The sequence below is a fragment of the Mixophyes fleayi genome, chromosome 3 (assembly GCF_038048845.1).
Source record: "Mixophyes fleayi isolate aMixFle1 chromosome 3, aMixFle1.hap1, whole genome shotgun sequence".
Lineage (NCBI taxonomy): Eukaryota > Metazoa > Chordata > Amphibia > Anura > Limnodynastidae > Mixophyes > Mixophyes fleayi.
This window is the reverse complement of record NC_134404.1, coordinates 87,838,199-87,970,230: the sequence shown is the minus strand read 5'-3', so window position 1 is coordinate 87,970,230 and position 132,032 is coordinate 87,838,199. Positions and strand designations below refer to the sequence as shown.

General features: G+C 43.1%; 1 protein-coding gene across 3 annotated transcripts; it reads left to right on the top strand.

Annotated features, from left to right (window-relative positions):
- The first annotated feature begins 34,667 nt into the window (after window positions 1-34,667).
- On the top strand, window positions 34,668-128,347 carry PLS1 (plastin 1). 3 transcript variants are annotated; one of them, XM_075200547.1, is made up of 17 exons: window positions 34,668-34,781; window positions 79,446-79,563; window positions 88,010-88,173; window positions 95,456-95,585; window positions 95,727-95,859; window positions 103,826-103,907; window positions 104,591-104,756; window positions 108,351-108,493; window positions 109,053-109,145; window positions 109,744-109,936; window positions 110,786-110,809; window positions 112,385-112,463; window positions 112,666-112,780; window positions 114,650-114,783; window positions 121,901-122,024; window positions 123,538-123,662; window positions 126,870-128,347. In XM_075200547.1, exons 2-17 carry the CDS (start codon window positions 79,491-79,493, stop codon window positions 127,003-127,005), a joined length of 1,914 nt encoding a protein of 637 aa, XP_075056648.1. In that variant the 5' UTR covers window positions 34,668-34,781; window positions 79,446-79,490; the 3' UTR covers window positions 127,006-128,347. The 3 variants fall into 3 exon arrangements, with proteins under 3 accessions (XP_075056648.1, XP_075056651.1, XP_075056649.1); XM_075200548.1 differs by lacking the exon at window positions 34,668-34,781 and adding an exon at window positions 67,567-67,635; XM_075200550.1 differs by lacking the exon at window positions 110,786-110,809.
- Window positions 128,348-132,032: the final 3,685 nt, after the last annotated feature.

Here is a 132,032-nt window from a genome sequence, read left to right as displayed (position 1 = left end):
TTTTTTAAACAGATCTGCAAAATTACCATCTTGTACTACAAACCCATACCCTTTGGAAGGGAAAATTAGGCACATCAGCACACGTCAAGGCCTGCTCTGCTTTTAAGCCAACATATGTCAAGAAGGTTATGTAGAAAAAGACAAAGCATGCATGACCCACGGGTGTGAAAGAGATAATCAAAACAAAATGACCTTTTTGCCTAAAAATTAGTAACATTTCCCAAAATATATCCCCACTCACTATTAACCACCCAGTTCTGCCCCACTAAGATTTATTTCAAGAGCTGACATCCTAAGGCTGGGTACACACTGGAGCGTTTTCATTCAATTAATTGGGGCAAATCAACTGACATACGACCTTTCAGTCGGAAGTCGGGTTAGTGTGTGTAGTGACAAAATGGTCGAAAGTCATACCAAAGTGTCGGCTCATTTGGTTGGTTGTACTGTTTAATATTTTCCGACCAATTAACCAAACGATCATGTAGTGTGTATAAGTTTCGGATTGATCCACAAGCAACTGCTGATAGTTCCTCGAACTGCGACTTCTTTGGGGGCGTGTGTATGTTAATTTCTGATGCCTGTACCTGTCCCACGTGGTGTGGTGTCCACACGTCACTCATTTGGTAATTAGGTCCAACAAGATCTATTCTTTCTCCTTCTTTCCCTACAGGTCTGTACTTGCAGTCTTCTTGCCACAGTGAGTAGAAAAAGAGCAGTTGCTTGCTGTTGTTCAAAAGTATCCATATTAGTAAAAAAAAAATTGTTAATGTGCAGTTGCGATCAAACATACACTGTATACGTGCTCACGAATGTATGAAGAAAACATGTTTCCTTCGCTTTTTTATGAGGTTTGGGGTGGTTACTACTGAACATGCTCTGCCCCTTATTTAAATTTCTTGGGGATATCGTTAAATGGACCTCATAAGTCATTTCTGTGTGTACAAAATTCTAATCTTTGCTCACGACAATATGGCTGTGAAAAGTCGCTGCCAGGGCTGTCTGTCTTTCGTTAATCATCTAAAACGTGACTAGTGTGTACACATTAATCGTCCGAGAAATCGGTTCTTCGATCAAAGGTAAAGTTGTTGTAGATAACAGATCGGTCGGAAAATTCTTCAGTGTGTACCTAGCCTAAGGAATTCTTCAGTTACTCCCTGACTTATCTTGAACTGCAATCACAACTTAATTTAATCATAAATACTGTAAACAAAACAATTTCCTGCATATAAACCTAGCCTTATAAAAAAATAAACCTATATGGCACATGGATTCTTTAAGAACACAAAGACAGGAGGTTATTAAAGTTTAATATTATTATTAATAGTAGTATTATTATTATCGTTGATTTGTAATGCGCCACTGTGCTGCGCAGCTCCGTACAGTACGGAAAACAGGACATGCATAAAACAGGGACATATACGGTAGACAAAATAAAGGCAGACATGAAAACAAAGTATTGGATGTGATATATATAAATATATATATATATATATATATATATATATATATTGTGACAGAAACTCTGGGCTAGTGATAAATGGCAGGTACATAAGTCCCAGGTTCCTGTCATTTGTGGGTTAAACAGACAAATCAAGAGATGCACCTGGGTGGTGCCTGTGATAAGGCAGCTGGGATATGCAGCCAGGGTCTCAGACCTGGGATGATATGGATGATGTATTATGTTCCCTGTATGAATATATAATGCCCTTGAAGTGCCCCCCACCTTCTAGTTGGTCCTCCTTGTCAAAGGATTTTCTGAAATCTTTCAGCATGTGCTGGTGGTGCCATAAACCACAGTATGTGGCAGTAGGCACTAATGCATAAACATGCCAAGGAGGTAGCACATCTCTAAAGAGGATATCTGTATCGTTTAACCCCTAGTTTACCTATACACATAGGGTCTGAGTCATTAAGGCATGTATTTTTATGGAGTAGTAAAACGCCATGGAAATAGGCTCTGCTTACACCCCTAGTCAACATGAAACGGATCTTAAAATATGTTCCTTGTAGACTATGGGTATATTTTCCCTCTCTGCTCTACTAAACCAGACACTGAAGGATACGTACATACCTGTCAGCTCCTGCAACAGCCTGCAGGTCTTCCACCGGACCCACCAGTTCCATACCAAATTAAAAATAAATAATTACATTTAGAAAAACACGTGGGGTCCCCTCTCCCAACGATATTAACCCTTGTACTACCAGCCTTTTACGATAACTAGTACTAGGCAACTCAGTCGGGGCTGTTGGCACTATAGTAGGGAAACCCACAGTGTGGGGTACCCCTGCCATAATGATAAACCAGCCCAAGACTGTTTAGCACGGGGCTGGATTTCCTAGAGAGTTGAGATCCACCAAATAAAAAAGTGTGCCCTCCCCAGGGATACCAAGCTCCATGCTGAAAGCATTAGGGCTCTTCCCACACCCCTGGGCAGTGGGTGTGGGGTAATAAATTTTCAATGATCGGAGGAAATTCTTGAGGATAAACAGCATGGGTCCCGCCGATTCTCCTCCAACCAGCCGTAGGCTTTGCCAGACGGAGCTGGTGGCACTATAGCAGGGGGACCCCTGCCATGATGCCAACCATGAGGACTGGATTCCCTAGGGGGTTGGGGTTCGCAACTTAGGGTTACCCAGTCCCCCAGCAATCCAAGGCTGCCATTAACAGTCTGGGCATGCTGATGCATTGTAGAACTACAAGCACCAACATACCCATGGCAGCCAGGGCATGCTAGTAGTTGGAGAACCAAAAGTGCCATCATGCCTGACACTCAGGGCCCGCTGAGCCATGTAGTGCCACAAAATAAAATTTAAATGAACCACACACAATCATTCATACCAGATTAATTTAGAAAAAAAAACAAAAACATCTGTTTTCTTAATCTGTAAGGGATCCAATCTTGTAGGCTTTTGTCCATAATAAAACCCAAAACATTCCAGATCCTGTAGCTGTCCAAAAAAATGCATCCAAAGTCTTGTAGTTGTCCATAAAAAATAAACCCAAAACTATATTCCACAGGTTGAAGGCAAAAAAACTTATTTTTTTGATGCTTGCAAATAATAATTTTTTTGATAACCACAAATAATCCTCAGGAACTGACTTGGCAAAAAAATTAACCATTAAGACGTCATTACTTAGTTCCTCTATGGAGGAACAACCGCAGCAGAATTAAGCATGAAAGACGCAAGGTCTATTTATAACCAAGGAGTTTCCCACACTGACAGACTAGACACTTTACTGGTGCAGCAGATGCGGCTGAAATCAGGAAGCTGACTTGGACTTTCCCTGAATGAAAATGCCCTTACTGTACATTATCTACATTAATCTGCCCATTCACCACCTTATTCACTCCCCTAAAATGTAGGCTGTAGTAAGCCTTTTTTAAACAAAAAATATCAGCCGGTTCTGTGTATGTACAGGATAATTTTGCATAGGGTACACTCAAACAAGCAAATTTGTGCCGTAATGACTCAGGCCCAGAGACTTCACAAGTTAAAAACACTTCGTAACTTGGGGAGGGACCACATGACTAGGAGATAGTCATGACAAATATTGAATTTTCAATTTAATATCTTATAAAACTGTAATGGGAACCTGATACACTAAAGGGCTGCATCAGTGGCCCGCTATCCTTCATTACCGTTAATCTCAGTAATAAGTTAAAACTACATATAATCAAAGAAAGTTAATATAAATAACTAAGAAGTTTGTATAAGTATGTCTTGGCAGTATATAAGCATTGACTCCTTTTTACATGTGTTAAGAAAAAGTACCTGTTACGAGCCGCGGCAGTGCCCAGCCGCCGCGACTCTCCTACCTCAGTCCCGGCCGTCGCTATGGCGACCAGGACGTCACTTCCAGGACCAGGCCGACCGTTGCCGTAGCAACGGCCGTATGCTAAGTAGTTCAGCGCCGCATCCCGGCACTGTGGGCAGCCGGGCGCGTGCGCTATTTTGCAAATAGCCTGTGGGCTAATTAATATTACTAATTATGTAAGTGGCACAGTCTGGGGGCAGTTTCAGAGCTAGGCTCTGATTGGTCACACTGTATATTTAAGGCAGGGAGGGTTTAGCCTCCCTACCGGTTATAGCTTCCAGATCCCTGTGTTGCTGCCTGCTGCTATACTCCTGTACTCCTGGTGTTAAGCCTTTGGATTGTTACCTACCGTGTATGACCCCTGCCTGTTTACTGGATTTGCCTTTTGCCTGTACCCTTGACCTTTTGGCCTGTACCTCCATTTCTGCTGATTTGCCCGTGACCACGACCCTTGGCGTGTTTCCTGACGATTCTCCCTGGCAAGTGACCCCTGACCTCGGCCTGTTCTTTGGAATTAGTGTCTGCCATTACCCTCTGCTCCTGGGTTCCCCGCAGCTGGTACACGCCACACGACCCTCTGTAGTCTGTGTCACGGTTCTTACGATGAGACTCGGCAGATGTAGCGACCCCAAGGGATTTGAACAGTTTAGCACTACTCCAACAGGGCGCGGAGTCTAACGAGGAGACGGTGTTCACCAGGAACCGCCGCAAAGCGGTATGGGCTTAGCTGCGTCTACCTCGCAGGTCGCGGTCCCTACTAGAGCACTGTACGGAAGTCCCTATGTGGCGGAGAGTCCAGTAGAATGAGCGTTAGCTCTGCAGACCACTATGTGGTATAAAGTCCAGTAGAATGAGCGTTGGCTCTGCAGACCACTATGTGGTATAAAGTCCAGTAGAATGAGCGTTAGCTCTGCAGACCACTATGTGGTATAAAGTCCAGTAGAATGAGCATCAGCTCTGTAGACAAATGTAGAGACGATATCCGGAGATGAGCGTCAGCTCTGCAGACTAGGATGGAAGAAAATAGCTGGAAGATAACAGAAAGCCACTTCTATCACCAGGAGGTGACTCAAAGAACAGGCACTGTAGGTAAGGAGGAAGTGCCTTTTAAACTAAGCGCCATTAGAATCCACCAATGAGAGGAGAACAGAGGTTTTAAAGAAGCCGTCAGGTCTGCGCATGCGCAGACCCGAATCCAAGATGGCGGCACCCAGGACGGAGCGGAGCGCCAGAGCCAGGTAAGTCTGCCGGGTGTCGGGTGCGCTGCCCGCACACCCGGCGTGTGATAGTCTGCAGCCAAGTCTGTCCCCACCACTAGGGGCTCCAGCGAACACCTGACTATCAGAGTAGACTCCGGGTGGTGTTGTACTGGTTGGAGGGGTTCCTGACATTATAACCGGCCTAAAATCATTGGAGAGTTTGCTTCAATGGAAGATAACGGGCGAACCTTTCTCCAGCCCAAATTCTGGCAGGACAGATCCAGTTCGTCTCACATGTGGTCCAGGACCTGGTTCAACGCCTGTCTGCTCAGGAAGAGGCCACCAGATCTCAAGCCCAGCAAGACCCATCAGTTCCTGCTGTGGAACCCAAGCTGAATTTGCCGGATCAATTTTCTGGGGACAGGAATCTCTTTCGTAACTTCAAGGAGAGCTGTAAACTTTACTTCCGTCTCCGACCCCGTTCCTCCCGCTCTGAACAGCAAAGAGTGGGTATTGTGATTTCCTTGCTTCAGGGGGACCCGCAGTCCTGGGCCTTCAGCTTGCCTTCCGACAGTCCTTTTTCGAAGCCCTAGGCCTTCTGTATGATGACCCGGATCGGGTAGCTTCCGCTGAGGGCCACCTCAGATCCCTAAAACAAGGCAGACGTTCTGCAGAGGAATACGATGCCGAATTCAGGTGCTGGTCCACTGACAGCGAGTGGAATGACCCAGCTTTATGCAGCCAATTCTGTTTGTGGTTATCGGAGCAAATAAAGGATTCCCTGGTACAGTATCCTTCACCTACTTCCATGGAGGGACTCATGCAGCTAGCAATCAAAATTGACAGACGCCCCAAGGAAAGAAGAACTGAGAAGGAAGCATCCATTCCCAGTACGTTCCTTTCTGTGCCTCCTCCTAATATGGAAGCTGCGGAACAGATGCAGTTAGGTGCCTATCGCCTCTCTCAGGAAGAGAGAACTAGGAGACGCACCTTAGGCCTCTGCCTATATTGTGGAACTAAAGGCCAACTTCTGCGCTCCTGCCCCAACAAGTCGGGAAAAGATCAGGCCTAGAGAAGGTGTAAGAGATTAATCTAGGTCTGCAGTTCATTTCTTCCAAAAATGCATTAATAGTTCCCGCTAATCTTTCCTGTGGATCACACTCTTCTGATACCTCAGCCTTTATTGATAGCGGTGCCGCAGGCAACTTTATGGATACCAGTTTTGCCAAGTCCATTGGAATTCCGTTCATTAAAATGGATTCCGCTATTACTGTCTGCGGTCTGGACGGGGGTCCCTTACCTGGTGGCAGGATATCCTTCACGACTCCGCCCCTGCGTCTTACAATTGGGTCTCTTCATTCCGAAACCTTGTCTCTTCTCCTCATTGATTGCCCTTCTGTTCCGCTAATTCTGGGTCATCCATGGCTTCACCTCCATAATCCCGTGATCGATTGGAATCTTGGAGAAATTACTCGTTGGAGTACTCACTGTTCTCAAAACTGTTTGACCATGTCTCTGCGGCTCCTGCAGCTGCTCCCGGATCAACTGCCTTCTGCGTATGGTGAATTCCAGGATGTGTTTTCCAAGAAGGCGGCTGATTCTCTACCCCCACATAAAGACTTCGATTGTGCCATTGATCTGCTTCCAGGATCCAAGTTGCCCAAGGGAAGGTTATACTCTCTTTCTGGCCCTGAGACTAAGGCTATGCAAGACTATGTGGAGGAAAACTTGCAAAAGGGGTTCATCAGACCTTCAAAGTCTCCTGCAGGAGCGGGGTGTTTTTTCGTTTCCAAAAAGGATGGTAGTTTACGCCCCTGCATCGATTATCGTGGCCTGAACAAGATCACCATCAAAAACACATACCCGCTTCCGCTCATCTCTGTTCTGTTTGACCAATTGAGAGACGATACCATATACACCAAGATTGATCTCCGTGGTGCCTATAATCTTATACGCATCCGGGAGGGCGATGAGTGGAAGACGGCCTTCAACACTCAATCTGGCCATTATGAGTATTTGGTCATGCCCTTCGGCCTGTGTAATGCGCCTGCAGTCTTCCAGGACCTCATTAACAAAATACTCCATGAGTTCCTGGGTCAGTTTGTAGTGGTGTATCTGGATGACATCCTGATTTATTCGAAATCTCTTCATTAACACCGTGATCATGTCAAACAGGTTCTGCTTAAACTCAGAGAACATCATCTCTTTGCCAAGCTTGAAAAATGTGAGTTCGATGCTAGGAAAGTATCGTTCCTAGGCTACATAATTTCTCCCGATGGGTTTTCTATGGATCCTAATAAAGTCCAGGCCATCCTGGAGTGGGTACGTCCCACGAATCTGAAAGCGATCCAAAGATTCTTGGGCTTCGCAAATTACTATCGGAGATTCATTCAAGCTTTTTCTGATCTCGTGGCTCCCATCACTGCTCTTACCCGCAAAAGAGGCGGATCCTTGTAATTGGTCACCGGAGGCCATCGCATCATTTGAAGTTCTTAAAAGAGCGTTCACTACTGCTCCGGTCCTCAAGCACCCTAACCCACAGTTGCCATTTATTCTGGAAGTGGATGCCTCGGAAGTAGGTGCCGGTGCTCTCTTATCCCAGAGAGACCCCGGTGATTGTAAGGTGCATCCATGTGCCTTCTTCTCACGCAGGTTTTCGTCTGCCGAAGTCAACTATGATGTGGGTAATCGGGAACTTCTGGCGATCAAGTGGGCGTTCGAGGAATGGCGCCACTGGCTTGAGGGAGCAGTTCATACAATTTCAGTCCTCACTGATCACAAAAACCTATTGTACATTGAATCTGCCAAACGGTTAAACTCCAGACAAGCTCGGTGGGCCTTATTCTTTACCCGCTTCAACTTTGTCCTAACCTACAGACCCGGTTCTAAGAATACCAAGGCGGATGCTTTGTCCAGGAGCTTTCTACCTCATCAATTACCCACTGGTGAACCACCACCTATCATTCCGGCTTCTATCATTCACGCTGGGTTGACTCAGAATTTAGGAAGCACCATACATCAGTTTCAGAAAATAGCTCCTTCGGAAACACCTTCAGGACGTCTTTTTGTTCCGGTGCATCTTCACAGAGCGGTTCTCGCTGAGGCCCATGAGAACAAATCAGCGGGGCATCCGGGTATCTCCAGAACCCTTGAAATTCTTGCACGTTCTGTATGGTGGCCTTCCTTGTCCTCGGATGTGGAGAGCTTTGTCCGCACCTGTGAAGATTGCGCAAAAAACAAAACTTCTAGAATCTCTACGTCAGGTCCTCTTATGCCTCTGTCTCCGCCTATGAAACCCTGGACACATCTGTCAATGGATTTTATCGTGGATCTGCCATGTTCTTCAGGAAACAACACAATTTGGGTAATAGTGGATCGTTTTAGTAAAATGTCCTATTTTGTTCCACTGACCAAACTCCCTAGTGCGCAGGATCTGGCTGTGTTGTTTGTGCAACATGTTTTCCGTCTTCATGGCTTACCCATTGATATTGTTTCCGACCGGGGTTCCCAATTTATCGCCCAATACCGGAGGTCCTTCTGCAGTCTTCTGGGGATTAACATCAGCCTCTCTTCGGCCTATCATCCTCAATCTAATGGGCAGACTGAGAGAGTGAACCAGTCGTTGGAACAATATTTACGTTTCTACATCACAGAATTTCAAGACAATTGGTCATCATTGCTTCCGTGGGCTGAGTTTGCGTACAATAACGCATCTCACTCTTCCACCCAAGTCTCTCCATTTTTCTGTAATTTTGGCTTCCATCCAAGATCCAATTTATTATCATCCCTCAATTATTCTGGTCTTCCGGAGATCCGTTCCACAGCTTCATACCTCAAAACCGTTTGGAAAAAGGTTCACATTGCACTTGTACGGTCTTCGTTCCAGTCTAAAAGAAATTTTGACCGTCATCGGAAGGACTGTTCATTTAAGGTAAGGCAAAAAGTCTGGTTATCCACCCGCAATATCAAGCTCAAACAGCCCTGCAAGAAACTGGGCCCTAGATTTATTGGCCCATTCCTAATCACCAAACAGGTCAATCCTGTCGCTTTCAGGCTAAAGCTTCCTCGGTCACTTAGAATGCGGAGTACTTTCCATTGTTCTCGCCTGAAGCTATCCCTGCATGTAGGTCTACGCTCCGTTACTTACGCAGATCTCAGCCTGTCATTCCAGAGGGCCACAGGAAACTCCAGGTGGAAAAGATTCTGAACTCCAAAAAGGTCCAGGGGCATATCCACTTTTTAGTTCAGTGGAAAGATCGTGGCCCGGAGGAAAGATCCTGGATTCCGTGGAGACGCTTACATGCCCGCAAACTTATTGAAGAATTTTTCAGACAATTCCCTGAAAAACCTGGATGTCGGGGTGCCTTGACCCCTCCTCAAGGGGGGGGTACTGTTACGAGCCGTGGCGGTGCCCAGCCGCCGCGACTCTTCTACCTCCCTCCCGGCCGTCGCTATGGCGACCGGGACGTCACTTCCGGGACCAGGCCGACTGTTGCCGTAGCAACGGCCGGACGCTAAGTAGTTCAGCGCCGCGTCCCGACACTGTGGGCAGCCGGGCGCGTGCGCTATTTTGCAAATAGCCTGTGGGCTAATTAATATTACTAATTATGTAAGTGGCACAGTCTGGGGCAGTTTCAGAGCTAGCCTCTGATTGGTTACACTGTATATTTAAGGCAGGGAGGGCTTAGCCTCCCTACCGGTTATAGCTTCCAGATCCCTGTATTGCTGCCTGCTGCTATACTCCTGTACTCCTGGTGTTAAGCCTTTGGATTGTTACCTACCGTGTATGACCCCTGCCTGTTTACTGGATTTGCCTTTTGTCTGTGCCCTTGACCTTTGGCCTGTACCTCCGTTTCTACTGATTTGCCCGTGACCTCGACTCTTGGCGTGTTTCCTGACGATTCTCCCTGGCAAGTGACCCCTGACCTCGGCCTGTTCTTTGGAATTGCTTTCTGCCATTACCCTCTGCTCCTGGGTTCCCCGCATCTGGTACACGCCACACGACCCTCTGTAGTCTGTCCCCACCACTAGGGGCTCCAGCGAACACCTGACTATCAGAGTAGACTCCGGGTGGTGTTGTACTGGTTGGAGGGGTTCCTGACTGTACCCAAATGCTATTAGTGCTAATAACAAGTACAGGAAAAAATTGTATTTGCCGGTGCATTTTAACACACCATTTAAAATAACAATGAGTAGTTTGTGTATTTCTACAATCAGTAATGGCGTTAATGACAATCACCAAATACAATTTTGTATAAAATGTGTAAGGGAATATAATGTAAAAGGTAAATCAGACAGGCAATGCTGAAGTGCCGTCTATGCAGCTATATAGCATATACAGTGCTGCTGCTCGCTGATTGGCTTTTTGCGTTCCATGCACTGTGGATGGTCTGGTTATTTATTCTGCAAATTACTGGCCAACAAAGGATGTCTGCAGTTCAGCTAAATTTTACAATTGGCCAAATTCAGTAGCCCATCTTTAGTGTGTAGTTACACTTTGACACATGAACATATACATATTGGTGTTACCATGCAGCATACATGTAAACAAGAAAAGGGAAAAGCTGCATCTATGAATCATCCAGCTATGACTGCTCTTGCCCCCCCCCCCTGGTGCTTGCATAGTTTATACTGCATTTTCCATGTAGTAAAATGTAGCTCAGACAGAATAAACCATTAGGCAAGGAAACCAGGGGTGCCGAGAGGGGGGCATGTACAGAGTACCAGGGCCCAGGTCTGGCTGTAAAGTAGGAGGTGCCACCAGCCTGGTGTGGCCACACACCATTGGTGGCTATGGAAGGGGCCCAAAAAGATACTGTACCGGAGCCTGAAATTCCATCTGGCGGCCGTGAAGGAAACATCATAGTTGCCTACACTCCTGGAATGTCCGGGAGACTCTGGAATTTTTGGGAGTATTCCCAGACTCCCGGGAGAGCAGAGCAACCTCTCTGGCCAGTTCAGTAAGTTGAATGGTCATCACTGCCTCGTCCCTGCTGTTAAAGGCCAAAAATGGCTATGACAGTCTAGGGTGCAGAACCTATGACATAATGCTCAGAGCCCCACCCCCACATGCCCCCCTGCCCCTGGACCTCCTGGAAAACCATTTGCCAAAGTTTGCAGGTATAATATACATTTAAAAAAAAAAAAAGAAAAATGCATTATTAAATTGCCATGAACACTGCTACAGGCTCCAGACATGGGCACCTTGTACCAGGGCCTAACAATTCCACTAACTTACACTACCCTCGTAGGTCATTTGAATTGTCGGTAGTCACGCTGATCAGTGTTATAGATATCTACTGCTGAATTCATCTGCAATCACAGGGACATTACTAATGACTAGCTATAATTATGACTAGTGCTATATAAATGTATTCATAACACATTGCAGCCATGATCCATTTAGCATTTAAAAAAATTGTTATGAATATAGTTACATTTGTTGTCATAGTGATTAATAGATTAATGTTTTGACGTGTGCGTGGATGCTAGGAGAGGAACAAACATTTATTTTTTATGTACATTAAAGTCTTCGGGCTAGATTTACTAAGCTGTGGGTTGGAAAAAGTGGGGATGTTGCCTATAGCAACCAATCAGATTATAGCTTTCTTATTGTAGAAAGTACTAAATAAATGAAAGCTAGAATCTGATTGGTTGCTATAGGCAACATCCCCACTTTTTCAAACCCGCAGCTTAGTAAGTCTAGCCCTTCATGTCTGTGTGCTGGGGCTGGAACCTCAGCCATTGCTATCTGGAAACATGTGAAATACACATGCTGCACTGCAATTAGTTGAAATGTATGTATGTCTACAGTTGATACAATTCAGACATACATTAAGCAATCCTATCAGTGTTATATTATACAATATTTTCAATATAGCACATTTAGATACCAGAACATCTGTACACTCTGGGCCTCATTTAAGAAGCATGAAACAGCTGGGTTGCAGTGTTATATCCTCTTTGTTAGTGCCTTGATTTCTACAAGTGCTCTTAGACCTCCATAAAAGAAGCAGAAGTCTTCACCAACTGATGGAAGGAGTGAGGTTGCTCCTGGCTAAGTGTGGGGTAAGTATACCAGTAGGGGAAGGCTGGCAAATGTTAGCCCGGGGTGCAAGACTCAACTCAGCATCCTATTAGGAACATTTTAATGGAAAAAATATGCAGATGGCCCAGTGACCCAGCCCAAGGTAGCCCACTATGGGTCCGGCCCAGGGGGTACAGCCAGCCCCTGTACACCAGTGAAACCTAGTTTTACAGAACAATTAAATAACTACATTTAATTTTGTTAATTTAAAGATTACTGAAGTGAGACAAAGAGGTGAGAGGATGCCTCTCTGGGAACATTTCTTACTTGCTGATTTAATTTCTGCAGCAGCTTAGAGCTAGTAGAAATCGCTTATCATCCTATACGTTTAATGCATATTGTGCATTTTCCAGTTTCAGTTGGATTGAATTTTTACCAGTTTACAACAAAGCTTCACAAGTCACAAAAGATAAAAGATATAAATGAGACAGTCCAGATGTTCCCTCACTCATGACTAATTTAACATAAATTAGGCTAAACTGAGCATTATATCAGGAAAAGTATGAAAACGTTTGTGTTCATAAGAGCTTTACAATTGGGGACAAACACAGTAAACTAATAAACTGGATAAAACAGACAAAGAGGTGAGAAGGCCCTGCTCGCAAGCTTACAATCTATGGGACAATGGGAGTTTGATGCATGAGGTTAAGTCTACATTTTGCATTTTGGCCCAGCCAGACTGCAAAGGTAAAAGTAACTCATAAGCTAAATGATCCTGTCACACAACAATGTTGGTCAGGGGGTAGTTGTCTTGTGTGAAATTGTGTAACGGGTGATAATAGGGTAATGTAGTGAGGTTAAGAGGGGGGTTGAGGAATAATATAAGCTTGTCTGAAGAGGTGGGTTTTTAGAGAACGCTTGAAAGCTTGTAGACTAGAGGAAAGTCTTATTGTGCGAGAGAGTGAATTCCATAGAGTGGGTGCAGCCCGAAAAAAGTCCTGTAACTGGGAATTGGAGAATGAAATGAGGATGGATGTGTGAGAGCGGTACTCCCGAAGAACGTCTCAAAGGATCCCCTGTAATGGGGAAAGGTTCTCACCTGATCCCGAGGGTCGCTATGGGCGGAACCCGTCAAGTGCAGGAGGCTTCTGCTGCAGTCACGGTCCCTCCTGCGTGCGAGAGGAACAGAGGCACGAAAACAATGGGGGAGGTGGAAGGGGGTGTCCGGAATGCCGCCCAGGACTAGAGGGTTACTCAGCCCCGCTTGGCGACTCTCCGTTTTATTCTGGCCAAGCCACGCGGCTCCAAGAGTTCGGGGTAGAGAACGTTCTCGCCCGAACTCCCTACTCCCCTCTGGGGAGGGCCACAAGTGTGGGGACAAGACTCACTCCGCCGGCGGTGCGCCGCGAGGTATCACAGTCCCCACCCAGAACCGTCAGTCTCCTGCCGGCGTGCGGGCGGACTCCGTTTTACCCCACGAGGCACCGTCTGCCCTGGAACCGTCAGGCAACCTTGCCGGAACTCAGGCCAGACACCCCAATGGAACCGTGGACGGCTGTGACCAACCCCGGAACTCACCAGGGCAGGGCTGTACTGCCCCAGTGGAACCGCGGAACGCCCGAACCGCCCTCGGAACTCAGAAGGGCTGTGCTACACTACTTCCAAGGCACCGAGGGAGACCTGGATCTCTCCCAGCCCGCGAAGAAGTCGTGCCACACCGCCGCCCAAGGATCTGCCCCACCAGGGCCTACACGGAAGGGGGAAGGGAAAGGGGATAGACAATACTTACCGGCTCGGGAACGAGTTGAGTCCACCCGGCGATCAGTCCCAACACACCACTTTCCGACCCCTGCAGGGAGACACAACACGCCCCAACCGCCCACTACACCGTACAATACCCCCCCAATACAATACTCAATTGACAGTACAATACTCACAATACAATACTCAATTGACAGTACAATACTCACAATACAATACTCAATTGCACAGTACAATACCCAGGACACTATTAACACGGAAAAGTGTAATATCAAAGCAGAGTGTGTGTGTTCTTGTCCTACTCTGCCCCAAGGGTGATACGGTTAGGAAAAAGGAGAGAGGGAACAAAGACAGACTTCCAAGGCAGGGCCTAAAGCCCAGGGGTGACCTGAGGGCCTCGCGCCCTAGGGAATCTACTCAGGGCCTGGTGCCCTATTGGGTCTAACGGGAGCTACCAAATGGAAAGGCAGACTTAATGGACGCCGGCAGAAGGCCCTGGGCCCGGGTAAAGAGTGTCCGATAGGATGCGGGCGTGGGCCCGGGAGGGGTGGTCCCCACTGGGGTCTTACCTGGTCTAGGTCCTCCGCTCGCGACGTCAGCGTAACTCCTCTTCGGTCCAGCTGCTGCTGCTACTGTGGGTGCTGCTGCTGCTGTGGGTGCTGCTGCTGCTGAGGGTGCTGCTGCTGCTGTGGGTGCTGCTGCTGCTGTGGGTGCTGCTGCTGCTGAGGGTGCTGCTGCTGCTGAGGGTGCTGCTGCTGCTACCGTGGGTGCTGCTGCTGCTACTGTGGGTGCTGCTGCTGCTGCTGCTACCGTGGGTGCTGCTGCTGCTACTGTGGGTGCTGCTGCTGCTGCTGCTACCGTAGGTGCTGCTGCTGCTGCTGCTACCGTGGGTGCTGCTGCTGAGGGTGCTGCTGCTGAGGGTGCTGCTCTGTCCGGACGTCCTTCCTCCAGCTTCACTTCCCGCCGAACAGGCCGCTTCCCACGTGGCCGCCGACGATATTCCCGGGCCAGGCGCTTCCCTATGACCTCATCACGGCCGGGAGCCGTGATTGGTCCGTGGGCGGGCGCCGTGATTGGCCCGCGGCCCGTGTGTGGAGCCGGCGTCTCCACACATCCCCCTACGTTTCCCATTGCAGTCCCTGCAATGACGGCTTGGGACCAATCGAAATGCGGATCGGCGAATCGTGGGGCCGGAACGCCTCGATTGCTCCTCTGTGACTGCCGAGGCGCCATGAGTCTTAGCGGAGAGGAAGGGACAGGGCGATCCGGGTCCGTTTGCGTCTGGGGGCCAAGGGTGGGGGTTTGTAGGGTTGTCGCCTCCCATCCTATGTTTCCGGGTGCTTCTGGGAGGTCGTCCGATCTTTTATCTCGGGGGGAGCCCGGCAAAGCTGGTCGGGGTACCTCCACCCACCCTTTCTCGGTTTCACCCCCTGGGCATGGTGCGGGTCCCAGGATTTCCGGAACCGGGTCCTCTGCTGGGGCCTGGTGGAACAGGCAGGGCCTCAGCTTGTCTCGGTGTAGTATTTTCGTGAGTCCGGGTACCTTGGTGGACTCAACCTCGTAGGCGGGACTTTCTGGACTCAACCGCTGCCGGACCACATAGGGGGCGGTTTCCCATCTCTCTTGTAGCTTGTCTGCCGGTTTAGACACGTGGACGATGACGCGCTGCCCTTCTGTGAAGTCCGGGGGTGCCTTTCGCTGGGCGCCATCATGGATCTTGGCTTCGATGTGGTGTTTGGCAAGGCTGCATGCGATCTTCAGCCGCCGCCGTTGCTCCATGACCCAGGCAGGACATGTCCATTGCTCCTCCTCCGCCGGTCCCAGAGCCAGCTCTTGCATGTCCTTCCCTGCTCGGCCAATGCTATGTACTCGGTTGTTGTAAGCCCACGTAAGATCCGGCACCGCGGCTGGCCAGTGGGTCCGCTGTTCCTTTTCGAGGGTTCGCAGCATCTGGATTAGGGTCCGATTGAAGCGCTCACACCCGCCATTCCCTTGGGGGTGGTAGGGGGTAGTCCTAGACCGGCGTATCCCATACATGTCGCAGAGTCCTTGCATGATGCGCCCCTGGAAACAGGCTCCCTGGTCGGAGTGGATTCGCTCCGGGCAGCCGTACTTCCTGATGAAGTCTTCCACGACGGCCGTGACGGCGGATTCAGCCGTCTGGTCCCGAGTAGGGGTCACGACGGTGAACTTGGTAAAATGATCGGTCATGACCAATGCATACTGGTGTCCGCGGGTAGACTCTCCGATAGCCACGTAGTCGATCATGAGGAGCTCCAGGGGCCGTCCCGACGAGATGGTGTGGACGGGCACCCGTTGTTGGGTGGGTTTGGTCACGCCACATCTTCGGCATTCACGGCACACTTGTTCCACTAACGTTGGCAGCCCTGGCCAATAGAACCGCTGTCTTAGCCATTGGGTTGTTTTCATGGCCCCCAGGTGGGCGCCTCGAACATGGGCCTCCTCGGCCAGGCGCCGCGTGGTTTCGGCTGGCACCACAATCTGCCACACCGGCCGTAGTTCGTGTTCCAAATAGGCGCGGCGTCGCAGCACGCCCTCGTGCACCGCCAGCTGGTTCCAATGCTCCACAAGTTTCTGTTCGCTCACCGGCAGGCGCTTCCTCTCCCCCTTCGAGGGCCAGTGTCCCTGCTGGCACCACTGGAAGACCTGGCGTATACCGGGGTCCCGTTGTTGTTCTGCGGCCCAGTCTGGCATCTGGTTGGCAAGGAGGGTGGCGCATATTCTGGCGTCTAGCGGTGTCTTGGAGACCATTTTGTGAAACCGCGTGAAGTTTGGGATTTCCACTTCTTCCTCTTCTTCGTCTTTGGAGTGAGTTGTCATGACCACTGGGAATCTGGAGAGTGCGTCGGCGTTGCCGTTATTCCGGCCGGGGCGATAGCGGAAGCGATGAGAGAACTTGGCCAAGCGGGCTCGCCACCGTTGTTCTAAGGCTCCTAATTTGGCCGAGTCCAGGTGCACCAGTGCACTGTTATCGGTGACTACCTCCACCTCCGCGGCCGTTAAGTACTCTGCAAATTTTTCGGTCATGGCCCACACGACTGCCAAGAACTCCAGTTTGAAGGAGCTGTAATTGGCGGGGTTTCGCTCGGAGTCGTGCAAGGTCCGGCTGGCATAGGCGATCACGCGCTCCTTACCATCCTGTATCTGGGCCAGTACTGCTCCTAGCCCTTGGTGGCTGCCATCCGTGTACAGGATGAACGGCTGGCTGAAGTCGGCGTATGCCAACACGGGGGCGCGGGTAAGTTCCTCTTTTAGCTGGGTGAAAGCAGCCTCGTGGGGGGCATTCCACGCCTCCACTCGGGACTTGGCTCCCGCAGGGCTTCCTCGGAGCAAGTCAAACAATGGTCCGGCGATCTTGGAGAATCCCTTGATGAACCTGCGGTAATACCCAACGAGGCCCAGAAACGCTCGAAGCTCCGTGATGGTCGTGGGGGCTGGCCAATTGGTCACCGCGGATACCTTGTCCTGGGTGGGACGCACTCCGTCCCGCGACACCACATGGCCCAGGTACTCCAACTGATCCTTCAGCAGATGGCATTTCCTCGGCTTGAGTTTCAGCCCAAACCGTTCCAGTCGTTGGAACACCAGGTCTAGGCGGGCTAAGTGTTCCTCCAGGGTGGATGCGAATACGATGATGTCGTCCAGGTAGATTAACAGGGCTTCAAAATTCAGATCTCCGAGGCAGCGCTCCATGAGTCGCTGGAAGGTGGCTGGCGCGTTGGTTAACCCAAACGGCATTCGTTGGAATTCGAATAGCCCCATGGGTGTAATAAACGCCGTCTTTGCCCTGTCCTTCTCGGCCACGGGTACCTGCCAATAGCCGCTTGCCAGATCTAACGTAGAAAAGTATTTGGCCCGGCCCAGCGCCGCGAGGGATTCCTCTATGCGTGGTAATGGGTATGCATCGCGCACGGTGCAGTGATTAAGCTTCCGATAGTCCACACAGAACCGGACAGTGCCATCTTTCTTCCGCACCAGGACGATCGGTGCCGCCCAGGGACTACGGCTTTCAGTCACCACCCCGTTGTCCAACATCTGACGCAGCATGGTCTTGACCTCCTGGTACAGCTTCGGGGGTATTTGACGGTAACGTTCTCTCTCCGGCACGGCCCCGTCCGTATGGATCTCGTGCTCCATTTGATCCGTTAGCCCGAAATCGTCCTCGTGTCGGGAGAACACTCGCTGTCTTCTCCACAGCATCGCTTCCAGTTGTTGGATTTCGTTCGGCGGTAGGTCACCTTCTGAAACATCCATGCTTTCACGGATTACCCGTCCGTTCCAGGTGGAGGTGGGTTGTTCCGGGGGTGCTACTTGGACCACCATGGTCCAAGGTCTTTGGGGGTCGGGGAACAACGACACATCTTGAGTGGTTTCCACCTCTTCTCCGGTGGTTGGGTGGAGCAAGGCCAGCAGGGTGTTGGGCGGTATTTTCTGTGGTTGGTCGCCCATATTGCAGAAACGAACGGGGACTCGTCCTTCCCGTATCCTGACCAGTGCACGGCCAACCATTGGCGTCCTCTGGTTGCTCTCCTCCGTCCCGCCCGAGGATACCGGTTCGAGGAGCACCTCCCGGCCTTCGAGCCTCCGCTTGGTCCCCACCCTCATCCACAACAGGAGCTCCTGCCGAGGGGGAACGACCACCTCCTGCCGATAGTTCGTGCGGATGGATCCCAGGGGAGCAGGACGGCCTTGGGGAAATGTTGGGACTCGCAGGCGGTTCACCTGCTGTAGCGCCTGTTGTACCGGTCGTTGGACCCCCAGTTTCTTCCAGTAAGCCGGACCCCTCTCGGACCACAGCATATGGTCTAATCCTCGGAGGATGTTCATCCCCAGAATCACGGGGCCATGTCGTAGTTCCGGGCTGTCTATGACCACAATGCCCTGCTTCCCCAACGGGCGCCCGTAGAGCTCCACCTCCATCCACACGACTCCCACCACAGGGATGGGTAGATTATTGGCGGCCGTGAGATGAATCCAGTCCCCCGTCTGGGCCTGTTGTAGATGTTGATAGTTCTTTTGGAAACAGGCCGCTGTCATCGTGGTGACCTGGGACCCGGTGTCTAATAGGCAACGCTGGTTGTGACCCTGGAAGCGAGCCACAACTACGGGACACTCTCCTACTAATTCATCCGAATTAACAATCAGTCGTTCTGAGTCGGCTTCCCTTGCGGTGGGTCCCACTACCGCAAGGGTTTCTAGTTTAAAGTCGGCCTGGGTGCGGCGTTGGGGCAATTACGGGCCAGATGTCCCACCTGCCCACATTGCCAACACCGGGGCCCGTCCGCTGGGCGTCGCCGTGGGGCGTCCCTTGGTTCATTCCGTGGATACTCTCTATCCCCGCGGCCGGACGGTATTCCCTCGATCCGCTTCTGCATCCGTCCCATGTCCTCCTTCATCTGTAGAATTACGTCCGTCAGGTCTCGGATGCAGCTTTCCCATGGTGCGGCGGACGCTGGGATGGGGGCGCGGACCTGCTGCACGGCCACGGTGCTCGGGCCGCTGCCTGTATTGTCGTCCCGGGCGATGACCGTGGTTTGTGCTTGATGGAAGGTCATGCTCGGCAACAATTCCAATCGGTCCTGCATATAGGTTTGCAGGTGCTCACTACGTAAGCCGTTGATAAATTGATCCCGTAGTACGGTATCTGTTTCTCCCAATACCTTAGTGTCCTTTTTCTTTAAATTCGCCAGCAGGCCTTGGAGGGCTATAGCGAATTTGGGGATGGTCTCCTCCTCTCGCTGAAATCGGGTAAAAAAACGTTTGCGCAGGGTCGCGGTGGTAGACTTGTCCCCATACACATCGCTTAAGACCCTCAACACATCCGCCAAAGTCTTTCGCTGTTCAGGCTCACATAGAAGTGCGGCCTGGCGGGCATCTCCCTCCAAGGCGAGCACGGCCACTTCCGCTTGCATGTCTGGGGGCACACCATATAGCTGGATGACCATTCGTAACTGCATCTCCCAGTCGGCTAACGTTATGTTCGTACCATCGAACTTCGGTACGTGAGAAAGAGCTGCCCCTATCGCTACAACTCGGGAGCGCTCCGCCGGCTCCCCTACCGGTTCCACGTCGCGTGGGACGTTCCCGGCGGCACTAGGCAGATCCTCCTCGCTCGCCGGCCTTCCAGACGGCCGGCCCTCTGGAGCGTTGTTGTTGCCCGTGGGCTCCATAGTTACCTGTCGGGATCCTGCCGACTACGCCAAATGTGAGAGCGGTACTCCCGAAGAACGTCTCAAAGGATCCCCTGTAATGGGGAAAGGTTCTCACCTGATCCCGAGGGTCGCTATGGGCGGAACCCGTCAAGTGCAGGAGGCTTCTGCTGCAGTCACGGTCCCTCCTGCATGCGAGAGGAACAGAGGCACGAAAACAATGGGGGAGGTGGAAGGGGGTGTCCGGAATGCCGCCCAGGACTAGAGGGTTACTCAGCCCCGCTTGGCGACTCTCCGTTTTATTCTGGCCAAGCCACGCGGCTCCAAGAGTTCGGGGTAGAGAACGTTCTCGCCCGAACTCCCTACTCCCCTCTGGGGAGGGCCACAAGTGTGGGGACAAGACTCACTCCGCCGGCGGTGCGCCGCGAGGTATCACAGTCCCCACCCAGAACCGTCAGTCTCCTGCCGGCGTGCGGGCGGACTCCGTTTTACCCCACGAGGCACCGTCTGCCCTGGAACCGTCAGGCAACCTTGCCGGAACTCAGGCCAGACACCCCAATGGAACCGTGGACGGCTGTGACCAACCCCGGAACTCACCAGGGCAGGGCTGTACTGCCCCAGTGGAACCGCGGAACGCCCGAACCGCCCTCGGAACTCAGAAGGGCTGTGCTACACTACTTCCAAGGCACCGAGGGAGACCTGGATCTCTCCCAGCCCGCGAAGAAGTCGTGCCACACCGCCGCCCAAGGATCTGCCCCACCAGGGCCTACACGGAAGGGGGAAGGGAAAGGGGATAGACAATACTTACCGACTCGGGAACGAGTTGAGTCCACCCGGCGATCAGTCCCAACACACCACTTTCCGACCCCTGCAGGGAGACACAACACGCCCCAACCGCCCACTACACCGTACAATACCCCCCCAATACAATACTCAATTGACAGTACAATACTCACAATACAATACTCAATTGACAGTACAATACTCACAATACAATACTCAATTGCACAGTACAATACCCAGGACACTATTAACACGGAAAAGTGTAATATCAAAGCAGAGTGTGTGTGTTCTTGTCCTACTCTGCCCCAAGGGTGATACGGTTAGGAAAAGGGAGAGAGGGAACAAAGACAGACTTCCAAGGCAGGGCCTAAAGCCCAGGGGTGACCTGAGGGCCTCGCGCCCTAGGGAATCTACTCAGGGCCTGGTGCCCTATTGGGTCTAACGGGAGCTACCAAATGGAAAGGCAGACTTAATGGACGCCGGCAAAAGGCCCTGGGCCCGGGTAAAGAGTGTCCGATAGGATGCGGGCGTGGGCCCGGGAGGGGTGGTCCCCACTGGGGTCTTACCTGGTCTAGGTCCTCCGCTCGCGACGTCAGCGTAACTCCTCTTCGGTCCTGCTGCTGCTGCTACTGTGGGTGCTGCTGCTGCTGTGGGTGCTGCTGCTGCTGAGGGTGCTGCTGCTGCTGTGGGTGCTGCTGCTGCTGTGGGTGCTGCTGCTGCTGAGGGTGCTGCTGCTGCTACCGTGGGTGCTGCTGCTGCTACTGTGGGTGCTGCTGCTGCTGCTACCGTGGGTGCTGCTGCTGCTACTGTGGGTGCTGCTGCTGCTGCTGCTACCGTAGGTGCTGCTGCTGCTGCTGCTACCGTGGGTGCTGCTGCTGAGGGTGCTGCTGCTGAGGGTGCTGCTCTGTCCGGACGTCCTTCCTCCAGCTTCACTTCCCGCCGAACAGGCCGCTTCCCACGTGGCCGCCGACGATATTCCCGGGCCAGGAGCTTCCCTATGACCTCATCACGGCCGGGAGCCGTGATTGGTCCGTGGGCGGGCGCCGTGATTGGCCCGCGGCCCGTGTGTGGAGCCGGCGTCTCCACAGATGAGAGACGCAGATCTTGTGCAGAACGGAGTTGCCAAGTTGAGAGATATTTTGAGATAAGAGAGGACATGTATGTTGGTGTAGCTTTGTTGATGTCCTTGTAGGTTAGTAAAAGTATTTTATATTGGATTCAGTAGAAAACAGGCAACCACAATCACAGTAAATGTTCTCCTCTCCCCCTACCACAATCACAGTAAATGTTCTCCTCTTCCTCCCCATTTATATCAAAGAAAACGTACCCCTCTTCCCCCCCAATCACATCACAGTATATGTTCCCCTCTTCCCTCCCCCCAATCACATCACAGGAAATGCTCCCCTTTCCCCTCCCCCCAATCACATCACAGGAAATGTTCCCCTCTGTAACAATTATGTAGCAATGCAAGTAATGAATATGGAGTACTTGCCTTACTCTAGATTAGCGCTGGCCAGCCGGTGGTGCGGAGTCTAACGAACCCCCTGGTGTTCACCAAGAACCGCCGCAAGGAGGGATGGGCTTTGCTGCGGAGGATCGCAGGTCGCGGTCCACTGGTCTGCCTCTAGAGGTAAGGATTAGGAGGTAGCCCACGATAACACTGGAACTAGAAGGTAGGATCAGGATAGCCGAGGTCTGGTACACTTGGAATGGAGAGGAATACGTTGTCAGCAAGCCTGGGTCTGGTACACTTGGCGTGGAGATAATTTGTAGTCAGCAGGCCGAGGTCTGGTACACTTGGAGTGAAGATAATACGTAGTCAGCAAGCCAGGGTCTGGTACACTTGGAGTGGAGATAATACGTAGTCAGCAAGCCTGGGTCTGGTACACGAGGAGTTAACGTCTGAAAAGCCTTTAAGGAGCTGATACACGGGAGACACACGAGAAGCACCTAGTCAGGGTACATAGGAAGTTGCTCTAACGCTGCCCAGGCGTCAGAGCAGGACTTTAGTAGTTTACAGATTTGAATTCCCCGCCCAGACCGTCATGTGACAGCGCCGCCGCGACCCGGAAGGAAGAGAGGATCGCGGCGCTGGAGCGAGGACAGGTGAGTTGTAACACCCTCTCCCCTTCCCCCAATCACATAACAGGAAATATTCTGCTCTCACCCATCCTACCATAGTAAATGTTAACCTCTCCCTTTTTCCCATCAAAGTAAATTTTCCCCTCCCCCATTTCGTAAATTCTGCAATAAATATAAATATCTATATATATATATCTTGTTATGTGCATATTGTCGCTAACCAATAACGATTGTCGAACCTCGAGTTGTGTTTCCAAAGCACAAAGATTTATTCGCAAATAGTAGAATAAATATGCTCAAGCGAAGTAATAGTAAATACAGCCGTTACTTATCGCAGGCGCTCTGGATCCAGTGCAGTCATTCAATCCTGAAGTCTGGGGACAAGATGTCTGCACTCTGGATCACAAGCTGCTGCTTATATACACAATTAAATACAGTAATACAATGAAGATGGTATAGCTTTCATCTATTGGTCCAGGTCTCAGGAATGTCCAAGGGGTTGTCAATCATTGGCTGGTTCATCCTAAGGAATCCAAAGGAGGGGGTCATCTCTGCAGGGGGTATGCTCTGCTCTTCCCGCCAAGATTCCTTAGTCTTAAGTAGTTCATAATTCCCTATCATTCATAACTTGTGTATGCACTCTGCGATTCCCTCGCAGAGTGAACCAAACAGTAGGATATGTAACAAGGTTCATTATGATACCACTCATGATGTTATTCCTTCAACCCGTTCCGTGTATTTCACTAATATGCATGCAACTCTGATATAACATATAAATACTACTATATTTCGAAATAACTGACTATGTGTTACAACTATTATTAATGTGTACTATTTTATAAGTATGCGTGTTTGTGCGAATGTATGGTAAAAGACCTATTACTGTTGCTGCCACGTGTAGTGGATGCATACGCCCTTTCACGCCGTAGTGTGCCCTTGTACGTCGTAGCGTACCGTACGCATCTTTTCAGACAAAGACAACCAAGTTTGCTCGACTTTAATTGAAATTACTTTATCCAATTTGCTGACTGCGACAGCTCCACCCTTTGATAATGTAATAAACTATCACCCAATCACCGTTTCAAGTTCAGGATTATACAATACTTCTTCACAGACCATGATCTCGGTATCTGGTACCACTCTTTCAGTCTCTTTCTCAGTGTTACTCCTATGAGACCGTTTTCCACACTTCAACACAGTAGGAACACATTTGACAACTAAACCAATTGCTAAGATGACACCGAGTATAAGGAGAAGGAGCTTACCTACACTAGCAACCATTTCCTGTACCCACTCCCCCAGACCGGAGAACCATTTCACAGGGTTCAACTACGAGAACCAACACGCCACCTTTTCCCCGACCTCATATAACGAAGAATTATGGCTCTTTCGAAATTCTCATTTCAGCTGTAAAATTTCATCCATCTTCCGGTCTATAACCTCTTTAGGGTCGTCCGTATTATTAGTAATGTACGTGCAACATTTGACACCGAACTGGGTGGCCAGTACCCACCAGTAATAGAGGTGAGATAATTTAGTACCAGTCTATGTTGCACCAACTCCTTCTTGTACGCTTGTAGCTCCCTTCCAGTATGCCTGAAAGTGTCATCATACATCTCGGTGATATTATCTATTAATTTGGCTAGGTCTTGGATATATTTAAAGTTTAATGTTCCCCGAGTGGTCCTGGTGAGATCTAGAGCAACCATAACTTGGAAACCAGCAGTTTCACTAATCAATTTTGTAGCTATGGGTTCCTCACCAGGAATCATATTTCTCTTGCCACGGTGTTCATACTGTGTGTGTATGTATGGTGGTGATGTAGTCTTGTGAATACCAACCATTTCTTCATGAGTAATAGTCATGATTTTAGGAACCAGTTTAGCTAAGAAACACAAGCCCTTGGAACTCGGAGTCACCCAGGAATAAGCTTTCCTTCCACAAACAAAATACACATCATCAGGGAAAACATAAGGAACCGTATGCCCATGAATTATATCACACAGAGTTTTGATAAAACTACCCATGCCTAGTGTTTCCATTTGCTCTAGACACGTGTCGGCATTAATGACATTTTTACATTTATCTGTAGAGACTTTTCCAATGGATACCTTCTTATGTTTGGTTATACGCCCTAATTTGTGACCTCCATCAACATTCCTGCCTAGTAGTGACCTTGTTAGTCTCCCTCTAAAATGAGTGTGGCGAGCCATTGTCTGATCCGATAGGTCAGCCTCCCAATTCTCCAGGCGCTTTGCATGAGATATGTTTAAGCACAGCAAAGATCTGCCTATGGAGTATTGTCGAAGCGTCAGACTAGGGGACCTAGTGTTTTTGTACCTCCCTTCTATGGGCCCCCCCCCCCCTCAATTCGCGTACTTCAGATATGTTTAGAGGGAATGGCACTAGTCCTATATTATGCTGCCCTTGAGGCACGTGAGAGCACACCCAACACTCGGTTTGGTTTAGCACCTTACCCACCAGGGAGTGATAATCCTCCACAGGATGCCCGCCTATATTCAGAGTACTGGGGGACTGGCATCGTTGGATGCATCTCTCTTCAACTAGGGAGTCGCAGAACTTGCGGATACAATACTCATCAGACAATAGCCCCTCAGTGTATCCTATTAACTTTTCTTCGGCCTTCATTTCATCCGTATCACTCCCAGGACTCTCCTCCGTCCTCCATCCTCCTTCACAAAAATAGAATGTCCTAGAAAGAGTAAAAACAAGGAAAATCCTGGAACAAAAGAAAAACAAAAACCGCCACTCCATCGCTGGAAAGATAGTTCTGAGGCAACGTCTCTGGTTCAGGTGTCTCGACTGCAGGCTTTAGGTCTCCCGGAACAGGCTCACAAGTGACAGCTCTGTGTCGTCGGTCTTAGTTTTATCTTGCACTTTCTCCGGATTATGGACTCTCCTGCAGTGGGTGGAATGGACCCAAGTGTCTCTCTCTGCAACCTTCAGTGATGTAGTACTGGTCAGCAGCACTTGGTACGGGCCTTCCCAACGGTCTATTAAACAACCTGAACGTAAGAAATTGCGGATCATAACATAGTCTCCAGGTTCAACATCATGACAGTTCATCTCTGGCATACCAGGTGACAGCATTTTTAGTTTTTGTTGTTGTTGTTTTAGCTGTCTACTCATTCTTAGAAGATATTGTACAGTCACTTCATTATTACACTTCAAGTCGTCTTGTGGACTCACGATCAAATGAGGTTGTCGTCTGAACAGTATCTCAAAGGGGGACAGATTAAGAGGAGGTCTAGGAGTGGTTCGAATGCTATGGAGGACCAATGGCAAAGCCTCAGGCCATGCCAACCCAGTTTCAGCCATTATCTTACCCAGCTTGTTCTTTATAGTACCGTTTACTCTCTCCACCTTACCACTGGCTTGTGGTCTGTAAGGGGTGTGAAGTCTGCTACTGATTCCCATGAGTTTACACATATTTTGGAAGATATCACCAGTAAAATGGGTACCCCTATCATTTCAATGATTCTAGGGATACCGAACCTACACACAAAGTCTTGTACAATTTTCTTTGCAGTGAACACAGCAGTATTAGTGGCTGCCGGATATGCTTCTACCCAACCGGAAAACACATCAATACATACTAACACATACTTTAGATTCCTGCACGGTGGTAATTGGATATAGTCAATTTGTATTACCTGGAAAGGTCCGTCTGTAGGAGGGATGTGGGATGGCTCAGTTGGAATAGTTTTTCCAACATTTTTCCTCAAACAAGTAAGACATGACATTGCTTTCTTACCAGCCTGAGAGGAAAATCCGGGAGCACACCAGTATGCTCTCACCAGTTTGCACATACCTTCTTTACCCAGGTGAGTCAGGCCGTGTGCTGCTTCAGCCAGGCTTGGTTAGTATGTTCGGGGAGCTACAGGCTTACCTTGTCCATCCCTCCAGAGTCCTGAGGACTCTTGACCACATCCCTTCGCCTTCCAGACCGCCTTTTCCTGCAGGGAACACAAATCTTGCATTTCAATTAATTTCGGCATGTCTAATGTCTGAAAAACCATCATAGTCTCGGTCGATACAGTCATAGGTTACCCTGCTGCCCATTTAGCAGCTTCGTCTGCCCTGTTGTTGCCCAACGACACTGTGTCTTCTTCAAAGGTATGGGCTTTGCACTTTATGACGGCTACTGTTCTGGGTAACTGTATCGCTGTCAGAAGTCCTTTTATGTGTTGTGAGTGTGCCACTGGTGTACCTGCTGCTGTCGTAAAGTTTTTAAGACGCCAAAGGGCCCCAAAATCGTGCACTACCCCGAAGGCGTACCTAGAGTCAGTATATATATTGGCTGATTTACCCTCTGCCAATTCACACGCTCTCCTTAGTGCTACTAGTTCCGCCACCTGGGCTGAGTGAGGTGGACCAAGGGGTTCAGCTTCTACCACATCCTGATCGTCTACAACAGCGTAACAAGTACATAACTCTCCTGTCTCTGTCTGTCTATGGCAACTTCCGTCTGTATAAAACGTAAAATCTACATTTTCTAAGGGGGTGTCATGTATGTCGGGCCTTGCAGTAAAGGTCTGATTCAAGTGTTCCATACAATCATGCGTGTCAGTATTCTTGCCTAACTCATCATCAACCAGGGTCTCCTCACCTCCCACCCTTTGTGTCTCTAGAGACACATACGGCAGGTATGTAGCTGGATTTAAGGTGCTACATCGTTTGATGGTGCCATCAGGGCTAGTTCCCACTTTGTGAATCTAGCTGAAGAAACATGTCTGGTTTGGGCTGAATTTAACAGAGCTGATACAGCATGGGGTGTATAGATAGTTGAATTATGTCCTAATACTACGTCCTCGCTCTTACTAACCAGAAGAGCCGTTGCTGCTACACTTCTGAGACATGTTGGGAGTGATCTTGCCACATTGTCTAATTGTGCACTGTAGTATGCTACCGGTCTGCTAGCATCACCATGTTTCTGTGCGAGGACCCTTGCTGTACAACCATCAGCTTCTGTAAAAAATAGCTCAAAACGCTTTTCATAATCAGGTATTCCCAATGCAGGTGCTCTCGTCAGACTATCTTTAAGATTAAAGAACGCTTGCTCTGACTCTTCTGTGTGTACAACACATTCTGGTTTTGAGGAAGAGACTAGCTCCTGCAATGGTAATACCAGAATAGAGAAACCTGGGATCCAGGATCTACAGTATCCACACATCCCCAAGAAAGTACGAATCTGCTTCTGGCTCTGCGGCAGAGTCATGTGTTGTATGGCCTCAATTCTGTCGGTTGTCAGGTGTCTTAGCCCCTTAGTGAGGCAGTGTCCTAAGTATTTGACCTTAGTCTGACATGGCTGTAATTTATCCTTTGCCACCTTGTGCCCTGTTTGTGAAAGATGAAGCAACAACAATTTAGTATCATGTAAACATGACATAAAAGAATCAGAGCACAACAACAAATCGTCCACATATTGAATTAGAACAGACCCATTGTGGAGTTGAAAGGATTGCAAACAGTTATGTAAGGCTTGGGAGAAAATACTGGGGCTGTCAATGAACCCCTGGGGTAGTCTGGTCCATGTGTATTGCACTCCCCTGTAGGAGAATGCAAAAAGGTATTGGCAGTCAGGGTGAAGAGGGACTGAGAAGAAAGCAGAACATAGATCAATGACAGTAAAATGACTGGCAGACGGTGGAATCTGCATGAGGATGACAGCTGGATTCGGCACGGGGAATTGGCTCTCAACAACTTTATTAATTCCCCTTAAGTCCTGGACTAATCTATAGCCCCTCCCTCCATTCTTCTTCGCAGGGAAAATGGGACTATTTGCTGTACTGGCTGTTACGAATTAAAATCCCTTGTTGTAACAGCCTATCAATAACAGGATATACCCCTAGTTCCACCTCCGGTTTTAATGGACACTGTGGGATTTTTGGAGCTATCCTACCACTTTTTAGATTGACCATGACAGGGGCTACGTTTGCCATCAGTCCAGTGTCCTGTCCATCTCTGGTCCATAGGGAACCTGGTATTTCCAGCAACATCCCTTTTACTTGAGATGGACTTTGTTCTATAACAGGAGAGTGTAACATTAACCTTTGAGGGGTGTCCAATAGATCCTGTACCTCATGTGCGACTTTCTCCGGTATATCTAAGAACACACCATCAGAAGTACAGTATATGACACATTCCATTTTACATAGCAAGTCTCTCCCTAGCACGTTGGTAGGAGCCGCTGCAGCCAAGAGAAACGAATGCTTAGTATGCAGAGGCCCGATAGTAACTTCAGCGGGTTTAGTTAGAGGATAATGTAACACTTTTCCCGTTACCCCCATAGCTGGAATGGTTTTACTGGTCACCTGTAGATTGAAAGGAGAGGTTATCACAGATCGGGCCGCCCCTGTATCTACAAGAAAGGTTTGTTTCCTACCAGCTATGTCAACTATCATTGTTGGTTCTTCACTCTGACTCTCAGTTAACCTCACTGGCTGTAGACTACAGGTATGACCTGACCCCTAGCGCTGAATATTGATTTCCCGCGCACATTTGCTGCTGTAATATGCGCGGGTAGATGTGAGTCTTCTAGTCTATATGAATCCCTCCTTGGAGGATATCTATGTGACCCACCCCTCTGTGTATTGAGTCTTTTCTTTTTACAATCTCTCATGTAATGTCCTTCCTCGTTACAGTTGAAACACCTGATCACTTTAGGTTTCTTGTTATATGGGTTGTATGCTGGTGGTCGTGTATGCACCTTTTCTAGAGCCTGTATACTTACCGTCATTAACCTATCACTTTTCTCTTCCCTTTTTCTAAAAAGGTTTTTGTCATGCTCCACAGCAGACTCCCTAAGAGAGTCTACCGTGACGCCTCTCCAATTAGGTAATGTGGTTTGTACTCTCGTCTTTAAATTTTCTCTAAGGCCATCCATCAGTACTCCTACAGCTACCTCTCTGTGATGTGGGTCCTCACTTATGTTGGATATCCCAGTAAACCGTGTTATCGCTGCTATAGCTCTAGTGAAGTTATCTGCTGCTGTTTCACTATCCTTTTGTTTAATGGTGAAAATCTTACTCCAATTTACTACTACTGGAAAATAGATGGCTAAGTGTTTGACAATTTGTTCTATATTCTTTTGGTTAATCTCATCAGTCAAGGTGTCATCTTCCTTCAACAAACAATCTTCAATGAATTTTTGTATGTTAGTATTGGGAGGAAGACACGCCCTCAACACTACACGCCAATCCTTATTGGTTGGTTCGTGGGCATTTCCTAAGTCTTTAACAAATTTCTGACACTTAGCCAACTCTTTTCTAGGATCTGGGAATTCAGTCATAATGGAACGTAATTCTGATCTAGTCCAGGGACAATGCATTGTAACATTTCTTAAAGGAACTACACCATCCTTATCCGGTTTCCCATTGGGAACTGATATTGTGCGGACTGGGAACGCACCCTCTGGTACACTGACTTCAGGGGACACTACAGGATTTGCTGGTTCTAGATTTAGAACGCTTTCACTCCTAGTGATCACGCTACTCTCACCTATCTCAGCCATTTTCTCATACTTGCGCTGAGCCTCTAGTACACTAACGGCATGGGCAATGGCCGAAATCACAGTGGGTTCATCTTCATTTTCAGATATACTTGATTTAAACTGGCTTAAAACAGGATACAACTTAGCAATTTTTCTATTTTCAGTTTTAACAACGGCTGTACTTACCCCTCCCGCCACATAAGGTGGCGGGGGCGCGCTTGTGCTGAGTTCGCCACGCTTCTCAACGGTTACATCCGCCTTGCGTGCGCTTTTCGCCACGCCTACTTCCGGTTTGCATTCGCTGCTCTGCCACGTGTTACCTTCCATTTGCCACAATTTTAAACAATCATTATGTCTATTTCTCTTTTTCGTTGACTTGATCAACCATACTTTATCTTTTACAGTATTTAGTACCTCTGCATTAAAACTTCCTATTGTTGGGAAAGGCCTATCACAATCTTTGGTCATCTTGACCCACGTGTCACAATACACAGTTGCGTATGTACCATATTTCTTACACATGAGAAACCTAGCTGAACCAATAGGGCCTTCCTTAGGCAGTACACTGACCATCTCTAACGTATGCTTAGCACCCATGTTGAACAATATACCTTCTATCCGCAACACAGACACACCGCAATGCTCTGTTCCTTCCGGCTAACAATTCCAACTCTGTTGCTACAATCACAGCTAGAGATCTCTAATGCTCGGTGAACGTATTTCCTTTAGCCGTGTTCACTCGCTTTTCTCGCACCAGGCGAGGATCCCTAATACAGAAATATCACTGTGGGCCCCAAGGGCTATCAGCTCCTCGATACCCTGGCTCAACGACAAAAATCTGTTGAGTTTATTATAACTGGGAGAACAAAGTCGATACAATCAACCAGCCTTTCCAATATAATTCCTCCTAGCTGCTTCACCAATTCGCACTAAAGATGCGGTTAGATCGCACTGCCTACCAATACTAACTATTAGCAAAGCTTGCGATCTATTGGTAGCGCTTTGCGAAAACCCGGTTTTCGCATTCGGTATACCTGCCCTGTATATCGTCCTTCAGTTGGGCAATCCGCCTCGTCAGACAGCAACTGAGCACAATGAATAATGAACAGTGTATCTACGTTACAACATCACACACTATACACCTTTTCTGCGCAGAAAATCAAAAGTTCCCAACAACAGTAATAATATCTCAGAGGCTTTCACAAGTAATTATACTATGCATGTATAATAACTATCAAAACGATTGTTTAACCACGTGGCAAATCTACCGGAAGTTTGCGAAAGCACAGCAGGAAATACACATACGCTAAGCGATGCAATACAGTTAAAACGCACAATGACAGTAAAAAGAAACAGTTTTACTCTTTTGTCCCTAGGTTCTAGTTAGCGTGCCCTAGATAATGCAAAACGGACATTCGGTTTCACAACACAGAGTAAAATTCAGGTTTTGAACACAATGCGTTCTTACCCGTATATGACGCGTCTCCACCCTTTGTTGCGGAACCGAAATCCGTTGGTCTTGCGTATCATCGGCAACGAAACCTCCAAAGCTCACGAGCCCCCAAATGGTTATGTGCGTATTGTCGCTAACCAATAACGATTGTCGAACCTCGAGTTGTGTTTCCAAAGCACAAAGATTTATTCGCAAATAGTAGAATAAATATGCTCAAGCGAAGTAATAGTAAATACAGCCGTTACTTATCGCAGGCGCTCTGGATCCAGTGCAGTCATTCAATCCTGAAGTCTGGGGACAAGATGTCTGCACTCTGGATCACAAGCTGCTGCTTATATACACAATCAAATACAGTAATACAATGAAGATGGTATAGCTTGCATCTATTGGTCCAGGTCTCAGGAATGTCCAAGGGTTTGTCAATCATTGGCTGGTTCATCCTAAGGAATCCAAAGGAGGGGGTCATCTCTGCAGGGGGTATGCTCTGCTCTTCCCGCCAAGATTCCTTAGTCTTAAGTAGTTCATAATTCCCTATCATTCATAACTTGTGTATGCACTCTGCGATTCCCTCGCAGAGTGAACCAAACAGTAGGATATGTAACAAGGTTCATTATGATACCACTCATGATGTTATTCCTTCAACCCGTTCCGTGTATTTCACTAATATGCATGTAACGCTGATATAACATATAAATACTACTATATTTCGAAATAACTGACTATGTGTTGCAACTATTATTAATGTGTACTATTTTATAAGTATGCGTGTTTGTGCGAATGTATGTAAAAGACCTATTACTGTTGCTGCCACGTGTAGTAGCTGCGTACGCCCTTTCACGCCGTAGCGTGCCCTTGTACGTCGTAGCGTACCGTACGCATCTTTTCAGACAAAGACAACCAAGTTTGCTCGACTTTAATTGAAATGACTTTATCCAATTTGCTGACTTCGACAATCTATATATAGATATTGTAAGGCGCCGTCTCCGCACTGACACTTGGTGCAGGAGACAGACGCCTGCACCTTCTCGGCAGCAGCGTCCCATTGCCTAGCAACGGGACGCTATATCCACTCAACTGTCGGCAGTCAGCATTTCTGGCTGCCAAAATCTCCCTTACCCAATCAGGGTGCACCTTATGGTATATAAAGCATCCTCTGACACATGTCTAGTGTCAGAGTATTGGATCACTCCTGCTCAGTGTTCTTTGGTTCTGACTCGGCTTCCTGTTACTATTGTCCTGTGTTTCATTTTAGTACTCCGCTACCCGGCTGGTTTGACTATTTGGCTTGACCTGACTTCTCTCTGGATCCTTCCTGTATACTGCATTGCTCTGTTGGCTCTGACCTGGATTGCCTGACTACTCCTGTCTACTACTGTCGCTACACCGGTGACTCTCTTGGAGAACAGTGACCGGCGTAACCTCTGCAGCTATGCCCAAACACCCTTGCGGGGATCCCTGGTGAATACCGGGGGTACGCTAGACTCCGCGCCTCCCTGTTCAGTTGCGCCAATACCGGTTAGCGTCCATCTCTGCAATTCCGTGACAGTTATATAAAGATAGATAGATAGAGAGAGATTTATTACAGAATTTACGAAATGGACATATAGCACATCAGTAAATAAATGAGACTTTATTGAGACTATGTATTTGTACATGTGTTTACAATTCATGTTGTATACACTTGCATACAGGAACAAATAGGTGACATACAGAGCATGTAAAGAATGTTTATCAATAATTCGCTATGAAAAGATCACTATAATTCCATGTGCTTAAGTTGTACTTTTACACAGCAGAGCACTAGGAGACAAATACGTAGATTTAAGTATACATGGCAACAAAGGTGGCACTGTTGGAGCAACTATCAGGACAATTGTTGGAAAGATATGCCTGAGTACTTACACCATACTTGCCAACTGTCCCGGAATGTCCGGGAGACTCCCGCATTTCGCGAGAGTCTCCCGGACTCCCGGGAGAGTATGGCAATCTCCCTGATCTGCCCAGAATTCGTATTTCCGGTGAATCGCGACATGCCTGACGCGCTTGTGTTTAAAACACAATCAGAGCAGCCGGGCAGCACACTGTCACTGCCGAACGGACCTGCACATAGTGTGCAGCTGTCGGCAGTAAGCCCCGGCCAGGGCCCCCCCCCCCCGATCCGCCGCTGCTGAGGTGGGCCTGTATACTTTAAATGCCAGGGCTGATTTTTTAGCCCCAGTCCGGCCCTGCCTATCGTTGATTGTGATTTTTAGAAAGTGTAGAGAGTCAAACCAAACGATACGATGTGCTTTGGTACGAAAAAACATGACTGTGGGAAGCTGTTGTCATTGGCCTCTGTTGCAATTATCTGACCAAACGATAATTGATCGTATGATCTGCCCGATAAGCGCACCAGCTTAACAACCAATCAAGTATTATCTTTAATCTGTCCCGAGAAAGTTAGTCAATAAAACTAAATGTTTGAATTATTGTCATGTTTTACTGCAAATTTGCACTTAAATGCACTGTTCATAAATAACACGTTATGTTCTTACTATAATTCAATCTAATGCTAAACTCAAAAATACAATTGAATACAAGTTCCATATCTGTCATTGAACATATTTGTAAACGTGCTTAAAATACAGTATATTATGTATTATATTAGCCTTGCAGTCTACTGCACAGCTTGCATTGAGCTGTAAAACCCTTCCACAGCGTCTACAAATCACCATGGCGACTAGTACATTTAAAGAACGTCAGTGGAACCCGAGACTAGATGGCTGCCAATCATGTGAAACAGTGCTTGACTGGCCCCGCCTCTCTGTCTCATTCCTTCAATATGATTGGACCGTGGGAGTGCCTGTCAGGTAGCATGTTGCTTGCTGACTGCAGATAATATAGAGAGATAGGTACACGAGTAGAGAAGCTGCAAGTTTAACATTTAACATCATCGCTAATAGTCTCTGCCCCATGAAGAATTTGCAGGATATACAAGTAAGTACAGTAAACTTTATATTTATATATATTTATGTGTTAAAGACTGGTCTCCAGATGGCTATATGCAAATGGTTATAGGATATAAATAATTTATTTATAAAGACTCAGCACATCGAGGAGCAGTTTCATTGGGGAAGTAGACATTGACTATACAGGCAATTCAATACAGTATAACACAATGTTATCAAAGATAACAAATAAGTACTTTGTATGTTATCAGCAGGCAGGTGAACATTCTATTTTTTATGTTTTGAAAGCCTTATATTTAAACGGACATTTTTGAGAGTTAGCAATATTGATGTCACAGTGATGCAGGGATTTCAGTGTTCTTCATAGGAGCTATTACAAAAGTGATCAGTTGCTTTGAAAATGTTATGGCTCTTATTTTAGTGTAATCAGCCTCCTTACTCACTCCTTAAATATAGCACCAGCTAGCAATAAAGCGAACATCAGGACCAGTTTAATTTTTACCTAATTACTGACTTCAAATAAATGTCAATGAATAAGTGTGAATGTGATCAAATACTAAATTGCTTACTTTATATTGTGAAAAGTATCGACAGTTGTCTAAAAAAATTACAGAAGACTTTTTTTTCTATGTGAATCCATTTTGAATGTACATTATAGAGTAATATCAGTTGTTCCAAAGATCATTTTTGTAATATTTGCAAATATAAGTAAAATATGCCTGGACATTTACATAAAATAAACTGTATGATATTTGTATTAGCATTTTGTAGGACATACAATAATAGTACTGTCAAAACATTATCAGGTTACAAAATCGCCTCATAAATGATGCACTGGAATTTGCTGGTGCTATGTTGAATTCTTTTAAAATTTGGGTACATTAAGGCCAATGATAGGTCTCCCATAACTTTAAAATGTAAACCAGGGACAGCAATATGACCATTAGCTTTGCCAGGCCATATAATGCACCTCATTCTCTCCTTTATATTCCAAATAAGGTAAAACTAGTATAGTAAACTATTCACTCTTACCCTATTAATTTAGGAGTCTGAATTATTGGAAATAATCACTGTGATTTTATAGATTTGGTGGACAAATATACACTGATCAACCATAACATTAAAACCATCTGCATAATATTGTGTAGGTCCCCCTTATGGTGCCAAAACAGCTCTGACCTGTCGAAGCATGGACTCCACAAGACATCTGAAGGTGTCCTGTGGTATCTGGTACCCACACGTTATCAGCAGATCCTTTAAGTCCTGTAAGTTGCAAGGTGGGACCTTCATGGCTCGGACTTGTTTTTCTAGCACATCCTACAGAGGCTCAATCTGGGGAATCTGGAGGCCAAGTTAACACATTGAACTCTTTGTCATGTTCCTCAAACTATTCCTGATCAATTTTTGCAGTGTAGCAGGACACATTATCCTGCTGAAAGAAGCCACTGCCGTCAGGGAATACCATTGCCATGAAGTGGTGTACTTGGTCTGCAATAATGTTTAGGTAGTTGGTACGTGTCAAAGTAACATCCACATGACTGCCAAAACCCAAGGTTTCACAGCAGAACATTGGCCAGAGCATCGCACTGCCTCCGTCAGCTTGCCTTCTTTCCATAATGCATCTTGGTGCCATCTCTTCCCCGGGTAAACGATACACATGCACTGGCTGTACATGATTTCAAAGAAAATGTAATTCATCAGCCGAGGTCACCTTCTTCCATTGCTTCATGGTCCAGTTCTGGCGCTCAGGTGCCCATTATAGGCGCTTTTGGCGGTGGACAGGGGTCAGCATGGGCTGTGGCTATGCAGCCAGCTGTGATGCACTGTGTGTTCTGACACCTTTCCATCATAGCCAATATTATTTTTTTCAGCAATTTGTGCTACAGTAGATCTTCTGTCGGATTGAACCAGATGGCTAGCCTTCACCCCCCACATGCATCACTGAGCCCTGGGCACCCATCACCGGTTCACCAGCTGGCCTTCCTTGGACCACTTTTGGTACGTACTAACCACTGTACAGGGATTAAAAAAGAAGTGTGCTGGTATGCCGGTGGAATGCAATGCTGCCACTTCTCCTAAAGCTTCCATTGTAAAATTATCAAATTCCATTCCATTCACTTATATTATCCATACCACCACTTCTAAATTTCCACTTTGACAACTATATATTATATATATTTATATATATATATATATATATATATATATATATATATACATACACTCAGTGGTCAAAGGGAAAATTAGGAAGTGGCAGTACGGTAAGTGTAATTGATTAGCTGGGGCCTGACTAGCCCAAGCTTTAAGGAATTGTATGCGCTTAAATTAATTTAAGCCCCAATTTTAATGTTTTTTAACAATAATTATGTACAAAGAAATATTAAGTGATAGCACTTAATAACTCGTATTCTACTAAATAGTGCTAAAAAAGCATCTTAAATTCGGGCTCTGTGTCCCTACCTCTCCCAAGTCACACTAGCAAATATGAGACACAGACAGAGAGACTAACACATACATGGGACATTTCAAATGTTTTGGGGGTCAGAGCTTTGTCAATGGAGAAATAAAAGTATCCTTATGTGCTGCCAATTGACCTATATATTGGGGAATATCTCACCCCAAAACAAAATTCAAGTAAGTACATAAGGTCAGAAAAGATAATAAAGGTGTAATTAGAATAAAACAGAAAAATAATTCAGAGTAAAGTGTTACATCAACTGTCTGTTTTGAACACAGATAGCTGAATACATAAATATAGAGTTAGATATATAGTAAAGAATCAACCTCCTACACTTGCCTATTGCCAAAATACAATTCACCCACCTTCAAAACTCCAATTAAACCATAGATTGATGAAGTATTTTCTGAAAAGTCTTATGCTGCTTTCTAACTCTGTGATCTGTGACTAGGGACTCTGGTTCTGTAAGAAATCAGCAAAATACTTGTCACAAAGGCATTATGGCCCTGAGTCATTAAGAAGAGCAAAGCATTAAAAAGGAGTAACTTTGCACCTGGGTAAACCATGTTGCATTGGAGGGAGAGGTCAATTTAAAATGTGGGGACAGATTTATAGTGTCCTAGGTCAACCTTAAATTTCAGTATAAAAATAAAACTATCAAGTATTTGTATGCTAGAATGGAAAAAACAGCCAGTATTTAACTTATGTGCAAAATAATAAACTAATTTGCCTTACCTTCCTTAATGACTCAGGCCCTATATATATATATATATATATATATATATATATATATATATATATATATATGTATTCGGACATTTTTGTTACAACAGACAGTGGATCATACTTGCCAACTCTCCCGGACTTTCCGGGAGACTCCCGAAATTCGGGTCAGTCTCCTGGGCTCCCGCGAGATCTGGTATTTCTCCCGCATACCGGAATTCCCTTGTTAAAATAACACGATTCACAGAGAATCGCGTCATTTTGGCCCCGCCCCCCGCAACAAAACATCATATTACTTGTGGGGGCGGGGCCAAAATGTCGCGATTCGAGGCACCCCGCCCCCTCCTGCCCATTAGTCACGCCCCTCTCCCGGACGTCGCCTACTGAAAGTAGGCAAGTATGCAGTGGATACAACACTTGCACCTGACCTATTGCATATATACTTACATGGAACACACAGACACATAGGCCTGCCTGTGTCCTGGGATATATGTTGAGAATGGTGTTGTGTAATGATGAAATGAATAGGAGAATTCATGCTTTGTTCATTCAGCGGTGGGGAAGTTTGTAAATAAAGTTTTGCCAGGACATCAACTTTAGGTGAATTAACTGTTATTTTACAGTGTGTCTCTATTATTGACTAAGTTCATACTTGCCTATTATTGACTAAGTTCATACTTGCCTACATTTGAGATGTCCCCTCCAGGAAGGGATATTTCACTGCCCTGTCCTAGGGGCGTGACCAGACAAGCTGCGTCATTAGACCCCGGCAGGATGATGCAAATCACTTTGAATCGCGTCACTAAGGCCCACTCCCCCCACAGATTTCACTAAGGAAGTGGCAGCAAGCGTGAGGTTGCCCTGCTCTCCTTGGAGTCTGGGAGAACTCACAGAATTTCGTGAGTCTCCTAGATCTTTCCGGGAGAGTTGGCAATTATGACTAAGTTATACAAGTGGCAACCATTTTTCACTAGACCAAAATGCAATGAAACCTATGTAAATAGCTCAACCACTATGACTTCTGCATTGGAGACAAATTTGATTGTGACAAGTGATCACCAAGTGGTGAGTTAGACTGTGCAGTGGGAAGTGCTGGTATGTTATACGGTTGTATACCAGCATACTTTGACCACTGCATACACTATATATATAACCAAGTAGGGGGGGGGGGGTAAAATAAGGTGCTATATTCTTTTTACTTGCAATAGTACAAATGGACAACAATCATATGGCTGACATTTCAGACCGGAAACCCATTCTTCATCTGGGCTACGACTGTCTCTGCCTTTTTATATAAACACACACATATGTGTATAGATAGATAAATATAATCCAGTACTGTGGTCATGGCGCTTCTCAAATGTAAAGTGTGTCTGCAGTACTGGCACTGATATGGCCGAAATGGATTTCAGAGATTTTGGTTCACCTGAGTGTGTGTGTGGTGTTACAAATGGCTTGTTCTATTCCCTGTGAATAGTAACATCTCTGTGTGTCTGCTGCCTCAAATTGATAGGCAACATTTTCATGAATCTTTGTTTTGCCCACAAAATGGCTCCCTCCTTTGTATTGAAAAAAAACTATCTTACCAGCAGGGCATTTCTCTTAAAGGCATCAGCTCCTCTGAAGTAATATGTTGTATGCATGCTTCTGATCATTTATGTAACTAGGGAACGTGAGCCCAGGTGCAAGAATATTATGATATCCCTAGTGATTTTCACAGTACTGACAAATGTTTCTCATTTCAAGTGAAGGGATGGTCATATACTCATAGAGTTACTGATCCCCTAGAACTATGAGAAACGTCTGAGAACTAGCAACACTAAACAATATTCCATCAGACAAAAAGACACAAGTTGAATGAATAAAAATAATAAGCATACTTGTTGCACACTAAGCGCGTAGCATACAAATGTCAGGTTTTGCCAGGAAAAATCACTGAAAAGTGTTGATTTAAAAAGCAAAAATTCTTGATGAATAATCCCCACAGTCTCAGTTAAATTGGGACCTATGCTGCAGTTCTACTGGTTATGGGATTTTACCTATTGGGCTTGTATATTTATACTCCTGAATACTTACAGTGACATTTTGCTTGTTGTTATGGACATTGAAACATCTTAGTTAATAATACATGCTCTTATGTCTCCAGCAGGGGAAGCAATCCATACAATGTGCTGTATAGTCTATACTTGATCTCTTTCAGACAGTCTGCTTTGCATCAGTCCAGATGGTGGTGCATGTACTCCACATTCAGCTGAGGAGGCAGGATGGGTGATACTTGTCAGAGGGATCATTGTTGTGTTAGCATGTTTGCATCCCTAACCCCTCTATTTGCCTGCCAAACTGACAGTCAATTGTTTCCAATAGTATACTAAATATACAATTATAATTTATATATATATATATATATATATATATATATATATATATATATATATACATTTATATATATATATATATATATATATATATATATATATATATATATATATATATATATATATTATATCATGACCACACCTGGAAAGAGGGCAGTTTGGTGGATAGAACCCCAGTCTGTTTGTTATGTGAGTTAGTGATGCCTCCTTTGGCAAACAGATATGCAGCCTTTTTAGATAGTGATAGCTATATTTGTGCTTACAGTAGAAAGTGCTGGGACAAACTGTAATGCATTGTGAAGCTTGGACTCACACTTCATTTGTATTACTCTCCTGGAGAGGAGGGGTGCATAGAAGGGCCATTTCTAACACAGGCTCTGTGTCATGGGAGGAAGTCTAATCTGTTGGCTTTAATAGAGAAGAATATACAGTCATAGCCAAAGGCTTTGAGAATCACACAAATATTATTTTTCACAAAGTCTGCTGCCTCTGTTTTTATGATGGCAATTTGCATATACTCCAGAATGTCATGAAGAGTGATCAAATGAGATGCAACTAATTTTTTAGTCCCTCTTTGCTATGACAATGAACTTTATCCCAAAAACAACATTTCCACTGCATTTCAGCCCTGCCATAAAAGGACCAGCTGACATCAAGTCAGTGATTCTCTTGTTAACACAGGTGAGAATTTTGATGAGGACAAGGCTGGAGATAACTCTGTCATGCTGATTGAGTTAGAATAGCATACTGGAAACTTTAAAAGGAGGGTGGGTCTTGAAATCGTTGTTCTTCCTCTGTTATCCATTGCTAGCTGCAAGGAAACATGTACAGTAATCATTGCTTTGCACATAAAGGGCTTCACAAGCAAGGATATTGCTGCTAGTAAGATTGCACCTAAATCAACCATTTATCGTATCATAAAGAACTTCAAGGAGAGAGGTTCAATAGTTGTGAAGCAGGCTTAAGGGTGCCCAAGAACATCCACAAGCACCAGGGCCGTCTCCTAAAGTTGATTCAGCTGCGGATTGGGGCACCACTAGTGCAAAGCTTGCTCAGGAATGGCAGCAGGCAGGTATGAGTGCATCTACACGTACAGTGAGGCGAAGACTTTTGGAGGATGGCCTGGTGTCAAGAAGGCCAGCAAATAAGCCACTTCTCTCCAGAAAAAACATTGGACAGACTGATATTCTGCAAAAAGTACAGGGATTGGACTGCTGAGGACTGGGGTAAAGGCATTTTCTCTGGCGAATCCTCTTTCAGATTGTTTGAGGCATCTGGAAAAAACACTTGTCTGGAGAAGGAAAGGTGAGCGCTACCATCAGTCATGTGTCATGCCAACAGTAAAGCATCCTGAGACCATTCATATGTGGGGCTGCTTCTCATCCAATGGAGTGGGCTTACTCACAATTTTGCGTAAGGACACAGTCGAGATTAAGGAATGGTACCAAAACATCCTCCAAGAGCAACTTCTCCTAACCATTCAAGAACAGTTTGGTGATGAATAATACCTTTTCCAGCATGATGGAGCACCTTGCCATAAGGCAAAAGTGATAACTAAGTGGCTCGGGGATCAAAACATCGAACGTTTTGGTCCATGGCCTGGAAACTCCCCAGACCTTAATCCCATTGAGAACTTGTGGTCAATCCTCAAGAGATGGTTGGACAAGCATAAACCCACAAATTCTGACAAACTCCAAGCACTGAGGCAAGAATGGGCATCCATGAGTCAGTATGTGGCCCAGAAGTTGATTGACAGCATGCCAGGGCGAATTGCAGAGGTCTTCAAAAAGAAGGGTCAACACTGCAAATATTGACTCTTTGCATAAACTTAATGTAATTGTCAATAAAATCCTTAGACACTTATGAAATCCTTGATATTTTACTTCAGCATACCATAGCAACATCTGACAAAAAGGTCTAAAAACACTGAAGCAGCAAACTTTATGAAAACCCATACTTGTGTCATTCTGAAAACTTTTGGCCATGACTGTGTCTATATATATATATATATATATATATATATATATATATATATATATATAAAATGAGGGTCTTTTACCAACATAGTGCGCATATGCAAAAGTTGATTTGCAGTAGATCAGTGTTTGCAAAGAGTTATTGCAGGTATGCATTTTTGTATATTAATGGTAAATGATCCCAATGCTCTATATACAGTATATTGAGTGTAGAATTGTACAGAATGTATATACATAAAAAAAAATCTTATATTTGGTGGATGGCTAAAGTGTAAAAATCCTGCACTTACCAATGAAGTGCCCACATTGGTCATGCCCAGGGTATGATTAAGGGTTCTGGCCGCCTTAATATGGCTGCAGTGCCCCCCCGAGTATATAGGAGTATAGGAATACTCCTGAATATGAATGTTCAGGTGTATTCTCCAGCATTCATATTTAGACAGATTGTGCCATTGTCTCTTACCTGTTCTTGCTCTTCTTTCTTGCAGTTTTGTTATCCTCCTGCTGGCTTCTGGAAAGTTGGGGTCCTGTTTTGCAAATGCAAAAATGTATTATAATGCAAAATATTAACAAACCCTGAATGATTAGGCCCTTTAGTTAAAACAAAGCCCACCATTATGTCCTGCTAAAAGTACCACATTGTACAGGCATATATAAGCAATATCTGAATATTTGTGGTCAATCAAATACAAACCTCTACCAGCCCCATCTCACTAATATTTAGTTTTCTAGTGATTGCTAAGACCACAGAGAGCATCCATGTAACCACCAGACAATCATGAGATTATGCCCTCAAAGCTGCTCTATTTTTTAAATAACCCCTGCAGCCATTTTCACTACCCTCTCTGCAGCCATTGCTCCCCCTGCAGCCATTTCCCTCAACCCACCCCTGCAGCCATTTTCCTTACCACCTCCCGTAGCCATTGCTCCCCCTGCAGCCATTTTCCTTACCACCTCCTGCAGCCATTGCTCCCCCTGCAGCCATTTTCCTTACCACCTCCCGTAGCCATTGCTCCCCCTGCAGCCATTTTCCTTACCACCTCCCGTAGCCATTGCTCCCCCTGCAGCCATTTTCCTTACCACCTCCCATAGCCATTGCTCCCCCTGCAGCCATTTTCCTTACTCCATCCTACAGCAATTGCCCCCTGCAGCCATTGTCATTACCTCCCACACTGCACCCATTCCCCTCGTAGCCATTTTTCTCACCCCACCCCCTGCAGCCATTTTCCTCAAACCCCCCCTGCAGCCATTTTCCTCAACTCCCTATAGATTTGTATAGCAGCACCCCCCTCTCCCTTCCTATAGATTTGTATGGCAGATCCCCCCCTCCCTCCCTATAGATTTGTATGGCAGATCCCCCCCCCTGCCTCCCTATAGATTTGTATGCCAGATCTCCTCCCCTCCTGGCAGCCCCGTCACTTACCTTTATTAGTGCTGGCCAGCGGCGCTCCTCTACTCAGATCAGCAGACAGGAAGTGAAGATGTCCTGCTTCCTGTCTGCTGCACAGTGTTGTGGGTGCCCATATAGCAACAGGCAGCCTAGTGATTGGCTGCCTGTTGCTGACCACTGAACACCAATGACCTTGATCGTCGCACCCCACTGGGACCCAGCACCCCAGGCTGCAGCCGGATTAGCCTAGTGGTTGATCAGGCCCTGGTCATGCCATGGGACAACCAGCAGTGGATGGTCATTTGCCTGGCCATACAACTCATCCCAGCCAGATGGGAGACTTCTGTGCTGCAGCTTCCTTGTTTCTAGTTTAGAGTGAGAGAATCTAGCAGGCCTGTACAGTGGCCCTTAATGCTGTGACTTTAATGTCAGTCAGATTAATGTCAGTCAGTTTAGCTTCAACAATGCCACTGTTTAAAGGAGACTCCAGTTTCCAGTTTTTAGAGATCACTCTCCTGCTAGTGAAGCCATTCTGCCCATTCACCTGGTCCCTGTAGTTCCAGCGATGATCGCACACAGTAAACTCTGTTTGAACTCTTCACCATTCTGCAGTGTGTGGAGAATTTTGAACTTTATGCTTATTGTTAGTGTGCACTTGTTTGCATGAGCTGAGGCTTGTCCAATCAGGTGTGTTCCAAGAGCCATGTTTTTTTTTTTGTTGTTTTTTTTTTTAACACTGGGATGAGGAATTGCTGGGGCCATGGTGAAGTGACCCTCATGGTTTCCTAGTTGGGTGAATGAATGGTTGTTCAAAAAATTGCAAGGAAACTAGATTTCTCATTTGTCCTGTGGCTGTACATGTGGATATTGCTATGTTTTCACCTTCACTTTCATACTGGTGGATGCTCTCAGATCTTCAGAATGCTCACAGCAGCACAGAGTGTTTCAAGAGATTGCTGTGCTTGTGAGAGGAAGTCACAAGCTGTGGGAGATGTCATGAGACTACCGCAGGAAGGTAATGGGTTTTTCAGCGAGACATCCACAAGTTGTGGCTTCTGCCAGACAACAGCAATACCTGAAGACAAAGGATGAGACTAATTTGTAGCTTGAGACAGACCAGAGGTCATGGCAGGCAGCACAGGCTCAGGGTCAATGTACAAGACAATGTCAGGGTCACGTGTATATAAGGGAAGTCACTGTATACTGTTAAGAGACAGCACTCCAAGTTCAAAATAGGCATAGTGTTGTGCACGGAGCTCTCTTTTTTGAACCTAAATAATGTGAGCTGCACAAACACTGAGTGCAGCTGTGTCCTAGATACTAAGGATAAAAGTAAATCAGATGTCCGTCTAAGCATTTGCTGGGAGCGGCAGAGCACCCCTGGGTTGCGGATGCCACACTAGCGCCATAACTGCAGCAAAAAAAGAGGGCAACAGCGAGTGGGGTACAAGGCAACAACAGGATACCCATCGTAAGTGCCCACACAACACCAGTACCAGAGGGGTTTCACATACATGAATTGAAATCTGAACACTGATAACAGAAAATGAGGTTCTTGGTGATATGTAAATGAGGGCACGTTTTGTAGACGTTTATGAAATCATCAGTATTTGCAGCCTGTTTGGTCCATATATTTTTTTAGAAAGAAAAGCAGGCAAGCAGGCAGGTTCATTTGAAACTGCAAATGAAGGTGACTCAGTAGTCTTCCAATAATTAATACAGACTCCCTGCTTAAATTTACTAACTGTAAAGCCTTCATGAAATGGATTAACTGATACATTTACAAGACATGTTTGCAGCTCTGTATGTTTCGACATATGGTAATACAATAACATTTCTAATCATTTAAGGAATTTACATGAAGATTCTCTACTACAAGGCTATTTTACAGGGCAGATAGCAATAAATAATTTTGCTTAGATAAGATAAACTTGGTTTCGGTATGCATATTCCATGCTGTCATCATATTTATAAAGATCAGTTTATGACATGTAGAGTTTACAGCTGAAAAGAAAAAATAAGACCATATATTATTACTGAAATGCTTTCTATATAAAAGTATTGTCTCACACACTCACACAGAAACAATCTTATATGCATTTTTATTTTCATTCCCATTGATTGACTCCTAACTTTTAGGTGACTGATTTGCTATGTGAGACAATTGCTTTGAATCTGATTCCTGTTGGCGACATTGTTTGTATGTAGCACTTTACCCTTACTGTGGACCTTAGGCTTTGAGTTTGATTATACAATTTAACTACTTGTAGCCATATTCTGACTTTTTTATTTACTGTGTGCATATCTTATGTTATGTTTTTGGTCTTTTGTTTACAGATTTTTTTTTTACATTACTTATGTTGTCTGTGTCCATAACTAAGAAGTATTACATAGATTAAATACTAGTAAAGGACAACTTTTTGTCTAACCCATGTCTCCCAACCTTTGGGTAGGCAGCATTGGGTATGCCCATTGGGTAACGCCCTGAAGAAGCGTGGCCACAACCTGGGGGCATGCCTAGCGCTTCAAAAACACTAGGCTGCACCGCTCTCTCCTCCCCTCTTCTCCAAACCCCTTCACCATAGCTCTGCCTTCCAGCTTTCCCACCAATCAGGACAAAGCTGTTTACTCACACCCACTTTATGTCACAAACCCAGGGCCGAATTAACCATAGGGCTAACTGGGCTACAGCCCAGGGGCCTATGGCATCCAGGGGGCCCTTGAAAGTGCTCAGCAGCAGTATTGATCGGTCGGGGGCGGGGGCGCCCCCAGCCCGATCAGTGCTGCCGAGCACTTTCCCTGCAGTACTTCTCCGGCGCGCTGTAGTCTCCTTACTGAGGAGATCTCGTGAGTCTCACTCTCACGAGATCTCCTCAGTAAAGAGAGTACAGCGCGCCGGAGAAGGAGGTAAGTGCCGGGGGGGGGGGGGGGGGGGGGCGCGGGCAGCTCAGGTAGCTCCGATCAGGGGGGGGGGGGGGTGTTGGGGAGGGTGCGGTCAGCTCCGATCACGGGGGGGGGGGGTCTTGGGGGGGGCGCGGGCAGCTCCGATCACGGGGGGGTGGCCCTCACAGGGGAATGGAGTCCCCCTTAGCCCAGGGGCCTCCATTCCCTTAATCCGGCCCTGCACAAACCCAATCCAAAAGCAATGTTGGCACGACTTGCACGAGTCATCTTTCATATGCCAATCCACAGTATGCCCCATCTTGTTAGTACTGTATATAAAATAGCTCAATATCCATTATTGGTTTTGCTGTGTTTTACTAGTGTGTAGTGAGACTGATGGTAGTATCTGAGATGTGTAGCGTAGTCATAGTGCACATAAGCAGAAGGGAGAGTGTCACACAAGAGGAAAACTGAAATCCTCTCACTGAAAGAGAAACCTTAGCCTACAAAAAAAAGACAAACTGATCACTGTTGCAGCTTCCCACATTACAGCTGTCTAGTGTCTTCTCAGAGTTTTTATCCACACTGAGAGCAGAGGAAAATGTGTTGTACTAAACCTAGTAACAAATCACTGCTCCATGCTATCTCTCTCCATTGTATAAAATGTAAATGTTATCTACAGTGTGTCATTGCTGATCATAATTTATTACTTTAGTACGACACTTTGATCCCTCCCTTTAGGCCCCACCCTCACTGTTTGGTGCAGTGAATCATGGCATTGCACAGCAGGAGGTTTGGCCACAGTGACCCCCACTCCTACACTTGCCACCTGACCTCCCCTCCGGTACTTTGTGAGACTTTCTCTGCTACCGGTTATCTATGTTGACCTGGAAGAGTTGATCAGTTGTGGAACCACTTTTGCCTAAATAGACTCTCATTGGTTAATCCATGTCCCATTCAGGGATGGGACATGGACTTAAGTGAATGATCTTTTATGGGCAAACAAATGGGTGTTCTTTGTTCCTGGAGCCACTTTTGGCAGTGTGCCTGCTGCACTGAGCCCATACCTACTGGGTTTAAAAGAGGGAGTCCGGCCATTCAGCACATGTGTTATATCCTACTTTGGACAGGCTGATTATGGGATATGACTCCTGTGGTCCAGGATTATGCCTGTTTGAATATCAAAGTCTCTGTGGACTTTGCTTCTTTGTGGACTTGCAAAAAGCAGAAGGATATTGAGCTTGGTCCGTGCCTGCTGTCAGAGGAGTTAAATGGTGTGGCTCAGTGGCTGGAACAGTGGTCCACAGGAAAGGGTGACTATAGCCCCTTTAGGGTAGGGTAGAGCAATTGGCTCCCTGTGCAGTGAACTCCCTGGATGTTGCTATTTGAGTTGATTTGAAAACATACATATATCTTTTTTTTATATAAAATAATGGTACATTTATATCTTTCCCATTGTTTTGTTTAAGTGATTCCAAAGTCACTGAGACACCAGGTAACTTCAGCTGGCACACAAGGCTGCCTCAAGCAGACCAGCTAGACTGAGTGTGCATCAAGAGCATACTTTTTCTGGGCATGAGCAGAGTGATTATATCTACTGATATTTGCAACAGGCAAAAGTCATTGCAGCATACCAATGTACTTATGTGACCAGACCTTGCAGAGAAAACACAGTTGATATTGCTGAAATATGCATTTCATAGGTAACTGGAGACACAAATAGTATCAAGGTACTGCTGCAATCAGGGCCCGATTAAGGGTCCCCCCTCCCCCAAAAATTAGAATTCGCCAGCATTCAAACTTAGACAGATTGTGCATTCTCTCTTACCTGTTCTTGCTCTTCTCTGTTCCCTGTTCTTGCAGCTTTGTTGTCTTCTAGTTGGCTTCTGAAAATATGCAGCAATTGTATTATAATGCTAAATGTTAACAAATCCTGAATGATTATGCTTCAAAACACAACAGTCCATTATGGCCAGGTCAAACTACCCCATAGCACAGGCATATGTAGGCAATAAAATATATGAAAATTGTTGTCAAAGAGCTATAATCAAATATAAACCTCTGTCAGCCCCACCTGACTAAAATTTAGCTTTTCTAATGACCCTAGAACCACAGAGACCATCCTCATAACCGCCACACAATACAAAGTTTATGCCCCCCCAAAGCTGCTCTAATTTTTTTAAATAGTTCCCTCAACCATTTCATCAGCCCCGTTCAGCCTCTTCACCTGCCCCCTTAGCCTCTTCACCTGCCCTTGTAGCCTTTTCACCTGCTCCTTAAGCATTGTTACATACCCCCATTAACCTCTTCACCTGCCCCTTTAGCATTGTCACCTGTCCCTTTAGCATTGTCAACTGCCCCTTTAGTTTCTTCACCTGCCCCCTTTAGCCATTTCACCTGCCCTTATAGCCTTTTCACCTGCCCCTTTAGCTTCTTCACCTGCCCCTATTAGCCTCTTCACCTGCCACCTTAGCCTCTTCACCTGCCCTTGTAGCCTTTTCACCTGCTCCTTAAGCATTGTTACATACCCCATTAACCTCTTCACCTGCCCCTTTAGCATTGTCACCTGTCCCTTTAGCATTGTCAACTGCCCCTTTAGCTTCTTCACCTGCCCCCTTTAGCCATTTCACCTGCCCTTATAGCCTTTTCACCTGCCAATTTAGCTTCTTCACCTGCCCCTATTAGCTTCTTTACCTGCCCCCTTAGCCTCTTCACCTGCCCTTGTAGCCTTTTCACCTGCACCTTTAGCATTGTTACATACCCCCATTAACCTCTTCACCTGCCCCTTTAGCTTTGTCACCTGTCCCTTTAGCATTGACAACTGCCCCTTTAGCTTCTTCACCTGCCCCCTTTAGCCATTTCACCTGCCCTTATAGCCTTTTCACCTGCCCCTTTAGCTTCTTCACCTGCCCCTATTAGCTTCTTCACCTGCCCCTATTAGCTTCTTTACCTGCCCATATTAGCGTCTTCACCTGCCCCTATTAGCTTCTTTACCTGCCCCTATTAGCTTCTTCACTCGCCCCTTTATAACTATCTGCTCCCATTAGCATTGTTATCTGCCCCTTTACCATTGTTACCAGCCCCTCCGCCCCCAGACATTAGGACTTACCTGCTGTTCTGGCGCAGCAGTCTTCTCTCCAGCCGTCCAGCGCTATACATGACAGACAGTCTGGCAGCGATCGCTGTCTTACTGTGGTCACGTGAGGTGTGGAGGTCCTGATCTCACGTGACCAGAGTAAGAAGCTCCCGCGGCCGCACTGACAGGCAGCTAGCAGCGATCGCTGCCAGACTGCCTGTCATGTATTAGTGACAGTCGTGCCGTCCGCTTTAGATAAGGGGCGGTCCCGATGATTCCAGCCCCGTCAATGCCTCAATAAAAAAAATGGCAGGGAATTGTTTTTTTTTCTCTGCGACGTTGCGCCCCCCAGGCTCCAGCGCCCCAGGCTGCAGCCTGATCAGCCTATTGGTTGATCAGGCCCTGGCTGCAATGGACTTGCATGCAATCTCTTTATTAGGTAATATTTCCAATCACATTACATGGTCCCTGACGTGTCGTCAGATATAGGCACTCAGTCCATTTAAACCAAATAGTAACCAAAATATGTTTTAAACTATACAAGTGACAATATGTCTTATTTTCAGTATTGTCATAGTTGTCTTCAGGCAGACTCAACTTGAAAACCTTACCCTCACCATGGAGAAAGAACTTCTTCAATATCAATGTAAATGTCATATTGTACTTCATAGAGATTAGCATTCCCTAATGTGAGTTAAAATACTAAACTTTACTTAAAAGTTCATATAGTTTCTCCAAAGTTGGGACTTGGAATGTTAGAAACGTTATTTTTCTCTCCCAAATGCAGTTGGGGTAGAAGTCAGATATCTGGATTGAGCCTCTAAAACTCAGCTAATGGTGGTCATTTAGCAGCCCCCTTCCCCTAGAGCCACAGGTGCTCACTGGTACTTGGTTGTATCCAGGACTTAAGCGCAGAGTAATAGAGGATTATTCAGAGAATGAAACTGGCTCTGGACATATAGGAGAAACCAAGCAAAATATATGTACAGTGTGCAAGAAACAAAGGTACTCACACAGGCCAGAAGATGGTAAGTTTCTAGTATTTATGCAGCTTCAAGGGATTAAATGAAGTTTGATACTGAAATCGGAGTGGGCAGCAGCCCTTGATAGTTGTCAGGGACCAAAGCCATGGTCAGGGCAAGCAGTGATCCAAAAATAGTAATCCGGGTCCAAAACAGTGGTCAGGGTAGGCAGCAATCCGAAAAGTGTATTCAGGATCCAAATGCAGTATGTATGATCACACTGCATGGCACTGCCCACCCATATAAGAGGTGGAGCACATCTCCACCCACCAATTCTAACAGGTATGGCATAGACTGCCTGGGGATGGTCTGTGTTAAAATTGCATTTAACAAATACCTCTAAGGAAGTGACGGTGTGAGGGGAGTTTTAGTTTACACTGTTCTAAACTTCTCTGCACATGTGAACTTACGTTTTTTTTTTTATTAACACCATATAAGAATAAAAATGTCAATGCTTTTTGTTATTCTAAAGATATGATTGCAAGCTTGTGAGAAAGGCCCTCATATTTCTTTCTCTGTCTTGTTTTTTTTTTTTAAACTCGGAAATTTTATTACACAAACACAAGTGACAACAAGCATAAAGAAAATAGTGGTAACAAAGAGACCAACCAGTGTCACATCTCACAGTAAGAGTGCTATTTGTAATAAAACATGTAAACGATAATACAAGGGAATTAAATCAAGCTATAGCAATATAAGTTAAGAGGGTGGGAGGGGGTATTAGTCATCAGTTATTGCATGCCAGGGAAATAGGGACCCCACAGTTGTGTATGCTGCCATCACCTGGGGAAGAGGCTTCCCGAAGGGAACTACAGATATAGCCAGGGAGCCCAGACTTGGTGGAAATTGTCTTCCTTATCTCGCAGGTGGGAGGTAGTTTTCTCCATATTGGCAATGAATCAGATATAGGACTTAAGAGAAGAGATGTGGGGCGGGTTCTGTATGCTTCAATGATCTAGCTATCAGACACCTCGCAGCCGCTAAGACATGTGAAGCCATTTTTGCATGGGGATTGAGGTCTGGTATAGGGTAACAAACGAGGAAGGACCACGGATCCTTCCTAATAGGGCATTGGAGAATGGAGGAGAGGAGAGCCGCAACCCTATCCCAGAAGGAGGAGATGACCAGGCATGACCACTAGATATGAAATAGAGTTCCTCTATGGCCACATTCCCTCCAGCAAGTAGGGGAGGCAGATGGATACAACCGTGCAAGCCTATCAGGTGTAAGATACCATCGATAGTAGAGCTTGTATGCATTCTCTTTAATTAATGTAGATATAGAGCTTAAGGCCACACTTTATCTGATGGTCTCCCAGCAATCCTCCTCCAGGGGGGGGGGGGGCAAGGTCCCTCTCCCACTCCCTCTCAAGAGTATTAACAGTTGTCAGCATATTTTCCAAGAGTAGGTTGTACAGGGAACAAATCATGCCCCGCCGCAGCGGGGAAGAAAGGCAGAGGGTTTCAAATGGGGAGGTGAGATAAGGTGTGTCACCCCGCAGGAGAGAGCGGAGAAGGTGCCTAACCTGTAAGTATTGATAGGCGGGTGGAAATCAGGGAATTTAGAGCAGAGAGCATCATAGGATATGAGCTTCCCCCGGACCAGAAGGTCTCCAACAAAGTGGATACCATGCCTTAGATAAGGATTGAAACATGCCTGGAGGAAAAGTGGGGTTGTGCCACAGGGGCATGATGGACATAGGGGTTGGGGATACAGAGAGAAGTGACGTTTACAGATCTCCTAGGTCCGAGTAGTGAATACTAAGCTAGGGAGGCATTTAATCAAGGTCATCCGGGAGACCGATGGTAATCCCCATATACCCGACAGATTTGGCAGGGAGACATAGCAACTTCGATATCCGCCCATGAGTGGGAGGCTGGAGGACCATAACAGGACACTTCTGAACTAAGTTGAGCTGCCCAATAGGCTTTGAGGTCAGGCAAGCCTGTACTACCATGGTTTGTAGGTTTTTTAAGTAGCGCCAGTAGAACCTGCCCCGCCAGAAATATTTGGTCAAGTGTCGTTGCATAGACAATAATTTGGTGAAAACTTTATTGGTTTATAGAGTACAATCTAAATGTTGCTGAATCTTAGTCTTAGGTCTCAGATGGGTTAGCTAACTGTTTGATCCTATTGATTACAATAGGTACTAAGTTAATAGAAAAAGTTGGCCTCATGACCTTGGGAATGACCTATCACCTATAGCTCATAGTAATTTCTGAGCTGCTCCCCAGGTTATGATGCAGATGAACTCCTAGATCAGTGTTGGCTAACCTGTGACACTCCAGGTGTTGTGAAACTACATTTCAAAACACCTGGAGTGTCACTGGTTAGCCAACCCAATGCTTGGGCCGAGCTTGCCTTAGTTGAGAATACTGTTGTGGCAGCATAATAGTCAACAGTTGATGTTGATATATATTGATTACTAATTTCAAACTCTCTTAAATTGCTTGAGGCAATTGGGAAAAAGCTACTCATGTTTTTAGTTAAACTATATTGGGAGACGCCCTCGTGCCCTGTTAGATAAGGATAAGTGTATTCAAATATGAGGACTTCTCAGGAGACAAGTAAACTTTATTTGCCTATAGAATGCATTATAAGCGTTACTGATCCTTAGTTTTAAGGTCTCAGATGGGTTGGCCAATTGTCTGATCCAATTGATTACAGTATGTACTAAGCTAATGGGAAAACTCGTCCTCATGGTCTGGGGACAGCCTATCACTTATAGCTCAATAATTTCTGAGCTGCTCCCCGGATTATGATACAAATGATCTTTTAGATTATTTATAAGGCATTGGCCTGGCAGCGCCTAAGCCGAGAGTGCTTTAACTGAGAATGCTGCTTTGATTATGTAATAGTTTACAGTTAATGTTGATTGTTGGACACAAATATTTATCTGATTTGCTGTTTCTTTAAAATATCCAGTTGTTCCCCTCAAATGTCTCTCTCTCCCATATTAATGTTATTCAAAATGCATATACATATACTTACTGGTTCATAATACCTAGGATTCCCCTCCCCCAAATGTTCCCCATTTGCAACACAACCACCCCCTGCATTCCCCACATACACAGGATGTATTGGTTTCATTTTCCGGAAGACATGCCTTGCCAGTCAAGCTGTCTTCCTCCCCTTAACTGCTCCCCTAAGCTCTCACTCCCCCTTTTCGATTTTCCCGCCTCAACCTGGTGTCTTACTTCGTCAATTATGCTATCTCAACCGACCTTGGTCGGAATATCACTGGTATCAACCATGACTTTGAATCTGACCATTAATGGTAATGGTCTCAATACTCCACAAATGCGCATAATATTGATTCAGTATCTGAAACGACACTCTCCGCAAGTTGTAATGCTCCAAGGAACACATTTCAAACATACCCACCCAAATTTGCATTGTAAACAAAACCCTCAGGTATTCTACTCAACCTCCTTGAAGAAGGTTAGAGGTACGGCTATTCTTCTTCACCATACTCTCCCGCTGACAGTTGAAACAACCCATGCGGACCCCCAAGGTCGATTCATTATTTTAACGGGTTCCCTCTCGCACGCACCTATTACCTTAGCCACGGTATATGCTCCTAATACCTCCCAAAACACCTTTTTCACTCACTTTTTTGCCAGACTTTCACAATCTAAGATGGGAAAAGTAATAGTAGGAGACGATTTTAATACAGTTTTGAACGCACGACTAGACCGTTTGCAACCAACATTACGCAGCAGTCGTACTATTCGAGAAGGCCCTAAATTGCAATCCCTACTCACCCACGCTAATCTATATGACACGTGGAGAGTGCTATACCCTAATAAAAGAGCTTATACGCACTACTCGATACCATGGTACATACTCTAGGTTAGATATGCTCTTTGTAGATGCTCAGACGATGCAGAGCCTCGGCTACCATTGCACCGGTTACTTGTTCCGACCACTCGGCTATGACTTTGCAACTTGACATCTTGCCACCGTTCATGCCATGATACTGGTGGAGACTGAATGACCACCTGTTTTTAAAGAAGGAAAACCTCAGTACGATAAGACAAGCCCTACTTGATTTTCAATCAGACAATAGTCCAGATGAAACCACTCCCACTATTAGATGGGAAGCTCATAAGGCAACTATTAGAGGCTGTTTGATCAGCCTTGCCTCGCATGAGAAAAAGTTAAACAAACAGGAAGTAACCAACTCAGAATGTCAAATACAAACCCTTACTATCCGAAACCAAAGATACCCTAAATGTGTAACTTATTTCAAACTACTAGGCCTGAGAGGACAGCTAGGCAAATTACTTGCTGCAAAAGTGGCTAAGACACCTCAGTGGCTTCAACATCGCTACTATGAAAAAGGAGACAAGGCTGACACGCTGCTGGCACGTAGGCTCCAGAACAAACGTGCTCGCAATCGCATTGTGGCCATTAGAGACCAGACACAGCAATTTTTTATACGATCCTCAGGCTATAGCAAATAGATTCCGTACCTATTACAACTCATTATATAACCTCCCCTGGCCCGCAGACCCCCCAGACATTTTTCATAATCGAATATGTGAATACCTCTGAACGTGTTTTCTTCCATGCCTCACCGAAGCGCAACTGTCAATACTAAATGCTGAGATTACATTGAAAGAGGTCAAAGCGACTATTAAGACCCTCAGAAACTCAGCAGCACTGGGTCCAGATGGCCTTACAGCATTATACTATAGAAAATTTGCTCCTGACCTGGCGCCTATGCTCCTTTCCCTTTTTAGAGCAATTTTGAGTGGTAAGAATTTCGAAAGGGACACCACCAGAGCGGATATCATTGTTATTGCCAAGAAGGGCCGAGAACCGAGTCACTGTGAGAGCTACCGACCCATCTCTCTACTGAATGTGATTTAAAGCTGTTTGCTAAATTGCTCGCGAACAGGCTAGCCCAAGTGATTCCCGCTCTGGTCCATCCTGACCAGGTGGGCTTCATCCCCACTTGCCAGGAAGCAGATAATACAAGACGAGCAATTAACCTAATTGAGGCAGCTAACCGGGCACTGGTCCCTGCACTGGTGATGTCCCTTGATGCAGAAAAGGCTTTCGATAGGGTCTCGTAGCCCTTTATGAGAGCTACACTTGAAGTGATGGGTTTTAAGGGTCAATTTTTGTCTGGGCTAGCTTATATTACAACCCCTCAGCAACTGTGTGGGCTAACGGTGCCACGTCACCTGCATTTCAAATTACTAACGGCACTCGACAAGGCTGCCCGCTCTTCCCTTTGTTGTTTACTGTAACGTTGGAACCACTGACATCTTGAGTTCGTAGTAACCCGACGATCGCAGGGATCCAGATGGGTAAGACTGACTACAAGATCTCCATGTATTCAGACGATATCCTACTAACAATTTCCAATCCCTTCACTTCCCTCCCTTCCATACAGAGCGAAATCAGTGATTATGGTGCAATATCTAACTTTAAAATCAATATGGACAAATCCGAAATCCTCCCTCTCAACTTACCTTCCCACTTCCTGGACTTCCTTAAGCATCAGTCAAACTTTAGATGGCAACCAGACAAACTCAAGTATCTGGGAATCTACCTGACAAGTCAATTTAGTCAATTGTATGCTGCTAATTTTCCTTGACTTTTGAACTTGTTTAAGCGAGACCTTGAGAAATGGGATAGGCTATACATCTCTTGGCTGGGCAGCATAACAGCAGTGAAAATGAACCTAGTGCTACGAATTCTGTATCTGATTCAGACGCTCCCTATTCGAGTACCGTCGCTCGCACTTAAGACCCTTCAGACACAAATTGCCCGTATTGTTTGGGCAGGCAAACGACCTCAAATTCAAGCCCGTACACTTTATCATCAAACCTCAGAGGGAGGGCTGGGTCTTCCAAATATTTCTAAATATTACATTGCTACACATCTGACCCAATTAGTCCTATTTCATTCCCCAACCAGCACTAGATTATGGGTCGACATAGAAGTTAATCTCATGCAGCTGCTTTCACCCTACACCCTCCTATGGATATCAATCAAACACTGTCTGCCACTCCCCTAGCTCCCATCCCCTACTCGCTTCTCACTCCAGATATGAGACTATAGTACTCATGCATTCCACTTGATAGCAAATCCTGAAATTATGTTCCCACTGTGGAATAACCCAGCCTTCCCCCCTGGGAAGCAACAGTCTTTCTTCTCGCACTGGTTCTGTCACGGGTTCTGGTTCCTGACAGACATAGCACCTATGCAAATTTTTTCCGATTTTGCGGACCTCCAGGAACAACATGATATTCCCGCTTCTATCAATATCTCCAGTTAAGATATCTATATCATTCAATCCCAGCGTTTAAACCCTTTTACCAACTCACGCCTTTAGAATTTTTTTGTCAAAGTAAATCCCTCCCCACTGGCTTAATCTATACATTCTATAGTCTTTTGGTGGCATTTCGTCAGCCTGTCAAAGATCGATATGAGCTAAAATGGTAGGACGACCTTGGAGTGGTGCTGGAAACTGATGAATGGGCCGAGATCAGGACACGAATCGCCAAGAGCTCTATCTGTGTGCGGACCAAAGAGAGTGCGTATAAGATACTATATAGGTGGTATTTGGTCCTCACCTGTCTAAAAGCTATATTCCCTGATTCTTCCAGTTGTTGCTGGAAATGCTGTGGACATGAGGGCTCGTTCTTACATATTTGGTGGTCATGCCCCAAGATGGTCAGATTCATACATAACCTATTCCATAGAGTCACTTCGCTACAAATTCCTCCATGTCCTTCCTACTCACTCCTGCACAGACCAATACCTGACACTGACAAACAGCACTTGTGAGCCATATACTTAATGCTGCCAAATGTGTGATAGCAGCTAGCTGGAAACAACTAGAACCCCCTGTGTTGCCTGAAATAATCAATAGAATTTGGCAGGCTTACCGCTGTAAGCATATCACAAGCATACTTAATGACCGACCCAATAAATTTCGAAGTATCTCTTGAAGCAGAAACTGACAATACGGATTTATCATCAAATCACATGCTAAATATCTGACATACGCTAAGACACCAGGTCGGGCTTCATTCCTCTCCCCAAGTCCACTACTAACCCTTTCCTTCCCTTTCTCCCCCCCCCCACTATTCCTGTTCTTTTTGCTTCTCTTATTTCTCAAACTTTTTCTTCTTTCTCCTTTCTTGTTCCCCCCACTTTCAACGCTGTCGTTTTGTACTATAACAAAGTTCTCAATAACTTTTTATACCAATTGATTTATGTCCTAACCTGTAAAAACTTTCTAATAAAATATGTTTAAAAAATAATAATATAATTCGGAGAGAGGTATGGAATAGGTAAAGGAGTTGGGGGAGGATTGTCATTTTCACAGAGATGATCCTGTCCAGCCACAAGATAATGAAGGACTGCCAGGAAAACATATCGTATCTAAGCTTGAGAAAAAGACCTGGATAATTCTCCCGGTATAGGGCCTTGTAGGAGGTGGTGATGTAGGTCCCCAAGTACTTTAGTTTTCTCTTTTGCCAGCAAAAGTGCAAGTGAGAGGTGAGTGCATGGCAATCCCGGGAGGGAAGGAGCAGGGCCTCAGATTTTGTTATATTAATTTTATATCCAGATAAATTGCCATTTCTAGTCAAAAGGTTAAATAAGTTGGGCAGGGAGATTAGCGGTTGCGGAAGGGTAAGAAGCATATCTTTGGCAAATATAGAGAGCTTGCTCTCCAGTGCCGCCGTCTTCACACATTTAATTTCTGGTGAGGCTCGGCTAGTGGCTGCCAGGGGTTCAATGACCCGGGTGAAAATCAGAGGGGAGAGGGGACATCCCTGGCCTGTGCCGTTAGTGATTGAAATAGGGTCTGAAGGAGAGCCATTGACCATCCCTTTGGCGGAGGGGTGGGAGTATAAAGCCTTTATACCCGACAGGAAATTTCCAGACAGGCCAAAGTTCTGTAGGGTATGAGTCATAAACTTTTCAGCATCTAGGAATAAAATAATTGAGGGAGTTTTCCTAATGTTAAGTATATGGATAAGGTCAATGGTTCTCCTTGTATTATCCCTGGCCTGCCTACCAGAGATAATAGAGATATAAGGGGCAGTAGAGTTGGAGAGAGCCTTGTAAGTGGTGAGGAGTTTGAAAAGGATTCTGTAGGGGAAGGGGAGCCAGTGTAAGGCAAGGCAGAGAGGGGAGGCAGAGGAGGAGCGGAGTGAGAGGAAGATGAGTCTTGCGGCCGCATTGAGTATAGTGCAGAGGGGGGAGAGACGGGAGTGGGGGAGGCCAGTTAGGAGGAGGTTACAATAATCGAGGTGGGAGATGATGAGTGCGTGGATGATAGTTTTGGTGGCATCCTGAGAGAGAAAAGGACGGATGCGGGCGATGTTGCGCAGTTGGAAGCGACAGGCTTGGGCAAGGGAATGAATGTGGGGGGCAAAAGAGAGAGAGGAGTCGAGGGTGGCACCCAGGCAGCGAAGTTGGGTGACAGAGGAGATGGTGGTGTTGTTGACGACAATAGAGAGGTCATGGTGGGATGGGAGTCTGGGCGGAGGAAAGACAATGAGTTCAGTTTTAGAGATATTGATTTTGAGAAAGCGCTCGAACATCCAGGAGGAGATGGCGGAGAGGCAGTCGGATACCCGAGCGAGGAGGGTGGAGGAAAGATCAGGAGAGGAGATATAGAGTTGAATGTCGTCAGCATAAAGGTGATACTGAAGACCGAAGGAGGAGATGAGAGCACCAAGGGAGGAAGTGTAGAGCAAAAAGAGCAGAGGGCCAAGAACAGAGCCCTGCGGGACTCCTACGGGGAGAGGGTAGGGGGAGGAGGAAGAACCAGACGTGGATACAGAGAAGGAGCGATTAGCGAGGTATGAGGCGGACCAGGCATGGACAGAACCAAGAGAGGCCGAGAGAGAGAAGAGTTTGCAGCAGGATCGAGAGGACAGGTAGAGGGTGGAGAGGAAAGAATAAGGGAGCGAACTTCTTCACCGGTTGTAGGGCTGAAGGAGTACCAGAGTTGATTGATTGGGGGAGGTGAAGCGATGAGGGTGGCGGGAGAAGGGGAGGAGGAGATGTTCAGTCTGATGGCCTCAATTTTGGAAGAGAAGAAAGTGGCGAAGTCAGAAGCGGAGAGGGAAGGCGGGGGAGGGGGGGAGGGGGTGGAGAGGAGGGAGCTGACGGTGGCAAAGAGGCGGCGGGGATTGGAGGACTGAGAAGAAATGAGGGACTTAAAGAAGGATTGTTTAGCGAGGGAGAGGGCAGAGGAGAAAGAAGAGAGTATGAATTTAAAGTGGAGGAAGTGAGCCAGGGAGCGAGATTTCCTCCATAGGTGTTCAGCAGTACGAGAGCATATTTGGAGGAAGCGGGTGAGTTTTGAGTGCCAGGCTTGGGGAATAATGCGGCGTCGGCGGATAGAAGAGGCCGGGGCAACAGCGTCTAGGGCAGTGGTGAGGGAGTGATTGTAGAGAGAGGAGGCCTGGTCGGGACAGGCCAGGGAGGGAAGGGGTGAAAGGAGAGTTTCGAGAGAGGAGGAGAAGGAGGTGGGGTCAATAGCATCCAGGTTACGTCAAGTGAGGGTGGCTTTGGGCGAGGCAGGAGCAGGGGAGGAGGACAGAGTGAAGGAGAGGAGGTGGTGGTCAGATAGTGAGAAGGGAGAGTTGGAGAAGTCAGAGAGATCACAGAGATGAGAGAAGACAAGGTCAAGGGAGTGACCAAGACAGTGGGTGGGGGAAGAGGTCCACTGAGTAAGGCCTAGGGAGGAGGAAATGGCGAGAAGTTTAATGGTGGCGGGGTCAGAAAACTTGTCAATAGGGATATTAAAGTCGCCAAGTATGATGGAGGGAAGGTCAGAGCAAAGGTAGTGGGGAAGCCAGGCAGCGAAGTTGTCAGGGAAAAGGGAGGAGGGGCCTGGGGGATGATAGATGACGGAGACACGGAGGTGGATGGGTGAGAAGAGACGGATGGAGTGTACTTCAAAGGAGGAGAAGGAGAGGGAAGGTAAAGTGGAAATGACAAGAAAAGTGCAGTTAGGGGATAGGAGAAGGCCCACTCCGCCTCCTGGACGCTCATCTGGTCTGGTGGAGTGGGTGAAGGAGAGGCCCCCATAGGAGAGAGTGGCGGGTGAAACGGTATCAGAAGAAGTAAGCCAGGTTTCAGTGATGGCAAAAAGATTAAGAGAGTTGTAGAGGAAGAGGTCATGGATGGAGGAAAGTGTGTTGCAGATGGACCTGGAGTTCCAGAGGGCACAAGAGAAAGGGAGGGAGGGAAGAGGGGAGATGCGGATGAGATTATCAGGGTTGATGGAGCGAGGGGGAGGGGAGGGTTAGGGGTGGGGCAGTGAGAGTTGGGCGAGAGAAAGGGGCTAGTGGAGAGGATGGGTATAGGAAAGGATTGGGGCGGCATGGTGAGAGACAGGGGGGACTGGGAATGAGAGAAGGGGCAAGAAGAGGTTAAGGGCAATTAGCGCAGCGGTGAAGGCAGCAAAGGGGGCCAGAAGTGGGCCAGAGTGGTCGAGTTAGATATGGGCTGACAAAGCAGAGTAAGAAAAGAACAAAGGAAGGACTGCAGAGAACAATGAAGTGGAGCAGGAACAAAAGGCAGTGGCAAACACAATTTAAAATAAAATAAAATGGAGATAAATTAATTAAAGTGCAAATACAATTAAGGTAAAATACGCTAAAGATCTCCCTCTCACTAAAGATAAAATAAAATGGAGATAAATTAATTAAAGTGCAAATACAATTAAGGTAAAATACACTAAAGATCTCCCTCTCACTAAAGATAAAATAAAATGGAGATAAATTAATTAAAGTGCAAATACAATTAAGGTAAAATACACTAAAGATCTTCCTCTCACTAAAGATAAAATAAAATGGAGATAAATTAATTAAACTGCAAATACAATTAAGGTAGAATACACTACAATAAGATAAAATTAAATTGAAGTAAAATAAGTTAAAAGAACTTAAGGTAAATTTTAAAATGAAAAATAAGGTAAAATACACTACAATGATATAAAATTAAATTGAAGAAAAATAAGTTAAAAGAACTTAAGGTAAATTTTAAAATGAAAAACACATGGTAGTAAATGTAATGGATGGCCGCAGAGAGCCTATACCAGGAGGAACAGGAGAGTCCAGGGAGTCCAGAGATCAGGGTAGTCCACAGGTAGTCGCGGGAGCAGACCGGAGGGACCAGAGTTCAGGAACAGGTGTGGAGTTACAGTGGGTCACGGAGACAGTCCCAGGAACAGGTTCAGATCAGGAACAAGTGAGGCAGGAGTTCCTGAGGGTCGCAGGGCAGGGGATGCCCAGGGTCCAGGTGGGAGTCGGCAGCAGATGTCCAGGGAAGCAGACCAGTGGGCGGGAGTCCGGGCTGCGGGAGACCATAAGCAGGAGATCAGACGGCTGGAGACCAGGCAGCAGATGTCCCGAGGAGAAGGCAGGCAGGAGACAGGCAGCAGGGGACACCAGAAGACCGTCCCGAGGAGATGGCAGGCGGGAGACAGGCAGCGGGCGTCCTGAGGAGATGGCAGGCGGGAGACCAGGCAGCAGAGGTCACCAGGAGACCGTCCCGAGGAGATCCAGGCATAAAAACATATAGGATGCAACCTGCACTATTGTCAAGCGCCATCCCTGCATCTCCGCACTCGCACAGGGGTGGCTGCCTGCTTCCTCCTTCCTGCTCACATCTATGCTCCAGTGTTCCTGTGCTCCTGCTCTTTACATTTGGTCTGATTACTGGCTACCAATTTGGTTTCTCCTGACTACGTATTTGGCTCCTCCCTTGGGGTCAGTTCTCTCCTCCTGGTATTTGACCTTTGGCTTCCTGACTTCAGTCTTGGATTGACCCTTTGTACCTCGTATCTCAAATGGCTAGGACCCGGATCACCTAACTATTCTCAATCACTGGTGGCTGTCTTGGAGAACCGCGACCTGTGCGTCTCTTGCGGAAAAATCCATACCACCTTGTGGGGGTCCTTGGCAAGGACCAGAGGCCCGTTAGACTCCACACCTCCAAGTTCAGCAGTGCCAATACCAGCAAGTAGCCATCCATTTATACCAAGTCCGTGACAACCATAATCAAGTGGACCTAACACACGTGAACTCTTTGCTCCCATTGAGAGAGGAAATGAACTTCACTCCTCTAAACGCGTCACACTTTTCCAAACTGCTTGTCACACAATTGAAACATTTCATTTTCTTTCATGCCTTAGTCATTTAAATGTATCTCTAGTGTTTGTTCCAGAAATACCTTACCAAGTATTTGTAAGTGATATTGATGATACATATTGTTATTGTTACTGTGTTAATTCTTGGGGGCATATTCAATTAGCTTTCCGGTCTGCGGGATCGCGCCGGAACAGCCGCGAAACTTAATCCACGTTACCGCAATAACGTGGATTTTCGTTCGCAGCCCATAGGGCTGCGTACGAAAATCCGCGTTAATGCGGTACCGTATTAACGGCAATAGTGTGCAGGATTCGCGGTAAGTCGTGTTACCGCGAACCGGAAAGCTAATTGAATATGCCCCTTGAAGTTTAAAAAAAGAAAAGGGGCCCATCTCACTGCAGTACCGCACAACAGAACTACCAGATGCAGTTCAGTTTTCAGACATGTGAGACGGTTTCACAGTCACTGGAACTCATCACATGGTGAGCTCTGCTCATCTTTCTTTTTTTTTCCAGAGACTGGTCTGCCCATTGTTTTTTCTCTGTCTGGGTGCAAGGCTAAAGAGAAGTAAACCAAAGCAGCAAATAACACCTCAACCCTGGTCTGTCTTTTTTGTGTTCACATGTTTAAGATGCCTATATGTCTCTATACTTCATGGTTTCTTGGTATGATAGAAGAGTTATGGACATCTCTTGGCTATTTCCTGAAATCTCAGGATCACTCAGCATAGGGTTGCTGTGTTTATTAACATTCAGTTGTTTTTTCTTCCTGTATGTTTTACATTTACTACCAGTCTGGGCTTTCAGTCCCAATGGACACGGATGAACCAGCTAGCCTGGTCACGTATTTGCGTATCACACAGACTGGCCCACCGAAGCGATAAGTTACTGCTCTGGGCCATTATAGCAGAGGTAGCACTGGGGATGGACATTGACAACATTGTTGCTTGTTCGAAACAAGTGAACGGAACTAGTATAGAGAAGATGATCAGGTGTAAGTAAAAGTAACAATAATATAATAACTATAGTAATCATAATATAGTAACTTCACCCAACAAAAATATTTTATTTTTGTTGGAGATTTTCTTTATGAATCCTTTTAAACACTATGGGGCATATTCAATTTTTAGCGAGACGGGTGAAAATCCTGCGCTCGAAAAAAAACCAAAAACCCGCGCTCGTTTTTTCCTGTTTGAGCGCTCGTTTTAAAAAACAAAAAACCTCAATTGTTAATATTGCATCCACCCCCTCGCGCTCTATTATTGGTGCTAGCGAGTTTGAAATGAGGAGTGGTTAAGGCAGTCATTTTAGTATAAAAAATGAATGCAAATTAATTCAATCAAGAATGGCCCCAGCACTGCACAAGAGAATGGGCCCCCACACTGCAATCAAGAATGGCCCCAGCACTGCACAAGAGAATGGGCCCCCACACTGCAATCAAGAAGAGCCCCAGCACTGCAAGCAACAATGCCCCCGCCCCCCTCCCCTGGACAGCAGATTAAAAGATTTTACAAGGAGGTAAATTTTTTGCCATTTACAGACATTTCTTGAACACTGGCCAAGCATGAACATTTGTAAGGTACAAATATTTGTGGCACAGTGGGCAAGCCGGACATTTCTTCGAAGGTACAATAATTTTTTGTACTTTGCGTAAATGAGTGTGTGTAGGTAAAGCATCATAAAACTGAGGATTTCGTCCATGGTGAGTATTTTGTTTTGGGATTTTTTCAATAAAAATCTATGGTGTACATGAGGGTGTTTACTGTGTTTCTTGGGGTTTTATTATTTTTAATAAAGATTTGTGGTTGGAATGAGGGTGTTGTGCTTTTATTTAACATTTTACTTTGTGGAACTACAGATCACAGCCAGCCGTGGGTGTAAGAGCATGTTGGCACTTGTGGTTCTACAAGTGCAAACATGCCCTGGGTGCCATGGGTACGCTGGTGCTTGTAGTTAGACAAGTAGCAGCATGCCCACACTATATAGGCCAACATGGCTGGCTGGGACATGTAGTTCCACAAATCAAAATGTATTTATTTTTGGGTTTTTTTCATACAAAATCCCCATTTATTACCCTACTACCCACAGCCCAGGGGAAGTAGGAAGAGCCCTAGTGCTATCGGCACTGGGCTGGGTGTCCCTAGGGGGGTGGCCCGCTTACATTTTTCAGCGGACCACACTCCCTAGGGAATCCAGGCCAGCGCTGAACAGTCTGTGGGTGTTTAGTCATCATGGCCGTGGGACCCAAACTGCGTTCCCCCCCCCCCCCCCTTGCTATAGTGCCTATCACCCCGGCTGGTTTGCCTTGTGCTGGTTCAATTAAAATAGGGGGAACCGTACGCCAAATTTTTCAAAGATTTTAACTCGCACATCAATAGCCTGCCAGCACTAGGGCTAAGACTAAATAGAGTGGGGAGCAAAAGATTTTGGTTTTAAAAAAAATAAAAATAACATGCTACTTTTCACCGAGAGCTGACTGAGGTCAGGCACAACCACCCCGCCCCCCCCCCCCCCCCTTAAAAAAAAGGATATAAAAAAGTATAAATACACGCACCACTAATGGTTTTTTCTAAAGGGGGAACTTTCCAAAAATTATTAATTATTATTACAATTTTTTAAGTACTTCTCAGTTTTTAGGTTATTTTTATGAACTTTTACACCTATTTTTTCAGTTTAATGTATATTTTTCTTAACTTAATAAAAAAAAAATTTCTTTGAGCAGACCAAGGAGGTGCGAGATGAAACAGCAGATTTGCCTGTTTCACACTCAGCGTTAATAAACAATTGAATAGCTTTTTCCGCTGAGGGTTCGCATCCAGCCTATACTTTAACATTGACAAACGGTTGGAGCGCGATAACACCGTTTCGGTAAAAAAAAAAAAAAGATTAGAGTTGCGGGAGAAGTTTCCGCGCTCGAAAATAAGGGAAAATAGCCAAAAAATTACTTAACGCGCTCGAACTTCGAAACTCGCTAACAATTGAATATGCCCCTATGGGCCTGATTCATTAAGGGAAGTAAAGCAAAAATAATGAGTAACTTTGAACCTTGGCAAAAGCATGTTACAATGCAAGGAGTGCAAATGAGTGTATTATTTTGCCCATAAGGAAAATACGGGCTGTTTTCTCATGTAGGACACAAATTATTGATAGCTTTATTTTTACACTGACATTACAAGTTGATCTAGGACATGCTCTACTCCAATTATAAATGTGTTCTCACTTTTTAAATTTACCTCCCCCTCCAATGCAACATGGTTTTGCCCATGTTCAAAGTTACTCATTTTTTTTCCTTTACTTTACTTAATGAACCAGGCCCTATCTGTGCTATTTATAAAAAATTGGTGCAATGGAAAAAAGGTAGTATTTGCTTTCATTTTGTAAACTGCGCTTGCAAATGGCATAATTGTTTGGATGCCATGGGCAACACTGCATTTTTGTCGTTTGCACCACTTTTCCTAAATGTTTCCCATTGGCTTTTGAAATCATGTTTAGCCTTGCTGCATTTCATGCCTATCAGTTTGGGATTGATCCATGCATTCTATTAGAGATCTCCAGTATGTATGATAGGCACAGAATGGCTGTGTAAAAGAAAGAATTTGCTTGCTTATTATGTACACCACGTTAAAATTTTTCATTGAAGATACATATCTACTTATTTTTAACCTGTCTTGATCTGCACTTCTTTATGCCATTCAGTGAATCTAATGCACATCAGCAGAAATTAAAAAATTACATTAATCTTAATAGGAGCGCACCGTAAACGCAATAAGATCATCATCATCATCATCATCATCATCATTTATTTATATAGCGCCACTGATTCTGCAGCGCTGTACAGAGAACTCATTCATATCAGTCCCTGCCCCATTGGAGCTTACAGTCTAAATTCCCTAATACACATACACAGACAGACAGAGAGAGTATAGGGTCAATTTTGATAGCAGCCAATTAACCTACCAGTATGTTTTTGGAGTGTGGGAGGAAACTGGAGCACCCGGAGGAAACCTACGCAAACACGGGGAGAACATACAAACTCCACACAGATAAGGCCATGGTCAGGAATTTAACTCATGACCCCAGTGCTGTGAGGCAGAAGTGCTAACCACTATGCCACCGTGCTGCCAATAAGATGCTGTTAAGGGCCATTTACATATGTGCTTCTGATAAAAATGTCCTGTTTTGTCACAGACACACACTTATAAATGCAGATTGAATATACTTGCAAATGCATATTAAATACATACATAAATGCAATGTAGTTTATGAGTTCTTACTTGTGTTTCAGCATCTGATAAAAAACAAATGCATTGCAAATGTCAATGTGTAAAAGTAAAGTAGGCACCTCAAAAATCTGTCCCACACAAACAAATGTGTACGTCTCCTTAACACACTACACTGCAAAGTAAAATGTGCCTCAATGTGCCTATACATGTACTAAGGCCTACACGTTTAATTGGACCTATCTGGGTACTGTTCTCAGGAACTATTTGGACTCAATAAAAGTATAGGACAACACATCTCCACTGGCTCTGAGCTAGTAAAGTATTCATGTATTTTTGTGGACTAGCAGTAGAGTTGCATTGCAAAGAATGTCCCTTTAAATATAATGTCCCTTGTCCACCCTGCTGAGTTGCATGCAAGGGGCAGTCTATTAGGACTATTAGTAAAATAAAGCATTTTGTCCCGCTTTTTTTTTTAAATTGTCCCGCTTTTTTTTTTTTTTAAAAAAAAAATATATAACTTTTTTTTTTTTAATGGAATCTGGAAACCGAAGTTCAGGCTTTCAATCACTACTAGCTGGCTCATACATGTGCAGATTGGCACCAGACTGGCCTGATGAGTGGTAAGACTTCTCTTACCACTGCCTTATTATATTGATTATTATAAGTAATAAAAGGCTAATTTAATAGGATTCATCAGCTGAACAGGTGCATGAGAGAATATGGAGATTAGCATTATCCCTTTAATAATATTAACCCAATTATGCAAACTCATTGACATAATAATGACTTATCATACAATAGTGTAACATGCTGGAAGCACATACAAATTGTCATTATGCAAATAAATGCATCATCATATCACATCATCAATACTGTACAGCAGAATTGTATTAATAATAACTGATTTTCTGAATATATAACTGGACTTTTATTCTCATTATCCCAATATAGCAACACATGATATATCAGTAGTTGACAAAGTCTAAAGAGAAAAGATCACTTTATTATTGTGTCTGTAGTCTGATCATGGATTATATGACATGGGCCAAAGGACTCATCAGCAATATTCTTATATTAAACTGGAGACATACAAATAAAGCAATGCCTTCATCTATTAGTTGTTACATATATTGTAGTTCAGCTATCAATGTAACTGCTATTGCATTGTCAAGTGTAGTCAGTGTTTCAATTTCATATTTCCATAAGATAGTGTGCAGACAAGCAGCAGATCAGCAGACCACACCCATTCCCTGGTCAGGTTGGCCCGTAGGACAAAGTTCTCATGTAGTATAATTAACACACGATTCTTGGCAGCACCTTCCTCCCAAGTTCAAGCTAGAGGATAGGACTTCATTTGACAGCACGGTGCAAAACTTAAATGTAGTGTTTCATTTTTTCCATCCCCCCCATCCACCAGCAATTCATCAAGGTATGCTACTATGTCATTACTCTGTGTGCTTCTTGTTGTTCTTTATTGCAAGTTTGGAAAATAATGATACATTGTGAGATGGTTGAAATATTGTATTGAATGTTTAGGGTTCACTTTTTTGGTTAAGAAATATTGTCACATCCCTGAGATGTGAAGCTTGCTTAGACCATTAATGTCATCCATTGCAACTGTAAGGTTGTTTTCACTATTTTAGGTGAGTGAAAATGCAGAACACTGGGGAAATAAGTAGCGCAGTTTACAGATTTCCAGTGGGTAAATGAGACCTAAACAGGTGTGGTGTTCGACATAAAACGTACCCAGTGATCCATTTTTTTTTTAACTCAAAAGAATTTTTCTTACATTTTCCAGAGAAAAATGTATATACAAACAATCACAGATCAAATGACAGGTAAACGCATCAGGTTTCAAACACAAATACACATCAAAGGTCATCTATTTTTTTACCCAAATGTACATGAGCATTAAATGCAGGAATGGTATAAGGAAAGCATGGCAAAATAACGCTATTTGCCCTCAGTTAAAAGAACCCCTATTAACAATACATTTTTAATTATTGTATATGTGTTGACACAAAATCTATAGTATCCAACCTCACAGTGGGGCATAAGAATTGATTTAATTAATGTACCCTACATTGTCCTTCTGACACTAAACTGAGGGCAGATTTCATGAACACACTTTATATGTGAATGCACTTGGTTGTATGACAGGTTCCATAAACATTACTTAGACATGATGGGCCAGAGTCATTAAGGCAGGCATACAACGTGCATTTGTTTTACGCCCGTAAGTCCGGTATTCATACGCCCAAAGTCATCAAGGAGCAGATCAGAAGATATGTGTGGTGATGACTACACTGTAGGTTTTATTTTTTTGAATAAAACGTTTTTATTAGGTTTATAAAGGCAAGGGAACAGCATTTAGAACACAGTATACATATAGGTATAATGTTGACATACATCAAAACACAAAGAGAAATTACGTAGCGACATAGAATACCTCTGAGCCTAGTTATAGGGGAGACAGACAAAAGGGGGGTTATGACAAGGGAAGGGGTGGGATGAAAGGGGGGAGTGGGGCAGAGGTTTGGTCCGTAGCTGTAAAATGGTATTACGGTGTAGGTTTACTCTTCTCTACTACACAAGGCACTGCAGGATACCTACAATACCTATGTAGAATATAGACTCGCAAAAGAACGCACAGAAAAAAACCGATTCAATTAATGTTACCGGTTAATAATATAGGCATTAATGAGAAAACATGTAAATAAAGAAATAATATAAATATTTTATTTATTTCATGAAAAGCAATTATTAGGCTGTTCTTAATGTGTACTGTACATAACATACATTTATACAGTTGTTCCTGATTGCACACACATGTTTTAGCATACACACTCAGCTGTCATCACTAGTATTCAGGACTTAGACTAGCCCTGTAGCTGGAGCACTAGATACGGCAGTAAACCAGCGTACTTCTACGTGCACCTGAGGTTGACTTGGATGTTGCTCCACGGGAACGCCCTTAGTGTACATTGACTACTTGCATACATCCACCTCTCTCATTCCCTCCCTGAAGTCGTATGGTGTAGTAAGTGTCCTTTGCACTACAAGACGACATGGACGTGTCTGCGTTCCTTGGCATGTAGTCCGGTTCTAGGCAATGGCAGAATCAGTACAGATGGTAATCACAAAAATTATGGATACGCTCCTTAATGACCCAGGCCCAATATGGCTTAACTAAAGGGTGATATAATGAAAATAGTGGGGAGAGAATGACTGTTCTTCAATGGCAGAAGCCAAAGTGTTAAGTAATAAGGCAGTTGCAGTACATTTTTTTAATAGGGAGCGCCAATGTGGTCATATAGTCTCCCAGCTAGTGACAAACCAGATAATAAGCAGCTCCATCCTTTATTGATAAAACACTATCAACATTGTCATCACATTTTCCAGACACTAAAGAAGCCAATTACTGTGTATGTGTATATATAATTGCATTTGCACTCCTTGTAATGCTACATGGTTTGTCCAGGAGCAAATTTGCTGGATTTGCTTCTTTCTCTAAATGAGGCCCAGTATGCAGTGACAGAATTACAGGCCGGTGTGACCACTATGGGGCCCAGTAGTGGCGCACGCAGGAGGGGTTTCTGAGTCTCCAGAACCCCCCCACCTGCGCTAAGTTAGTGCCCACCATAGCGGCACTGTCCTATACAGCAGCCGCGGCGCTGTCAAAGAAGCATCCGCGGCGGTGCTGTATTGTATACAGCACCGCCGCGGACGCTTCTTTGACAGTGCCGCGGCTGCTGTATAGGACAGCGCTGCCGAAACCCCCCCCCCCCCCTGACAATCCTGCGTGCGCCCCTGACCAGCAAACCCCGGTCCAAGGTGGACGGCCCGTGAGGCTAGAGCATCACTGCTGAGCCCCTACCCAAATTTTACTCTGGGGCACTGTTTTGCCCCTACCAGTATGCCAACTATCTGATAAGTGCAGATATAGAACTACTACTTAGAGTGTTTTCAATTTCCTCATTTTTGTTTGCAAAGCAGAAAGCAGGAATACACTTCTTGTCTTATTCACAAGACAACTGTTTGTGTTCATTATTGTGTTGTGTTGTTTTGTTGTTGCAGCATCACTTTTTTCCACTGTACTATTGTTTCTTACATTTCGGTATTTCTGTTGGATTTTTACATTTGCATTAAACAATTATTTTTTGCCACTTTTTTTTTTGTTTATATTTACTTCTACACTTTCCCCTTAGTAAATGATAACATCATGTAAGTTTCATGATGTCATTACATAAAACAATCATGTCATCCTTCTTCTTTTACCTGTCATGGACATTTTTTTGTTTTATCCTATTATACCAGAAGTCAGACATTTTTTAGACCAAGATGAACAGACTAAATGAGAAAAACCTTATACTTTGATACAAAAAGGAGGAAAGAAGTGTATTTCATTATTATTTATTATTCTTTCGGTCCCCTGATTGCAAAATATTAAGCAGTTCTGTATGTATGACAACATTACATACACAGATCTCATTCTGTTCCTTCCAATAGAACAATGTGATATTCCTGTAGCTCCAAAACTACTGAATCCCTACTATATAATATGTGGACCTTTCAACACAAACATTTTGTCTGGTATAAAATGGTTTGTCACTGAGTTTCCCCCTCTTATTTTCCTGTTGCAGTAACCTGGGCTGAATTCATTGATGAGGTGTGAACTTTAACAAGCAAATGCAATATAAGAATACATGGAAAATCAGGAGCAAAGCATTTTGTACTGGATGAAATGAGTGATGTTGTAGGGTCAGCCTCTAATGGTTCCCCAGAAACAATGCGTAGATCCTGTGCATATTTTGTTGCACAAATGCACCAGTATGCCCACCATGAAAATATGGGCAGCACGGTGGCTTAGTGGTTAGCACTTCTGCCTTACAGCACTGGGGTCATGAGTTCAATTCCCAACCACGGCCTTATCTGTGAGGTGTTTGTATGTTCTCCCTGTGTTTGCGTGGGTTTCCTCCGGGTGCTCCAGTTTCCTCCCACACTCCAAAACCATACTGGTAGGTTAATTGGCTAACAAATTGACCAGTGTGTGTGTGTGTGTTAGGGAATTTAGACTGTAAGCTCCAATAGGGCAGGAACTGATGTGAGTGAGTTCTCTGTACAGTGCTGCGGAATTAGTGGCGCTATATAGATAGATGATGATGATGATGAAATACATAATTGCACTCCCGAAATGCACCATTTGCAGTGCATCTATGCAGAATCGCTTCCACCTAAATTTAATAGTAGCCTCAGATAATATTGTTAGCAGTAGCACATAGACTTATGCATTGCTCAAATGTGTTAATTCTTTAATTGGATTTCAACCTGGCTATTACAATTTTAGAGCTCATGCCATAATTACCATATCATTTTTAAAAAAGTTTGCAAGACTTTATGTAAGGCATTATGCATTATCTCGTCAATGAATTACTAATTGCAAAAATGATTGTGTGCATTCTGCTGCTGATATATTCATTTCTTTTACAGCATATGTTTATTACACTATATCTTCCTTTGATCTAACAAGTAATTTTTTAAATAGCCCAATATAACGTTTATTTAGATGCCTCTCACTATCTCATGATTAAATATTGGTTACAACTAAATGTATGTGCATATATTTATTTTCATACATATGTTTTATAGTATACTTTACATTTAGCAAACTGCCTCAGCTGAGGTTTGCAAATCAATGAAAATGGCCACTTCCTGCTGGTCATTTTCACTATTAACCAGTCATAGGCATTACAAAGAGTTATGGAGTATTTTTCTCTTCTCCAAGGTTACATGCTCAGTGGTTTGGGGACTTTGGACACATATGCTTATCCATGCATTTATGTGTTATTGCAGATAGTCAGCGGCAGGTAGATAAAGTAATGTGTTGTACAATAAACCATTCCCAGCTGGGAAATTGCATTGTTTATGTTTACACTCACAACTGGATTCAGAAAATGTAATAATTGTTCTCACTGACACATAAAAGTGGGCACAGTACTAATATGATGGAAAGTGTTGGGCAACTAAGTGACATGTGTTTAAAGACACAAATCCCCAACAAAAATAAATAGGAGTTTTGTCTTTATTTTTATAGTTATGCTAATGAAAAGTAAAAGGTTTGGCTATAGCTGATGCTGCCCAGATTTTCTCTGGCCACAAATAACCAATACAAAGAACAGTCTAAAATAGATTTTATTAGCATCTGAGCATAGCAGTCCTGGATGAAAGGGATATAACTACTACAGGGCCCATAACCCATAAGGGACCCAAAACATGACCCAGAGTCTCAAAATCTGTTGCTTGTGCCATTCAGCCACTTCCTGAGCCTGACATCTCTCCAGCAGGTCTATCTAGGGATTTATGGTACTCTGGTGAACAGTAATATGGCTCGGAACTCTTTGTTTGTGCTATGAGCCATATTGTAGAACTGAACAAGGAACAGCCTGGGCAGTTGGAACCATATAATATGTCCTGAACGTTTCTCCTTCATTCACAGTTTATGGCAAAATTAAGTCCACTCTTAGAGAAAACAGGGGTAAAAGGTCTTTCTAACTAAAATGATAATCAAGCCGTATATTATGGAGAACAAGCAAGTTGATGCCTTTATTACTCCGGAGGGTAAAAGGACAACGTTACCAGTGAATTATGGCATGTCTCTAAGGTACCTGATAGAATAAAAGCAAGACACCATACTTTAGAGATCATACATTATGGCAGGATCAGCATGCCATTCAGTCGTAGCTACCCAATCTTTAGTCAGGGCAAACACATTCTCAATCCTGGAGGCTGCAGAAGCCCTATATAATGCAGACAGCATTTGACAACAAGAGAACAGACCATCCATACAGAAGAAAGGACAATATATACCTGGTGGAATATAGCAGAATTAAAAACATATAGGGCCTGATTTATTAAGGAAAGCAAAGCAAAAAAAAAGGAGTAACTTTGTATCTTGGCAAAACCATGTTGCATTGGAGGGGGAGGTAAATTTAAAATGTGGGAACAGATTTATAGTTGGGGTAGGGCATGTCCTAGATCAACTTTACATTTCACTGTAAAAATAAAGCTATTAAGTAGTTGTGTCCTACATGAAAAGCAGCCAATATTTTCCTTATGTTCAAATTAATAAACTAATATGTACCCTTTACATTGTAACATGGTTTGTCCAGGAGAATATTTACTCTTTCTTTGTTTGCTGTCCTTAATGAGTCAGACCCTAAGGCTTATATATACTAAACTGCGGATTTAAAAAAGTAGAGCTGTTGCCTATAGCAACCTATCAGATTCTAGCTGTCATTTTGTAGAATGTACTAAATATATGATAATTAGACTCTGATTGGTTGCTATAGGCAACATCGCCACTTTTTCAAACCCGCAGTTTAGTAAATATAGCCCTTAGTGTGTAACATTTGTTGTAAAAAATAATAGTAAGTTTGAGTGTGTGATCATACAATTATTTTAGGTGAGAATGAAGCATTTCAACCAAAGGATGTCTGTGGTGGGATCCCAGTGTTTTCATGTCTGGTGTTTCTGTGTTTTTTATCCACGATCCAATAGATAGGAAGTAGGAAGTCAAGCGGTCCTGTGTATAAGGAAGTTTAAAATGGTTAAAATCTGTTGATTTTCAATCCTTCCCCAGTTGGCTATATTACCTGCTTTAGGTTGCTAACGTAGAAGGATTTGCTATCTCAGGGTCCAGTATTTGATCAAGAGACTGATTGTCTGGCTCTCACAGCATGTAAACTGGGAGAGTAAAGATGCAAAGACGAGAGGCTTCTCAAGCATTTTGATGGAAAGCTTCTACAAGTCTGTCACTTATGTGAGTCATTAGGACATTTGTCATCAACTAATGGTGATGCTGCTTCTGCCATTGAAGTTTGTTTTATTTAGAATGTTTTGAAAGCTGTTTGTTGAATCAAGTTTGTTGGTATCACGCACCTTTTCAGCGACCACTGACATGTGTATGTACAGGGAAATGGAAAATGTAAGCCATTCTGTCCAAAATGTTATTTTCCTGTACCAAAATATGAGAGTGGTCTATAATTTACTATCCGGTTCCTGCCTGGCCTGGGTAGTAAAGGACTGAGGAGATTAATCCATCAGTGGTCATGGACATGCTTCGGTACAGGAAAACCAATATTCTCATAAAATTACCTTGGATAATAAATTTCTCAGTAATTGCAATTGTGATCTAATTTCAATTGAGCGTATTTTATATTTGCGCCCACTTGTGCTTGGAGAGGCAGGTCAATGGCGTTTATGTCTAAGTTCAGTTCAGTATTGACATGGAGATGCAAGTCCTTAGAGGTGCTTCTGTTTTGGTTTACATATATCTTTAAAATATGCTTCTTATCTTTGCACGTCCTATAGACCTGGTGCAATTTTCTAGGAAAAAATGATGATGACAACTGCATCTTTGCAATATATCTATATACTAGATTTAAAGTTGTATGTACCTTAAATACGTCATACTGGCCCTCTCTCCAGGAATGCCGGGGAGACTTCAGAATTCCGTGTGAGTCTCCCAGACTCCCAGAGAGCAGGCCAATCTCTGTCATCCTGCAGTGGGTGGGACTATGTCCAAATGACATGATTTGTAGTGCCCTGCCCCCTCCACACCTGTGATTCATTCTGGAGCGTAAAAATATAAAGGGCCTGATTCATTAAGGATAGTAAAGCAAAAAAAAAAGGAGTAAGTGTTCTCCTGGACAAACCATGTTACAATACAAGGGGTGCAAATTAGTTTATTATTTTGCACATAAGGAAAATACTGGCTGCTTTTTCATGTTGCACACAAATACTTGATATCTTTATTTTTGCATTGAATTTTAAAGTTGACCTAGGACATGCCTTACCCCAACTATAAATCTGTCCCCACATTTTACATTTTCCTCCTCCTCCAATACAACATGGTTTTGCCAAGGTACAAAGTTACTCCTTTTTTTAGCCTTACTTTCCTTAATGAATCAGGCCCAAAGTAGGCAAGTATGAGATACCTGCAGCTCAAAATACAGCTACAGAAAGTAAGTGTATGGACCTATTTTTGTGTAAAATCACAATATCGTATAAAATCGCAATATTACATTTATCATGCCCCTTATGGGTATATATTAAAACACATTATAGATACTTTACACACAGCAGTACAATCACTGTATTCTTTGTAAATAACCTATTTAACATAATTGTCTATAATTTCATTCCACAGTTGCATACATTTATCTATACGAGAACTCCCTCAGAGGCTGTTCGATGAACTTACCAAAATTTTCAACAAGATTTTGGATCAGTGTAGGGCCATGTAATAAAATCACTGCATTCTCAGTAACCGTATGCATGCAAAATTTTAACAGCTTTAATCAGAATTACAAAGCACTACTAAATCTTTGCATGAAATCTTTTGTATTGCAAATAAGTCAATGAGATAGTTTCTTAAACAAGGAAAAATTCACATATTTACTGCAGCCAGGAAGAGAGATGAATTTTGGTGAACTGCAGTATTGACTCAATAGTTTCATTAATGGTGGCTTTTTTCCCCACTGTCTCTGTATGTCTCTTTAATTCTAAACACGTATCCATAGTACTCACAAAAATAAAATTAGTATAGAATAATGCCTATTCATATACTTACTGCAAAAACTGCTGCATGCAGTTTGCAGTTGAATATTCATCATCATCATCATCATCATCATCATCATCACCACCACTTATTTATATAGCGCCACTAATTCCGCAGCGCTGTACAGAGAACTCACTCACAGCAGTCCCTGCCCAATTGGGGCTTACAGTCTAAATTTCCTAACACACACACACAGACAGACTAGAGTCAATTTGATAGCAGCCAATTAACCTACTAGTATGTTTTTGGAGTGTGGGAGGAAACTGGAGCACCCGGAGGAAACCCACGCAAACACGGGGAGAACATACAAACTCCACACAGATAAGGCCATGATCGGGAATTGAACTCATGACCCCAGTATTGTGAGGCAGAGGTGCTAACCACTGAGCCACCTATTTCTGGGAGGCACTCTTAAGTTTAGAAAAATAAACACTTTAAAACTAAGAGAGATATAATATGCTACCTGGGAATCTAAACTCAGAGAGAGGAAATGGGAGCCTTCTACGCAACCAGAGTACCTTAATGGTGACATTGAAGAGGAATTGCACAAGCTGTAACCAAAAATATTGAGATCACTCTATGGACTCAAGTAATCAATCAGAGCATGGAACGTTAAGATGAATAAGGTTTTGTTAGGGGAATAGTTCATACAAAGTCAAGCTGATTCATGCTTGTACACCAAGTTGTAAAAATGAAAAATGGATGTATCTGTTTCTCTGTGTAGATGATCTAATCAAAGCTCACAAGGAACACACAAAAAAAATAAAAAATCACAAAATTAAGTTACATTCAGAGAGAGGAAGATGACAGCGTTCTACTCAACCAAAGTACTACAATCAAAGTAATCCTCAAGCAACTTCGGTATGACATAAACCAACATCCAATGCTTACAGCCTACCTGAAGTTAGACAGAGATGATGTCTTCTACCTATTGTAATCATGAGATGTACAAACAGTGGGGATACCGCTACATGTCCAGATATTGCAGCCCCAATGGTAACTCCCTGTTTCATCATTGAGATTATGAAAGCTATGTGGAAGAGGGTTGTTCGAACCCAACTCCAGGTCCGTTGAGTCAACTTATTAGCAGAGCTAACAACCGGCCAAGTTCTGAGAAGAGATAAGGGTGCTTACCTGCTCTGACTGCTCCCAAATTGCTTGATAAGTGAGCTCACTGTAGGTTTAGGGGTGCAGCCTCCTTCATACTACACAGTACTTAACACTACCAAAGAGAGGCACCAGCACCTTCTGTAAAACATAGTGGGGTGAATAATTTAGACAATAATAATAATTTAGACATGATTCTCAGTGATAATTTGCACATATGAGGTCTCCTGGAGGATATTCCCTCACAGAGGCTGGTAGATGTACTTACCAAAATTTTCAACCAAATTTTGGACCAAGACCCCAAAGAGCTTACCACCTTTGGCAGAGTGTGTAGAGCACTTCATCCGAGAGCCCATCAACGGAATCAACATGGGATATAATATACAGGATGCATTACCTTTCTAAGAAAGTAAAATTTGTAAGAAAATGAAACACCTCAATGGTATTGAGTTTGATGGGAACAAGATCCAAATATATCAGGACCTATCTTCTTAGCATACATTACCATTGCACAGAATGCTCAAGCCTTTTACAGATGACGTCCACAAGAATAATATAATATATGTATAGATGGGTGTTCCCATTTAACTTGTTAGTTGCAAATAATTCAGCCCAAGAGGATGGCAGAGCTCACACACAGCTGATGTTACATGTAGGCTAGTTGAAAGTGGAGCTAGATGGCCAAGCTGGAATAATTGACTATTTAATGCTGCAGATAGATAGCTATTTTTTCTGTTTTGCATCCCACACTGCTCCCCACTTATGGAACTCCGTACCCTGACCAAACTCTCCCTCAACCATCAGTCTTTCAAGTCCTCTCTCAAAACCAACCTCTTCATTGTAGCCTATCCTACCCCCACCTGATACTACTCCCTCTGCTACAATCCCAGTGAAAGTGAGGGGATATGAGTACTGACTAAATTACCTGTGCCACTTTTTTGTTTTTGAAAGTAGTTTTATTTTTAAATTAGTCGAATTGCACCTAGAAATGTTCTTTCACTTATAAAGTGTTCCTGGAAGGTATAAAAGTGTTCATTTCAGAGTAAAGGCCGACACCTTCGTTCCTCTATTGATGTGGAAAATTCAAGTACTTTTCTGGGGGGAAAATGGTCTGGGGATCCCTGCAAACAGGCAACACCTTACCCCCCTCAAGCACCTTCCCCACCCCTTCAGTCTCATTGAAATAATCTTATCCCACAAAACAAAATCTTATTTTTCCTTGTGGGTGCATAACCAGATCCGTTTGTGCACCTGGCCCACACTCGGCATGAATCGCCTTGATACTCCCAGCTCCTGGAATCAGAAGATGCTAAAGGTTCCACCACTTGGTCTGAAAATCCACACACTTCCCCATAAAAACTTGCAATTGTGTAAATATAGGTGAATATATATTTGCACTGCTAGTGAAACACCTGTTTTGTACTTTTGTTTATGGCCTTTATTATTTATATACATTTTGGTAGCTAATTTTTATAAAATTATTTTAATTATAAAGTTAATATGATCTTTGAGTCAACTGTTAACTTTAGGGTGTACTGTTAACATTCCTTACGTGCCTGCTCACTAATGGTTTTAATCGGTAAATCTGTGTTCTATCCATGACAAGTCAATGGACATCCATAAATGTATTTATAGCTGCAGTCGTCAAATCTAACAAGAAGGTGTGAAGATATCTTGTCACTTTTCACTTTCGTCCACTCCTAGGTCCCAGGTATAACTTCTTGAGATTTCCACCTGACTGCACAGGACATGGCTAACAACAATACAATCACTATATCCAGAGAGGAACTAGCAGAACTCAAAGAAGCCTTTGATAAAGTCGGTAAGTTTGAGATCAGTTCGTTGATATATTGCACACTCAATAAGTGATATCTGTGTAGGCATGATGGCATCTTCAGTGTACACCGTGTAGTAGATACTTATGTGTAGTTATGTGGCACATTTTATAAATAATAATAAAGTACAAACAATGTATACTATAAGAATTTAGCATATAGTGAAATAATATCAGTGATGTAGTGTGCGACGGTCTAGAGAGGGCGCTGCCGGATGTAGAAAGAAAAATAATTTTATACTACGTTATGAAATAAACTATTGTATAAGATTGTATATTCACTATTTTATTCAATAATTGTTTTTCCGAAGGGTCTAGAGAAGTGTAAAAATAGGTGGCATGAATTCCTATCAATCAATTTCTCTGTTTGATATATAGACCTCAGTGGTTTACTGCTCTGAGGAAGTGCATTGAGATTGAAAATATTAATTACTCTGTGTATGACCTTTATAATATTGAAATAAGAACCATTGCTCCTGAGTTTCTGCAAGTGTATACTGTCAGCCTTGTGAGACTGGAAGAAAGAAGCAGTGCGGCCAGAGGTTGTAGAATTAGCTGCAGCATTTATGTATTTCCTCATATGTTCCGAACCAGACTTTTTTCTAATAAAAAGTGATCTCTTTTAATATATATATATATATTTATATATATATATATATATATATATATATATATATATTTATATTTATACATACACACATTGTTTATGCATACGGGAAATTTATGCTTTGTGGATGGGACGTTTGTTCCTAGGTGGTTACATCAGCATATATAAGATATAGTGGGGCATATTTAACAAGCACTGTGCTTTAAACACGATAATTTTCATTCCTTATCACAAAGATAAGTAATGAAAGATTGTGACTATTTATGAAAATTCTTCTTTTGTAACAGCAGTCACGAAAAACTGCTGTTCATGTAAACACCTGTCTCCTATGTCCTTTATGGTCATTATCCCAAAGTGGCGATAGCGACGGAGGTGAGAGCAGGTAAGATGTGGTGAGGGGTCCAAAGATCTCTCTACCACAATACTCTCTCCATAGGCTTCAGTGGCTAACGCCATCTTCAGATTTTCAGAACTTGTTAAATCACGATAAATAGTACTCTCCTTATAAACCTATAGGGACTGATGTTGCTAATGATACTATCTAGGATATCTGCTGCGATCCCCTAGCTACAAATAGAGGGAATACTTTAATTTTTGGTGGTTTTCATGGGATTAGAGGCTTGTTAAATAGGCCCCACTGTTTGTTATTATTGTGCATTGGGACTGGAGGTTCCTAACTGATAAGTACTGATCTGCAGTCTGAAAATAAATATGCAGATGAACAAGAGTTGATTATCTTTACAGCATTTGCCCCCAGTGCTTTACATAGGAACCATATATTTTCTATATGGGATATTTATTTTAAAGGGGTGCTATCGTTACATAAAGCTTTGTATATGGTCGCAATTTCGGCTTTTTAGTGAACACAAATTTTCTGTGTGCCAAATCAGCATCAGGCCCATAGTGTGAACTTTAGTACATTGTATTGCAGACCTCATATCTCTCTCCTATTAAATGGGTGGCAGACCTCACAACTCTCTCTTGGTACATGAACTGCAGACATCACAACTATCTTTTAGTAAATAGGTTTCAGACCCCACATCTCTCCCCTAGTAAATGGGTGTCAGGCCTCACAACTCTCTCCTAGTAAATAGGTGGTATACCTCAACTCTCTCCTAGTAAATAGGTGGTATACCTCAGAACTCTCTCCTAGTAAATAGGTGGTATACCTCAACTCTCTCCTAGTAAATAGGTGGTATACCTCAGAACTCTCTCCTAGTAAATAGGTGGCAGACCTCAGAACTCTCTCCTAGTAAATAGGTGGTATACCTCAGAACTATCTCTTAGTACATGACTTGGAGACCCCACATCTCTCTCCTAGTAAATAGGTGGTATACCTCAACTCTCTCCTAGTAAATAGGTGGTATACCTCAACTCTCTCCTAGTAAATAGGTGGTATACCTCAGAACTCTCTCCTAGTAAATAGGTGGCAGACCTCAGAACTCTCTCCTAGTAAATAGGTGGTATACCTCAGAACTATCTCTTAGTACATGACTTGGAGACCCCACATCTCTCTCCTAGTAAATAGGTGGTATACCTCAGAACTATCTCTTAGTACATGACTTGTAGACACCACAACTCTCTTCTCGTACATACATTGCGGACCTCACAACTCTCATAATAAATTGATTGCAGTCCCTACAACTTTCTCACAGTAAATAAGTTTCAGACCCCACAACTCTCTCCTAGTAAATCATCATCATCATCTATTTATTTATATAGCGCCACTAATTCCGCAGCGCTATACAGAGAACTCACTCACATCAGTCCCTGCCCCAATGGAGCTTACAATCTAAATCCCCCAACACACACAAAATGTAAATGGATTGTAGTCCTTATACTAAATGGGTTGCGACCTCACAACTCTCTCACAATAATTGCAGACCTCACAACGGTCTCCTAGTAAATGGATTGCATCCTTACAACTCTCTCCTAGTAAATGGATTGCAGTCCTTACAACTCTCTCCTAGTAAATGGATTTCAGTCCTTACAACTCCTGTAAAACTATCAAAGGTTATAGTAATTAGAATAAATATATCCTGCAATTCACATTCCAGAGGTGAAAGGATAGTCCCTCCCAGCTGTTAACATTACATCAATGTTTTAAGTGCAACCTCCTAGTAAGTTTGTCTCCAAATAAAGGCAGAGCTTGTTTCTAAGGCAGATACTGGTAACACATAACAAACATAGTATTAAGCACCTCCACCCATAGCAGCTTTGGTGTAAGTTGACTGAACCTAAGGGGAAATGTAACAGAAAATGCATATCTAAACATACAAAGTCAAAGGCAAATGGCAATGTTTAACCTGGGGAGCAGATACAAGTAAGTGACCCAAGAAGCAGGCCAAAAAACAAGCCTGATCAAACTCCTGTTAATGTGTTTTGTTTACTATGGGTGTGATTTTATACAGCCAATGAAATATATGAAACACCTTTATTTCTAAGAGCTATAATCAAGTGCAGCACAGCCCTATCTGACCAGTATTAAATGTACAGCTTATTCTATGACCAATTTAAAATACAAAAAGTACCACTATACAATGCTTACCCTATTCTGGAGGTCATTATACAATATACATCCCCAAATGTCTTGTGTTTTTATGATGCAGGTCCCATGAAACTCTGAAGGCTTTATAATACAGATCTCTCCCAAACCTCTGATGGCTTTATACTGTACAGATAACACAAATCACTGGCTAACAGCACCTACCGACAATCTGATTGGAGAATGACCGGTCAGAGTACTGGGAGCAGTCTAGTGGGTATGATGGAAGCATACATGGTAGACGGCTGAGTCTAATATATTCATTGTTGGACTGAAACTTTATCTAAACTGGCCCTTACTGACAAGCAGAAGGAGAGACTCTCCCAGGGGAAATATGCCTCCCCCTGAAATATACCCCCCTCCTGAAGCCAGCCCACTGCTGTACTGTTACATTCTTTTTACTTGACCCTGTAAACTCTCCACCTCTTAAATCACATACAAGTAGTATACCTCCTAACTGTCCTGATTTCGTCAGAACAGTCCCATTTTTAGGGCTCTGTCCCGCTGTCCCACCAGGGGGCAGCACAGTGGCTAAGTGGTTAGCACTTCTGCCTCACAGCGCTGGGGTCATGAGTTCAATTCCCAACCAGGGATGTGTTTGTCCTGTGTGTGGGAATACTTGTATCCATAGCAGAGCAGCAGGGACTGGGTGCAGCGCAGAAGCTATTACTGTGTGTTACAGTGTTTGGAGGGAAAGGGCGGTGTCTAAGGGGTGGCCTAGTGCTTCACAGCACTAGGCAGCCCTTTGGGGGTGTGACCACGCCAACATTGTGACACCACCACGCCCCCGTCCTATTGCCAGCTGCCCAAATGCTGAGAGGTATGTATTAGTAGTATTCCCACAAAAAGGAAACTGATTATTGCATGTGGTCGGCATATGAGGTGCCTGAGCATGTAGCTAGGAACATCCCTGAGCCCTCCTTCATCAGCAGATACAACCAACTTGATGCACAGAGCCACAAGTCTCACATAAATATGGAAGTATTTGCTCACAAATATGCACTTAACAACACAAAACAGTACATGCACATTTGTAAATGATCCTTCTTACGTCAGCTTTCCAGTGAATAGCTTTGTTACCAACTGGCTTGTATTTTACTGGTCTGGCCAATAAGAGTTGGACTCTGCGCCGGTGTTAGCAATAGGGCACAGAGATAGGCAGGCTGGTATTTGTATCCAGTTAAGATTCAAAATTACATACAGCTCATTCCTTTCCCCTCAGTCACATCATGTAGACTTTATAATAAAAACATAAACAGCACTCCAATTACACTATAATGCTGAAGTTTCTGATGATCACCAGTAATATGTCCTAGTGCTGCAGGACTCACACTCTGCACATCATTGCTTTTACTTTGTGTATCAGTAAAGTATATTTATATATTATAAATACAATAACAAAAAGAAACTCAGGACTTAATGATTTCCATATATCTACTTCATATAGATGGAATGCATTGATCATTGGGGGCAGAGTCTGATTATTCAATAAGCTGCAGCCTAGGGTGCATTTTTTGTTTATTTTCGGGGGGAGGGGGGAATAAGTTGGGGTTGCAAAATTGTGACTGGAAGAAGTATAAACTAATTTTAAAATATAAGAGAAAAGTTATTCTTCACAAGTAAAAAGAAATCATGACAGCCCCCTCTCCCTTCACATCTTTACCCTCAGTAGCGCTCGTTCATGCCTCCATTCTGCTATACAGTTCTGATTTTAATGAAATCAGATGGGGTGAAGGAAGACGGATTTTAAATAAAGGATAAGTTTGTTTTTTCCTACCACGTATTAGCCTGATGTGGAAGGTGAGGGGGGCCCTACAAGCGTATTAGCATAGGACGGTTTAAACCCTTAATCTGGGTAGAGGTATGGACATAGAGAAATCAACAAGTAATTGTAGAATAATGTCTTCAGAAGAAGTCTGTTTTGTGGTATACCGGTGGAATGGGTGGGAATGGTGAGGGTGGATGGGCTCCATCTGCCCATTCACAGCCACATCTGATGGTAGGTGGGGCAAAGTAACTGAACAAACCTATTGTATCCCATTGGTCCACACGGTCGCACCGCTCTAGGCTGCGTGCACTGCACCGGCTATTGCCAAGGCTTCATGCAAAGCCTAGTAGGAGTCCAATATGTGGCTGCATTGGGGCCCTAGGTAAATAGCATGACAAGATAACCTATCCTCCTACACCCTGGCACCTAGTGGTAGCGCCGGCTTTTGGTCAGTATTTTGTGTTATCGCAGGATGTCGCCATCCAATTTTCAGGCAGATAAATGCCCTTGAGAGAGTATTGTCTGCTGTCCTGGGAGTCTGGGATGTCTCACCATAATTTGGGAATCTTCCAGACATTCCGGGAATACAGGCAACTATGTGTATACATTAGAACCAAACCAGGAGGAGGGGCAGAGGAAGGTTAGACTGTCAGCTGGGATATATGTATGTGTAAGTGCTTACGCAAATCTTCTTTCTTAATTCAACTTTACATCCTAATTGCTTTTTTACTGAGTTAATAATTGAAAATTTTGTTTGAATGCATTCTGTCTCCATTTTATTCTTTGTTAGTTCAATTCATTGTTTAGCAGCCTTGAATTGTGGTGTAATTAAATGACTTTGCTTTGCCTGGACTTGACTGTGTACAATGAAAAAGGCCCCATCATAATGTCTTTGCTTCTAACAACTTATTAAAAGTGATGTATTTTTTTGGTATATTCTCTAAATTTCCTCTGTTTCATTATAAGCCATTTTTATGTATTTTAATGTGTATTTAAATACAAAAATGTCTGTTGCTGCCAAATACATTACGGTTTCTGGGTTATCATTCTGATCTTTTTGTCATACTGTATCTCCAGTTACTGTATATAATCAACAATTTCATACAGTTTGGCTCAAGTTTCTCTCTAGAACTTGAGAACTGTTTCACGTTCTGAATGTGTTGGGCATATTTACACTAGTTGTTGCTGGTTGTCAGCATTTAGTTAGGGCATGTGTGTACTGTGTTTGCTTCAGCTTCTTACATTTGGATGCAATCATGAGGTATGAGATTCATTGCCACAGTTCTCAGAAAGAATGAAAGAACCGTTCTTCTCTGAACTAATAGTGGTGTCAGATGTTGTTTCAGCTTCAGAGGCTGCTGGAGTTTTGTTGTAATGTTTGGCTTAGGAGTAGCGCAAGTAAGTGGCATATGGCACCCAGCAGCACCTCTTCACACATTTACTTTAGCATCCGGTTATCAGAATAAATGCAGAGGTAGTAGTGTATGATGAACCAGCAGCCATGGCCATCTGCTTGGTTAGAACGATTGCCTATGCATTAATAATGCATAATATTTGCCCCCCTGTCCCTTCTGTCAGCATTACCCTGGAGCCTGCACTGTAGATATATAACGTTCCCCTTTTTGTAGTGTCCTTGAAGCAGATTACTTTCTTTCATTAATAAAGTAATAAAGTTCCTGTGTAGGAAAATAGTTTATTTATCTGTGAGCTGTAAAGAAAACAATTCCTGTTAAGGAAGAAAGTCAGCTACTATACATTGTACTTTGAGCAGATACCATGCAGTAAAATATAGCATGATACATGCTATATGAGACATGCTATATAAATACTGTGACCCTAGTTCACTGTGAATCAGTGAACTGGGGTTTTCTAGCCATCTCTCTGGCAGGTCCACAGGTATAGTACATATTACGGTTAAAGCCAGTAGCAGAAAAAATGTTCCCCTTCCCCTAACTGGGCTGCCTGGGAGAGGGACAGATTGAAAGTATTCCTAGTGTGCTAATAACATGCTGAGCAGTGCGATGTTCCTCTCCACCAGTTCTCTGCTCTACACTAGTTCTCCTCACTGGTGTAGATTGCTGACGTGGAGAAGGAGGACAGAAGAGGTCGCAATTTTCATGCTGCTTGTGCTGATATTATGTTAGCTGGGCCGATTAGCATGTTAAACAGCCTCATTAGCATATTACTGGGCCCAATAGCAAGGTTTTACATGCATACACCGCCACTCCAAGGTCCACTGTTAAAGAGCAGTGACTTAGTGGTTAGCACTTCTTCCTTATAGCACTGGGGTCATGAGTTTGATTCCTGACCATGGCCTTATCTGTATGGAGTTTGTATGTTCTCCCCGTGTTTCCTCCAGGTGACCCGGTTTCTTCCCACACTCCAAAAACTTACTAGTAGGTTAATTGACTGCTATTAAATTGACCTTCGTCTCTCTAGGTCTGTGTGTGTGTGTATGTTAGAGAATTTAAACTGCAAGCTCCAATGGGGCCGGGACTGGTGTGAGTGAGTTCTCTGTACAGCGCTGCAGAATTAGTGGTGCTCTATATACAGATGATGATGATGATGATACACTACCTGAGATTTGCTCCATCCTGAAACAATACACACCTACAATCTGATTACAGTTTTATCCCATTATTGCCTGAATAAATTGATATGTAGCAAAATGGTGGCAATTAATGTGTATATACACAAATCAATTCTAACAGACAAATATGCACTTTGTATCAGGCCACACATCTCTACTTGTTTGGGCCAAAAACAACCATTGACCCAACTGAGTGGGATCTGCCACCACATTCTACCATGTGTATGTAGACGTCGTCAAACCTCACCTCATAATATCCAGCGATTTGGGCATCACCAAACAGCCAGATCTTTCTGATTTGGTTACACACATAAGGCCAAATTGAACATTACTTTGTTCATATACCACTCGGGGTAAGTTGCCCAATCTGTCAGTGTTAGAGCACTGTTAGATACATGTGTCCTTTTAGAACGCATATGTTTATACAAATACTGTGAAAGTATTTATTCCAGTCACCTGCAGTTCACACGTCCTCCATTTATCTATCCTTTGGACTTACTCTGCTCAGCCCGTATGAACCATGCGGAGATGCTACAGGTTGTGACTCAAGGTTTCATAGCAGTGGAAGATGCTCACATCCTTTTAATTTCACATAGTTTGGCTATATCTTGGTGCAAGCAGACACATATTTAATTGAGATTATTTAATAAAATAAATGTTGGAGAGATCTTCATTGGGATAGCAGCAGTGCAAGATGTGCTGTTTCTAAACATAAAAATACTTTCCTCAAGCCTATTGTAGTTTTAAAAAAATAACTTGTACTCTCAAAATAGATAGATGCATCCATATCTGTGAGGGTTACATTGGCCATCTTTGTTTAACAATATATATAGTAATTTCAATTGGAGATGTTAAAAGTCTAGGATTTCGTCTGTGTTCTTATTTTCTGTTTAGTAAATAAAACATTGTGTTTTCTTGCTGCAGATGCTGACAATAGTGGATATGTTAATGACTATGAACTCCAAGAATTGTTCAAGGAAGCCAACCTCCCGCTGCCTGGCTACCGGGTACGGGAGATTATCGAGAAGCTGTTTAGAGCAGCTGACCGCAACAAAGATGGAAAGGTCGACTTTGAGGAATTTGTTTTGGTGAGTAGTGTCTGTTCCCTGCATGTTGTAATTTAGGAGTTTAGTCACGGTCTACTTCACTTACTCTATGCTTTTACTATGGTCAGTATGATAGTCACCTGCATATTTGTAAAATATAGTTTCATATAGTAATTCTTCTACATATCTTCAAACACTTCACTAAGGTGCTCAGACATGTTGCCTTTCTGTCTAAAAATTACATAGTTTTAGACTTAATTGGTTGCAAATTGCAGCATGTATGACCTAAAACACCATATACATATAACTGGGATCTTTCAGAATAAACAGCTACAATATACAACTAGATGATGACTGCACCTTTGTCATTGTTCAACTGCATAAACTGTGCCCACACTTGTTTGGCACAATTAACCATAGATCCCTCCACTTGGCGCTTGGGTTGAGTGGCCAGATCTGCCTGTGCATAGTCCATCTACCATCACTATGTGGAAGCTCTCTCTAGCAATACCAGACAGCCCAATATTGCACCAGATCCTGCTAGTCAGTACCATCCTCCCAGCTATGAGCCATCCATTCAGAGAATCTATATCATCCTTTAGACCTTGGACACAGATACAGTGTAGCTGTAGTCCAGAGTCCTGGAATAAGGTGCAGTCTGATAGGACTTCTTTCTTCGACACAGTGGCCTAGTGGTTAGCACTTCTGCCTCACAGCATTGGGGTCATGAGTTCAATTCCCGACCATGGCCTTATGTGTGAGGAGTTTGTATGTTCTCCCCGTGTTTGCATGGATTTCCTCCGGGTGCTCCAGTTTCCTCCCACACTCTAAAAACATACTGGTAGGTTAATTGGCTGCTAACAAATTGACCCCCTGTGTGTGTTAGGGATTTAGACTGTAAGCCCCAATGGGGCAGGGACTGATGTGAGTGAGTTCTCTGTACAGCGCTGTGGCATTAGTGGCGCTATATAAATAAATGGTGATGCTGATGAATCACAGCTTGCTTTTAGTTACCGTAGAGTCAATCTATCCCCAGCAACCTTTATTCTGTTCAGTTATTTTGTGAATTGCAGTATTGGCATGTTTGTGGAGTATAAGGCATTCCTGCAGACAAGGAATCATTTTCGTTGCAACCATATACTACTGTGTGGGTAGAGACATGCAAATGAGCACATCTCTGCCCTTGTGCCTAAAATATGGTTCTGTTCCAATGCACATGTTATCAGTCTCCATGGTCTCTCATGTGATAATGTTCACAATTCAAAATGGGAATTTATTGGTATTTTTTACTGCTGTAAATAAAAGTCTATTAACAAATAATACCCTTAGTACAGAATGAGGTTTATGTAGCATGTGAAATATTAATTGTTAGCACACATTTCAGCAGTACGGAGAGCCGGTAACAGGACATAGCATCAAGTTCACAATTCCTGAACTCTGACTCTCTCAGACATATACAACAACATGATGAGTTTTACAATGCATCAGTTATCTCTTGATATTGTATCAAATGATATTGTCTGACTAATGTTTAACCTCTGTAAACTTCTAAATTGTTCTCTTTTCTTAGAATAACATTGGCATTAATCGTTTGTCCTATATAGCAGCAGTATATGCTTTATTAAATACATCTATGTAGTAATGATTTCACCTCAGTGGCCTTCAACACAGTCTGAATTTGTAGGGCCATGGGTTCAATGGGCAGCACGGTTGGCTAAGTGGTTAGCACTTCTGCCTCACAGCACTGGGGTCATGAGTTCAATTCCCGACCATGGTCTTATCTGTGAGGACTTTGTATGTTATCCCCGTGTTTGCGTGGGTTTCCTCCGGGTGCTCCAGTTTCCTCCCACACTCCAAAAACATACTGGTAGGTTAATTGACTGCTAACAAATTGACCCTAGTCTGCCTGTCTGGCTGTCTGTCTTTGTGTGTGTATATTAGGGAATTTAGACTGTAAGCCCCAATGGGGCAGGGACTGATGTGAGTGAGTTCTCTGTACAGTGCTGCGGAATTAGTGGCGCTATATAAATACATGGTGATGATAATGATGTATGTCCTAGGAATGCTGACCCATGAAATCTCCATTGTACATCATAACTGTAGATAGCTGGTGGTAGACCTCCACTTCAAGCTGCTTGATTCATCTCATGAACAAGTGCTTAACTGGATTATGGTGGGGTACATACATTACTGCATTAAACAGCAGCCACTGTTATCTTCCTTAAACCGTTCCAGGATATTCTTAGCCTTGTGACATTGAACACTTTTTTTCTGAAAAAGTAATTTTTCAGCTGGTTACATTAACTCCCTTAAACTATTTTCATATATCCTAGAGCAATAAAGCATTTATCTACTCTTATCGAGCTAACCTATGTCTACCATGATAACACATTGAAACAGGGTGAATATAGTGCATATAACCTGTAGATAAAAAATATATATTCATCAGGTGAATATTTTATCTGCAAGTTATGTAAGCTGTGCATTGCAACTCTCCCACTTTGGCATATGATAAGGAGTTGATGGAATTCTGATTTGCTATTGCACCTCGTTCATTGATATTCATTGCCAATTACACCATTGGCTTCTGATTCTTGCAGGAAGACACACCACAAGTCCTGTTGATTCCATTGTCCTCCTTCATCAACTGTCTCTTTTTGACCACATAATCATTGTTGGCAGGATGTTATTTGTCTCAGTGTACATGGGACACTGATATGTAATAACCCTTCCAGTGTTTACTATTCCTGATACCTCTAAGCCATCATGTCTAGTACCAACTACAGTTCTGTTTGCTTACTTTGTCTTTTCCATTCTTCTTCCACAAGCAATCCGTTGATAACTCAAATTACAGAAACTGGCGGTTACTGGGAAAACTATGGATAAGTCAAATATGCATCAAAAATTATAAAATAAATAGTTTATTAAAATTATTGAATTTAAAAATAAACCACCTATTGCACTATTATCACAGAACTCCAATATATTCAACACAGATTAATTTTCTCAGAGTGTCAGTGTGAAATATGAATTCCTTAGGATATTATCATCCATAAACATGTTATACAGACTTATAAGTCTCTATTTACTAAGGTGGAGAAAATGGGAGTCCAGACAAGTACTTTACTCATCTTTTGAAACTTGTCTGTCCCAGTTCATGTGTGGAGAGTTGTCAGAAATAATATATTCAGCTCACCAGTCGTTAACTAACACCAACATTTTTTTTGATAATTTTTCCCCAATCTGGATGAATTGATGAAATAGATTCTTCCAATAAGTAACTGTTTCATTATTCAACACATTTTCACTTATGTGACTTACAGTGTCTTAATCTATATTTTGTTCTTGTGCATCAAAACCATCAATCAATCTTTTTAAAAAAAAATCAGTATGTTATACCTGAATAGCTAAATCATGTATGTTATACCTGAATAGCTAAATCATGTATGTTATACCTGCATAGCTAAATCATGTATGTTATACCTGCATAGCTAAATCATGTATGTTATACCTGAATAGCTAAATCATGTGTTGCCGTCTTTAGATTTGCGCAAGGAATTTCAGAATAACTTTTATTATTAAAATTACTTATTATTATAATTATTACTATTACTTTGCATTCCAGAAAAAAATATCTATATTTTGGTATTTATTTTAGAAGTATTTCTTACCCTCCAGCCATGGCATAACATAAATACTTGTACCAGCTTGCACATAGCATTAAAGTAGCAATCCCATGAAAAAAATTCCCATAGCATGCTATAAGTAGAATGTAGGTATTTACCATTTTCCCATGACATGAGAGCCACCAGCCTAGTGGGAGAGACTGGCATGATTTTGGGAGTCTGTGCCAATTTTACAGCTCAGATGGCAGGCCCATTTTTCCTTTTTTTGTGCTCTTTATTTGTTACCCTATGGCTCTACTCAAGCAAGTTTTATTTATTTATTTATTTTAAGGGCGGACAGCACTTCACAGAATAAGAAGTGAATACAAGCTTTTTTCTTCCCCATTGGCTACTTTCCCTAATGTATTCCTCAGGTTGTAACATTTATAAGCATACCAAATACTTAATATGTGTACTCTGATAGAGATCTGGCTTGTAAAGGCAAACCTGCCTTTACAAGCCAGCGCCGCTTTAAATTTTAGCTGTCAACTCGCCGAACTCCCGCGAGTTGACAAAACCGGACCATAATACATTTACCCACTGGTCTATGTAAGTCTGGTGTATATGTATGGTAGCCACTGTGTACTAGTTAAACAAATTGTAATTTGTAGTAAAATGTAGCTTGCACTTGCTGCACCTTACAGCTTGAGAGGCGGATGGGAGGAAGGGGGATAGATAGATACTTACATTAGGAGATGTGGCCTATTTAGAGCATTATTATTATAGTTGATTTATAAGGTGCCTCCAATTTAGGCACCAAGTTATGTCAGACTGTGCTGTTCACAGTATAATTGGGAGATCTGCAGCATAGGATCCCTCTGTCATAATGTGATTCCAGCTCCAGCCTGGTCAGCATGGGTGGAGCACTAAAGGGAGAGAACTGGAACCTCAAACGTTGCTATGCTTGCTGGCTCAGAGGGAATGGACGTGTATCAACAGGCTCACCCCCACATTGTGCTACTGGGCCTAGTGATTGCATGTTACCTCCCTGGTGCTGACATCACACACACAAGAGTTCCTATGTGTCTGTATCTTGGAGAATGCTATGTAACCAGAATGGACAAATACTGGTAAAATGATTCCCAGGTACAGAGCTGGAGGGGCTGGTGTCAGCCATGTATTAGTTTGGTTGCTGATAGAGAACACGGCTTCCCTGCAGCATCTACTTTTTTACATAATTGCTCAGTTTACATAACATATACAAATTCTTTTATGAGGCAATGAAACAACAAAATCACACACACACATACATGCACACACATATGTACATGTGTTGTATCCCCAAATACATGCACGCTATCTTTACATATCTTTATTAATTATTATTGAACTTTCTTTTAACACATAATCGCCCCTATTTCATTACTTGCATGATATGTTGTTTTGTTTTGAAAATGTTGCTTTATTTGACATTGGAAAGATTTTTTTCTGTAAGTGTTTTAATAATCTATTGTATTATTGTAATTCCATTTGAGCAGAGCTATCTTTACCCTCTGTTTCATGTCATTACATAATTTGTTTGAAACATGACCCCCTCAATGTACAGCACTACTTAATATGTTACCAATTTATTAATAAACAATAATAATAGTAATCTATATAAAATGTATCATACATTCAGATTGGTGTACATTTTCTTTTAGTAAGAAGACATATATACATATATATTGGCTATAACATTACCCTGACCTTGAATCAAAATATCAGGGATAAGGACCTAGAAACTTCATTAAGGCTCATTTACACACAAATGGCAGGTCTGCACGGATTCTTTATTTGTACACCTGTGCCTGTTTATCTGCCTGGCACATGTTATGCATACTTACCTACTTTTGACAGGCTCCCTCCGGGAGATCACTGAAGAGGGGTGTGAAGGGAGGGTGGAGGGGGTGGGATTTCGCGATTTGCGTAATTTGGGCCCCAGCCCCAGTGATGTATGCCTGTTTGGGGTCTTTTTACAGTGGTAAAAAGACCAAAAGCAGGCATTACATCTCTGGGGTTGGGGCCAAAATGACGCGAATCGCGACGGGACGCCCCCCTTCCGCCCATACACCCCTACATGCCGGCAGATGCAGCAGAATTGCCAGCTCTCCCGGGATTCCGGGAGACCTACCTGGAATTCGGGAGTCTCCCGGACAATCCGGGAGAGTTGGCATGTATGATGTTACGGTGCTCTTTTTATCACTGTTCCTGGAACATCAATCTGCACCTACTTTTGTGGGTTTGTGGATACACCTGAAAATATCCATGCTATGTTTAGTTTCATTCACATGTTACATTAATCATGAGTAAGAGGACTGTCTTGATTACATGTATCACTTTTGTGTGTTTCAATGCTTACTACATTGGCCTTGAAATGTGCCTTTTGGCTAAAGTGCAACTGGAAGGGCCTGATTAAGGGATCAGGCTGTCCTAGGCTAATATGCTCTTAGCGCTTCTCTCGACGTCTACATCAAGCTAATACACGGTAATCATCGATGTTTATGTTCCTGTGTTTTTCGAAACTCAGCTTCACTTGGCTTTTCAAACTGGTCATGGCAGTATTTGTCACTCACTTCATGCTCTTTATAATCAGAACTGTGTAACGGAACAGAGGCATGAACGAGCGACTCTAAGGGTGAAGGTGGAGAGGGGACTGTCTTCTGTCGCCGTCCTTGTTTCTTTTATAAGCTGGGCTGGGGGGGCAGGTGGCATCTGTCCCCTGGGCAGGTCCCATAGTGGGCTACATTGGTCACTGGCCCACCTTCATTTTTTTTCCTTTAAAATATTCCTAATAGGCTGCTGAGTCGAGTCTTGCTCCCAGCCAAGGATGATTCAGGAATAAGTTAGATTAAAACTTTACTACATTTTTCTGTCATGATTTCTTTTTACTTTGGAGAACAATTATTTTCTTGTATTTTAAAATGAATTTCAGTTTCTGCCTTTCCCTGTCATAACTTTTCATCCACAAAAATCTTGTGACCCACAAAACCTAGCACCCTAGGCTACAGCCTAGGCAGCCTATTGGATATTCAACTGCAAAGTGCAAAATGCATCTATTGAAAGCATAGGTTGAGACCCGACCTCCAATACCTCAGAGGAGGGGAAAAAAAAATCATGTCCTTTTATAGGACAAAGAAGGGGATGTCCTCTGAATTGTGCCTCTCTATACCTTTATTCCATTTAACTAGTCACATGCTTCAAAGCAAAATGTACTTTTTGCATGTGGGTACAAAGTAGCTGCACTCATTCTCCTAATCTGTACTCAGCAAAGCACACCCACCCAATACATCAGACTCTACCTATCAGATGCCTGCACACGCAACACTCTAACCTGCATTAGATGCACCTGGAAAAGTTTTAGGGGTTTAGTGGTCTTTTTATTTGTCCACGAGTGCTCTGCAGCCACTGTGTCAATATATTTATAAACATTTTATTCGCATCACTTAGGATTCATTTAAGTACTGTACAACCTGTCCAAATAACAATGTCATATAACACTGATTTATAAAAGAATAAGTGTTTGTACTATCTGCCATATTATTATTCAGGCATGCACTCTGTATAACTTAGACAGTATTTGTAGTCTTGTAGTGGAGAATATGCAATCAGTGTGTGTTTTTTTAATAATTAATATTCCCTATTTCTAGTGAATATATCTTATATTTTTACTTTCCTAGTTGATACAAGAATTGAAAAGTAACGATGTGTGTCGAACATTCCGAAAGTCAATCAATAGGAGACAAGGGATAACAGCGATAGGAGGGACATCTGCTATTTCCAGCCAGGGAACACAGCATTCCTATTCAGGTACAGCAGTCTCTTCTTCTACTTTCATCCTCTTTTATTAAAAGCACTGACTGGTAAGTGATACTCTGGCAAGAATGGGGTTATCATGGGGCAAGCCAATGTCTTCATACTGTCACTGTTCTGTGCTGCTACTTCTTTCAGATGAAGAGAAAGTGGCTTTTGTCAACTGGATAAATAAAGCATTAAAAGATGATCCACACTGTCAGCATCTGCTGCCCATGAACCCCTCCAACAACAGCCTCTTTACATCGCTGAAAGATGGAATCTTACTATGGTAAGTGCTTTTGACCTCGCATTCCATAAGGTGTTCATCCTAAAACTGACACTTGCACAACCTGTGGTACCTTAAACATGAAGTATATTAATGCAATAAATCTACTAAATCTGTAGACAGAAATGAATAGTATACATTGCCATATTAGCATCAGACTGTATACTTATATATTACCACCGAAGGCATAGTGCTGAAAACAGCAAAATACACATTCCTTTTAGCACCTTTTTTAATAATAGTTATAATTAATATTATCGGTTTAGTTTTTCATGTTAAATTATTATCATACTACTGGTAATGTAACATTATGAAAATAGTTGGTATACACCAGGAAGTGGAATACTATTGTGTAAAAATATTATCTGTTCATTTTTTAATCAGACTGAGGGGGGGAATGCAATTAGACGTGAAGTGTCTCCGTAACGTCCAGGAGGCAGCTCACGGCGGAGATTTGGCAGAAATCTCTCTCATTATTCCACACACCCCATAGTGGTGCGAGGGTAAATGAGAGAAGATTTCTGTCATAACTGATGGCTATGTGCGCAGCGCGATGTCCGCACACCTTGAACCTCCCCTTAGATCTTCTTGTTTAAAGTAATGGAACATTCATTATATCTGATACTCATTTTCATTGATAATTATATATCACTGATATATTACATTTTAAAAATGGGAACTGGTTGACTTTTTTCACCTCTCTAATACTTAATCCATTCATTTGTGTTTTATTAATATATCCTGCAAAAAGGGTTCACAGAATCCTTATTGTAACAACATGACTGCCACCTGCAAACTTGTGCAGTAGCTCTGACCTTGTACCAGGCCTGCAACTGGGATTGTTGTGTAGCGTTTCCTGCAGGGTGGGCAGAAAGTAAATGTATAGTATGGGACATTTAATATAGGTTATAAAAATCGAAGGCTAGATACTGATAAAATAAAATTTTTAAGGATTTATAAACATGCGAAACTGAAAGATGGAAAAAAGTATATTTCTGTGCCATCCTTATGATTGAAAATAATGAATCTTGTTTAGGTTCTGCCTGGGTTAACTGTCTGCTCTCTGTTTGTTACCTTAATGAGAAATATGAGATCCATATGCATTTTTCATGCCTTGTCAAGGGTCTAATTTGCTTTCAGCCACTTAGTTTGATTCTTGGCATGTTAAAAAATACTTGTGTTAGAAGTAACTGTAATGTGTATGGAAATTACAATTTTCTACCTGTATATTTTTTCATATTTAGCGTGCACTTATCGTATTTTCAGTGGAAGAATTATTTAAAGCTTTGTTATACTGTTTGCCTTTAAAAAAAATATATTTTTAGGTATTAATTTTGCTACTGTAGAAGACGCACCTGGTGCTCTGGGATAATATAGGTTCGGCTGTATTCTCTCTCTCTCTCTCTCTCTCTCTCTACTTAGTACATTGAGTACTTGACTGATATTCCAAACACAACCTCGCCCATACTGTAAAATATCAGTCGGTTCAGATTTATTGGGGTCATTTACCCAACCACCTTGTTTGGACCCTGCTACTCCAATTGTCCTTCCTTTCAGATTCAACTCTACAAAGTGTAGTAGGAGGTATCTGCGTTCAACACCTTGTAACTGGGATAGATGTGTTAGTAAGAGCAACTGAAGGTAAGGGCTATCCTGACCTTATAAATCAGGATAAACAGTTGTACAATAATTAAAAAATCCTCAAGTGCTACAATCACTAAATATGGGCTATAGTAATAAGTATGTACGGTTCATAATGTTAATGGTATAATGACATTAAATGGCTCAGAAAGTCCCCATAACACTTGTGTATCCAGTGATTGTCCTGTGAGGTGGTCTTGTTCCTTAAGGTGTATGTCCCAAGTTGAGTTAGATATGGCATTTCATATCTAATTCATGTACAATCGTCCCTGAACGTACATCACCATATGTGTTTTTCCTTTGTGTTTCGGATTGTATATTTCTTTCACATGACCACATAATATACCATTCTGGAAGGACATTACAAGCACACAACTTGGGACATACACCTTAAGGAACAAGTTGTTGGGACTTTCAGAGATATTTATTGTCATTATACCATTAACATTATACCATTAACATTATGAACCGTACATCCTCATTACTGTAGCCTACATTTAGGATTTTTTAATTTTTATACAACTATTTATCTCAATTCTACAAATGTTTATTTTTTTAGTTGCAATTTGTAGCTAAAGATGTACATTATTATTATTATTATTATTATCATTTATTTGTTAGGCGCCACAAGGTATCCGCAGCGCCGCACACAATACTAACAGTAGACTATACAGGGTGAAACCATACAGAACAATGAACAAAAAGTGCCAATATTTCAGAAACTCCGGCTAGTCATATGCAGTAAAGACGGAGCGGAAGAACAGGTATGGAGACAGGAGGGGAGGGGGCCCTGCTCATACGAGCTTACATCTTAAGGGAGGGTAAACAGACCAGGCACAAGAGGAGATAGTTGAGGCAAGAGGAGAGAAGGGAGGACGAGCAAAGGGAGGAGATGGGGGTTAAGTAGATGGTTGGTAGGCTTTGAGGAAGAGGTGAGTTTTGAGTGCAAGTTTGAAGGAGCACAGAGTAGGAGAGAGACGGATGGAACGAGGGAGGTCGTTCCAGAGAAGGGGGGCTGCACGGGAAAAGTCTTGGATTCTGGAGTGGGAAGAGGTGATAAGGGTGGAGGAGAGGCAGCGGTCGTTGGCCGAGCGCAGGGAGCGGGCAGGAGTGTGAATGGAGAGGAGGTTAGAGATATAAGGGGCAGTAGAGTTGGAGAGAGCCTTGTAAGTGGTGGTGAGGAGTTTGAAAAGGATTCTGTAGGGAAAGGGGAGCTAGTGTAAGGCAAGGCAGAGAGGGGAGGCAGAGGAGGAGCGGCGTGAGAGGAAGATGAGTCTTGCGGCCGCATTGAGTATAGAGCGGAGGGGGGAGAGACAGGAGTGGGGGAGGCCAGTGAGGAGGAGGTTACAATAATCAAGGCGGGAGATGATGAGTGCGTGGATGATAGTTTTGGTGGCGTCCTGAGAGAGAAAAGGACGGATGCGGGTGATGTTGCGTAGTTGGAAGCGACAGGCTTGGGCAAGGGAATGAATGTGGGGGGCAAAAGAGAGAGAGGAGTCGAGGGTGACACCCAGGCAGCGAAGTTGGGTGACAGAGGACATGGTGGTGTTGTTGACGACAATAGAGAGGTCATGGTGGGATGGGAGTCTGGGCGGAGGAAAGACAATGAGTTCAGTTTTAGAGATATTGATTTTGAGAAAGCGCTCGGACATCCAGGAGGAGATGGCGGAGAGGCAGTCAGATACCCGAGGAGGGTGGAGGAAAGATCAGTAGAGGAGATATAGAGTTGAATGTCGTCAGGGGACTCCTACGGTGAGAGGGTAGGGGGAGGAGGAAGAACCAGACGTGGATACAGAGAAGGAGCGATTCTCGAGGTATGAGGCGAACCAGGCATGGGCAGAACCAGAGAGGCCGAGAGAGAGAAGAGTTTGCAGCAGGAGGGGTGGTCCACGGTGTCAAAGGCTGCAGTGAGGTCAAGGAGGATGAGTACGGAGAAGTGACCCTTGGATTTGTACATATTGTCAACTGTATTAATACATTTTGCATTCATTTTAATATACAATTAACTTGTATCAAAAACTTTTACTTTTTTTTTATATAAGGAGAATGTAACTATGTAGAAACTGTTTGCAAATAGTTAGCATAGCATCTACAGATGCAAGAACCCCAAATATGGTAATATGTAGGAAGAAACTAAATACTCTGTAAATTACATTTTAATGGTGAAATGAATATTTATGGGCATACTAATTCCTGAGACCTCAATGTAGAGGCAGTGTGTATCCCCCACTACGGATACATAACTTACTCTAGAAATAATCACCCCATCACATTTGTAATCTTATCCACAAATAATGTCCTGTCCATAAACTGTCCAAGTTTTATTTCTGCAGTGAAACGAGTATCCAAAAATAGAATACTGTATCCATAAATAGAAAACAGATACAAAGACAAGATTAGTAAAGATGAACTATGGGATCCGGGTTCAAAAGTTATTTTAGTAGATTTGCTCTTTATTGAATACATATTTTTAACCATTAAACATATATAGTCAGTGTATCAGCTTATAAGTGAGAAGGCATATAGCTACAGTTCGCAGGGGCAAGCGCAGGACTTGCAGAGGGGGGTTTCCACACCACGCTGCCAGTGGGCGTGTCCAGCATACATGGGGGCGTAGCTATAATTTTATAGAGTGCTTGGCTGCTCTCCAACTTTTCCTATCCCCATAATATATGTGGGCAATGCTGCGTGCACTACTGTTAGGTGCATGCAGCTCTCTCTTTTCGAGCAGAGCCGTATGAAGTGGGAGCATGGTCCAGCCACCTCAATCATACAGTGCCCCAGGCTTGGAGGAGGGTTTCCAGGCACTAGGTAACCCCCCTCAGTTTGCCTATGGTTTGGTCCAGTGATGCAACAGTTACCTAGTGCGCATTTTAAATTGTTCTGTGATATAATGAGCTTTGCGGTGTGATCATCTATATGACACACTATGCTGCTGTCCCATACCATACACACTAGTTGAGGGGGCCCAATTCTGAATTTCACACCGGTGCACTAGAATACGTATCCACCAGTTGTATATATGTATTCTGTCCATATATGTCTTCACCTTAGAATACTAAAATGCTGATACTTTGCTACTATACCTTACTATTCCAGACCAGCAGCTCTGTAAGTCCAGTGTAGTCACTGCATCTACAATGGCAAAAATGACAAGAATTATATATTTTAGCCCATGTTTGCAGTTTTACAACTTCATATCACAAAGCTACAAATTCCAGAGTGATAAGGCTGCACATACCATAAACGTGAAGTACAAGGATATGAAATGAATATTGTGTTAATTATTTACAGGTAATGTAAAGTTTATGAATATACTTTTCTTAGTTACATTTTTTTGTTAGTCTAAGTAAGGAGATTACACATGGAATAAAATAGCATTTTATGAGAGGAGACAAGCTAATGAGCTTCTCCCATAAAACCCTGTGTGCCGAGAACAGGGTGCTGGGCATATTGAAAATGAAGGTGAAGCCCACTTTCATTCCCTGTCGCCCAATAATGTATTATTTGGCATTTACTGTATGGATGTTCAAAGTGTGGTGTTTGCATGTTCTGAATGTTGCCACGTAGGTTCTGCAGGCACAGCTAGTTCTTAGCAACTCTCCTAAAGGAGCTGTCTTCACTTAGGATTCCTAGCGCCAGTCCTTCAAAGGCACTAAGAGAAGTTGCACTGACCACTGGCTAAAGAATTTGTGGGACTTCCTCCACTAACGTTCAGTCATGATGAGTTGGAAGTACCAATCAACTGGAGAGACACTTTTGCCCAAAAGACATTATTGGGTTAATTCAGGGATAGAACCTTGGCTTAAGTAAATTATGTTTTATTACTACACAAATGGTGCTTCCTGGGACCTCTCTCCGCAGGCTGCCTGCTGCAATCCAAGGACTTTGAGGAGGCACAGTGGCCGCCCACCATTCTGCAGGTACCTAATCCAACAAGAATTGTTATCTGGGAACAGCCCCAACAAAACCAACCTGCCATGGTAACGGTACCATGCATAAAAGAGGGGGCCCAGTTGTCCAGGCATTACAACCCTTTAGGGTAGGGCAGGCTAGCAAGCTTTCTATGAACCCCCTGGCTTTTGCTAGTTGTGTCCTATTCTTCTGTATTTTTAAATACAGATATATCTATTTTAGCTACTTTAGGGAACATGATCAAAAACCTGTGGTACCTACAGAACCCACCTGTCGACATTTAAGAACATGCAAACACTACACTTGCACTCCTGTGGTCTGTCCAGCCATGGAAACGGTCTCCTGCAAAGGTCAGAAAGGGAAGATGGAGCATACTCAGTGATATCAATTATAAGTACAGGTGGAGATGTCAGCAGATACCTGTGTGATGACAGTAACTGCCATCCCACCGTGAGTAGACCTTGTCCTCCATTGAGAAAGTGTGTCTCAGACCATATGACAAAGTCACAGTCTGAAACAATGTGTTCATGGAGTCATTTGTGTGTTAGCAGGTCCTTTAAAGTGTCTGCGGGAATATGATTCTAATTTTATAATTTACAGAACTGAATTCTACTGTTCCTACAATATCTGTATCAGTGAAAGGCAGATTTTACTGCTAGCTGTGTAAATGAAATAGAAAAAAATTGCAGTCATGTTACCTGGTGAACAAATGTTATTTAAAGAGTAGTTTCAAGAGCATTTCAATAGAACTCTGTAGACCTTACCTTAAACAAGGCATTCCGTTCAAGTCAAATATGGCTTTACTGAACTGCATGTACTGGGTAGACCATCTAAGGTAGAGTATAAAATATAAGAGTGTAACACGGCTATACTGTAATTAGTATAGCAAAACCTTGAGCTCCAAACGGCAGAATGGTCTGGAATCATTTGTATCCTCAACACCTTTAAGATATACACCCTTGATTGGAGAAATCATTATCAGCTTTTTATATAACACCACTAATTCCACAGCGCTCTACAGAGAACTCACTCTCATCAGTCCCTGCCCCATTGGCGCTTACGCTCTAAATTCCCTAACATACACAGACCGACAGAGACTAAGGTCAGTTTTTTAGCACCCAATTAACCTAACTGTATGTTTTTGGAGTGTGGGAGGAAACCGGAGCACCCGTAGGAAACCCATGCAGAGAGAACAAACTATACAGATAGGACCCCAGTGCTTTGAGGCTGAAGTGCTTACCGCTAAGTGTAACAGACGGAGTGGGATCCTTGTGCTAAACTAGATTTGTGCTGGCTGGCTAGTGGTGTGGAGTCATACGAACCCTTCGGTGTTCTCCAATAACCGCCGTAAGGCGGGATAGGCTTTGCTGCCGAGAGCTTGCAGGTTGCGGTCCACTGGTCAGCCTCTAGATCAGTGGTGGGCAAACTCAGTCCTCAAGGGCTACCACCAGTTGATGTTTTTAGGATTTCTTTAATCATGCACAGCTGAGTTAATCTATTTGGCTGGGTCAGTAATTATCCCAGCTGTTTCTACAGACAGAAATCCTAAAAACATGAACTGTTGGTAGCCCTTGAGGACTGAGTTTGCCCACCACTGCTCTAGATGTAGCACTGTGGAAGATGGATAACTGGTGACCAATGGAAGGTACGAAGAGCAGTCAGACAAGCAGGTACGGTACATAGACTGCATGTGAGAGCAGAATCAGCAAACAGAGACGGAGTCAGGACAGTTCAGGTTCTGGTACACTGTCGGACAATGGAGAACTGCATCAACAGGCTGGAGCGAAGTGAGACTAGCCAAATCAGGCAACACAATAAGGCAGTGGAGTACAGGAGCTGCAGGCGGAATCAGGGTCAGAAAGACCAAGGTTTGAGACACAAGGGTTAACACCAAAGCAGAGGGTAGTCAGCAAGCCAAGATTGATACACAGGTGCAGGAGAACAAGAATGGTCAAGTTAGGCAGGAACTGGTACACAGGAATAGATCAGAATACAGGCTCAGCACAAGAGCAGCAGTCAGGGTACACAGGTTGCTCTGACACTGAACGAGTGTTAGGGTGCGGTTATATACAAGGAGTTTCAAATCCCCGCCCTGACATGCGGTCATGTGACCGCCGATACCTGGAAGCACTGTCCCGATGCAGAGGCCGAGAACGGTGCTGGAGCGAGGAGAGGTGAGTGTAACACTAAACCACCGTGCTGCCCATAAATCATCCCTAGTAATCTCACAAAGTAAAAAATTATATTCCCTGATACTTTCTAGACATAGTAATACATGTAAATGATTGTAATTGTACTTTATTTCAAATTTGGGGCTGTATAAAGCTATAATAGAACTAAAAAGCTGTACAGTTTCTATACAACAATAGCAAGTAATGTAATATATGTTGTATCTTTTTTTCTTTTAATTTAGCAAAATGGTCAACATGGCTCAACCAGACACTATTGATGAGAGGGCCATCAACACAACAAAACTGACACCATTCACCATTTCAGTGAGTGACTTGTGTTATTTTTCCTCACATTTAAATTATATATTCAATAATAGTGATTTTGTTGCCAACCAGTAGCTTTTCGGGACTATAATTCTTGAAAAGTAAACAAAGAGGACATTGTCATCTAAAATTTAAATCAAAGTGATTGTAGGGAATATTACAGGTGTGTGGAATCTCTCCCTAGGTAAGGAATATTGTAACGTTGGAGATTATAAAAAAGAGGAGGTGTAAAGTCTGTTAAGCAGCTGGTGATATATGGGAAAACCATTATTATAATGCTTATTTTTATACCATTGTACACATTGTTAGACTTGTTAACTCAGGGGTGGACAAAATAATTTATAACTTAGAAACTTAGGACTTGTATCCATTGACGTCTATACAAACAACTACCAAAAATTAGGTGCCAGCAGGATTTTTTTAGGAGCATTGGCACTGGTAAAATTCACACCTGTGAGGCAAGAAATGTGGATTGTCAGCTACAGTCCAACAAACCATTGGCTAAATATTTTATACAACCTTTGTACAATGGGAAAACGCATTTAGACTGATTTGCAGCTGAAGCAGATATGGCTGACAGTTCATATGTTATGTGCATATAATTGTGTAACACTATCTACATTTAAACCAGTTCCTTGAACATTTATCTTGTTGTCTGATGAATTGTCTTTATATTTCTTCAGGAAAATATTAATCTAGCTCTGAATTCAGCCTCTGCCATTGGTTGCACAGTAGTGAATATTGGTGCACAAGATTTAAAAGAAGGGAAGATACACTTGGTCCTAGGCCTGTTATGGCAGATTATTAAAGCTGGGTTGTTTGCAGACATTGAAATCTCCAAGAATGAAGGTAATTAATTTTTTTTTTTTTTTTAAAAAAAATTCTAAATTTTATACCAAATTTAAAGTATACCTCTCACATACTTCCATACATTGGTGCCAGTCTTAGTAGTCACAGTGGACCAAAACTGAACTGTTCTGCTCCATAGAACTTGCAAAATTGAGTTCTGAAGATTGTCCCACCTCCTGCACAATGGCCCAGGGACACAGCTATCCCAGGACTATACAGACAAGTCTCCTGGCCCAGGGGTTGAGGAGGGACAAGCTAGGGATGGAGCTACACTTAGCTGTGTTCTAGCTCTCTGTCCTCAGAGTTTGGCAGAGACGTATGCAGCAATGGGAGGAAGGACTTCTGCCACTGGGGTTTGGGGAAAGCAATGAAAATTCATTATTTGGGTTGTGTGATACCACAGAAAATTCTTTGCTGTAATTTAGATCAATTTGTGAATCAGGAAGAATTTGGCTGGATTCAGAAATGGAATTAAAAGCAAAATGTCCACCCCTTACCTCAGCATTGGTCCTGTTTTCACAGATCCAGCACTGTTTAATGTAAAAAAAAAAAAGAAAAGAGAAGAAATTAAAGACCTGTACTTTCAGGAGCAGGTGCCACCAGCAATAAAATACTTCTCATACACAGTGCACTATGTGAAAAATAAATAAATGACTTAAAAATGGACCCTAGTGCAAGACAGCCTGTACTGGTTTCCAGGGAGAGTGCGAATGTAGGGTCCCACTGCAATAGTGAAGACCGGCCCTTGTCAGCACAGGGCTGGTGCCTCTATGGAAGTGGCCCACAAAAAATAAGAATCTTTCAGCCCTAAGCAAAAAAAGGGCTTGGGCTTTCCTGACCCCCTGGGCTGTGAGGGCTGGGGTAATAACCAAAATTGGACCCCTGCAATAACATATTTGCCACCTCAGTATATGACCCATCCAAAGTGCTGACTACCATTAAATCTGGGATTCCCAAGAGTCCGCTTCACCAAATGCAGGGGCCGTTTGTAGTGTGCTGGTAGGTCCTTATCCATAGGGATTTTTTTCTACTTGGACTACGGTGGATCAAAAAAGAAGAAAATATTTTATTTCATATTTAATAAAGTGGTAAGGACTTAGGAAGTCTCTTTTTTTATTTAATTATATTAATACTGTGTATGTGTTTTTGGTTTTACTCTTCTAGTATCATGGGAAGGGTTTTTTTTTATTGTGGGGCTAGTTGTCACGAAAGCCAGATAGTTGGAATGGTCTTGATCTCTGCTTGAGTGACAGCTATCCCCAGAGAGGTGGGAAGTCTAACAGAGGAGAAGTGTTCACCAGGGATTCTCGCAAGGGAATGTGGTCTTAGCTGCTCTGAACTGTAGGCCGCGGTCCTCTAGGGGGCGCAGAGCAGGTAATGCAGAGAACTACAAAGTAACTGTAAGGCAGAATGAAATGTAGCCTCAGGTGTATGGAATTCCAGAAGAGGACAGTTGTTGTGCGATGATCAGCAGTATAGTCACAAATGGAACAGGACCGATTATGTGCGATGCTCTGCAGTGAGGCCATGGTCTTGACTGAGGAATAAGCCGAACAGGTAATGATGTGAAGCGTTGAACTGCATAGGGCAGAAGCTCTGAGATCCACACAGGTATTATAACTCTGGAACAGGACCGATGATGAGTGAAGCTGCAGCCGATGAATGAATGGCTTAACTCGCAAAGACAGGAACAAAGGTAAGTATGATCACGAACGGGAGTCAGAGAAGATGCTTCCTATCAGGTAGGGAGACCTGATGATCTGACACCCATAGAAAGGAGGAGGACCCTTATAAAGGGAACTGGCTGGTGATCCTTCTATGGAGCAGAGTTTTTAAAAAGTTCCCGGGAATGCGCATGTGCAGAATGTTTGGCAAGATAGTGTCTGAGGATAGAGGAACACCAGGCTGTACAACAGATAGGAGTAACCACGGGAAACCCTTGTATACAAGGCTCAGAATGGAACTAAACCGGTGAGATGCGTGATACTGGTAGCCTCTGGGAAGGGTCGACATGCTGTATTTTTGTGATCTTCCCCCCATAGAGTCACCAGTCTTGCACTGACTAGTCTGGGACTGGTATTTCTTACAGCCACCGCGCTCTTTCATTGTCGACATGTTATAGTGGAAACCAACCCAGGTGTCACACGCTGGGTCTTTGGTTTCTATAACCGAGGCCCGGCACACTTACCTGCTCCTTGCTGACCGCTGCACTCTGTCCAGCCGCCCGGCATCTTCTTCTCGGGTCTGCACATGCGCAGACTCAATCCTCTTATGTCTTCTGCCTTTATCCTATTGGCTACTCAATTTTGGCTCCAAAGTTTATAAGGCAATTCCCCCTGCAGCTCAGTGCCTGTTTATCAAGCTACCTGCTAGGTACTAGATGTGGCTCCATTTCTCCTGCTGTAAACCAGTTCTCCGCAGAGCTGACTCTTTATCTGCTGTAACCTGTTGTCTGCTGAGCTGACACTCCATCATGTACTTCGCCACTTTTCCTGTGGTAACCAGTTGTCCGCAGTGCTGACGCTTCATCTCTCCTGCTGTAACCTGTTGTCTACAGAGCTGACACTTCATCGTGTACTTCGCCACTCTTCCTGTGGTAACTAATTGTCCGCAGAGCTGACGCTTCATCTCTCCTGCTGTAACCTGTTGTCTGCAGATCTGACACTTCATTGTGTACTTCGCCACTATTCCTGTGGTAACCAGTTGTCCGCAGAACTGACACTTCATCGTGTACTTCGCCACTATCCCAGCAGTAAACCTGTGTCCGCAGAGCTGACACTTCACCCTTTCATCTGCAGTGTTTCTCCTCTCTACATTCCCCTATAGGTCTCGCCTGACACTTCCAGTAAGGGCCGCGACCTGCGGTGCGGACGCAGCTAAAACCAAACCACCTTGCGGCGGTCCCTGGTGAATACCGCCCGCCCGTTAGACTCCCTACCTTACTGGAAGTAGTGCTAAATAAGGCATATCTAGGATCCGATCCTTCTGAACTGTGACACCAGGCTGTTTAATGCTGAGGCTGGTTGAGAATATATGAGATGTGTTTTAATATTATTTTATACAGTATATTGTGTATGAGATCTATTTTTTTCAAATTATTTTAAAAAAACAACAACACAGTGCTGACTCTGACTCTGAGATCTGTGGGGTGGCTAGGGTGGCGTTGCTGGTCCTGTTAGTGCATTTCTGGCCCCCACAGGAAAGACTTGCAGAACATCAATGTTTCAGAGGTGTTCCAATGCTGGTTTCCGCTGCTTTGTGAAGAGGACTCCAGTGGGTGTTATTTATTTTTTCTTAAATCTGGCCACATTCGCAAAATTAATTTGGCTGTTGGGAATCTCAGCAATTTGACAGAATTTCAGAATTGGTTAAATTAATGTGCCCATCCCTATTCATTATGCACCATCACACTCGGGAGGACTGGATAAGCATTGTAATGTAATAGGACTATTTTTTGTTACAATTTCATACATTGTATGCATGAAAAGACTGTGTGAAAGAAATAGTCTGCTTTATGTTTGCTGAAAGGTCCATTTTAATGTATGATTTATTAAAAAAGTTGAATTGACCATGATTGTTTCCATTCTTCTCTAGCTCTTATTGCGTTACTGAAGGATGGGGAAACACTGGAAGACTTGATGAAACTGTCTCCAGAAGAGCTCTTGCTCCGCTGGGTGAACTACCACTTGACTAATGCTCAATGGCCAAACATAAACAATTTCAGCCGAGACATTAAGGTATATTAAGCCTTACAGTAGTTCTTTAAAATTTGAAGTGTTTTATAATATACTACTTATCTCTGTGTCCATGATGAAACAGATCAGAGAGCCACCTTTCAAAGGCAGCTTTGCAATGTTATAAATATAGCTGGAAACCCCTTTAACAAATGCAATGCCATTATTAGTCAATCCTAAAACACAGTAAAAGGAAAAAAAATCATCAATTTACATTATTGGGTTTTCATAGGGTAATTCCTGTGACCACTTTCCAATCACATACACGCAGTACGTCAGTAGGTGGCACCAAATGACCACTTTCCAGCACACATTTCTCACATTATCTTACATCTCACCGTTGTCAATGACAAATCCTGTGACATCTGTTCTAGTGTTATTAATAATTCTTTGTAATAAAACATTTCCATTTGTGCCAATGTCAAGTATTTCATAATAGCATAATAACGTTTTGTGTCAGCAGCTTTGTTTATCCCAACATTTAAACATCAGGAAAGTGATAACACTGCAGTAGTGTTGTGGAACTGACATTCTTATGTGAGATTGATGTTTTTTACCCCAGGATTCCAGAGCTTACTTCCATTTGTTGAGAGAGATTGCTCCCAAGGAAGGTGTTGGAGGTGCTGATGTCTTCATAGACTTTGCTGGGTTTAATGTAAGTTTACAGGTTTATGTTTGTTTTGAAATATTATTTACAATGTTATGAAAGTCAGAAAACCAACAATGTTTTATTTATTTTTTGTTGAGTTTCTTTTATCACAAACTTATGGTGTATAGGGGGCACCTAGAACATTGCAATGAATGACTCATTCATAGTTGTTAATTTGCCAGCGGTGGCCCCATACACGGAGGAGCAGCTTCTTACCGGCGGAGCTGCGGCTCCCCTTCTTAGCCACACAAAGTAAAGGAGTATGGGGAACAACACCTAAGGGTTGGGCATGGGGTGACACCCGGGGCTCTTACACCAGCCCATCATTCACCTCACTACTAAATTTTTTAGATGATTTTTAAACCACACTTAAATAACCCTTTATGCGTTGGCAGGATAGCAGCCAGTGCAATCCTAGGCAACACTAGTAAGCAATATAGGAAAGTACTATACCTGCACTCAGCCTCTCTTGTATTTTGTAGGGGAGCAGATGCATGGTAATATAGATGCACTATAGGAACACAAAACAGAACTATTAATGTCAGTGCTTATAGCTATATGTCTGTATCTTTGTTTTTTACCTGTTCATGTCTTGTGTTGACAGGAACCTACTGATTTAAAGAGGGCCCACTACATGCTTAACCAAGCTGACAAACTGGGCTGCAAACAGTTTGTGTCACCAGCAGACGTGGTTTCTGGGAACCCTAAGTTGAACTTGGCTTTTGTGGCAAATCTGTTCAATATGTACCCGGCACTGGGCAAAGCCAATGGGTATGATTTCATGAATCAAATAGAAGGTAAGCTGAACAAAACACTCTCACACATTTAATATAGGAATTGTTTTACAGGGTATAATGGAATATCTTACAACGCCTGCAAAATAATCTTTCTAAAGAGAAATTACTGTAATATGTCAGGAGAGGTTAAGGTTATAGACTTAGGAGGGGGCTTTCTAGGACTGGCGGTGGTGCAGTTACTGTTAGGAGACCTCAAAGGAGGAATCTATGGGTCACTCTGAGGACCAATGTCCATATTTTCCTGTCAGTTATACAAATAATACATTTGATCCTTTACTGGGGTATCCATGTGATATATATATACTCTGGTGGCTGGAGACCCGTAGCCAATAGCAACCTATCAAATTCTAATTTCCATTTTTTTTATAGTGCTGCTTAGAAAATAAAGGCAATCATTTGTATGATTCATTATAGAACCTTACTTTTATATGTCCACTTTTGACACAACCTATAGCCCCTTCTACTGCATATGTACAGTGGTAGTTCAGTGTACTCCCCCACAGTATGTGTACAATTATGCTGCTTGTTACTAATAAGGACAATGCACAAAAGATGACGGTTGCTCATTCTGAATTTCACCTCTACTGCATGCCAATATCTTGGCTAAATTATGTGTAAGGTTCCAGAATCAATTTCATCTTAAATGTATTATTTTGGAATTTTGTGTTACATAATAATTGACGGGTATGTATATTTATTCAATATTAGATTATCAGTAACTGACAATGTTTAGAATAATTCTATCTTCTACAAACGAAAAAAAAAATGGTGTCTATTGGTATTATACATATATTAAAACTAGTGTCGTTCGTAATTCAGATGTTTTTCTGCTTAATTTATGAATCCCAGATTTCACCCTCTCTTATGTAGTAGGTACAGTATCTTCTAACTTGATTGCTTCAGATTGATTTCTCTATGAATGTGTCCTTTGCATGAGAGGTTAAAAGATAAGCTTGATGTGTCCCTGATACTTCCTACATGTGGACATAGTAGTGTTAACATTTAGCTGTAAAATGGGATCACCTGAAACTCTACTTAATATGAAATTTGTAATATTATGATTGGATACATGTATGAACTATGCCCTATGCATGCAAAACAAACTGCATTTTTATACTCATTTGGAATAGAGTACCTTTCTTTAACTTTGCAAGTTATGGAAAAGTCATCAACATGATCTAGATGTGTTGACAGGGCAACCTCAAAATTGCTCTTGATCTTCACTTTGACTTTTTTTTAGCTAATTTGTTGACAACTTTTAAAAATGACCAGTCAGGTTTGTGAAAAAGTATGACTTACACAGCAACTTGTGCACTATCTATGAGATAACAAAACAAAAGTTCCCTTATGCTCTCTCCGTACCAACAGTTGCCACCCTGGAGCAAGGATCAATCCCCGCATTTGCATGTAGCACACCAAAATATATTACTCTCTCTCCCATAGCATAGCAATACTTAGCTCTATTCATATTTATAGTGCAGAAGGTGCTATTTAAAATATAATTATTTCACAAACCAGAAAGGTTCCCTTAATAACTTCAGATGTTTCTAGTTGTGCTGGGGTTTATCCTTCTGCCTCTTGTTGGATTTTGACCTATGACTTGCATGCTTTTCTTCTCCCGTGAGTCTATGTGCATGTTAAATCTGTAAAATATATATTTTTATTCACATAAAAATAGTTTTTGTTATGATAACAGTACATAGGATTTATAAAGGTATTGTTCTTCTGATATATTGTCTTTATTTGTGGCCAATTCAATTAGTTGTTTTTCTATTATGCACTAATTCACATTGTGAATTATTGCCAAGCTTGATTAATTATTCCTGTCACTTCAATAAACTATTAAATCAAATTCAGTTTAAATTACTTTATTTAACTTCAAAGCTTCTTCCGGTTCTGCATCTCCATTACCATTTGCATTGTGGCTGATACGGATGATTTTAGTGGGTACCTTCAGACTGCATTGACCGACTGCCTGATAATGGTTCTATCCTTCCCGGTCACATGGTTATCAGGCATCATGGTTGTTTTCGGGGGCTACTCATCTGTGATGTCAGACCAATTGACCAAGCATAGCATTTTCTTGTCTGTGTTTTGAATTATCTTACTTACATGCATATAACAATGCCAACAATACATATTTTTTTAATTAACATTTTCAATTTTGAACAATTAATAGATGACCTTTAACAGTTGATATAGCATTTCTATCACACCACTGACCCACTTTAAAGTAAGGAGTTATTATGTGAAAAAAATGAAATCCACTTTTTAAAAGAAACTGTCTGATAATTACCGAAAAATGTCACAATGTTGTATAAGCAGAATGCCAGAAAAACTTATTTGAACGCCCATATTTAATTTTTAATTGGCTATTCATCTCTATTCAAAATTGCATGTGAATGGATAGTGATAAATATTAATGTTACTTATCGGTCATGCACACAGGAGAAACAAATGAGGAGAGAACATTCCGGAACTGGATGAATTCTTTAGGTGTCAACCCATATGTTAACCATATGTACAGGTAAGTAATAAGCTAATTATTTTCAGTACAAATATTGTGCTGCATGTTTTGACATACAATCTCTGTGAATGTGTGCCCTTTTTTAAGTAACATTTTTAGGTACTTGTTTAGTGGTTACAGTATTTAACAGTAGAGAACAGGCTTGGACATAAACTAAATGACAATACAAGCTTGATGACCTTACTTTCTTCTCTGTTTCTAGTGACATGAATGATGCTCTAGTGATCTTCCAGTTGTATGATCGAACACGAGTGCCAGTCAACTGGAGTCATGTTAACCGGCGGCCATTTACAGCTTTTGGAGGACATATGAAAAAGGTCTGTGTGGAAAATAATATATTCAGAGTGATAACAAAACACTACAAGTTTGCAATATTATAATGCTCACAGGTGATATATGTCCATCCCTGTAACATTTTTAAGGAAACATTTTACATGTAAGTCGTCCCTAAACAAGAATGGTGGTCTTTGTGTACCCCAGCAGAACACCCCCAGACTCTGCATGTGTGCAGAACATTACATCTTCCACAGAATGGCATCATTCATTCTACCAGTTATCTAATATGTACAGTGATACACCACCACTCATAGCCGCCAAGAAATGACATCATAAGTCTCTCATATGGATGTGCATGCTGCACACTGAAGAGACTGGTAGCAGGAGGTTGTATTTGAAAACACATGTCCAGCAGCAAAGTAGTTAAAAATAAGTGGGCTGCACCTACTTTGTGGAATTCCCTCCCTCGCACAGTAAGACTTTCCTCTAGTCTTCAAACCTTCAAGCGTTCACTGAAAACCCACCTCTTCAGACAAGGTTATGATATTCCTCAACCATCATCTTAATTTCCCTAGATTACCCTATTGCCATCCTCTACACTGCTAACGCAAGACAACAACCTTCTGACCAACATTGCAACACACACAGCCCACTCAGTACTTTTACCTTTGCAGTCTGGCTGGTCCATTGTGCAATATGATGTAGCACATGCCCTTGTGTGTCTAACTCCCATTGTCCTATAGATTGTAAGCTTGTGAGCAGGGTTCTCTTACCTCTCTGTCTGTATGTATTACCCAGTATTGTATTATTAATGTTTGTTCCCAATTGTAAAGCGCTACGGAATTTGCTGGCGCTATATAAATAAATGTTGATGATGATTAGTGAAGCAAATGTGCTACTGGTTTTGCGCAGTGTAGAAACTAATGTGGTACATGAGAGGTGACTAAACATAAATTGAAAATGAAAATTCACAAGTAAATGAAAATTCACAAGTAAATGCTGCAACCTGGGGTGATCTATGTATGTGTGTGTGTGTATATATATATATATATATATATATATATATACATATATTGCTAGGCTGTCTGGTCAAATAACGAACCTGCAGAACTGATGGGCGGAGGTCTTCACCTATAGCAGCTGCCTTTCCCGTAGAGTTAGACATGCTCACAGGTACTCAGATGCCCCCAGGACTAAACTCCAATGTAGTGTAGGTTCGTTATACTAACCGCAGCGCAGGCCCAGAGACAGTACAGATGATAATGGATGGTCAGACGAAAGCGAAGGTCACTTGCAGGGTAGAATAGTCAGAAAACTCACCAAAGGTCAAGGTCACGAGCAGAACAGCAGAATCCAAGGTACAGGCCAAAGGTCAGGGTCACAGGCAATCAGGTGAGGTCCAGTAAACAGGCAAAAGGTCACAATCAGAAATCCAGCAGAGTATCAGAGCAGGTCAGCACAAGTTAAGACTAAAACGCTATAACCGGCAGGGAGGCTAAGCCCTCCCTGCCCTAAATACTAAAGGCAGCCAATCAGAGCCTAGCTCTGAAGTATCCACAGCCCCCGCATCTCTTTATAATCATTAGATTATTTAGCCCGCAGGCTAGTGGGAGGCTTTGCACACACGTTCGGCTTCCTTACATTGCCGTGACGCAGCACTGAATAACAAGGCAACGGTCGGGTCATGCCCAGGAGTGACGTCCCGATCGTCAAGGTGACGGCCGGAACGCAGGGGAGCCCAGGAAGTGAGTCGTGGCGGCTGTGAGTACCGCCGCGGCTTGTAACATATATATATATATATATATACAGTATATAAATATGTATATACATATAATTAGCCTACTGTCTCGCAATGTCTTAATACTAAGTATATATGTCTTAACTTCTTTTTTTTTTCTTTATTTCTTTAGATAGAGAACTGTAATTATGCTGTAGAATTGGGAAGGAACAAGGCTAGATTCTCTTTAGTGGGTATATGTGGTCACGACCTGCATGAAGGGAATCGGACCCTCACACTGGCCCTAGTTTGGCAGCTAATGAGGAGGTAAGTGTGTCACATATATCTGTGCATGAAAAATACTCACCATACCTGTACACAGCTATCAGGGCCACCGTACCTTCTGTTTATGTCATTGTATGGATGTAGCATGCTTCAAATTCTCTATTAAAGCTCAACAAAGTACAATTTCTCCATACATAAAGTTAGTGCTAAAACATCAAACCATTGTTCCGGTTTTACTAGAAATATAGGGCTTGATTCATTAAGAAAAGTTAAGCAAAAGTAAGCAAGTAAGGCAAACCATGTTGCATACGAGGGGGAGATAAATGTGATGGCAGATTTGGAGTTGGGGTAGGGCATGTCCTAGATCAACTTTAAATTTTAGTCTTCAAATAATCTATCAAGTATATGTGTGCTACAAGAAAAAACAGACAGCACTTAACTTATGTGCAAAATAATAAACTCATTTGCACCCCTTGCATTGTAACATGGTTTTGTCCAGAAAAATTAAGTAAGAAAATTTACTCAATATTTTGCTTAACTTTCCTGAATGAATCAGGCCCATAGTGGCTAAACACATGATTTGATGTTAAATCATTGTGAATATGTGAGGTTGTGGGGAGAATTGCAGGTGCCGTTCAGATGCTGTCAGCAGTAAATAACTAAAGAACTTAATCAGCAACATCTGCAGTCTCTGTATTGGTAACTGTCAGTCTCTTTCAGAGGAAACACAAACAGGTGACTAGGGGAAAACTGCATGTGATTGACAGTTACCCCCTCTAAGAATACTGTAGAATTTTAAAAAAAAAAATTTAAAACCGGATAGCGTGTCCCCTTCACAAATCGTTAATTAGCCCCAGTGCTGGTCAGGGCTGTACAGGTGCCTTTAAAGGGAGGGGCATAAAATACAGCATACCCCACAGAGTCTACCAGTTCCATGCTGAACAAGACTTGGGTTTTTCTCATCCCCCCTGTGGGGGCCATGGTAAATAACAAGACTGGAATAGACCCCTTACAGCCCTGCCCATTATACAAAAAAAAAATTACACACTCAATTTTACACATTGTCCAAATCATAACCTAGAACAAAAACCTGGACAATCCTCATAAACAAGAAAGGAACAAAAACACTTACAAATTATGATCAAACACCTCAACTGAAGAGGCGTCCTAAGGAATCATTTTGCTGTGGTAATGCGTAAGAAATTTGAGTGTACTTTTGTAAGTTAGTATAATGGGCAGGCATCTTAGGGACCCTTGCCCATAATACTGGGACCACTAGGGTAGTGTCCTGAACCACAGGGAGAAATGGAAGTATTACCACTAGCAGTCAACGCTACAGGGCAGAAAGGTGCAAAGTCTAACACACCCCCAGTGTTCACCAGGGACCCTCGCAAGGAGATTTGGTGTTAGCCATTGGGGACATGCAGGTCGCAGCCTTCAAAGCCAGTCGCTAGTGAGGTAACTGGAGTAGAGTGTAGTGGACAAGTTGGGTTAGTACCTGAGCAAACAGTGGAAGTGACATGATAAATTCAAGAGAGTAGTCATGATAGCCGAGGTCAGAACCAGGAGATGCAAACTGAGATAATTTGTTAGACAAAAGAGTAGTCAGGAACAGGCAGAGGTCAGAACCAGGATATCCGATACAGAATAGAACAAGAGGAGTAGTAAGGAACTTGTTAGCACACAGATACCAGATCGGACAGAATATGTGATCCAATTCTTTGGCAGTGGGGGGACTGCTCCAATATATCAAGCTGCAATTTTGCATTTTCAGCAATTTTCGCCAGTAAAGTGATTTTACCAAAATCGCCATGCTACAAATTGCTGTCCTGATGTTCGGTCACTCCAGCAATACAAGTTGCCATATGTATGAAGCTACGATTTTGCAAACTCTCCTAAGATTGCTTGTGGTTCCTCAAGTATGTACTTTATTTCGTGTCCCTGTCTGGAAATATTAAGTGTTGCTACATCAGAAAAAAATAGTAATAATTCCTGCCCCTTTTGCTTTTAAACAAGAAATCACGATCACCCTCATACTTAAATCTTGTATTTTGTCTCCTGTTAAGTTAAGAAAGGCAAGATAGCTTTAATAGCATGATTTTTCTTCCTGTTAAATCTCAGGCGAGTTTCTGTTTTTGTTGAATCTCCGGCGGGATAGGTGTTTTAAAATCGACACACATATTCGGAGATTGGATTTTGGAATGCAAAATCACAGGTTAATACATATGGTGACTGCACATAAAATCGTTGGTGATCTCAAGCGATTTACAGCGTTTTGAAATCACTGAAAAAATCTCAGCTTAATACATTTACCAACCAGAGTCTTCCTTAAATAACGTGAGCTGACTGCATTTCCGGAAGTCAATGAAGTCACGTCAGCTGACCTCCAACAAGAGAAGATGCGTCCTGTTGCCTAGCAATGTACGCACATGCCCATTGTACCCAGAAGTGACATCCTGTTGCTAAGCGACGGGTAGCACTGCCGGGGGTAGGAAGGTGAGGACAGCACCTGACAAGTAGCAAGGTTTCCACTCCAGCGATCCCAATCCTGTTCATTTCCACGGCCCTGGCATATCAGAAGACGAGCACTTTTCCAAAGTGATCCAACTTTTGTGTTCTCCCTTTCATAGTGAATACCAGGGCCAGATGTCCAGCACTAGTGCTGGTTACGGATATGGGCTTTGGACAAAATTATTATTGCACAGTGCACTGTGGATTGGAGGTATTTTGTGTCATTCAAAATGTCCTTTGCCATCTCTAAGCTGGTGGAAAAAAAGTTATTTTGCTGAGTGCCATGCATATTAGGAAACCCACTGAAATCGTTACCGCTTTATCTCATTACAATAATCTAACTATCCAAAATATAGACTTGATTGTGCACTGCTCCAGAAAACGAGACACTTGTGCCCCTCTTCCCTACTTCTCTAATAAAACCTTCAGCCCGCCCAGCTCCTTACATCTTATGCTTGTAATTTACTCTGAAAACCTATGTGCAACTGTGAATAGCTAAGCATGTACAAACTAAGGCCTGCAGCGGGTGCAATGCTTTCTATGTGCTGTGAAGAGGCCACTTTGCCCTTTGTAAATGACTTGGAGCAGCCATGGACAGATCAGTAGAATGAGCTTCGGTAAGCTGAAGTAGGTGATATGTCTGCTTAACGTACAAGGGGCTTTATAGCTAAATTTTGTAAGTGCTTCCATCAAGGGGACCCTTACAAAATGTTGCTATATTGCCACAAATGTCTGGTTCGTACATTCAATTTGGTCTTTATTTTCCAGGCTCTAGAATCTTCCAATCAGGTCTGAAATATGGATAGATCGTGTCACCTCTTATAATATACCCCCAATGTCCCCTATACTACCCTCTGTATCCTTCTCACTTCTCTCCATGTTATTCCATGTGTCCTCTTCACCTCTCCTCTTGTTACTCCGTTGTGGTTCTGCATGTTAGCCAGTGAGTTACTGTATATAACAAATGTTTTGGGTGTTATATGACATAAGTGGTAATTTAGTGTTTTATGAAGTGTTTTGATTGTAGTTTTGAAATATGTAATACTTCAAGCTCATTCCATTCAGTGTGGGACTGGCAGCCTCTGGGGGCTGAGCACATAGGATATTAACAAAATCACCTGGCGTTAGAATCTGTATGTCATTTATTTATCCCCTTCATGTACAGCATTGCGTAATATGTTGGCACTTTAGAAAGAATGATAATTGCAGGTCATATGTGTAATTATTCTGTATTATATGATTTGGGAAAAAAATAAAATCCATTTGATTGTAAGCAGGATTCCTTCTACCTTTGTCTGTATCTGCTTTCCAACATTCCATGCAAACCAACCAGCTGTATGGAATAACTGGTGCTGTTTAAATAAAGGATGATGATAAGAAATCATTATAATAATTAAAATATTTTTATATTATGTGGAATAAGTTAAGCATTACATAGCATACACAGCCGTAACACAGACTATAACAGGTTTTCCTCATTCTGTGTTTGGACACAGAATTCTTGCACGTTTCTCCAGTGGAATTTGGCCTTCCACGTGGTATTCCCCCATTATTTTTGTACCGCCCATACTCCTCCCTAATTATACTACAACCACATAGCAGAATGAATTGACAATGCAAGCTTCCCAGCTCTATTAACAGACTATAAACTCTCTGAAATGGGGAGTTTACAAATACACTACAGAACTTTGCACCTGTCACTGTTCTGCTGTGAAATTAAATCTGCATGAAATTCCACCACAACTTTGCTCATATCTAAAATATATATAGGTTGTTTCTGATAAAATATATTCTCAATTATATCAATTTATGATATACTTCATTTATAAAGAAAGTGCTTTTCTTAAGGACAAGGTATTTTCTCTTACACTCTCTTATATACCGACAATATAATGCTGTTAGCTACAGCTCCGAAAAAAACATTCATTGTTCTCATTCATTCTTGGGGTAGCAAATTCTTCACCGTGATAGACAACTTTTTTCATTGTTCATTTCTAAAAAATGGCTCAATTGTGCTTGGGTTAGTTTTGTTTATATTTATTTTACAATTTACACGGATGAGTGTTAGAAGTGTTTCTAATGACATTGATCAGATGGTGCAGATAATGTCAATATCTTTAAAGTACCAAGTAATCAAAAGTCTGTATACATTGTTTATTTAAATATAACTTTAAATAGGTTAAGTAGCTTACCATTTTTATAGATGTAATTGTGCAGTAAAGGCAATACTTTTACTGTTAAAATAAATGCCCCGTATAATGAAAATGCATTTTTTATCTCAGTAGTTTCAGTGCAATGCCAATTTTATGCTATAGCTAATCAGCTGACAGTGTTGCTTATAGCCGTAGTAGCCGTAGTCATGCTTAAGCAAAACATAGATGGCTGATCCTTACTCTTAGCTCAATCTTCAAGTGACATGATAACTTTACACTTTGGCTACACATATAAACAGGGGCAGATTGGGAAGGTAAAGTGCCCTGGAAAATATTTTGAAAGTGGCCTCATATTGAATTGGTAAGAGGCGTGTGCAGCCGCGCAGCGGTGCTGCTTTAAGCATGACCAGTATGTAAGGGGCGTGCTGGCACACAGGTAATGTACCATACCTTCCAACTGCCTCTGCAGCAGGACAGGGCTGGCAAACTTTAGTCCGGGGGCAAGACTCAACTCAGCAGCCTATTAGGAACATTTTAAAGGAAAACAAAATGCAAGCGGCCCAGTGACCCAGCCCAAGGTAGCCCAATATGGGACTGGTCCGGGGGCCCAGCATGCCCCTGCCCTGCAGTCATGACAGTTCTTATAGCCTGAGCTGGTTGACGCTAAAGTAGGGGGACAACAGACGTGGGATTCCCACTTCAAGTTCTGTAACCAGGACCAGGATATGTCAGGCTGAGCACACTAGAACAGGGTGACCCACAGCGTGACATCTGTCATAATGTGAAAGCAGTCCACTCACCGGGGAGCTGAAGTCAGTAATGGAAACGGATGCACAACCAGTGTGTGCCCCTTTCCTGGGACAATCAGCCCTGCAGCCCTGTGTGGAACCACTTGGCTTCTTCCTGGCACTCTGGAGCACTGGATATCAGGGTAGATTAGATTAAATTAGTGTTGTGGAACTACAAGTTCCCACAAGCCCTGGCTACCGTTGACTGATTGGGCAAGAGCATTTGTTGTCTCCCTGCCTAAGCGGTAACCAACCCTGGCTATAGCACTGGTTACTTTTGTTTGGGTGGGCCACACTGTTTTTTTTGTATTATGTTTTGATATTCAATTATTTTTTAACACACTATCATTATGTACTGATGTGGTTATCCTCATCAGCACATATCTTTACAGAAGCCCTCTAGAGACTTAATAGATATCAGAAAATAAATCTGGAGAATACTTAGGCTGCATCTCCAAGGAGTGCGCTACACTTACACCCGCACAACACTACTGTACAAAGCTTGTATATGTATGTCCCCAAGCTGCTTCCCCAGACATGAGGGGCAGCAGGTCCAAGTTAAACCTCTAACTACAGCTGCATTTTCCCTGCTAAGCAGATTTTCATGGACCACAGTTCAAATTACATCCAGCTCTAAATTAGGACCTTTGTGCACATTTACCGTACATAAAGGTACATTAATATTCCATTTAATTCAACAAAGCAGCTAGAGGGCGCTATAGGCTGAACTACAGCTATTCTGATCTTCAAGTTATGTCATCTGAAAACAGCAATACAAATAGAAAATGTATGTATTATAGGAGATATAAACATTTCAATGTGGACGAATTTCAGAGCTTAAAGGTGGACAATGGTCACTTTTTCTAGATTGTGTATATTTAAATACACTTGAGTAAACCATCCAGATGGTTCTTTTAAGAACAATTGTAAATAAATGTATACTCTCTTGTAATTTCTCCCATGTTCAGTAGAAGATCCCTCTTGAGAGTAGATGGAGGAAATAAAACAAAAAGCAAAATGTGAAATTGTCTTGCACACCTGGGGGCCTATTTTGCATAACAGACATGTAGCTGGCATTTATGAGGGATGCAAATGTTTGCATGTTGCCATGGGACTTAACCTTGGGTGACCTATTCCCCAAGTCAATTGTGTGCTTATACAGAAACCATCTGGGTGTTCTGTCCGTTCAGTGCTCCTGAACACTTTATCATCATTTTACACCTGGACTTTTGAACCCTTACTCAAAACCATTCACTTAAGTCTTTTGTATCACTTAATGCCGCTGTATAGATAAGGACTAATAATAATAATGAATTAGTAGGGATTGGTTGAGCTGTCTAATCTGCTTCTGGAATGCAGTATTTAATTAGACAGATTTCAGTTCTACAAAAAGATTTATCTGGTTGGATCATTATCTGGTACATTGGAAGATGCAATCAGAAAATCACTAACAGCCGGTGTATATGGTCATCTTCCATCTACACTACCAGGCTCAGATATAAGGAGCCAGATGTCATCCATTCACTAAGCTTGTGTTCTGTTTAGTCAGATCTTTTCCACTTCAGCCACCCCAATGAGTGAGTAATACTTTCACGTGTCGCTTGGGCTCAACAGCAGTACCAGCCCTTGTGAGGTCGGGCATGTATGTAGCGTGTGTTTAACTGTTGTCCTTATAACATGTTTACTAACCTTAAAATCATATTCTAGGTACACATTAAATGTGTTATCTGATCTCGGAGAGGGTGAAAAGATTGATGACAGAACAATCATTAATTGGGTAAATGAAACTCTCAGTAATGCAAACAAGAAAACATTCATCTCCAGCTTCAAGGTAATCCATGTTTTGTTGATGACAATAAAGCAGATACTAGCTTTTCACTGAATAACTTTTTAATTGAATTATAAGTCTGTGTGGCATATTTATCAAGCTGTGGTTGCTGTCATTATTTAAAATGGCAATTTTATTAAAGGCAAAGCCCATCGGGTCTTTGATAAACTTACAGCAAATTTTGGGACTGGCGCTTAATAAATATACCCTCTTATCTTTGAAATTCTCTCCTTTCTTTGGCCATACTCATTATCATAAATATTCATGAAGGGTTTTATTCCCCTCATGTAGGACTGACACTGCTATTACTTACCTCACTTGCTATTTACTTATTTGATCCCTACTTTGTATAACATTGAGATTTCTTTAAATACAGAAATCTCAATGTCGCTCTGTTATGTGACGAGAAAGTGAAGTGCCAGCATTCACTCTGTTTGCAATTTCTAGCGGTTTAGATGCCAGTGTCGTTGGAAATGTCCTCTGTCTGTTTTAATGTAAATCTGCATTTAATCCATGTCGCTGTTATAGTCAGCAGAATTTTTTCACCTGCGTACTCGGTGTCAGTAATAGACTCGTCGGAATAACATACCCCACCCAATGTGTTGTATCCTGAAAACGAAACTTTTATGCTCATACAACTACATGACCAGAAACTACAGAGGAAAGATAGAAATTGAAGGCAATATACTTAGTAAAACATGCAGGAGGACACATATTGAAAGTGGCCTGAAGGTAGATAAATCCTTTATTTTAGTAAACATTGTAGGATGACACCTTGAAAGTTATCCGAAACTGGATAATACCTTTAATGTATGCCGTGCAAAATGAATATTTATTGTGGTTATTTTTCTATTACAGTTATATGGAAAGGTTTGGGAACTCCTGGTAAAATTGCATGTTTTACTGAAACTCTTAGTGAAAAGTTTGTATAACCTCTGCAGGGTACAAACATGAACATGACCTATTTCTGTTCATTTAAATGCACGATTACTATTTATTTGCTGAATTTAACAGATTGAAAAAGTACAAATAACAGTGAATTTGCAGAAGTTTGGCAGTGTTTCCCGTTGATTCATTAGTACTTTTAATTTGCACATATCACTCTGCAAATCCCTATACTTGTTCCCTATATTCTCCAGAATCCTATTCAAATTACTCACCCGCACCTACAAAGCTACTTTTCACTGAAACAATGATACAATACAATGATACAATGTGACTAGAGGTGCCCAAACCTTGTATAAAACTCTCTGTAATTATTTTGTCTTATTTCCACTTACAGTATAAGAACCTATTACGTATATTTTTATTACACCATATATTATTTAATGGTTTTATATAGCAGAGAATCCATTATTTGAAGAAAAGAATTGGTAATCCCTAACCAGTTGTTTTCTACAGCTTAGTAAACGGCAGTAACATAACACTTAACACAAACCCATTAAAGAGAGTTTCCATCGTGCTGTGACTACAAAACACGTTAATAGTTAATGTTGTGTTAACATTTCGCTTTCAGGATAAGTCCATTAATACAAGTCTGCCTGTGCTCGACTTAATTGATGCCATTGCACCTAAAGCTGTCAATCCGGATATGGTGAAAAGGGAAAATCTTTCTGATGCAGACAAGTTGAACAATGCAAAGTAAGTGGTTTTATTTATTTATTTTGTGCTCAGATGAGAAAGGCCTCATTAATGGATCACTTGAGGAGTGTAAAAGGTCAGCTTGTGGGATGACTTCTAACTATATTTCATCATACTAGAAAGCGTACAGTAAAGAACCAGTGATCTCCAGGGCGATTCTAGTCTTCCCACTGCCTGAGGGGCATTGTAATATGTAAAAGAGATTGTGCAGTAAGCCACCTCCTATATATAAATCTCCGAGAAGAAATGGGACGTGTGTTCCAGAAGATCTAGAATTATCCTACATTTTCTTTCTGCTTTCCTCTGCAGCTGGATGGTTTTATATGTATTATTAGTATGTACAGGGCTGCCAAGAGGAATTCAGGGCCCCGGTACAACAAATTCATGGGGCCCCCCTTATAGTCGAGCATGCAAAAATTTTTTAGGCGGCGCACATTTTTTAGGGGGTGTGGTCATGCATTTGGGGGCGTGGCAAATGCACCATTGGGGCGTGGCTAACATCAAAATCACTAGGCTCTCAATTCGCCTGAGCGTCACATATGTCCAAGCACTCCTGACTTTCAGGACATCTACCACCACAGTGTAGTATAGAAACAATGCAGTGTATACACAGAGAGTTCAGTCTTGGCCTGCACCTTACATTGGGCACAACACTCACCAAAAATTGGTATTGTCCCTACTAGAATCACAACATTTCACACACTCTGCTGCTCTCTCCTACCTGTTCTTCTCACTTTCTCCACCTGTGGCTTTCTTTAGTGTCGGCTTGTCCAGATCCTGGAATGTTGAAGGACCTATTTGGAAAAAAAAATGGCTACAGTTAGAAAATTACAGCCAGCCCCGGCGTTAAATCAATAGCACCCTTGATTATTAATTAGGCCTTCCTCCAGCCCCAACATTAAAATAATAGTATTCACATTTAATAAATAAACCTATTCCCTCCCTGCAAACAGCTCCAGCAATACCTATTTCCCGCAATCATCACTGCCATTAAATAACTCATAGTCACATTTAATAAATAGACCTCATTCTCCCTAAACTCACCCCCATATTCAATAGCCCCCAAACCACCCCATCTTAAATTAATAGTCCCCACTATTAAATTGCCTCACCATCACCCTACAAACAAAATAGCGCCCATTAATTAGCCACCACCTACCTCACACACACTATATCGCAACAAGCCCCCTGTGCCATCACACACACAATACTGTGCCCCTTCATCACAACTACACTGTGCCCCCTTATGCTCACACTGCGCCCTCCATGCTGCTTTCTCCCCTTCTTTTTCACTCTGTGCCTCTCCCCTTTTTTTTTTTAATTAGTGCTTCTCTCCCATTTTTTTTAATTAGTGCTCCTCTCCTTTTTTTTTAATTAGTGCTTCTCTCCCCCTTTTTTAATTAGTGCTTCTCTCCCCCTTTTTTTAAATTAGTGCTTCTCTCCCCTTTTTTTTTTTTTAATTAGTGCTTCTCTCCACTTTTTTTTTTTTTTTACTCTCAGCCTCTCTCCCCTGCATTTTTACTCCCTCTTCTTCATAGCACTGTCCCTTTCTGTTTCCCTCCCCTTGCCTTTCCGTTTCTTTACTTACCTTTTGTTAGCTTCTATCTTTTCTTTTCTTCTCTTCTCTTCTTTCTTCTGTTTTCTCTGCTTTCTTCTGGTCTTGTCTGGCGCTCCTCACTGACTGCCGGGCGTGACTTGATGACGTCACGCCCGGCAGTCAGTGTGAATGGAGAAGAGAGGAAGGAGGGACGCGGCGCCGATCACGTATGATTCTTTTTTTTTTTTTTCGTTCCAGCACCCTCTCTAAAAATTAGCACGCAAGCCTGGGCCCGGGTAAAATGTACCCGCTCCCCCACCCTCTCAGCGGCCCTGAGTATGTATACCTCTATAGAAATAATATTGCTTAACTCAAACTTGACATTTTAGAAACAACTCCCAATTTGCCATTACGGGCTCTTGAAATTATGTCTATTGCGAAACACACACACCATCCAACCTCGTTCCCACTAGTCTCATTACAGCAATCCATCTAGCATACACTAGTCCCATTCCCATTACAGCAATCCATCTAGCATACACTAGTCCCATTCCCATTACAGCAATCCATCTAGCATACAAGGTTCATGAAGAATGAAAAAAGGAATTGCCAAACTAATCAATTTTTTTTTATAAAATTATTAAATGTATATACATGCTAATCACAATAAGAAACATTTGTGTATTAGACTCTGTAATACCTACCTCCCAATTGTTCGGATTTGAGCGGGAAAGTCCCGATTTGAGTGCATTTTGGTCTCCAGAAGAATGGCTGCCGTTTGTGTAACCTAGTCAGTAATAGAGAAACACTGTGAAATAAATGTTATTTCATCTGAAACTCATGTTCTGGTAAAACTTTATTTAGAAACCTACCCTCAGCAGAATGAGCAAACCAGGAGATATACTATTTCATTATTCAAAACGATTCTCAGCATCTATCTCAGGACATAGGCAGGTACATTAGTGATAGAACCAAATTTCTGCATTCTGGATGTTATCCTCATTCGCTTTTCTATGTGTGCGGGATTGTGTCTATCTATGTGTGTGTGTGTGTCTAGACACACAGACACAGACACACTGGTCGAAGTGGAAATTTAGAAGTGGCAGTAGGAAAAATGTAATGAGAATGTAAGTGAATAGAATGTAACAGTTTTACAATGCATGCAGTAGGATAAGTGGCATCCAAGTATCCATCCAAGACTGCTGCAGGGTAGCATTTATTTACAGATATCCAGGAAACATTAGATTCAGCAAATACAATAAGTAATGCAATCAATTTGTACTGCTAAGTGGGGTTTTCTCAAAAGCAGGAAAATCCATGCGCCCATAGATTCTTACATTAATCCTATCATTTACAATATAACTGGCATCCATCTGGTTATAATGTAATCTAATGTAAAATATACCAGGACAAACTGTCTTTCAGAGCAGAAAGCTGCACGTACTGTCTTGATATCACAAATCCTTACTTTCTTTGTGACAATGTTTTCACTCTTGCAAGATACTGTACGGAAGTCCGCAATGATCATGAATATATGCGATGGACCATGACCCTGCCGTTGTGTGACTACAAGAGGTTCTGGCGGGGCATGCTGGGACTTCCTAAAATAAGGAATATAACCAGCAAAGTAAACATGCCTGAGCCCTAACATTTCCATCCTTTGTTTACAGGTATGCCATATCCATCGCCAGAAAGATCGGAGCCCGGATATACGCCCTGCCTGAGGACTTGGTGGAAGTGAAACCAAAGATGGTGATGACAGTATTTGCCTGTCTGATGGGGAAAGGACTGAACAAGTTAAAATAATGCAGACATCTTCCTCCTGTTTATTTGCCATTTTAGTATGCAGAGTACCTCATAGGGAACAGAACTGTGCTGCCCATAAAAATATGAAACATGAAATATGGAAAAATGATAATATATGTATGTTATGATGGAAATGAAATAACGGTTTCATTCATGTGAAAAAAATGTACTATTTTTGAATAATCTGTGCTTATTATACTATGATTAGTCATAATCTCGTGTTCTATGTGGAAATTATATAGACATATCGAAGCTCGTCACATGCTTTCCTTGTGGCACACAGACTCTCCAACTGGTTGCAGTTGGCAAGGTGGCAGTGTTGTGTATCAGATCAGATCAGAATGCTAAACTCTCAGGTGGATCTCTTTTTGTCGACAAAAAAGCCCTAAGGTAATTAAATCTCAGGTTAGATACAAGATAGAAATGTAAATTAGCACAGACTGGTGATGACTGTTAGCTCTTTCACTCCCAGCAGAACCATCAAAGATGGCAAAACTTTTCCACATATTACTGACATCTGAGTAGGAGTTAAAAAGTATTGATCTATAGACTTATATAATCCATAATTTCATTGCCTCATTTTCTAACCTGTCTAAAGATGCTCCAGCCATCAGTTGAAACACGCGTGCCGATGTATTCTGAACAGCAGCTTTTAATTAAGACTTTCGATGCATGAAACACACCACAATCAGTTTTACAGGAACCTCACTACACTGTTGGAGGACCCTCACCTAATCTTCCTCATTGCCTCAGTTTTTCTCATCATGACACTGTCTCTGTCCTCACTGAGAATAATATGCGTGGACAGGTCACCTCCTACCACAATATCAGCACATCCATCTCTTGAAATACTTTGCTCTGCTGTGAAGATGTTGATGATGCAATTGACTAATAGAAATGGGACATTCTGGACGAGCAGGGGATGAAGACTGCTCTGAACCTACACATAAGCACCTTAAAAACCATGAAGAGTTCGAGACTGGATTATTTCCCCCTCCTCACCACACACACACACACACACACACATGCACGCATACGCACACACACACACACACACAGCCAGTTTCACTGTCACCTCTGCGATGCTGGAGTTGATACAGAATCCATTAGCAGAGTCTTGCATCACACTGTATTCAGCAATAAAACACATTGGCAACAGTTCAGGAATCATCACCATTTTCCCAAGCCTAACTGTTCACCGAGTACCTCTTAAACAAGACTTACTGATCACTAAAACATTGCCATTGTGACCTTTTGTTGTCACTAATAATTATTAATAAATTTGGTTTTGACTGCGAAGTCATCTTTAATTGTTGACAGCTGCATATGTGATATGATTAAAGGTGCCATTAAATTGCTATTATAATTGTTTATTTATAGGGTGCCATAATATTGATCAATACCATACAGTGGAATTTATGGATTGTACATAAAAAATAGTTGAACCGCAAGCTAAATATTGAATTGACTAAATAACAAAAATACTGGACAAGCATACAGCATAATAGGGAATATACAAGATTGTACAAAATGGGAATGTACAAGAAGACTGGAGGAAAGAGGACGCTAATCCTGAGATTTTATAATCTAATGGGTGGGATGAGGCCCAAACCAGTAGGGTGTTACAGTGTGGAGTGTGGGTGTGGCTTAGGACATGCTAGGGTGGCAAGAACGAATAAGGTGGCAGAATGAGGCAGGGGGAGAATCTGATTGGAAGTTTGCTCCACAGGTGTGAAACAGTACAGGATAAATCTTAGAGGTGGGAGTGGAAGGTTGTAACCAGTGGGGAGTCAAGGCCCAGGTCCATTTTCAGTGGGAGGGAATGAGGAGTTTGGATAGTGTAGGGCATGAGGAGCCAGTGTACTGATTGGAAGAGGGAATGGGTGTGGCAGAAGAGGAGCAGCGGGAAAGGAATATCTTGTTGCAGCATTAATATCGAATTGCAACATGGTAAGATTCTGTAGGTGAGAGGAATGCATGGTTGAAGTAGTGGAGAAGGGAGATAAGGAGAATTTTGTTTGCATTTCGGGCAGTGACATAGCAAGGAGCCCTGGCGAAGGGAGTACGCTCCCCCATATTATATATGACACTCCCTTGGTACTTTCTTCCCACCACCCCCTCTCATACTCCTCCCTCACTTCTCCCTCTCCAGTACTCTACTTCCAAACATACTCCAGAGGGTGCTTTTTTTCTTTGACCTCCTTGTGGTTCACTTACGTGTAGTGTACATGACGTAATGGCTCTGCAACACTTACAGGATGAGATGAAAAAAGAATAAAAAAAAACCACCTGTCTAGGATTGCCCCAATTGCCCCCTCCACCCCTTCTTGCACCCCACAGCGCATCTAGCACCAAAAGCACATGAACAGGAGAGGGCAGAGTCAGGGGCGATATCAAGGCAGAGAACTTGAGGAACGGGAGAGTGCAAAGTTATCGACGTTGAGAAAGATAGGTGTAATGGATACTTTGAAAGCAGGGAAGATAAGATGCTCAATTTTGGACAAGATCAGCTTGTGTAACATAATTGGTTTTAGAAATATATATATATATATCCTAAGGGTACAGGTGAGCCTTTGAGAAAGATCGCGGATACTTGCACTACCCATTCTGCTATGCACTGAAAAACGTTGTGAGATCAACTTTTGATATTTTGATATAGCTAACCTGCAGAAAAAAAATATTTTGTTTTTGCTGTGGAAAAATGGTCCAGTAAAATAAATAAGTCCACTATTATGGTCATAAACCAATTACGTTGCTGGAAATTAGACAATAAATAAATGATAAATAGATGAAATGGGAACATTTTCTGTTTGAGTAAAATAGAGCACAATCATTTCCTAAGTGAATTTAGCGATTCTTTTCTCTGAGCCCCCATTTCATATAGCTTATTTATTTATTTATTTGATCCTATAGCGGTGCTTTAGCTGGTTTTCGTCTGCTCGGTTGTTTGTGACAAGATATTAATTATTATTTTATTCTATTTTATTATATTAACCATTGGGAATAGTTCAATATGTATTATTATAAATGCTCTTTAGAATTTGAAACTTAGGAACCGTTGTAAAGCAGGTGGCAATCACTGTAACTTTTTCAGCAGTTTTGCCAGTACACAGAGGTGGAGAAAGTACTCATTATTATTAACCCCTCACCTGGAAGGTGAAGCCAATCTTGGCAGACGAATGACATGGTCTATTGCAATAAAGGGGTGTCCCATTATCACTCCCCCTGGAGCTCCTTAGCTAAAAGGCCAGTGGACCAGTTCAGTTTGCAGAAATGGCCTCATACTGGAGCCACTAGCCATTCCCGACAGCAGATCCTGGGGATGTATCAGACCAGTACAACTTACCGCTGGCCTTCTAAGTTTGGTCCCTCTAAATTCCAGCCTGATTTTAATCAGTAACTCGACAGATCCGCTAGAATTCTCCTTGGCCAATAAGGCCTGTCTCCACCCTACATAAGGAAGGCTCTGGCTCCTGACTTCTCCTGGTATTTTGACCTGTGGCTCTTTTGACTCTCTCTTCGGATTCTGCTTTTGTACTACATTGCCTGCCTTGTTCTGACACAGATCGCTTGACTACTCTTTTCTTCTTCGCTGGTTACTCTTCAGGAGGGCCACAACCTGCGCGTCCCTAGCGGAAAAATCCAAACTCCCATATGGGGGTCCCTGGCAAAGATCAGGGGCATGTTAGACTCCGCACCTCCAAATTCAGTATCGCCAATACCAGCAAGTAGGCACTATTCTACTCCTCGTGCTTGACAGTATACTCTGGATATAACAGACGGTACAGATGAACCCACCACCTGAGTCCTCCTTCTTCATTTGGCCCAGCGGTTTGAGCAGCAAGAATTGATTAGGCCCAGTTGCTTCAGTGTAAACAAGGGGTGATGTCCCGACTGGACTCTTTACAAAACTCTCTGGCAGCTTCTCCACCTGTTCCTGCGGCCTCTTCCTCCTTGTCTTCTCCTCCTCAAGTTTTGGCACCCAATGGCTCCAAGAATCTTCGTATCCCACCTCTTGAGACGCATGATGGGAACCATAAGAAGTGCAACAGTTTTCTCAACCATTGTGTCATACAATTCGAGCGGAATTCTGAAAGCTTTTCTTCCGATAGGGCCAAAGTGGCCTTTATTATTTCCTTACTTTCAAGTCAAGCTTTGGCATAGGCCTCACCCCTTTGGGAGCAGGATGACCACATCCTGCAAAACTCCACCGTGTTCATGGAAACCTTCTGCAAGATTTTTGATGAAGGGTGTTGTGTGTCTTTAGACGCCTCTACTTTGTCGAACCTTTGCCTTGGTACACTTCCTGTGGGTCAGTAAGCGGGCCAGTTCCGTATACTGGCTTCTGAGTTAAAATGGAACAACGAGGCACTGTTAGCAACCTGGTGGCAGGAGCTTTCAGAACGAATTAAGGACGAACTCTCCTCCAGAGAGCTTCCTCCTGATCTCGATTCCATCATCTCCCTTTGTGTAGATCTACGCTTCACAGAACACACCCAGGAAACGGATCAAGGGATCGTTCTTGTTGATCCACCCCGCGTCTTGCCCCCCGGTTTCAGAATCCAGTTTTTCCCACAGAGGAACCCATGCAGATTGCCCAGTCCCATCTCTTTACTGAAGAACGCGAGAGGCATTTTAAAAATAAACTCTGCCTCTACTGGGAACCTTGACATTTGCTTACTACCTGTCCCAAGAGACCAGGAAACACCTCCTCGTAGCCGGTAACAGGGAGGCAGAACAAGGAGTTTTGGAGTCCACTCTCTATTCCTCAAGAAGATTCGAATTCATGATGCCTGTCACCTTGAACACTCCCACTGGTTCTGTCCTTACATCTGCCTTTGTGGACTCTGGTTCAGCCGGAGATTTTATCTCATCCACATTAGTCTTGCAACTCCACTTGCCTTTTCAGGCCTTGCCACAGCTGTTATCCCTCGCCGCTGTTGACGGTAACCGTGTGTCCAACAGCTCCATTACCAGTGTTACCCTTCCCGTTTGGCTGGTGGTAGGAGCTTTGCATTCGGAGCTGA

Excerpts from the sequence above, each read along its gene's own strand:
- PLS1 (XM_075200547.1), top strand. The coding sequence starts at position 79,491 with ATGGCTAACAACAATACAATCACTATATCCAGAGAGGAACTAGCAGAA. Across the intron at positions 88,174-95,455 it reads ACTTTGAGGAATTTGTTTTG|TTGATACAAGAATTGAAAAG; the intron begins GTGAGTAGTGTC and ends TTACTTTCCTAG. Across the intron at positions 95,860-103,825 it reads AAAGATGGAATCTTACTATG|CAAAATGGTCAACATGGCTC; the intron begins GTAAGTGCTTTT and ends CTTTTAATTTAG.